This window comes from Panonychus citri, unplaced genomic scaffold (genome assembly GCF_014898815.1).
Source record: "Panonychus citri isolate SS breed McGregor unplaced genomic scaffold, ASM1489881v1 Contig00141, whole genome shotgun sequence".
In the NCBI taxonomy this organism is placed as follows: Eukaryota; Metazoa; Arthropoda; class Arachnida; order Trombidiformes; family Tetranychidae; genus Panonychus; species Panonychus citri.
The window spans coordinates 1,476,078-1,611,080 of NW_026515546.1; the positions used below are offsets into that span (position 1 = coordinate 1,476,078).

At 30.5% G+C, this 135,003-nt stretch overlaps 23 protein-coding genes and 1 long non-coding RNA gene across 46 annotated transcripts; 11 read left to right on the forward strand and 13 right to left on the reverse strand.

Annotated features, from left to right (window-relative positions):
• Positions 1-24,504: 24,504 nt before the first annotated feature.
• LOC128395396 (barH-like 1 homeobox protein) lies at positions 24,505-26,496 on the reverse strand. Its single transcript, XM_053355817.1, has 2 exons — positions 25,419-26,496; positions 24,505-25,198 (listed from the first exon to the last, which is right to left on the reverse strand). Exons 1-2 carry the CDS (start codon positions 26,208-26,210, stop codon positions 24,686-24,688), a joined length of 1,305 nt encoding a protein of 434 aa, XP_053211792.1. The 5' UTR covers positions 26,211-26,496; the 3' UTR covers positions 24,505-24,685.
• A 1,426-nt stretch (positions 26,497-27,922) lies between these two features.
• LOC128395697 (homeobox protein ceh-30-like) lies at positions 27,923-29,147 on the forward strand. Its single transcript, XM_053356161.1, has 2 exons — positions 27,923-28,422; positions 28,644-29,147. Exons 1-2 carry the CDS (start codon positions 28,072-28,074, stop codon positions 29,061-29,063), a joined length of 771 nt encoding a protein of 256 aa, XP_053212136.1. The 5' UTR covers positions 27,923-28,071; the 3' UTR covers positions 29,064-29,147.
• A 153-nt stretch (positions 29,148-29,300) lies between these two features.
• LOC128395698 (uncharacterized) lies at positions 29,301-31,046 on the reverse strand. The gene is made up of 2 exons (XM_053356162.1): positions 30,556-31,046; positions 29,301-29,874 (listed from the first exon to the last, which is right to left on the reverse strand). Exons 1-2 carry the CDS (start codon positions 30,791-30,793, stop codon positions 29,681-29,683), a joined length of 432 nt encoding a protein of 143 aa, XP_053212137.1. The 5' UTR covers positions 30,794-31,046; the 3' UTR covers positions 29,301-29,680.
• Positions 31,047-31,180: 134 nt separating this feature from the next.
• LOC128395691 (chromatin assembly factor 1 subunit B-like) lies at positions 31,181-33,671 on the reverse strand. The gene is made up of 3 exons (XM_053356153.1): positions 32,263-33,671; positions 32,083-32,181; positions 31,181-32,011 (listed from the first exon to the last, which is right to left on the reverse strand). The coding sequence occupies exons 1-3, from the start codon at positions 33,186-33,188 to the stop codon at positions 31,429-31,431; spliced, it is 1,608 nt and encodes a 535-aa protein (XP_053212128.1). The 5' UTR covers positions 33,189-33,671; the 3' UTR covers positions 31,181-31,428.
• A 183-nt stretch (positions 33,672-33,854) lies between these two features.
• Positions 33,855-37,194, forward strand: LOC128395694 (protein boule-like). Its single transcript, XM_053356159.1, has 4 exons — positions 33,855-34,935; positions 35,091-35,182; positions 35,627-35,763; positions 35,886-37,194. The coding sequence occupies exons 1-4, from the start codon at positions 34,516-34,518 to the stop codon at positions 36,470-36,472; spliced, it is 1,236 nt and encodes a 411-aa protein (XP_053212134.1). The 5' UTR covers positions 33,855-34,515; the 3' UTR covers positions 36,473-37,194.
• Positions 37,195-37,314: 120 nt separating this feature from the next.
• On the forward strand, positions 37,315-48,929 carry LOC128395696 (uncharacterized protein DDB_G0271670-like). Its single transcript, XM_053356160.1, has 2 exons — positions 37,315-38,214; positions 47,534-48,929. The coding sequence occupies exons 1-2, from the start codon at positions 37,848-37,850 to the stop codon at positions 48,346-48,348; spliced, it is 1,182 nt and encodes a 393-aa protein (XP_053212135.1). The 5' UTR covers positions 37,315-37,847; the 3' UTR covers positions 48,349-48,929.
• On the reverse strand, positions 39,900-47,172 carry LOC128395692 (putative sodium-coupled neutral amino acid transporter 11). 4 transcript variants are annotated; one of them, XM_053356155.1, is made up of 12 exons: positions 46,976-47,172; positions 45,486-45,581; positions 43,660-43,789; positions 42,831-42,964; positions 42,562-42,637; positions 42,227-42,292; positions 42,045-42,151; positions 41,887-41,966; positions 41,699-41,769; positions 41,227-41,501; positions 40,741-40,878; positions 39,900-40,650 (listed from the first exon to the last, which is right to left on the reverse strand). In XM_053356155.1, exons 2-12 carry the CDS (start codon positions 45,552-45,554, stop codon positions 40,378-40,380), a joined length of 1,419 nt encoding a protein of 472 aa, XP_053212130.1. In that variant the 5' UTR covers positions 45,555-45,581; positions 46,976-47,172; the 3' UTR covers positions 39,900-40,377. The 4 variants fall into 4 exon arrangements, with proteins under 4 accessions (XP_053212130.1, XP_053212131.1, XP_053212129.1 ...); XM_053356156.1 differs by lacking the exon at positions 46,976-47,172 and adding an exon at positions 45,646-46,687; XM_053356154.1 differs by lacking the exon at positions 46,976-47,172 and having other exon boundaries at positions 45,486-46,686.
• Positions 48,930-49,077: 148 nt separating the features above from the next.
• Positions 49,078-50,706, forward strand: LOC128395693 (uncharacterized). Its single transcript, XM_053356158.1, has 4 exons — positions 49,078-50,199; positions 50,267-50,344; positions 50,415-50,504; positions 50,572-50,706. Exons 1-4 carry the CDS (start codon positions 49,171-49,173, stop codon positions 50,629-50,631), a joined length of 1,257 nt encoding a protein of 418 aa, XP_053212133.1. The 5' UTR covers positions 49,078-49,170; the 3' UTR covers positions 50,632-50,706.
• A 1,970-nt stretch (positions 50,707-52,676) lies between these two features.
• Positions 52,677-54,246, forward strand: LOC128395076 (uncharacterized). The gene is made up of 4 exons (XM_053355468.1): positions 52,677-53,711; positions 53,785-53,862; positions 53,944-54,033; positions 54,094-54,246. Exons 1-4 carry the CDS (start codon positions 52,677-52,679, stop codon positions 54,151-54,153), a joined length of 1,263 nt encoding a protein of 420 aa, XP_053211443.1. The 3' UTR covers positions 54,154-54,246.
• A 345-nt stretch (positions 54,247-54,591) lies between these two features.
• Positions 54,592-55,578, reverse strand: LOC128395851 (uncharacterized). Its single transcript, XM_053356336.1, has one exon. It carries the CDS (start codon positions 55,576-55,578, stop codon positions 54,592-54,594), a length of 987 nt encoding a protein of 328 aa, XP_053212311.1.
• A 1,341-nt stretch (positions 55,579-56,919) lies between these two features.
• On the reverse strand, positions 56,920-64,616 carry LOC128395074 (cytoplasmic dynein 1 intermediate chain 2-like). 12 transcript variants are annotated; one of them, XM_053355462.1, is made up of 10 exons: positions 64,368-64,616; positions 63,928-64,225; positions 63,599-63,622; positions 63,397-63,417; positions 63,157-63,174; positions 62,793-62,813; positions 61,602-61,968; positions 60,174-61,215; positions 57,526-60,076; positions 56,920-57,455 (listed from the first exon to the last, which is right to left on the reverse strand). In XM_053355462.1, exons 1-9 carry the CDS (start codon positions 64,470-64,472, stop codon positions 59,912-59,914), a joined length of 2,061 nt encoding a protein of 686 aa, XP_053211437.1. In that variant the 5' UTR covers positions 64,473-64,616; the 3' UTR covers positions 56,920-57,455; positions 57,526-59,911. The 12 variants fall into 12 exon arrangements, with proteins under 12 accessions (XP_053211437.1, XP_053211433.1, XP_053211434.1 ...); XM_053355458.1 differs by having other exon boundaries at positions 62,793-62,837; XM_053355459.1 differs by having other exon boundaries at positions 63,599-63,643.
• Positions 64,617-65,163: 547 nt separating this feature from the next.
• LOC128395758 (uncharacterized) lies at positions 65,164-66,081 on the forward strand. Its single transcript, XM_053356242.1, has 2 exons — positions 65,164-65,703; positions 65,777-66,081. The coding sequence occupies exons 1-2, from the start codon at positions 65,192-65,194 to the stop codon at positions 65,967-65,969; spliced, it is 705 nt and encodes a 234-aa protein (XP_053212217.1). The 5' UTR covers positions 65,164-65,191; the 3' UTR covers positions 65,970-66,081.
• Positions 66,082-66,222: 141 nt separating this feature from the next.
• LOC128395761 (uncharacterized histidine-rich protein DDB_G0274557-like) lies at positions 66,223-67,647 on the reverse strand. The gene is made up of 3 exons (XM_053356244.1): positions 67,403-67,647; positions 67,010-67,167; positions 66,223-66,915 (listed from the first exon to the last, which is right to left on the reverse strand). The coding sequence occupies exons 1-3, from the start codon at positions 67,541-67,543 to the stop codon at positions 66,855-66,857; spliced, it is 360 nt and encodes a 119-aa protein (XP_053212219.1). The 5' UTR covers positions 67,544-67,647; the 3' UTR covers positions 66,223-66,854.
• A 67-nt stretch (positions 67,648-67,714) lies between these two features.
• Positions 67,715-92,639, forward strand: LOC128395756 (calcium/calmodulin-dependent protein kinase type 1-like). Of its 6 annotated transcripts, XM_053356234.1 has the most exons (10): positions 67,715-67,847; positions 67,965-68,124; positions 68,303-69,607; positions 69,684-70,059; positions 70,146-70,230; positions 70,555-70,667; positions 70,984-71,526; positions 73,053-73,793; positions 91,681-91,768; positions 92,005-92,639. In XM_053356234.1, the coding sequence occupies exons 7-10, from the start codon at positions 71,444-71,446 to the stop codon at positions 92,398-92,400; spliced, it is 1,308 nt and encodes a 435-aa protein (XP_053212209.1). In that variant the 5' UTR covers positions 67,715-67,847; positions 67,965-68,124; positions 68,303-69,607; positions 69,684-70,059; positions 70,146-70,230; positions 70,555-70,667; positions 70,984-71,443; the 3' UTR covers positions 92,401-92,639. The 6 variants fall into 6 exon arrangements, with proteins under 6 accessions (XP_053212209.1, XP_053212207.1, XP_053212210.1 ...); XM_053356232.1 differs by having other exon boundaries at positions 68,303-70,059; XM_053356235.1 differs by having other exon boundaries at positions 68,303-70,059; positions 70,630-70,667.
• A 1,345-nt stretch (positions 92,640-93,984) lies between these two features.
• LOC128395760 (abscission/NoCut checkpoint regulator-like) lies at positions 93,985-95,120 on the reverse strand. The gene is made up of 2 exons (XM_053356243.1): positions 94,460-95,120; positions 93,985-94,356 (listed from the first exon to the last, which is right to left on the reverse strand). Exons 1-2 carry the CDS (start codon positions 95,011-95,013, stop codon positions 94,281-94,283), a joined length of 630 nt encoding a protein of 209 aa, XP_053212218.1. The 5' UTR covers positions 95,014-95,120; the 3' UTR covers positions 93,985-94,280.
• Positions 95,121-95,425: 305 nt separating this feature from the next.
• On the forward strand, positions 95,426-97,484 carry LOC128395755 (cholinesterase-like). Its single transcript, XM_053356231.1, has one exon. The coding sequence runs from the start codon at positions 95,593-95,595 to the stop codon at positions 97,387-97,389; it is 1,797 nt and encodes a 598-aa protein (XP_053212206.1). The 5' UTR covers positions 95,426-95,592; the 3' UTR covers positions 97,390-97,484.
• LOC128395757 (uncharacterized) lies at positions 97,265-99,700 on the reverse strand. 3 transcript variants are annotated; one of them, XM_053356241.1, is made up of 3 exons: positions 98,188-99,700; positions 97,517-97,963; positions 97,265-97,403 (listed from the first exon to the last, which is right to left on the reverse strand). In XM_053356241.1, the coding sequence occupies exon 1, from the start codon at positions 99,694-99,696 to the stop codon at positions 98,659-98,661; it is 1,038 nt and encodes a 345-aa protein (XP_053212216.1). In that variant the 5' UTR covers positions 99,697-99,700; the 3' UTR covers positions 97,265-97,403; positions 97,517-97,963; positions 98,188-98,658. The 3 variants fall into 3 exon arrangements, with proteins under 3 accessions (XP_053212216.1, XP_053212215.1, XP_053212214.1); XM_053356240.1 differs by having other exon boundaries at positions 97,517-98,017; XM_053356239.1 differs by having other exon boundaries at positions 97,517-98,108.
• A 2,937-nt stretch (positions 99,701-102,637) lies between these two features.
• LOC128395855 (uncharacterized) lies at positions 102,638-104,264 on the reverse strand. Its single transcript, XM_053356340.1, has 2 exons — positions 104,246-104,264; positions 102,638-104,084 (listed from the first exon to the last, which is right to left on the reverse strand). Exons 1-2 carry the CDS (start codon positions 104,262-104,264, stop codon positions 102,958-102,960), a joined length of 1,146 nt encoding a protein of 381 aa, XP_053212315.1. The 3' UTR covers positions 102,638-102,957.
• Positions 104,265-104,515: 251 nt separating this feature from the next.
• On the forward strand, positions 104,516-106,281 carry LOC128395237 (splicing factor ESS-2 homolog). The gene has a single exon (XM_053355642.1). The coding sequence runs from the start codon at positions 104,771-104,773 to the stop codon at positions 106,100-106,102; it is 1,332 nt and encodes a 443-aa protein (XP_053211617.1). The 5' UTR covers positions 104,516-104,770; the 3' UTR covers positions 106,103-106,281.
• Positions 106,208-107,605, reverse strand: LOC128395239 (selenocysteine insertion sequence-binding protein 2-like). Its single transcript, XM_053355643.1, has 4 exons — positions 107,467-107,605; positions 107,119-107,328; positions 106,421-107,022; positions 106,208-106,345 (listed from the first exon to the last, which is right to left on the reverse strand). The coding sequence occupies exons 2-4, from the start codon at positions 107,309-107,311 to the stop codon at positions 106,208-106,210; spliced, it is 933 nt and encodes a 310-aa protein (XP_053211618.1). The 5' UTR covers positions 107,312-107,328; positions 107,467-107,605.
• On the forward strand, positions 107,578-108,534 carry LOC128395240 (uncharacterized). The gene is made up of 2 exons (XR_008326550.1): positions 107,578-108,111; positions 108,311-108,534. It is a non-coding gene; the product is annotated as an uncharacterized LOC128395240 (long non-coding RNA).
• Positions 108,494-110,617, reverse strand: LOC128395236 (uncharacterized). The gene is made up of 3 exons (XM_053355641.1): positions 108,987-110,617; positions 108,816-108,915; positions 108,494-108,743 (listed from the first exon to the last, which is right to left on the reverse strand). Exons 1-3 carry the CDS (start codon positions 110,497-110,499, stop codon positions 108,542-108,544), a joined length of 1,815 nt encoding a protein of 604 aa, XP_053211616.1. The 5' UTR covers positions 110,500-110,617; the 3' UTR covers positions 108,494-108,541.
• Positions 110,618-110,867: 250 nt separating this feature from the next.
• Positions 110,868-119,180, reverse strand: LOC128395857 (uncharacterized). Its single transcript, XM_053356341.1, is given in 8 exon segments — positions 110,868-113,519; positions 114,727-115,557; positions 115,661-115,773; positions 116,128-116,555; positions 117,354-118,264; positions 118,267-118,415; positions 118,501-118,736; positions 118,860-119,180. Coding segments are annotated over 8 exon segments (3,525 nt in total). The 5' UTR covers positions 118,887-119,180; the 3' UTR covers positions 110,868-112,689.
• Positions 119,181-125,271: 6,091 nt separating this feature from the next.
• On the forward strand, positions 125,272-131,945 carry LOC128395319 (uncharacterized). Of its 2 annotated transcripts, none has more exons than XM_053355730.1 (3): positions 125,272-126,630; positions 126,724-127,657; positions 129,012-129,127. In XM_053355730.1, the coding sequence occupies exons 1-3, from the start codon at positions 125,286-125,288 to the stop codon at positions 129,109-129,111; spliced, it is 2,379 nt and encodes a 792-aa protein (XP_053211705.1). In that variant the 5' UTR covers positions 125,272-125,285; the 3' UTR covers positions 129,112-129,127. The 2 variants fall into 2 exon arrangements, with proteins under 2 accessions (XP_053211705.1, XP_053211704.1); XM_053355729.1 differs by lacking the exon at positions 129,012-129,127 and adding an exon at positions 130,776-131,945 and having other exon boundaries at positions 125,274-126,630.
• Positions 131,946-135,003: the final 3,058 nt, after the last annotated feature.

Genomic DNA, 135,003 nt, shown 5'->3' on the forward strand with positions numbered 1-135,003 from the left:
ACCTTGTTTTTTGTTGTTTCTCAACTTTGACCCCTTCAAATGAGGATAACAACAACTAAAAGAGGTAGAGGTCAATCAGTGAGAGAGAAAGAGTGAGAGAGAGTGAGAGGCAATGATGTGTCAATATAATTTGTAGTAATAGGTTAATCTTATCTTCATCTGATCATCATCATTATATTTTTTTTCGTCCATTTCTTTCCCTTGATATTAGGACAATTTCCGGCGGTCAGTTTTTACCAATTTTCTGTTCTAATTGTATATAAGTGATAATCGATAATGATGATGTTACTATATTATGATTATCTATTTTAACCTTTTCTCTCTCTCTCTCTCTCACTCTTCCTCTCAGTGAGCTTTTATTAAAAGGTCAACGTTTTCTTTACGAAATAGTTTTTCCTCTGTTCGAATTTTTTTTTTCGAGGTTGACCAACCAACCCGTCAATTGACCAACGGTCACTAGATTATTATTACTTTTTCAGTCTGTTGTTGTTAAAATAATAATAAAAAAAGAGCCAATAGTTTAATGATAATGATTGATAAACTATTTCTTTACATTTAGTATCTGTTAACAAACGGTTATTATTATTGACCATTGGTCAAGTTGAACATGTTATTGTTTTTCAACTAATGAAGACTTCAAAGTTTATGATAAACATTTAAAACTCATCAATTACTTGATTGTTAATCTGATCTACATAATTATCATCATCATCATCATTTGATTACATTACAAAATAATTACAAAGTTTTTTTTTTACAATTTTCCCAACAGCTAATGATGATGAAAGATTTGAAATTAAATTAATTATCCTAATAACTGTCAATTGTGAAGGATAACTTAATTTAGGAATAATAATAATTTGTTTAATTAAGTGAATTAAACAAGTACGAAAACTGATTACCTGGTTTTGTAACTTTTAAATTGTTAAAATCATGATTTAAGGAAGGGAAAAGGTTGACAGAAATTAGTAAATTGTATTTTCTGACTTACTTTTTTTCCTTGGTTTCTATTAATTTAAATTGTCATCTAACCTTGATAATTGATGCTGATGACTTTTAAATACATGATAATGATGAGAAATGGACATTTGATGACGATGATGATGATGATGATGATGATGATGATGAAGGTGGAGGTGGAGGTGGAGGCAATTTGTTGATGGAAACCGATTCGTTTCTGTTGAATGAAAAAGTCTAATTAACATGCATTAAATAGTAACAATCAAGAGCAATCAGTCTTTTCTCAAGTTAATTTCTCTTAAATAGTCGCTTAATTAAAGGATGATTAAGTTTCTCTCTTGATTGTTGTGAAAGTTACAACTATCAAATCTAATTTGATTACCATACATTGGTCACAATAATACAATAAACTGGTGGTCATTTTGATTCAGATTGACCAATGTCTTTGGGTTTACATAATAATAATATTAAAGACTAAATTGTTTTCTCTCAATCATCATTAACTAACAACAATCAACTCATCATGTATATACATATATATATCTATCTAATCATCGTCTTCATTGTCAACCAACAATTAGATTTAATGATGAGACAATTAGGAAGTCAAATTACTTTAATATAAAATAGTAACCCTGACAATTTAAAAAGCTAATTAAATTCAAGGCTCGTTTAACTTAAAGGGAAGTTAAATCATCATCTTGATCATCGTATTAATCTTGAAACATTGGACTTAATTTCCAGTCAATTAATGTCCAATTGAAAGACAATAATATAATAATAATTAAGATGATGATGATAATGATGATGATTAACAATTAAACAAAGTGTAAGTTTACTTACTGTATATTATGTTCACAGGACAATCAATTGGGAATAGTTTAATTACTTTGAATGTTTGAAATTTAATCTGTTTGAAATTTTTTTTTTCTTGAAAAAAAAAAGTTCATCAAGTATTCATATTGACAGTTGTTGACATGATGATGATGATGAAAATGTTTTCAATTTTGTCCTCACAATCAACAACAATCAATTGATGACAACCAACCTGTCAACAAGTGTAAACAATCACCGTTAACTTGATAATTTACAATTAGTATTGGTCATCTCATCTTCATCCTCATCATTTTAGTTAATGATCCTCTTGATCAACAAAATAACAAATATAAAAAGGACAAACAAACAAATAATAAAAAACAGGTAAAAAAATTGGTGACATTTTTTTTTCTAGGGCTAATAGGATGATAAGATGATGAGATGACCAATGATGGTGTAAGATGACCATTGATTGATATGGACAAAGGTGATTATATTAACAATAATTGTTGGGAAAAAAACATTCATGGGAATTTGATTCATTATCTTATTGGTAATTAAGTGATCCTTTGGTATAGTAAACAGAGGGGAAAAGGAGATGTCAGATTATTGTGTGTATATGTACACATTAAGTGACCATTGGTCAAGCAATCTCACTGATAAACTATGTTACCAACTATTTGACTGTGAAAACAAACTGATAACAATTGTTTTTTTTTCATTTGTCAACATAAAAGGAAGGTAACTTCAAGTATAACAAGAAAAATTGTCTCTCTCCAGGTAAAAACATTTCCAACGACAATTTTAAACCTGACCAAACTTGACCATTTCTTACCTGTTGTTTACCTTAATTTGGGTTGATATCATTGTCGTTTTTTTTATCATCCCTTTCTTGACTCTAAAAGCATCATCATCATCATCATTAATCCACTTTAACTGAGCAAAAAGTTAATGATTAAAGAGTTACCCTAATCCATTGAATAGTTTGTAAGGTAAAATGAGTTTATTTTGTTTTCTTACCTTGATTTTTGAAGATGATGCTACTTGTCAAAACATTTTCACTTCTCCAGGTAGATAATTTAGTTAATCATAGTGATATAATTAGTGTTGATTGTTGGTAATGTTTTTCCATTGATCAATTGCTGCCTTTTTGCTTCATCGTCTATTACAATCAATATATCTAATACACGTATGGTCAAGTTATTATAATGTCGGTTCGGCTTTTTTTTTCATGTGCCAGGTAAATTACAATGGACACACAATGTTGATGTTGTTTTTTTGTTGGAGAAAAGTTTTATTTTTTTATTTTCCTTGAAAACTTTTTGCAAAAAGCTGGGAAAACATTTAGTGTTACCTTAAAGGTCAACTAATGGTCATTGTGACACTGGTAATTTTTACCTCTCCTTTACCTTTCCTCAGTTAAATTACATGTTACCTGGTCAGTTTTTATAACAGGTAGATAATAATAACAATGATGCTGATGGACTATCAGTTGGTCAAACTTTAACCTTACTTATGATAATTTCTGTTATTGATAAGTTTTTTTTGAGTACTCATTTTTATCCTTTCAAATTGAGATATCGACATGAATCAGTTTTTGGTGACCTTTGGTTGAGTAAAAATAAAAGAGGAATCAGCAAAAAGGATTTCAAGTTGACCAGTAATGAAATTGTAGTGTCCATCCAAACAGGTATATGGTCAGTCTCTTGGGAGTTTTGAGTGGAAAGGTAATAGATGAAAGGTGGTAAATCAAAGAGCCTAAAGAAAGAGTTGACCAGGGCAAAGATGGAAGAAAATTTTCTATACTGACCATTTGACCATCAAAATAACAGGCAAATTTCCCCTCTCTCTTTCTCTCTCTATCTCTTTCTTCAGATTTAATGGACATCTCATGAGATTTGATTCCAGTAGAAAATTTAAAATTAGATTTACCTTTCAAGTTATCATGTTAATCATCAATCTTCATGTGATACAAATTCTGGAAATCATCTGAATGACCACATGGGAAATGACCAATTGAATTTGAATTCATTCATCTCTCTCTCTCTCTCTCTCTCTCTGCTCTCTATTTAAATGAAAACTAATTTAAACAAAATTTTCACTGTAAATTGTGATGATTAAATTGATAATGATTCCCATGATAGGGCAACTGGATCGTATTTAAGTTAAATGAAACTAATTGAAATTTTCAAAGGTCAATCAAGGTTTTTATTAACTGTTGTTGTTGTTGTTTTTCACAATTAACTTATTTATAAATATAATCTTATATGTACTTTGATTGCTTGTTGATTAACTTCCCATGAGAAGTTAATTTATCCTCAGTTAATTATCATGATGATTGGACCAATCAAATGAAAAGTAATCTCGATTATCTTGGTTCCAATTCACCAATCAAAAGGTTTACTACAAAAAACGATGATTAAAATAACGGGATTTTTTTTCATCATCATGATCTTCATCTTGATTATCACAATTAACTTGGTCAATGCTGTTGATCAATTAACTGTTAATGGGCTGCAATAAATATTTCATAGGGGAAAACATTAACAACGATAATGTAATTGATTCAGAATCAAGTGAATCAACTGAATCACCATGGTTATTATTACCTGAACATTAATCTAACAGTAATTCCCATTTGATTAGTTGAATAAACTTTTCATTTAATTAAATCAAACAAAAACCAACCCAATAGGTGATTAATGTTATATATCTTGTTTCCAGTTGCAATTAATCAATTCAATCATCGTTGATTATCATCAACAACCAAAATAATAACCATCATCTTGTTATTATTATTATCATTTGTGAGATGATAATGATGATAAAGATGAGTACAAATTGCAGATACAAGATTAATTTTCATCAATTAAGTAAAGTTACTTTGTTACTATTAGATTATCAATGTGATTAAAGGGGAGAAAGAGTTGACACAATTACTCCTCCCAATGTAATATATCAACAAAGAGAGCGGAAGAATATCATTCAAATGGGTCGATTGATTACTTCCGGTTAATTTAAGATCATCAATGATGACAATTAGCGATATTAAGAAAAGTAAAACAAGTTAACAATATCAATTAACCAACAAAAAAAAAGAGATGACATATCAATTCAACCTCCTTATTAAATTGAACCCTTTCCATGTTAATGTTAATCTCATTCATTCAGGGTAATCATAAGCTTCCCTTGTAATTTACTTTAATCATAATCAACAAATTACCTTTAATTTGATTTGATTGATTACCTACTACTCGTACTGATAACTTTAACGATATGTATACATACAATTTAAGCTAATTGTTGCCAATTTAAATCAATTATCATGGTGACAAAATTTACATGAATGTGTTTCCATCAAGTTTAATAACAATAACAATCATGATAATATAATATGAATATGAATATCTAATCATGATCCCATTTTCAAGTGATTAGTTTAATTGTAAGCTTAAATATTATTTGATTAGAGTAGTAGTATAATTGTAAAATCAATTGATTTCTGAATGATGACCAATGGTCAAGCAATATGATTATATAACTACTGTGTATAAGAAAACCCATCAATCATGAAATATGAAACCCGATTATTATCAAATTTTTTGCTTCTCCAATTGTTGCAATCAATTTCTTATAGATACAGAAATTCAGTTCTAATTCAATTCTGTAGAGATGAGTTTTTATTATTATTATTATTATTATCATCATGAATCTGATTTCATTTTTTTTTCTTACTGTTCATTGAAAAATTCAGGACCAAAAATTGAACTTTTATATATTTAAAAAGTGCTCATATTAATGATAATAATAATAATAATTTCCAAATATTATTATCAATTTTATTGATTAAATACAGATAATCAAGTTGAAATTTTAATTGTCAATTGGCTGTAACATTGTGCTTGGATAATCATTATCGCAAAACTATCATTATCATGATAATTATTTTTGATTATTATCATTAATATGATTACGATTGTCATTAATATATATCATCTGATACAATTTTTGGTCAATCATCTTATTGCCTGTTATCGGTAATTTAAATTTCATCATTTACTGAACCAATTTAATTTCAATCATGATAATATACAATCATCATCATCATCATCATCATGTGTAGCAATCAATTTATTTGATAATTATCATCATTATTCAATGTAAAAAAAAACTTAAATAATTTTTTCATTTTCACCATCAAATGTTGTTATTAATTTTAAATCATTAACAATTTACTAATTAATAGTAAGTTTTTGCTATACTATTTAACATTACCACCCACAATTTATTGTCCCCTCCTTTGATTGACCACTTTGGGCAGTTGATTAATCTAATTGTTTGAGTAATTGTTATAAAGTATCACCTTTATTAAATCAATTCTGTTGTTAACTGATTGCTTATTGTTATTAATTGTGATGATGATGATGATGATTGGACAGTTAATTTTTATCAATGGTCAGTTGAATGGTCAGTTGATGTGAATAAAAAAAGGAGATGATATTTTTCCGGTTTCAAGTTTTCTTTTCAAAGCAAATGGTCAAGCAATCATGATGATGATGATGATGATGATGATGGTGAAACTAATGGTGATGGTCAAGAAGAAAAAATTTCTCGGACATTTTGATGGTTTACTTGAAAAGGAAATGAGCTAATCCTTTTGCTTGACCAATGAAAAAAAGCATTATCATCAAAGTAATATTATTGTCATTGATATAATTGAATGCATAATTGATTATAATGATGATGATGATGATGATGATGATAACGGTCAGTTAATCTGAAATTGAAGATGACAATAAATAAACAAAGATGATGAGCCTCTAATGAAGGGAGAAGAAGCAAAAAGAAATTATCATCTTGTATCAACTTGTTGACATGTGAATGACCATTGGTCAGTCGGTGATGTTGATGTTGTTGTTAAGATATTACATTTAGATCATCAATCAAAAGTTATCAATGAAAAAGTCAGAAAATTAATCTTTACATAATCATTAGTTGACAGTTAATCATTGAAGGATTAACATCAATTACTATTCAACAATTTACTCAATCAATTTGATTTGAGAAAATCATTAAACATCCAGAGACAATATTTCCGGTTCCGATATTATTTTTTTTCTTTCAACAGTAAATATAATAATATAGTTCAAAGGTCAGAATTGTCAAAAACTGTAACAATTTAAATTCATATTATATGTAACAATTATCTTTCATTACTATTGTTAAAGTTGTGATAACAGTTTAAGTGGTCAGTTAATGGTTGATACTGTGGTCAGAACCTTATGTTTGATCAAATCAATTGTTAGTTATCATTTAAATTGCTTCACTCGGTCAATCGTTACAATTAACATGGCTAATGATGAAACTGATTAGATTAACTTAGCCAATTGAAATTAGAAACTCAATTGTTGTCAAACAAAACACAATTAAACCACGTGCTAACCATAGGATAATAATAGTGACATTTTCAAATGAAATTTTCATCTCCACTGACCAATCATAATGATTATTTTCATTGGAAATCAAATTATCATCATATCACAATCAACTTTGATTCTAATACAATTAAAAAGGTACAACTTAATTTTCCTCTTTTTCTCTCTGTGTGTCTGTCAATTGAAATTAAATTAACTTGATTAATATACTGAAAATCCACTGGATTTATAATGTGATTTGTACGTTGAGACACATTATTAATCAAATTTGGTGTTAATAATCTTGATGATTAAGATGATTAACTTATCTTCTTCTATAAAATGATGAAATTAATCTGAGTTGATGATGAGAAAAAGGTTCCTATGAGATATTTCAATTCATTTTGATAGGAAACTGTTACTCAATGATTAAAGATGATTATCTCTTTTTCACAACCAATTTATCATCTTCAATGTTAAATTGATATTCAACAACGATAACAATCAAGGGTTGATGATGATGATGATGATCGGGAAAATGATGATGAATCTTACAATAAGTAAAAGCCACAATTCAATATAAAGATTCAATTGGTTTCAAATCTAACCTCAAAAAGAAAACATTTTTCACCAGATTATATGAAATTCATGGTTCATCCTTTCCGTCTCCTCCATCAATTTCCCATTCACTCTCTCACTCTCACTCTTACTCTCCCTCAACTTATCATCGTATCTTCATCCCTCCTCTTTGAGTAATCTTTAAAAGGCCAATCATGTGTTATGATTTAAAGTATTGTCAAAATGGAGCAACTTCTTGATTTCCCTTGAAGAAAAAAAGTTTTACACCAAAAAAAAGTGAAAATGAAGAGATGAAGATGATAAGGAGATGAGGAGATGAGGATGCGGATGATGATAAGGAGATAAAATGATTTTAAGCGTAAGAATCAGGATATGATTGGATGTAAAGATGATCATAAATAGATGATCGATTTAACCGATGAAAGATTCATATTGAACTGAATTAAAATCATGGATAGAAAGTGAATAAAACTATATAATAGATGATGGAAAATGATAAGGAGAATGTTTCTCTCTCTCTCTCTCTCTAATATAATAAATACATTTGTAATGTATCATGATGATAATGTTTATATGGTGATTCTTATATTTATGAATAGATATGAATTTAAGTGAATTGTAAAGTTAACTTCATCTTCATCCTGATCCTACATTATTATCATAGGATAATATTCATATGTATATGTTATATGAATGAGTTGACAATATTATTCAAATATGTAATATAACGGGAGGGTTCAAATTGAGAATGGTGAATTCAGAGTTTTGAACAATTCTGAAAATAAGAGAGAGAATCAAAAATAAATGTTATTCATCAAAGAAAGAAAAAGATATTCCAAATTCATATTCAATCCCTGTTATCGGTTGATATTATGTATTTGATAATCAATCTCATCAACAATTCAGATTCCAATTGAAAAATGTTTCATGTGTTTCAAACTGAATTAACATGATTCTGATAAATTTTTACAACTGAACTTGGCTTTGTACAGTACATTGAAACCCCTATAATTGGTTTACCAAACAATTTACTAATTGTAATCAGTTAATCAACTAAAATTACTTTTAATTATCAATCATATTACAATTAATCGTCAAGCAGATTGATAAGAGTGATTAAATTGTGATTAAAATGTAAAAAAGGTAATACAGATAATTAAGGTTAACAAGATTAGTTAATTGCTACTTTAATTGTGCTAATCAATTGTAAATTTGGATCAAAATATTTCTCAATAATTAACAATTGATTAAAAAAAATCACTTGATTAATTATCTCAATAACATCTCAATACAAATGCTACAATTAACTTGTAGCAATAAGTTAATTTATTTATAATATAAATCATAATTAACTGAGTGTTTATCATTTTCAAATTACAGTTTTAATTATAATCAATTTTAAATTGTTCAAACCTGGTAAACTAATTGCAATCGGTTCAAATTTAATCACTACAATAAACACCCATTGATATTGGTAAATTTAAAGTAAAATCAAACAATCAATTAACAATCAATTATCAGTTTACCATTGATCAATAATGGAAACAATTGTTTACTCTTGATAATGATTAACACGGAAGCTGAAACCCAATCAGTCAAGATTAACATCAAATTGAAAAGATGATAATTAAAAGATTAATCTAAATCTGATCAGTTTACAATCAATATAAATTACCTATTTTCTTAATCATGATCATCAGTGAAACTTGTTATTTAGGTAAACCGATAAAACAACAAATATTAATACAACAAATGTAATCACTTTTCAATCAATGTTTCATATCAAGATACATTACTATTTATTATCACGATGATTTAACATGAAATAAATTGATTGTTGGTTAACAATCAATTGATAGCGTGACCCAAGGTAAATGATTTACTATATTATATATGAACGTTGATTGAAATATATATATATTGGTTGATACTCGATGCTGACCAATAGTGACCATTGAATTTTCCCATCTTCCGCCAATCATTTGGTTGGGATGAAAAAGTTTCCATCTCTTTTCAGTTGATACATTTGGTTAGAACTTTTTTTTCAGAACTTTTTAGTTTTCTTATTGAAACTTTTTCTTTCATTACAATTAGCACGCAACCATTTAATTCCTACAATTAAGGTGTGTGTTTGTGTGTGTGTGTGTACTCAAAGGTAAATGATTAACGCTCAGAATTGAAATTAACTCAGCTGATGAGCTCAATTAAAAGCTCATAAAATAGGAGGTGGTACTGATTGTGGCGGTGGTGGTGGTGGAGGGAGGGAAAATTTTGATAGGTGTGAATGGTTAATAATATCAAAAGTAAATATAATTAACTGTAAACGATTTGCTTTGATGATCATACAAAATTAGTTTCCACTCTGATCATCATTAGAGTTTAACCAAATCAATTAATTAACTACTGATCTTGTTGTTGTTGTTGTTGGTTAACGGCTTCTAACTGTTAATTGTTTACTGATTGTTATATAAAAAAGTTATTGATTATAGACAATTGAAAATAATATTAATAGATTTGAAATCGTTAATTGTGATATCATGTTAATCGCAATTGAATTGTGATTAAAGTCAAAAGTTTGTGGTTGATTTTTTTTTACACTTTCAGTGAATTAACAATCAATTTTCATCTTTAAAAGTTACAATCAATCATCATTTTGATTGCTGGAGATCATGAGAAAATGTCATCAATCACCAATGGAGTTTTTTTTTATTTCTAAACCAAAGAGAAATAATAAAAAAAGTTCTGGAGAAAAATATAAATCAGAAAAGTTCATTGAAAGTCACTTCGAATCAGATAGATAACAAAAAAAAAGAAGAAAGAAAAATTCAGATAAATTGTGGAAAGTTCATTGAAATGAGATTGAGAGATTATTCATTGGCTAACACTCCATAATCATGATGATCATCATTACAGTTAATCATTTGAAATTGAGTAATAGTTTATCAATAATTAATAGGTAATAAAATGAAGATTATAATTGTTGATAATGATCAATGTTTTCATGTCAATGATTTGTGGTTAACAATTTTTACATCAAATTGTTGTTATTATAACAATTGACACAATTACGTTAACTATGAGGTAGTGATGATGATGAGGATGATAAGAGCAATTGATAAGTCATTTTGCGGTGTTGGGTTTCAAACAAATCTTATGTAATAGATGGAGGTGGAGGGTGGGACCATCGTAGAGAGAGAGAGAGAGAGAGAGAGAGGAGGGGGAGGTTTATTCATAAATATATGAAAGGTTGTTAATAGATTAGCTGATATACCGTAAGAGGATTTTGATTGTTGATGCTCTTTACACATGGAAAGTACTCATTGAGATTGTCACACTTTATTATCACCAATGGAAGAGATGATCACTTATCATCCTCATCATCTCTTTTTTTATCTTCATCACTTTCATTTCTCTCTCTCTCTCTCTCTGCCTCTCTCTTGCTCTCTTGTTCCGTTCGTTTATTAAGCTTTTAAATCACAGGGAGTTACTTGTGATTCTTTCATTGATCTTCCATTGATTGAATGCTAATCACTAGAATAATAGTAATAATAATAAATGGCCTTCGAACCATTCGAGCAATTTATCCTTCTTTTTTTTGTACATTAGCAGAACCTTATGTGGCCTTGAAAACAGCTCTAGGGTCAACCAAGAGTAGATACAATAACTTGATCTAATTTAAGATAATTCGATTCGAGAGGAGAAAAAAAGAGAGAAAAGTTCTAATTCAAATTGTAAACATGTAAATATACATTACGAAGTTTCATCCCAATGGAGGGTTAAATTAGATGCACGACCACATCAATAGATCAATTTGAATGATCATCTTCCTGTTTCAACTATAAATTGTATCAAATTTGATGATTAAGATAAAAATCTTAATCCTCTCTAACAGTTGTAACCCTCCCAATTCTTGATGATTTACTGATCAACATTAATCGATTGGTAATTCAAATTGTTATTACGATAAAAGGTTTGAATGAAAATATTTTCCAAATGTTTTTATATAAGAAAAAACTTAATTCCAATGATTAAGTTGACACACGACCGTTAATCCATTTCCTTATCATATCTTAATCTATAACGGATTAATAAACTGCTACCAATGAGTGTTTAATTGTAACAATTTTCTCTCTCTCTCATCATCATCAAAAGTGAATCAATTGCTCACAATTAAATCGTCAATTATCATCTCAAATTACTTTGAATATAAGCAACAACAATTTAATCCTTTAATCTTAATCCAGTTTCACAATATCAACTTTTTTTATCAACACTTAATTTGTCATCACATGTAATCACAAATTCACACAAGGGTCTCTCTCTCTCTCTCTCTCTCTCAACAATTAACAATAGCCTCAGGATAAGTGAGAGAGAAATTTTCAAACGATTAACCTCCTAGAATTAATTAAACGTTGGCTAATTAATAAAATTACCACCCTGGATATACAGTGAGTGGGTGGAGGGTGATGCGTAATTGTAAATGATTGTAATTGTAGGGATAACAATTAACTTACACAATTTGAAACACCTTATAATTAAAGTTAATTGTGTCTATTTATTTATATTTTTTACTTGTACCTGTTCAAATTGTGATTGTTATGCTTGGTTACAATTAACATTTGGTAATCATTTTTCAGGTCTACTGTCTGTTTCAACAGAATCCTAATCATTTGGCTTAATTGTTGTTTTCTTCTTGAAATTGATTGTTAATTACTATGAGAGATTTATATATATTGTATAACTAAATTCTTAATTCAATACAATTAACTAAATCATTGCAAATTTTTTTTTCTTTTGCTACTTTAATTCAGTTTTCCTCCTCCTCTTCCTCCCAATGTATTTAACTTGATTTGCAAACAGTGTGACTTTTGATTTACAATTAAACTTGAAAAACCATTGAGACCAATTTGACAATTACCAATGTTGATTGTTGATTATTATGATTAAAGTTGATTACTTTTAATCACGCAATCAAAAAGTATACAAATAAATAGAGAGAGAGAGAGAGAGAAATTAACTATTGTAATGATAAAATAGATTCTATCTGAATACAATATTAATAATGGTTTTAATGATGATGATGGTTAATCAACAATTAATATTAACTAGAATAACTATTTTCTATTGTGACAACAATTAAAGTTAATTATCAATATTTATCATCATCTTGTTGAAAGCTTTTTCCGTTTCTGTTGTTCAACAATTAACTGATTATTATTGTTGCAATAAAATCCGATAATTTTAGGCTATAAATAGTAATTAGAATGAGCAATTAATTATTAATCATAATTAGCAAATTAATTGATCTCGTTTTCAATTTCATCAAAAGTTTCGAGATGATGATTTATAATAAATCAACAAAAATCAATAAATAGTAACAGTTTTTGGTTAATTGTCTCATATTTGGGAAAGTTAATTGTTTAAAATCATGATACCAATTAAGATTAACTTGTTTGAAAACCTCAACCTCTCCTAATCCAATTGATTATTAAGTTAATTGTGATAATCGTTAATTATGTTTAATCAACCTTATTATTATGATTAACGATTAAAACTTTCAATCACTTTTCTTGATTGCAACGTTTTTTTAAAAATATCATCTTGTTGACAATTTAAATTGTAAGCAAGGGGGATAACAATTAACTTTTTAACACCAAGACAATTAAACTTAATTAACAATACACATATATGAGATAAGTGATTAATTGTGATCAGGTTATTAATCAATTAGAATTGATGAAAATCGTCAATTAACTAAATTAAGTTGGAAGGGGAAAAAATCAAGGTAAATGATTAATTAATGATAATTATATTTGTTGGAAAACAAAATTCAAAGGTAAACAATAAAAGTCAACAAACTGATTATTATGAATTAAATTAAATTCAATAATAACAATAATCGTAATCACTTTTGATAATAATAGAGTTAATAACAATAGTAAATACAGAGAGAGAGTGGTAATTGTATTTTACCACCACAATCAAAACCCACCCTCAATTTACACCCTCAATTGTGATTAAATTGTTATATTATTTTCATCATAGAGATACAATCAAATTAAATTGATGAATGTAACTTTTTTCATTATTTAATTTCCTAATAAAATGATCAATCAATTTAAAGCTAAATTAAAAATCCATTTAAATATTACAATGGAATCATAATTAGAGACAATTAAATCCCAATGGTGGAAAGTGTTAATGATGATCATCATGATGATGAGGAAGTGGAATGAAAAAAAATAACAATTATCCTTTTTTTTCACAATTAAATTAAAGTTGATCGACTTTGATTGTCGATTGAGTTTAAACTTTATTGCTCTTTACCTTAAATTAATATAATTGATTGTTAATATTTAAGATAATTTATCTATCTGGTTAATATATCGATAAGTGATCAAGTGTATAATTTAAATTGTCAGCCTTTTAAATTGCAATTAAATTGATTCAGTAATGAATATATAAAGTGTTCAAATTGATGATGAAAGTGATGAAAGTGAAGGTGGGAGTGGGAGTTGATCAATTATCAAATTTTTACTATTACTTATCAATCCCTCAGAATCATTTCTACTTATCTTCATTGAACCATAACCTCAATCATCATTATCATCCTCTTCTTATCATCATCATCATCATCACCATCATCATCTAACACATCAACACATTATTTATCAACAACTTTCATCTTCATCTTTTCAGGTTACCTTATCCCAATCCTTATCTTTTTCATCCAATCATCTGATAGTTTATTTTATCTTCACACACTCATCATCCTCATCCTCATCATCATCATCATCTTTCACTTATCATCATTATCATCGTTTGCATCCATAGTCACGTTCAGTTATCATCAATGAAAATGTTATCTCAATGAGAATCCAAATTGGAGACAAAGAAAAACTTTACAACTTTGTTACTCTAATTGTGACAATTAAAACCAAAAACAACCTTGAAATCATTGAAACAATTAACTCAACTTTTGTCAATCGTTTAATTAATTAATCACAATGAAAATTTGATGACCTTCAAAACGATTACTTATAAAAAAAAAAGATTCACAGAAATTAATAGTGAATGAAAATGTCAATTGTAATGATGATAATTAACTTGTGACAATCAATCAACTCTCATTAGATTGTAAATGATTACAATACAATCAGCAGAAAATTAATTAACTTGATTCTTGTTTATTATCCTTATTATTTTACTATTACCTTGATAATCCTTAAGCTTATCAAAGGCTCAAATTAGCTAATCACATTAGCTAATTTGTAATCACAATGTAAATGATTAAATTGGTCATCAAATTATTAACTATTAGACATGATTAATTAAATAATGATTCCAACTATTCAATCATTTTAATTGACCTAATCGATATTATCACCACCCAATTGACCAAAAAAAACTTCACAACTCAAGTTGAGAAGTGAAAAAGTTTCTCGATTTTTGTTGTTTCGAACTCACTTTTCCCTGAAACTTTTATCATCCAATTAACATTTCCATTGTAATCATGATGATAGTTGATCAATCAATCAAAATTAGAATTGATTGTTAATCATTTACAATTGAAATTTGCAAGTTACCTTAATCATCATTATAATAGTTACACTTGTTTAGAGGTCTCTTTTATATTCATGATCAACAAACTAACAATTATCGTTAATTGTTAAGGTAAAGCCCATTGAGTAAATTTAACAAAACTCAAACAATTACCATTAGTAGTTAACAACAACAATCAAAAAGCAATAGGGATAATTTTTTATTTGTTTACCAATTTAATATCAATTCTCATCCATCATTAATTATCCCAATTAATTATAATCATTGGTCAATGATGATGATGATAATTATTCAGTAGCAAAAATGATAACAATAAGAAAAGGCAACAAATAGATTACAATTTAATATAATAAATTGTGATTTCTTTTTATGTTACTATTGAGAAAAACGAAACATAAAATTTGTATAATAATAGATTGTAACATTTGTCCCCTTAGGGGACAAATAACAGCAACAACTGACCATTGAAAATCTGTCAATTACTTCCTACTGAATCTCGTAATCAGAAAAATGATGATGATTCCTACTCATCATCATCATCATCATCATTATTATCTTGATAATCATCGTTATCATCATCATCATCATCATCATCATCATTATCATTGGAAAAGAAAAACTTTCAAGTTAATTTGGACAAACATTCTCACGGCTTTTTCGCTAATCATAACAATCACAGCGCAATTTAAATTACACCTAATTTGCGGTTCGCTATTTTTATTTAGACAAAAGTTTTCACTTCAAGATGAGAGAAATCATCATGAAACGAAAGTGATATTAAATATGATTCTCTCTCTCTCTCTCTCTCTCTCTATTCTTAAAATTAAGGTCATTTGCACCTTTCGAACATGATTTTTGAAAAAGATTCTCTTCCATTATTATTATGCTTGTTTTTCTTGTTTGCAAATAAACTTCAATTATTATCTTGTAAAATCTCACGGAAACACGCTATCATCATCTCCTGATTTTCATCAGAATTATCATCATCATCATCTTCATCATCATGTATATAAATCAATTTTACAGGCTACTTATTTTTACCTTCAAAATGATTATCATCATTATCCCCTTGTTGATACTCATGATTGTTCAATGATTGTTCATGTTGGTGTCGTTTACGTAACTCCAGTAGCTTCTTGATTACAATTAGTAAATAATGATAATAATAATAATGATGATAATGATAATTGTATATGATTAGTATTATTACACTTTAAATTTATATTCAATTGCATATTTAAAATTAACCATCATCATAATCTAAAGGCAGTAATTGTCAATGGTTGATTGTTGTTGATTGTTATATTGTATCTCTAAACCATAATTGTAATGTAATCTTATTTTTTTTTTACCTTTAAAATATAATATTGTGTTGGGCTTTCCGTTTAAACGTTAATACAATGGGTGTAATTGTCTGTTGGTCAACAACAATTTATTAATTGGCCAACAACAATTTGTAACATAAAAATGAATGGAAAAATATTACGTACAATGATTAAGCTAATTGTGCCCAATGTCCACGATAGTTTAACTAATTATATATCATGATTATCGTGGTTATTATTATTTATTAACAAGGTCAATCTCATCTAATTATTCAATGTAGTCTTTTAACAATTAACAATAGATTTAAACAATTAACTTTTCCACTCATCATGTAATTGTCATTTCCAGTTGACTAATTGTTAACTAACATAATATACAACAATTAATATGAATGATGGTGAAGTAAATAACAATCAGCTCTTGCAAATCATCAAAGTAAATCAATCAACTGTAATTGTAAAAACAGATACAATTTAATAGCAAATTGCAATTTGTGATTATTATTATCAATTTTTTTCTTCCTTTGGTTTCACTTTGATTTAATTCATAATCATAATCATAATAATAATCATCGTATTGATTATCTTCATGATAACTTGTGATATTTTATCATGAAATGAAAGGTTGAAAATCAGTGTGAAATAAAAGTCTATCTGGTTGAGCAGAAAATTTCTCATGAATTTTGATTTCCATCATGATGATGAACAAGGAAAAAAAAAGTTCATCCTCATGATTATCACTGATTGAACATGATACTTATAACCATTGACAGTGATAAACATTTGGGACTGAGGTTTGAATTGAATCATCAACGGAATCAAAAGTAACGGTTAACTCAATCCCTTTATTACTCATCATTATCATCAAATTAAAAGGTAATAATGATAATAATAATGAAAAGAGGTAATAATTTAATGCTCAAGATTAACTATAAATATTATTACATGATGATGATGATGATTGATCATCATTCAATATCCTCATGGGATGAAACTAGATAAACATATAAATGTATTTCAAGTCTCATATTATATTGTATAAGTAAATAGGATGTCACAAATGGTTAGCACATTGTAACGATAATGTTAATCATATATGATTATTGTTGGATTAATACTGATTAACATGGTAATTATTAAATCCTTTGAGCCCTCAATGTTGACCCTTGGGTTGATTGGATTACCATTTTGATTTAAATTATACATCGTATGTCCAGTTGATGTTTCAACAAACAGGAAGTATTTTCATCATTTTGTTTTCATTTTTCATTTTGTCTTCCTGATCAACAAAATTATCTCATTAATCAATGATGATCATTGATTGTTACATATTCATTTCACGATGACGATAACCTTTGGATAAATTATTATCAATGAAAAACAAGTTCCAATTGAATTCTGATATCACTTGGAACTTTCTTCCTCTTATTTTTCCCAGCAAAATTTTCATCGGCAATCAGAGTTAATCATAATACAGATTATTGTTGTTTATGATTAATAACTTCTTGATTAGATTGAGCTACTGAATTTTTTTCTTCAATCATCATGAATCAATTTCCAGGGTAAAATACAAAAAAGGCTCTTTCATGAGCCCAAGAATCTGTAAAACTGACCATTAACACTTTTGGTCATCACCATCATCGATGATTAAGTTAATATATAACAAAAAATTGTCCAAATGAATTGCTATCAATTGATAATAGTTATTAAGTTATGAATCAGAATCAATTATAATCATTCAGTCATCCATATCATGTAAGATGATGAATCTGAGAGTGAGAAAATGATGAGCATGATGAGTAAAAAAAAACACATTCAGATGATAACTTTAATTCAGTTTCATGTATATAAAAGTTAATTTGAACAAAAAAATCGGTTCATCATTTTGATTCATTGATCATTTCAATTTCTGTATTCAATCAACATGATTCAAACTTAATAACAACAGTAGCAGCAAAAAAAATAAGTTGATTGAGATCATTATTTTTGATTGAACCTACAATTTAATTCACTTTGTATCAACAATCAATGAAATATATATACACACATACAATTTCAATTAACTGATCATTTAAAACTGATTGTAATCTCACAATAGGAGTAAATTTTTAGCCTTGATTTGTTGATTAACAGTAATTAAAATAGTTTGACGTTGAAGTTACTAAGAAAATTATTATTACCAGAAGCTAATTGAGGTTAAACCACATTAACAACAGTAGTTGATGGTCACTCGAAAAGGTTATTATTAACCTTTGTCCCATAGCTAATTGTTATTACCTTGACCACTAAGCAACAACAATAACCACCCATTGACCACTACCACCTCTCAATGTGAAACATTGTTGTAAAACCATAACAATATAATGATAATATCACAGAGGAAAAGAAGAAGACAAAATATCAAATTCATTTTTGGCGGTAAAAAAACCCTCGATTCTCATAGACAAAAAATTACCTTTCCAACAACAATACTAATTATCTTGATTGTGACTTTTACCTCTTGATGAAGATGGATCGATGATGAAGATGATAAGATGATAAGATGAAAAAAAAGAGTTAAATTTACCTGGAATTAGTTAATTGTAAATAATAGGATAATAACAACACGAAAAAAAAAGTTTTCAAAAACTTTTTTTTTCTCGAACTTGTAACCTACTGTTTTTTGATTGTTTATTTGTAAATTGTTGTTAAATTAATCATGATTTTTTGTTCATTTTAACAACAATCAGTTTGACCTAATTTTTTTCTCCTAATTCTCGTCGATTGATGTTCATCCTCATTTTAAATTGTAACAATCAAGGTGTAAATGATGATAATTGTTGAGTAAAAAGTTACTCTTGATTTGATCTTGAACTTGAAAAAAAAAGTTTTCACTCCTTGTTGGTTATCATTTAAATGTTGATTATTTCAATAACATGTAATTAACTTGGAAATTACAACAGATTAATCAAAATCAAATTTTCGTGTTCATCAACAAAATGGTTAATTGTTAATCATGGAAAAAAGAATCAAAATGAATGATTAACAAATTGTTACTAATCGTTTGGCTCGAAAGTCAATCAATAGTAAATAACTGATTCCCCGTTGATCTATTGTCTTGATTGTTATTATTATTTTTTTTAACTTCTTCTTCAATGGCAACAACAATTTATTTTCACAATCAAAAGTTAAACCATTTCCATTGTTATGATTATGATCAACCGAGAATATCAATGATTAACTTTTCTACAATTATTATTACGATAATCAAGATGATCAACAACAATAACAACACTTTGCAAATCAAAAGATAAACACAAAAGTAAATCATATATAAGTTTAATTTCCGTCGGTGGTAAATTTTACTCCTTTACCTCCTCCTCTTCAACCATCACCACTACGTTTACCACCATAACCATCTTCATCTTCATCCTCATCATCTTCTCTTCCTTGTCTTCCTCCCAGTTTTCATTTAATTCATTTTTAAACGGAAACTCTGGTAAACGCTTGATGATTTTAAATCTCTTGATTTAATCGTTTTCTCATTCACTTGCAGTAATAATCTCAAGTCACTGATGAAAATCATTAAAAACCATTAACCAATAACAATGATAATCTTCATAATCATAATCATCTTTATCATCACCAAGATGATTAACTCTCTCTCTCTCTCTCTCTCTCACTCACTCCCTTTCTAGACAATGATGAATGAATTGAAATGATATGATGTTAAATTATTATTAGCATTAGCTGATTGTGATGACAATAATTTGAATTACAATCAACACAAACAGAGAGAGAGAGAGAGAGTAAAATAAAGTGATGATATAATAACATGATAATGATTAACTTAAACTAACATCATATACGATGATAAATATAAGCATGAGATTAATTTTTACGCAAACTTTAATACAAATGACAGATTGATACAATTCCACCTCCCACCCTGGAAGATTTTCCCGCTCCCTATCATCATCATCATCTCTTCCGCCTCATCATCATCATCATCCACTTTAAGTGTATTTTAAATACTTAATAAGCCAAAAATCATTTGGAAACTTTTTTTTTCCTCTTCACCATTTTTTCACTTTAAACACTTTTTCATGATATTCATGGTGAATAATTGACTCTCCGCCTCCATCCCACTTCACCACCTCCTCCATGCATTCACCCTCCGCCTCCAGAAACCCACCTTCACTCAATATTGACAAATATAATCAACATAATCATAAAAAGCTAATTTAATACAAATAATGAGCTGAAAAAAAGTCAATCCTATGGTGTAAGTAAAAAAAATGGTTCATTCACTTTACATTGGTTTCCAATTTTAATTGTTACAATTTGTGACATTTTCATTGTTATCATTTTTTTCATTCATATTTGATTGTTACTCTAATGAATAATTTATTAGCTATGAATTAAACACGAAAAAAAATAAAAATCTTATTGTATAATTTATTTACTCTTATTATTGAATGACTTAAATTGTTATTAAAAAATGGATTTGAAAGTAAACAATTAACTTATATATTCACCTCTGTGTTTATGTCAACAATTTAATACATTTAATGATAATCAATGATAATGATTATAAATTGTTGTTAATGACAACACTTGATTAAACAATCAATTAATCCCGTAATACCTTTCGTTGATTGCTGGCCAATTGTTAATTGTGATTAACAATATATGTTTGTTATTATCCAAACAATTAGATTGATAAAAGTTTCAATCATTTCCTTATGTATTAGTTGATTATAATCAATTATCATTTGATAATCGTAATCAATTTAACATATTTATATTAATTAACCCACTATAATCATAATGATTCTGATAATTAGTGGCCAATGAAAGTGTTAATCTTAATTGTAATTAACTTTTAATGAGGAAATAAAATGTTTGCAAAAAAAAAGTGAAACATTTATCAATCAATTGGGGAAAAACAATCAATTAAATAATTGATAATTGCTCATGATTAGTTTAATTGTTGTTGATTTATTAAAGCATTCACTTTCTATTGATCCAGTTGAATGAATTAAATATTATTGAAACACTAAAAATTAACGATTAACTATTTAAGAAACTGAATTAACGTTTAATTGGTTAAATATATTGAATGTAAGAGTAACATTATTGATGATTAACAATTAATTTTTAATTGTCTTGACAATCTTAATATGATTAAGGTTATTGGAGAAAAAAAATTTCATTTTTATCAACAATTAAAAACCATTATTATTGATCGTTTATATTTCTCATCGTAAGTTTAATTATCACAATTAAACTTTTATCATCAATAAGATGAATGAAAAAAAAGTACACTAAGAATATAATTGTAATAATTAATGAAGAAACAGTTTTTCTAATTGTAATTAAGCTAATTACTCAATCGATATAATATTTTTTACTAACGCTGATAATTCATGATTAAAGATTAATGAAAGTGATAAATGTGATTATCAATAATTAGAATTGAAAATTGTCAAACTGTTAACAATTAAGGAGGAAAATAAAAAGAGTCAATGTTGATCCAATTGTTTTATTGATTTGCAAATTTAAATTTGACAATTTCAAGTCCATATCCAATTGGATTAGTTAATTGTTATTGTTTCATTTGACTTTTACAATGTAACATTAATTAGCATCTCTCTCTCTCTCTCTCTCTCTTGCTGTCCAGCCCTGAAGAGCATAAATTACACGTTTGTTTGTCAGATTACTGACCAATCCCTTTGTTGTTTTCTTCCTTGAATCATATGTAAGCTTGACCACAACAACAATCTTGTCGCTTCATCTTTTGGTCATTGTTTTTGTCTTTTCCTGATCGGCAAATCTTACAGAGTTTTCGGTCAATCTTCTTACCCTTTTTTGACCCCTTCTTTTAACCTTTAATCTTGTCCTTTTATTTTTACCTTTACTCTTTGCCTGCTGACCATTTACCTTTTAAAGCTCCCAAGAGATAGTCAATAAAAAAATTTCCTTGGATAAACTTTTATAAGGTAAAAAAATAGCGAGAGAGATATTCAAATGATCAACAGCTAATTACTTTATTGCTCTGGTCACTTCGCATTCTTTGTTGTTGTGGTCAATCTATCAGGTGAAACTTTATCCTAATTAGCAGGATCATCATCATGATAACCATCAGATCATCTCACTCTCTCTCTCTCTCTCTTATTTGGTGCTAACATTTCATTTTTCATCTTCCTCACTTTTTAGTAATCACTTTTTTTGTCTAAATGATTAATTATCATATCATAAAACTTTAAATGACCAACTGACCACCAAGAAACAAGTAGAAATGTTTAACAACAACAATACTTGATGATGATAATAAAAGATTAACCTGTAAACACAATTAATGATGTGAATCTTTAAAGAAGAAGAAGAAGAGAAACAAAAAATTCATTCATTAATTTAACAATCTAATTGTAGATCGTAAAGTTAATCAGTTGTAATGATTATCTCGCCATTAAGATGATCGCGAATTGCGAATGAAAAATTTTCACATTACTAGAAATGGTTTACTCTCATAAACGATATCATCATTATATTAATAGATGAAGGATAAAAGTAAATGAAATTTAAGGTGATACTAAAAGGATGAGGATGCTAAAAGTGTTTGGAAACGATAGAAATGTTGACATTGGATAAGGAAAGAAAAAGTTCCAACATCATTTATGATTCATCTAAATCTTTCTTCATCTTTCTACCATTGGATCAATATTCCGTGACTAGAGTGAGAATGAGAATGAAAGTTGAGAGAAATACAGGGGGGGGGAAATGGAATAAGAAAGAGAAAAAGAAAGTAAAATGATGAAAAGATGAAGATAAAGATGAAGATGAAAAGATGAGGATGAATCTGTGAAGCCTTTAGTTCAAGTGACAATATTATGTGTTATATATTAACCTTGTTTGAAAAGTAAAGTCAAAAGCCAAGTGATGATATTATTAAGGAAGAGGATAAAATGTTGAGATGATTATCATCCTCATCATCATCACCCTGATTATCATGATGATGACTAAATCTAAACACTAAGTTATCATCATCCTCTGAAAATGTTATCTAATCTTGTTTATCATCACCATACACTGGATGTATTCAATGTTATTTGGTTAACTGAATATCAATGTAATATAATTTTTATCCAAACATTTTCCTATCTTTATGTATATATATATACATATCAAACCCTATACTTGGTTGTTTTTTTCATCATATAAACATGATGATGAGGATGGGGCGGAAACGGAAAGGATGAGGCAAAAAATACAGTTTCAGTTAGGAAAAATGATCTTTGTCTGCTAATTTGATTGATTATGATTTTCAATGAAACTTTTTTCATGATGATAATTAAATTTGATTTCATATTGTTTATATATAATTGTAATTAAAATAATTATATTTTTCTCATATTTAATTTATGCTGATTAATTAATTATCCTACTCATTTCGTGACAATATCAATAGTTTGAATTTAATGAAATCTAATATTTCATGATAATTGTAATTAGCAAAATTGATCATCAATTGACTAATTATACTATTTAAACTTATATACAATTAACTACAATTGGTTAGCTCACTTTTAATTGTTTTCATTAGAAAGTTACCTTCAATCATGATGGTAATTAAATTATTTCATTCTTTCCTTAATCATTTACGTAATCACTTAAATTGGTTTGAAGGAAATTAATTTACACTCATGATTAAGGTTCAAATTTGATTGGAAACTTTGATTTGAAAATCAGATTCAATCATGAATCTCAATTTTTCACCAATTCAATTGAAATTAGAATCATTTATCCATATGATTTAAGGATACACGATGAGTTAATTGTTGGTTGTAATAAACGAGTTGATTGTGTTTATGTTTGTGTTTGATTGGTATTAGTTTTAATTGTGAATTAAATAGATGAGGATAATGATGATAATTTTGTTCAATTAAATTCAATAATAATCAATTGTAGCTTTTCAAGGTTTTCAATTTTTTTTTCAATGAATTTTGTTTTCAGTTTTTTTTTTGAGTAAATTAATTAGACAATTACTCATTTTGATGATTGAGGATTAGTTGATTCCAATGAGGTTGCTGAAGATGAGGAAGGTGATGAAGATGATTGTTGCTGTTGCCCAGAGGATGAAGATGAAGGTGGTGATGCGGATGAGGATGAAGAGAAGATGAAATTTGGATACAAATTTGTCGGATTAGATCCTGGAGGTGGAGGAGGAACGGGAACTGGTAGACCTGCGGCGGCCTGACGATAATAAATATCGAAAGGTAACATTGTCGGCGATGTTGGTGCAGGTCGAGGTAAACCATTGGCATAATTAGCGATCTGATTCATCCAGTAAGGAGATGATTGTAACATCCGTTGGACTGCAGCGTAATTACCCGCTTCGGCTAAAAGCTCAAGACCAACGGCCGTTTGTCGTTTCCATTTTGTCCGACGATTCTGGTACCAAGTTTTCACTTGGGTGTCACTTAAGTTCAATTTGGCTGCAAGTTCCATTCGATCTTGAACCGATAAATATTTGGCTCGCTCGAAACTTTTCTCTAAAGTCTAAACTCACAAAGAAAACGAGAAAAAAATAAACAAAAACAAGTTACAATCTTTTCCATTTTCATTTCCATTTCTATTCTTATTCATTCTTATTCATTTTCATTCATTTTCATTCATTTCATCTCCATGAAATAAAAAGAGATATTTTTTCAATAATACTAATGATTCAAAAGAATCTGAATGAATGAAGAAGATGATCTTGATCAACTCTAATTCTTACCTGTAATTGATGATCGGTGAAAGCGGTTCGAGCTTTTCTTTGTTTCTTTTGCATTTTTAATCCAATTTTATTGTCACTTTTACTGAAACTACGTTCACTTGTATCATCATCAGAATCGTAAAAATCATTCTCATCATCTGATTCAACGGTGGGTTGATAATTTTGGTGATTTTTGTTCATTTGATAATGAAGAGGATGATTAGAACCATATTGTTGTAAAGTGTATTTATTGATAAAACTGCCACTCAGAATGTCTTTAATGAAAAACGATGATACAGAAGATGATGAATTATGTAGATGATGATGAGCAGGATGAGAGTTTAAATGAGGATGAAGATGAGGATGAAGGTGAGGTTGAAGATGATGAGGTTGGTGTAGTTGTGGATGTTGCTGTTGTTGTTGTTGTTGATGGTGATGATTATTATTCAATTGAGATAAAGATGATGATGAGGTTGTTGATGGAGAGGAAGATGAAGATAACAAAGATGGTACAGTTGATGAAGAAGATGAAGATGAAGATGATGTTGATAATGATGATGATGATGATTGGGTTGTTATTGTTGTAGATGATGGCGGTGATAATGATGATGATGTTGGTGGTGTTGATGATGAGGTTGATGATTTTGTTGTAATTGTTGTCGTTAGTGTTGGTGGTGTACTTGATGGTGGAGATGAGGATGTCGGTGACCCAACAGGTATCTCCTTTTTAATGATACTATCAGTGGACATTTTCAATTCAATTGGGAAGTTAATTAAAGTTGAATGAGTTGATGTTGGACTATCAATAGTCATCCTTTGGATACACAATTAAATTATTGGGAAAAACAATTGACTGAATTACTGTTGATTGAATCTCTCTCTCTCTCTCCTTTAAGTTTATATTATTTATCTTAATAATAATTTAAGTCTCTCTCTTTCTTGGTGACCACACAATTAATATCAATGTTTGTTGTTGATATTGTGATGATTTAAGTTGATTGTGGTTTGAAACACACTGACAAACACAATAAAAGAAACTAAATCAACTTAACTGCAAATGATTTAAACTAACTAACAATTCACTTCTCAAGGCGGGATAATGATTGTATCAACCTCCCACTTCGAGGCGGAATCTTTACCCACCGCGCCTCCTACTTTTATTATTATTACTCTTTCTATCCAATCAAATGTTTACCACCGTTAATTGTGATCAATGTTAACAATTTATTTCTCAATTTCTTTTTCTATTGCTCTCTCTCTCAATCTCCTTTTTATCAATTAATCTTTTAATCTTCCTCATTATTAATCACTTATCATTATCATTGATTAATTGTTTGCTCATTGATCAACACCAATCAACTTGTGTCTCTTCAATTGTGAAAAGAGTTACTTATTATCATTATCGTTATTATTACTCTTACAATTAGAATCATGATTAACAATCAATTTTGTTAATTGTCGACTTTACCTTCTTCTTTTAATTTGATTAACTGTATTGACCATTAAACTTTGTCCTTTATTGGTTTTCTCATTTCTCCTTTCAAGGTTAATTGTTTGTTGATTACAAAAGTGTTTCGATTAATACAATTATCTAGGTTAAGTCAATTTAATCAATTTAGGTTTTTCTTTATCAGGTTAATTGTTATATTAATTGTCATTCCAAACTGTTAACATTATTAATCAACTTGATTAGCTATAATTTGAAAATAATATAAGATAATCAATTTAATCTTCTAATTGTTACAATTTGAGAAAATTTAAGAAATTTAAAAGTTTCTCCCAACAATTTTTAATTACTTTTACATGTAAACGTAAACTAGTTAATTAACTAATTGTTCACAATCAATAGGATCAACTAATTTAATTAGAAATTGTCTTAGTAGTGACATCTATTGGCGGGAAATTTTTTCACGTAAATTTTGAAATCATTTTGAATGATTTGCTTTTAATTGTTGAAAATTTTTTACGATGATTAATTGTAATATAATTATACCGACAATCAGAAAGGTATAAGAAAACAAGAAATTGAAATTTGTATTGAATGAGAAAACTATGATTACAATTAAATGAAGATCAACTTTGTGACAGAAAAGTAAAAAGATGAATGAAACTAAATTGTGATTAAATTGATTTATTTGATTGTTGCGTTATCTCAATCTGAGACTAATCTTGTCAATTCAATAATACCGACACATTATTAGCCCTTAATCCTTAATCTTTTTCTTTATTTTCTGCTCTCTGGTTAAAACAAAGAGTGGACTTGAAAAAAACACTCCGCTAATCTTTATCCCTCTTCCAGACGAGACTCCACCTCAACCGAAAGGTAAATTATCTTGACCCTTACCTTTGATCTGTTGACCAATGAATTTTTCCCTTCAAGTTGTTTGACTTGTGAACACAATTAAAGGCCATAGTTATGGATGAAGATGATGATGATGATGATGATGAGAGAGAGAGAGGAAGATACAAAGTAGGAGGTAACATAAAGGTAAAAATAGGAGTGAGTCTAGTGCTCACCTTTTACCCTTGGATAAAAGTACAACTTGTTTAAATGGTCACTTGGTCAATTCACTACGAGTAGTAAAGGTCAGTTGAAACTTTTTGGAAATATCAACAAGTATATATAAGATAATTTACTTTTTTGTCAAAGTTTTGTGAATTAACTGAAAAAAAAATGTCTACATCATTCAGAACACCACCAAATCCATCATCATTTTATCAAATCAATCAACCTCATCACCTTCAACCTCATCTTCATCCTCATCTTCATCAACCATTTGAATCTAATCTTCATCGTAACTCATCATCAATATCATCATTTTTTATCAAAGATATTTTAAATAATAATGATATTAATAAATATCAACCCATTCCCGCCGTTGAATCAGATGATGAGAATGATTTTTACGATTCTGATGATGATACAAGTGAACGTAGTTTCAGTAAAAGTGACAATAAAATTGGATTAAAAATGCAAAAGAAACAAAGAAAAGCTCGAACCGCTTTCACCGATCATCAATTACAGGTAAGAATTAGAGTTGATCAAGATCATCTTCTTCATTCATTCAGATTCTTTTGAATCATTAGTATTATTGAAAAAATATCTCTTTTTATTTCATGGAGATGAAATGAATGGAAATGAATGAAAATGAATAAGAATGAATAAGAATAGAAATGGAAATGAAAATGGAAAAGATTGTAACTTGTTTTTGTTTATTTTGTTTCTCGTTTTCTTTGTGAGTTTAGACTTTAGAGAAAAGTTTCGAGCGAGCCAAATATTTATCGGTTCAAGATCGAATGGAACTTGCAGCCAAATTGAACTTAAGTGACACCCAAGTGAAAACTTGGTACCAGAATCGTCGGACAAAATGGAAACGACAAACGGCCGTTGGTCTTGAGCTTTTAGCCGAAGCGGGTAATTACGCTGCAGTCCAACGGATGTTACAATCATCTCCTTACTGGATGAATCAGATCGCTAATTATGCCAATGGTTTACCTCGACCTGCACCAACATCGCCGACAATGTTACCTTTCGATATTTATTATCGCCAAGGTGGACCTGTACCTCCACCGCCGCCACCGGGATCTGATCCATCAAATTTGTATCCAAATTACATCTTCTCCTCACCATCATCATCTTCATCCTCATCATCACCATCATCTTAATTTTATCCACTCATCAGGAAACATAATTAATTGTTGAACTTGAAATGAAAATACTTTTCCAGTGGTCAGTTTTTTTTATCACATCATCACAAAGTCTCATTGTATGTTGGTCTTTGCTCACCTTTGGTAATGGTCAGTTGGTCATCTAATGAAAACTTACCATCCAAATAAAAGTGATGATATTGTTCATAAGGATTGATTTTAATTGTAATAATTATCAACTTATATCAAAATCAATTGTAACTAAAAATCAATTTATTATTATTTAAAATTGTAGAAATCAACTAACTATCATTAAATCACTAAATAAACAACTCAAGACGATATTCAGTTGACCACTTCAATTTGTAAGATAATCCAAACAATCAATTAATTTCTATCATTATTAAGACTAATAAAGAAATATTTTTGATTATAAAACAGCAAATGATTTAAAATTTATTGTCAATCAATTGAATTGACACAAAATGATTAGATTTTCTCATTGTGTTTACATTTCCACATCCAATGTCCATTGACGTTAATTGGTCATTTAACAATAAGTGAAGGTCAGTTGTTGAACATTTCAACTTAATCTTGGATTCAATTTATATATAAGTGAAAAAAGTGACCTCCGATCAACCATAAGCCATAAGAATCTCATCAACCTGTCGATACATTTCAACATTATCGGCCTCAGGTCCACCGATAACTCGTAGTCTCATGAGGCGCCTGAAATTTTCCACCAAGTGTAACATTTTCGAGAAAGTTTTGAAAAATTGATTAATCAATTCATCTAAATCCTTGGTAGCCAAATAATGGATCAATTCACCTATTAATTAATGAGAAAATTAAAAAAAAACATAAAATCAATAAGAAGGAGAGTCAATAATAATTAGGAAAACATCAACACCTTTAACCTCATATAAACCTTAATGATCATCGACTGGTCAATATCTTATTTGTCGTTGGTCAGCTTAGTTATTTAAATTGCTACGATTCGAATAGTTAATCATAATAAAAATTTAGAAAAGTAATTATTATGTTTAAGAAGAAGAAGAAAAATTTTAAAGAATTGAAATATTAGCATTGAAAAGGAAAATAACAAAAGGAATAATCTTATTGCACCCAATAGATTGACCATAACACCAAAGGGATACGAAGTGACCACAAGCAATAAAGTAATTAGCTGATCATGAGTCCGATCATTACTATTGACCAATAATGACCATTTTTATTGTCCATCTCATGGGAGCTTGACAAGGTTAAAGGTTATGTTGAAAGTGAAATAAATCACTGTCACAGTTTTGATGGATTAAAAATTGTATCTAAATTTAATTTAAATCATCAATTCAATTTAAATTCAAGGTAATTTCTCAATATTTTGGCAAACAAAACAAATCAACACAAGTCAAGGTTACTAATTAATCTTGAAATTAATTTGTAAATTGTAATTAAGGTTAAGAGGAAAGTGATGAAAGGTTAATTATTCTGATGATTGTTAATTGCTCACCTTTTTCAACTGAATTGTTTCCTATTCCATTGAGTCCAATTTTGATTATATCGCTTCGAATTGAATCTTGTGTCCAAAGGTATTTAATTATTTGGTAATGACAATCAAGTCGCTCTCGAACCTCGTTGATCGCTGTTTTAATTAATCCATAAACATGACAGGAAACTTTATCTAAACACAAGAAGAAACGTTCAATCTCACGAATATTTGATTCGATTTCAATGGTAATCACATCCATAATTACGATGATAATCAGCTAATTGTAACTTTATTCTTTTTGATGATCTGGAAGGAAGATTGTCAATGTAACCCAGATTTTGTGTAGAAAATCAGATAGAAAATTGTAATAGAAAATCAAGTAAACACAAAGAGATAGGGAATAGAAAACAGTGATTACTGTTGATCAAGTAAACAGAAATCAAACTGATGAAAGAGAAAAGTTAATTCACTTGTTAACACATTGATTACGAAGAAGAGGAAATGGTTCGAGTAACAAGCAGAATTTAATCTGCAATTAGTTGAATAATAATCAAGATGGAACAGAGAGAGAGAGATAGAGAGACGAGAGAGCAATTTGCTTACGCGTGTATTAGTTATTTATAAAAATTTCCAAGGAGAAAGTAAATCGTATGATAATTAAGACCTCGAAAGATCCTTTTTGCTTTATTATCAAACAATTTGGTTATTTATAGGAACCAGAAAATCGTAGAGAGGGAGAGACAGAGAAGAACCAGAAAAATCTTTGCAAGTAAAATCTGCATGGTAAAGGATTAACCTTGTTTTAATCACCTTTTCAAAAGAAAATTGCTTGATGAAGACATAATAATAATCATGGCTAATCAGTGTCACTCAGAAAATAACATATCTTGTCGATTAACCGGAAATATCGTTTACTTTAACTGCTTCCTTATTAGAATCATCAACTTTTTGCATTCCTTCCTGATTAGAGAAAAGTCTTTTAACCTCACTAGATGATTCTTTTGATGAATGAAACTTTTTCAATGGCGATTCTGCATTCGTTAAATCAACAACCTCTTTCCTTTTTACACTTCCTTTGATATCTGATTTATCAAGTTTCCTAAAGAAATTGGTGATCTTTGTTACTTCAGGTGTCCTTTTTGGTTTAGATGCCGATGATTCCAGGGGAGAACGTTGATCGATATCTTGTCCTTCTTTCGCTGGACTTGAGGCACAACTATCATTTTGAGTGGAAACCTCGTATTTATAATAACTACCATTGTAGGGTATTCCAAATTCTGACTCATCAAAAATAATAAATGAACAATATCCATCGGTGGAAGAGATCATCAAAAGTCGACCATCATCAGACCAAGATATATCAGTTAGTCGAGTGTAGTGAATATTTGAAATCGAAGCGAAAGGTTCAATCTGTTGAGTGTCAAAAAGAAGAACTGATTCCTGGGTAGCGACTGCAAAGATAATTCTGTAGGGAAAACTATTGACAAAAAAAAGATAATTAATAAAATGAAAGTTATATAAGTTTAAAATATAATAAGTATAACTCACGGGAAAGGATTGGCTAAATCTTGTTTAAGCTCGAATCGTTGAGGACAACATTTAACTGCGGTGTTGTAAAGATTACCAGTTGATAAATAGTATTTAGGTCTGTTGATTAAAAGAAATATATTTATAATTAAACACATGAACCTTTGAAAGAATAAATGAGATATAAGTTAAAATACTAACTTATTTATGCAATTTCTTGTAAATATGTGCACTGCATTAGTGAATTTGAAATTTTCTTCATCCGGATCTAATTCTACGACTCCGGAGGGTGCGAATAATAGTTCACCACCAGGACTAAAGCAAACTCGTCTGGAATAAGTTGGTAGTGTATCATCATAGAAAAGTCGTGTCATTTTAACTTTATCCTCGTCAATTTTAACAGCAGATTTATAAACTTTGTAAATGAGCCTTTTCGACGATGTATTGAAAACACGAAGACTTCGATCAGTTGAAAGGGTTATAATATAGTTGTCAGCTGGGTCCCAAGCAACACCTTGAACATATCCTTTATGACCTGCAAGGTAACTAATACGAACTCCTTTATTTACATCCCAAACAATGGCATCATTATCAACTGAACCGGATAGTAAAAATTGACCATTTGGGGACCAGCAAAGATCAACAACATCTTCATTATGTCCTCTGAGAGTTTTATATAAGCACCAATCTTCAATGTTATTGTTACCATCAGGATCTTCAAAACAATTACCAGACCATAGTTTCTTATCACTTCCACTAGCATCGTTATCACCAGTTACCATGGGCTCTCCAGATTTATCTTGAAGTTTCCAAACAAATATATTACCTTCATCATCACCAGAAGCAAAAAAATTGACATTAGATGAAAATTTAACAACATTAATCGCTTTTGGATGCCTATTTAAATCGGCTAACGGCTCAATGGTGATTTGTTTCTTAAGTGTACAAGACGATCCACTAGTTGAGTCTAAAACACTGGGTAGAGACAAAGTTATCTTCCATACGACCAAATGTCTATCCGAACCAGAGGTAACAGCTTTGTACAAATTGGCGTCAATTTTTTTAATATCCAGTGAAAGAACAGGCTCTTGATTGTGCCAGGCAATCTCCGGAGTAAAAAGTTTCATGATATCAGGTCTTCAAAGAATCAGATAAACACCGAAAAAAAAATAAACCAAAACAAACCAAGAATAAGAACCAACAAGGTGAAGTAAACCAAAAGAAAAGAAAAACGATAATAGCCAAATCAAGGTAAGAACCTTAACAAAGAACCAAAGAGGGAAAATAAATGAAGAATGGAAATAAAAAAAATCCAATAAAAAAAAGTAAGAGCCAAAAGAAAGAAAGAAAAAAAAAGATGAGAGATTTAATTTGACTTTTAATCCATGGAATTGGGATGATCACTGAAAAGTAATAAAATGGATCAAGAAATTACAAAGAACCAAAATTAATCGATTAACTGATGATGGTAACTTGTTAATAGATGAAGAGAAATTAAAAAATTAACCATTTAATTAAGAAAAGAATGGAAATTAATTGAATTTACCAAATAGAAATTGATTAGAGAAAAGGTGATGAGAGAAAAAATTTTGTTCTCTGTTCTTTTTGGCGCCGGCGAGAAAAATTCTAAGGGACCGTTAGCATATCACGAATTCGAAAAGGAGGGAGAATGTAAGTGAGAATAGAAAATGAGAAGTGAGTCTGAAGGGAGAAAAGAAAAAGAGAAAAGAAAATCGGTTATTCTTTCTTTCTTTATTGTTGATAAAGAGAATTAATTTTGTTTAAATTATTTAATTATTATTGCCAATTGTTTTTCTTTATTTCTAATTGATTAAATTTTCTATTATGATTTTTGCTAAATCTCAGTGATCACCTTTAATTGGAATTAATTTGTTTTCTTCTCTGTCATTTAAATTAATATCTAATTTTGTTTCTCTCTGTTTTGTTACCTTTATTTTTTTCTTCTCTTTCTCTTCTTCCCTGATCTCTCTTTCTTTTTCTAGAGCTTGTTTCTTTTTTCCCTATTTCTTGCTTCCCTTTTTTCTTTCTCTCTCTCTTCTTCATCATCTTACTCTTGTGTCTCTTTTTTTTCTATCTTCTTTCCTCTCTCTCCCCCTTCTCTCTTTCTTTCTCTTTCTCTCTGTCTCTCTTGTTCTCTACAGTTCTCTGTCTGTTTTTGTTTCTTTCAGTGCTGGTTTTCTTTCTTTCTGCCTTTCTTTTTCACTCTCTCTCTCTCTCTTCACTATTGCTAAATTATTATTTATTTATTTTTGAGCGTTTTGTGCTTTTTTTTGGTGATACGGGAATAGAGATTACCTTATAGACTGGTTCTCTATCTTTCTCTATTTTGACTTGAAAGAATCTAAGGCTTGGTAAAAATTTATTGTTGATTTTTTTGTCTGTCTTCTTTCTTACTATTACTACTACTACTTCTACTCGTCTTTTGTTATACTTATGATAATGAACTATCCTCGAGGTCTCAATGTTGGTCTACAATTAAAGGGATATCCTGGAATGAATCACATTGAGATGTCTTCATCGCCTATGTCAACTGCAGGAGCTCCCTGCTCAACCACAACAACATCGATCACCACATCATTACCATCAACCATTGTCCCTTTGATGGTCAACCATCACCACCATTCCCATCAACCTTCGACGACTTTACATCCTGGTCATCACCATCTCACCGGAGCTCCTTTGGCTGGAATTACCAGTCACCACCATCACCATCATCATCACCAACAACAACAACAGCATCACCATCAACAGCAACAGCAACATCAGCAACCACAACAATCCCATCATCATCATCAGCAACACTTTGGTACAACCATACCAAATCGAATTTTTGTTGGAGGACTGTCCTCAGATGTATGTTCACAATTATTCTAATGGCCCATTTATTTCCTCTTTCTCTCTCTCTCTCTCACACACACACATTAGATCAATGTTTCTTTTTTTCTCAATTGCTTTTTTTCCTCTCTTATTATTGTTGTGCTAATCACTTTTTCTTCTCTTCTTTACAGACCACTGAAGCTGAGCTTCAAGAGCTATTCTCAGCCTATGGCAATGTAACCGCAGTCAAAATAATAAATGATAAAACTGGAGTGCCTAAAGGGTAAATTGATTAATTCTATTTTAATTCTCTCCATCTAAATATTACCTTTTCATTGATGAGTTATTCACCCCCATTATTTTTTGCTGATTCAATTGATATCAAACTATAATCTGCCGGTGATATGTCTTACAATTGAAACATTATTCTCAGCCATTTTTGTTTAGTACATGCATTCACATTGAGTTAATTTAATATAAATCAAGTCAAGTTCATTCAATGTTTCTATACTGTAAATACTCACAGTATTTTGTATCAAAGGTCTTTGATCTTATCTATTTGGTTCGTGTTTCATTGCATAATTTTAACCAATGTTACTTCTGTATTCTCTTATTGGAACTGGCTCCGCCTTATCTTTTTATTCTAACATGAACCTTTCGAAATTTTTTACCTTATACTCTTATTAATATAAATATTGTTCTTAATTTTCTTATTTTTCTCTTCTAGTCTTTATCGTTATGGTTTTATAACCTTTCAAACCGATGATGAAGCTCGCCGGGCGCTCAAAGAATGTGATAATCTTCATTTGAAAGGCAAAAAATTGAATGTCGCCATTGCAATAAAAAAACAACAAATTCGTTTAGGTAAATAGTGTTTACTTTATCCAATCCTTTTATTTATCTTCTATATTTGTTATTTTAATTTTTTTTGTTAATCATTTCCTATTATTTTTTATAATCTCCTTTTTCCTTTTTTTTATATAAAGATGGGCTTTCTTTGGTAGCCAATGGCCCTCTTATGTATCCAACAGTTGATGCTTTTCAATTAGCAGGTATACCAAATGAAGCTGGTCATCCATATAGTCTAGGTTGGGATCCTGCGGCAGCTATTCATGGGACACCATCTCCAGCCAATTCTCTTTACAATTACATTTATCCGTATACTATTTATTCAGCTCCCCCATTACCTCTTCTTCAACATCCCTGTGGTACTTACCAGACTGCAGGGCCACCACATTTCCCTCCGATAAGCACTCATGTTGGTCCACCGCCTGTTTCTGGTCCAGCCCAAGTCCTTGGTCCACCCGGAACAAATTCAGCAGCAGCAGCTTCCGCTATGGGTCCTCCAACATCATACCATCCCTCATCGACAACTTCACCATACTATGCCGCGGCTGCTGCTGCCGCACTTGCCGCTGCCAATAATGGGTCTCTTCCGTTATTACCTATAGCAAATGCTAATTCTGTAAATGCATTGGGTAACCAATTAAGGTGGGCTCCATCGCATCCACAAGCACTTAATGGAGTTATTCCTCTGGTCAACGATCCATCGTTAGCTGGATTAAATAAATGACTATAAAAAACTGCAGGAGGACTAATATGACAAGAGAATCTGACTGCACAAAAAAAAGAGATATAATTTAAAAGAAATTCCAATTCAAATTATTGCCCATCTTTTGATGGAATGCAACCAAAAAAAAGAGACACGAACACAAAATGATTGTCAATACTGTTCACACTTCCTCTCATCATCCTTTAGTGCATAGCATTGGACTGAATACTCCCCTGAGTAAATGTTTCGGACACAAGGGAGGAAAAAAGATATTCGCAAGAAATGGTTGCTACATCTCACACAAAATTCACATACACACTCTTTCTCTATCTCTCGATATCTCTCACTTCCTTCATCTCTCTCCCTCTCTCTCACTCTCACTCTTTCTCTCTTCTCTCTCTTCTCTTATCTTTATCTTGCAACCTTCTCAACAGTCACCAATCAATTCTCAAGTCACTTTAAAAGCAAAAGAAAACAAATGGATTTCCATTGAATCTAAGTCTCCCTGTAATCAAAAGCAAGAAAAAAAAACGTTCATTGGTCTCACTGAATGTGATTAATGCTACTACGGTGCTATTCTGTGAATGAATAACCTAAACCAAAAACATTACAAACAATAATTCAACAAAAAGTCCTAATTGTGAGACTGAAATTGAATAGAAAATTAATACAATTTACTTTGTCATCATTTGAACATACCACTTAAAAATAATACAAAACAAATTCTAAACCAATGATCAAAATTTTTCCTTTTTCTCTCTCCATTTAGCTCTAAATCCATTTAACAGGAAGATGAAAAGAAAATTAATTCTAATCAATTAGTTAAATTGCTCAAAGATAAAAAAGCCACAATTTGGGATGAAAAGAAAATCGTATTCGCGTTGATTTGGTTTAATTAATTATCGAAAATGCAAATATCGTGACATGTTAATTGATCGCGAGAAAAAGTCACAGACCAAACAATCAATTGGATTAAAAGAAAAGGAATCAAAATTAATTGTAGATTAAATTGAGTCTCGGTAAATTGTTAATTGTGATTAATCTCGATGCGCATGATTGTCATACAATTGAATCTTCACTGAAATAATAACATCAACCAGGGAAACAATTGAATCTCCCATTTAAATTGTGTATTCGTCTCTTTGTTTAGCAATTTAAATTGTGTTTCAATACGATAATCAGTTGATCAACAATTGTAAATGTTTAATTTCAATTAACTGTTAATCCTTTTGCATTTGATTTGATCCAATTTAATCATCATTATTAAAAGAGTGACAGATATAGTGAGAGAGAGAGAGAAAGATCTACTCACTCAAATACACAAATCAATTGAGAATCAATAAGAAATATTATTAATTAAACTGTTGACCAATAATTGATTAATTGCTGATTAATAATGGCAATTAAAAAATGTCCCTCTCATGGTTCACCATTTAGTAAACATTTAATTGGTTACCTGTTCATCTCAATTGTAGGACTACAATTGTCATCAGCAGGTAATTTGATTGATGAAGATGATAATCAAACTAATCAAATCTCATCAATTGAATCAATTGCATTAGTTGATAATGCGACTCTCATTAATTCAACCACAATGGTTTCACACAATCAAAATTCATCATCACAATCAACTGAATCATCAGCATCACCAAAACCATCATCATCATCAACCCCAACAGAATCACCATCAACATCAACAACAACAACAACAACATCAACAACTACTTTACCTCCTCCATTGCCAACACCTTTGCCATCTAAAGGTAAGTCTATGGACAATTAATTTCAATTTAATCAATGGTCAAGCTTGTTAATTGCAATCAAAATTAATGAAAAAACGACCAAAATAATCCACTTGTTTATAAAGATCCTCTTGAGCTGCTTATTAATCATTATCAGATTTGCACGTGCAATTATAATTGATTAACTTGATTATATTTCTAATAAATGATTGAACAGTTTCAACTAATCATTTAAAATAAACAAATGATTACAATCAAATATTAATTAGACTCTTGATTTAAATGTTTACACGATTTTGTGTCTACTTTTTGTTGATTGTAAATATTAAGTATAATATTATCAGAAAGAATCAGTTAATCAATTAATCAAATCTCACCAAAAAATGATAACATCAATGTCTCAATTGTGATTTAATCTTTTCATTATTATCATGATGATGAGAAATCTAATCAGATTTGATTAACTAATTGTGATTGATTAAGATGAATCTTAACAATGTAAATCAATGTAAATGGTTACACATGCTCACAATTTGAATTAAATGAATGAACAATTAACTAATACAAGGTTGTAATTTAAGATCTCCACTGGAAATGATAACCAAAGTGATGAGGATAAAGATAATTATCTTCATCCAGAGAAAGAGAAAAGAAAGAGGAAGATATTGTTTCATCTTCTCTTTGATCTGAAGATCAATAATTTCGGGACTCACTTTTTTTTCCAGACAAAATTCAGTTCCAAGGTCAATCGTTAATATCAAATTCTGATTCAGTTGAATTCATACATTTACATGAACATATTGAAACAGATTCTCTGTCAATCTTAATCATCCAACTCAATTAACTATTTGAATACAATCAACTAATCAACAGTAAACACTTTAAATAATCTCAGTGTTAATTTGATTTGATATCAAGTCAATCACTTTAATCAACTCTAATTGTAACTGATTGTTTTTTCATTTACATGGACAATCAAATGATAATCAATATCATTCAATCAATTAATCATATTAATAACTGTTAATAAATTAACAGTTAGATTGATGATTAACTTGAATGATCATTTTTCTTAATTATTAATCTACTATTTATGTATTAATACATTGATTTAACAATCAAGTTTAATTACTTAATCACTTGATTGAGTTTCATCACAATAATCAAATGCTATTTTCCAATCATTTTAATGTATCAATTTTCAATATTGATTAAATGATTAATTTGATTGATCATTTTTAATTACTTTTAATTATATACATTCACATATTGAATTGAAAACATCAATTAAATTTTACAATTATATTAATTTAGATGATGATAATTACAATTTAACATCATTACTTTGCAATCAACATCAAATGTTAATCATGATGATTAACTTAAAGTTGTTTTGAGGATTAAAATTAACAAATGATTATGATTAAATAATGATAATTGTTACAATAATAATAATACTTAATTGTGCTTAGAGCATTTTTTGAGTCTATTAATTAAAATGAAATTGTGAATGAGAAAATCAATCATAACTATATTTAAATCATAGATCAATCCAGTTAATTAACTGGATTAACTTTCTTAAATATAAGATAATAATAATTGAAGATATTCAATGAAAATGGTTAATCGTTGATTCAGTTAAATAAAACTTTGACTTTGTGTTGATTTCAAACAATTAAAAATATGAATTAATTTAGTTTTCATCATTTTGTTTGTGTGTTTGTTTTGTTGTTCATTTAAAACCATCAAATTGAAGGAAGGGCAATTGGAATCAGGATAAGATGATGAACAATTAAAAGTGAGGGTTAATTAACAAAGAGATCAGGTTTCCTAATTGTTGTGACTTGAGAAACCAGGGGAAAATTGGTTGACATTGATTAGAAAACAATCTGAGGGGACAATCAAGATTTAAGTGATCAGAATATGGATTGATTATCATTTCCAATTGATCACCGATTAAAAACTTGACAACAATTAGCTTTGGGTTTTTGTATTAGCTTTCTTGATGAGGAAAATATTAATTTTCTTCATTGTTGTTGATAAACAAAAGCGTTTACGATACAATACAATTTGATATATACACAATTAATTGTAAACAATAACAGGATGATGATGGTGGTGATGGTGATGGTGAGTTTGACATAATAATAACAAAATGGACTCCAAAGACGCAAACATGTTGATCTATTGTGTTTCACTTGAATGGTTGAAATTAATTGTTGCTGATTTAGTTGAATTGGTTTGATTACAGTAAAATAATTCATGACCATGGGAACATGAGATTCCGTCAAGAACCGATTGAACCGCAAGGAAACTTCCAACACAAGCAACAGCCACGCCGAAAATGACCAAGGCCAAATGGGGAAATTTTTGACGGCTCATCAATGGTTCTGGATCCAATTTAATGAAAGTTAATGCTGGAAAAATGAACGCCAATGGAACCGCAGCAATAATACCCTGGATTGAATTGATTGAGAAAAACCAAAATATATACATTACAAGAGTTAATTAGTTGTTCTGATTATCAATTGTTTCACATGGGCTTACATTTAATTCAAGAACGATTCCCAAACAGTCAGTTAGTGTTGATAAAATGAAAGCTGAAGCAGCAATTGCAATGGTTAACAGAGTGTGGTGGGAATTTGTCGACGGTGGTTTACCTCCCCAGAAAGCATTTTCCAAGACCTTTATTTTCATGAGGAAAGAAGAAAAAAACCATGAATTTTCATTAAAATTCAATTGAAACTTGAGAATAGCTGAAAAAAATAACTTATAGATATGTTTGTTTCGTGACCTGAAACTAATTCAACTGATTCCCATGAATACCAAGTCACACACACACATACAGAACTCACAAATGATAAACTAATACAAAAAAATCGCGATTTTCATACATGAAATCCGATCAAATGATAACATTGAATTGAATATCTTTACAATCAAGATTAGTTTCAATTATAAGGCAACTGAGAACATTTAAATTGTAATTAAATTGTTCCAGCTATTATCTATTTGGATACATGGTTATCTTACCTCTCGAACAACGAAACATTCAAATGGATATGTTAACATGATGGTTACTGTGAATGCGAGTCTTGCTGCTTGAGCGAAATCATCTGATAGGCAATAATTTTCAAACAGGTCACCCTGTGAGTAGCTACCGAATGTTAAATAGCCACAGATTCCAACAACCATGACAATGAAACAGGAAACTGCTAAACTTAAATGAGTTACCCTGTTCCACTTTTCTTGACTTGAATTGGCCATTGAATCGTATAAGAGAAATGAATTATGGTGACACATATAAGCTAAATAAGATAATGGGTAAGAAAAGATGAAAAGAAAAAAATATAAACATTAAAACAAAAGAAAAAAAAAGGAAAAAGAAGATAAAAAAAGAGAAAGGATAACAATAACGTGACATCTATTTGGTTACATGAATGAAAAACGATAAAGTTCATGAGAAAATGAATGAACCATGTTTTGTATTATTCCTTTTTCTTACCAAAAGCAATGATTCCTATGGCATTTGTTATTCCACTATTGACTAAGGTGAATGCATTTTCTTCATGGGGACTAACGGAGTCAAGAATAGATATTGTTAATAGATAATAATGAAATATGTTTCATGAGAGGAGATGAATTTTCTGGTTGGAATGAGTAACAGAAATCATAATGAAATATGATATTTACATGTCAGGTCCCAAGGTGACAAGTCGATAAGCAATAAAGGACATAATAAAACTAACAAAGGCAATGGATGTTAACGATATCTGAAAATATAAAGAGAGGGAGAGATGATTAGTTAATTGTTAATGTAATTAATGAGAAAATTCAATGTATATTGTTACCTTATTGAGCTTTGAAACGTTGCGATAAAGTGAAATTGGAAGCATAATCATGACTGTACACATGAAGACTACGGTGTTCCTGTTACCAAAGGGATTGTTGGATGTAACTGTAATGATAGATAAATATGATAATATTAATTAGTATCATTTGGTAAATTGTAGGTGACCTTAGGGCAACTTACGGTCAAATATTCTTCTAAACACTTTGGTCATGGTGTCACCAATGATTACATTGTAACTTATCATGGCTGAGGAATAACATTGAAATTGAGAGAAAGAGAAAGTTATTAGTGATTAAGAAAACAAATCAAAGAGCCAAGAGTATTGATTTAAGAAAACACAAGAGTTAATCTAACAAATTGTATAGTTATGGTTGATCAGTGTTGATTAACTGTAGTTAATATGCTGAGCCATTTTCTTGGTTGGTTGAATTTCACTGGTTCTAAAAATTATCTCTTTTCTCAGTTCACTGAACAAACTAACGGTGTTTTCTTATGCTTTTTTTCTGGGTATTTACCAATAAATGGGTAGATGAATTGAAGAATTGTTAAAATGTAGAAACCTGGTTTACCAAATGCACGATCCATCACATCCTACATCAATAACGACAAAAAGGGTGAGAGAGAGAGAGAAAACGTAGAAACAGGAAGCGGAAGAGGAAGAAGATGCAAAGAATCAGTGAAAAAAAAGGTTTAGAAATTTGCAAGAGAGGAAAAAGAAATTTTTACAAAAATCAGTTATAAATAATTAACATTTGCTTGTTTGGATTATGAATGAAACATTTACCTGGTAGGTTGATACACCGGCTAAATTACCTGCTCTAATTAAGGTACATAATGAAAAATCAGTGATCGCGGCGATGAAGATGAGTAAAAATATCCCCATGAAAAATCCCGCTTTATGAATGGCATATGGAATTCCTGTTGGAAACAATTAAGATAAAGTTGATTAGGTCAATATATAATTAAAAGGTTCAATCAATTTTGATTCATCTCATCTTGAATTTATTCAGTAACAATATTAATCAATTGAATAATAAATTATTTCAATCATAGACTCATATCTAAATTGTATAAATCATTATGATTGTTAATTAATAAATAATATATATTGATGATGACTGGCTTAATCATCAGCAACTATATTACTAATTGATTCACATTCTGACTTAAATTGTTAATTATTTTAATATCATCATCATCATCATGGCAAAATATTAAATTTACTGATTGTTGGGATGAAAATAATTAACAATTAACAGGTAAATATAAGTGTGCGTCTGTTAAGAGATGAAGATTTTTTCTCAACTTAAATGTATCACAATTAGTTGATAACAATTAACTAATTGTTATAAAATTGATGAGCAATTAGATGATGTCACTGATTAATAAAAAGTTATCGTGATGTTGATTTGTAACAATTAACATTGAACAGATAATTTCATGAGATGATTACATGAAAACAGAATTGAATAGGAAGATGAAATAATCATCATCATCATCGTCATCATCATCATTTGGCGGGAGAAAAGGATTTAGCTAGAGTATGGATGATGATGATGATAACATGATGATTTAAAGGTGATGTTGATTGTAAGAATCAAATTAACTCTTACCAATTACTCCAGATCCAATAATTGAATTAACATAATTGAATGCTGTCTGTTTCATGTTACTTTTACAATAATCACCCTGAGTCCTTGGTTGAAGCTCTTCATCATCAGAATCCTTAGGATCTTGATAAGGCTAAAAAAAGAGGAAAAAGTTTCATTAATAATCACTAATTACAAACAATTAACAACATGTAATAATAATTATAATAGAAAATTGATCATCATCATTAAAATTGTTTACACATCTTACCCATAGGATATAAAGATTAACAATCTAAAATTGATCTGGATGATTTAAAAGATTTGATTGTGAGTAAAGTAGTTGGATAATATGATTGTAATATCTTTTTTGTTTCAACATCAAAAGTGTAACAATCAAAATTAATTGTTGTAAATTGAAGTAAATTGTCAACAATCTATCAATGAATTTATATAAATATGATGACGGTGATACAAGTAATCAACTTTCATGGTTGATAAGATGAGGTAACAATAATTACATGAAAAAAGTAACAAACTGTATGAGAAAAAAAAAGTTACAATGATTAAAGTAAATCAGTTATAATCAACTCTCAATGGAGACAAACAAAATTAAGGATCTTTAATCATCAGAGCATCAAGTTTACGGTCGATGACATTAACTACTATTAAGTACATGGTGGAAAAGGTGATGATGATGATGATCAAGATGATGGAGGAGGAAGGTGATGAATCAAATGTATTATAATAATGACAAGGGACAGTGATGGTCAAGATAAAGGATGAGTTGATTGTCTAATAATTTGCTGGTCAAGTTAATGGAAGCAAAATAATAAAAGATTATCAAAAAGAAGCATAAAAAACAACATAACCTAAATTGGATTGACCTTTTGTTGTTGTTGTAGTTGATTCTTGTTAACAATCAAAAGGAATTAAATAAATACATTTGATTATCCGGTAGATTTTATCTTTTAAGGTCAAGATATTTATGTTCTCAATACAATGGTCACTACAATAAGCTTTGAATTGTTCAGTGTTTTCTTAGCATTTGTTTATCATCACAATCTGATCATTTTGAGAGAGAGAGAGAGTAGCAACTTGAAGTTAAATAATATTTGGATAGAGAGATATTATCATGTTAAGAGATTAATCATCGATTGTGTATCATTACTGATTGTTATGAGTTAATTGTTTGGAATTGTATGGAAATCAATGAATGAACAAAGGGGGGAGATAGTAAATAAATACTCTAGAAGAAGATGAATGAAAAATGATGAGTGGAAAAAGAAAGGTATTGATTGGAGATGATTAAACTTGATGGAAGAAGAAAAAAACTGAATGAATGAACCAAATTAAGATGATCAAAAGTTAATCTGTCTGTCAGAAAGATGATGATAATCAATGTGATGATGATCATCATTTATATATATAAATAACTACTGTACAATTTAACGGATCATCACATAGTAAGTTTAATGCTATGTTATTATTATCAATTTGTTTCTGTTGATGATGATTAACGATGATGATCAACAACAAAAAAAAAGGAGGGAAATGAGAGTTTTAATCGTCAATACAATTTAGATGGTCAATCATGTATTAAGACTTTGAAACAATTGGTATAAAATTTAATCCTTTCAATTGGAATCAATCAACCAATTGGTCAATATAAAATGAATAACTGATTAACTGTTCATCTGGTTAATACATTGATCAGTTGATTAACGAAATGGCCGTTGATGGATTTCAATTGTTGATCGTTACTCTATCATAACCTATACGAAGATTGTAAACAAAAGGATGATGAACATGATGATTAAATTAAAAACAATAGATTTGATTGTTGTTACCTTTGAGATTGTAAAAGCTTGTGATGATGCTGATGCCTCCAAAATGTAGGTACTCTCATTGGCCTCCATTTTTGTCTTGTTTTCTGGTTAATTATCCTTGGGAAAGTAATTGAAATTTCATTGATCAGAATGAACTTTTTTTTTGTTCAACAAGACTGACTTGAATTGAAATAGACACAGACACAGATTAAATTCACTTGTAAACCAGCAAAGTAAATGTAATGAATATTAATTGTGATTCAAATGATTGGTAATAACAATCAATCAAGGTTATCAAGTCAATATTAACTTGACACAGAAAAAAACCAAACAAAATGACAAATGTTGATTACTATTGAAAACCTTTGGCTGTCACAATGGTAAACAAATATCGTTGATTAACTTGATGACAGAACATTAAAATTAACACACAAATTTAAAAAGGTTAATTGTTAATCATATTAACCAGGGTGATTAAAGATGAAGAGAAAATGGAGAAGAAGAAGAAGAAGAAGAAGAAGAAAAAAAAAACAAAATTCTCTTCTCAAAATGGTAACCAGACAATACTAATGAACAAAAGTGTAAGAGAAACGCGAGAAAAGAAAAACAAAACAAAAATGGAATAAAACAAAAACGAAATGAAAGAGAATTTTTTGTTTAATTCGTTGATTAATTAGGTAAATAAAGATAATCACTTGTTAATCACATTAAAAATGTTTGCAAGAAGAAGAAGATTAAATTAGTTTAGAAGAGAAAGAAAAATAAACGATAAAAGATAAAGAATGAGACTCACATGTCGAAACCCAAATTACTTTAAAAAGAAATATCAACATAATGAGAAGCTTTTTTTTCTCACTCACTCAATTTTTCTTCTTCTTCTCCCTCACTCCTTTTTTCTCTCTCTTTTCTACCTTTTTAGTCTCTTTTTTTTCTTCTTCTTCTCTGTCTTCATTTTCTCTTTCAACAGGTTTTGGGTTCTCATCTCATTATCTTTAACAATTGATTCGGTTCAACATGATGATCACCAGAATATTTTTCTAATCTTCTCTTCATCTTCTCTGTTTCCCCAAATCCATAATCTCTCTGTGTATAGAAAAGTAAACAGAAGAAAAAAAAATTCTATTCTTTTCATCATATTTTCTCTCTCTTTCTGTTTATCTATTGATTGTTTCTTCAATTATCTCTTACATTCCATCATCATGACTTATTATTTTTTTCTGTGTTCTCACTCTTGATTCAGTTCTTCATGACAATTCTGAACATTTTCGTTCTCAATGTGCATTTTCTGTTCCATTTCTTGACTTTTTTATTTCTATCTTCTTGTTTTCCTTTTTAACATTTCATATATAAATTGAATCTCAATCCACCCAAATGCGCAGTTTTCTTTGTGTTTGTTTCATTTCATGGGAATTTTCATTCAAACCAAAACAAAATTTTATCATCTAATTAGTGATATAAAAATGTTATCAATCTGTGTTACATGATAAAAATTAGTGAAAGTAAACACTCACCATGGTAACTTGAGGCCTTTCAATTTGGTTCCGATGGTTTGGTTGTCTTGTTTATGTTTCTTTTCCTGTGGTTTCGTTTGTTTTTCTGGTTCAACTTTTAGGTCTTCTAAAGGTTCCTCAGAATCAGAATATTTCTCATGATGATTCTATGCTTTCATGGGAATGCGCATCTCCAAAGGATCAATATGAACCCAAAAGATAATCAAAGGAAACCCAAAAAAAATAAGAGAAAGAGTCGCCATCAAGAACTTCAGCAATCCAAGGTTGGCAATTCAAGAACGAAATCTCATCTCTTTCAGATTAATTATCACCTACTCTTTATCCTTTGAGATATTAGACATTGATTTTTTCTCCATCAATGAACCTTGAGTCTATTTCCGTTTTCTTCAATGACAGTCATATGAAAATTCAAGGTTCCATGATGAAAAAAAGGCTTACTCATTTCCTGACTTTCTATTTATAACGAGCTTTGATCAATTGATTCTTGACTTGGATTCAAAATTTTCTACCCTAAACTGTTGTTTAATTTATTTCCTTTTTCTTCAAATATTCTTTCAGGTCACCCAAAGTTATATTCGGACTCACCGCAATCTCTTTACATGGTGATGGATAATTTGTTGAAATCGAAAGCTCCGTATCTTGGCCGGACCAAAAGGATGAAACGAAGTAGACCCAATATGATACGAAGCGATTCTTCATCAGGAAATCCTTTTTCTCTGATTAAATATCTATTGGCTAATCACATAACCTCACCGAGCGATTATCCTGCAAGCAACTCACTGGCTAATCCTAAACCTGGACAATTTGGATCAATCTATTCAAGTAATCTTGAAGATTCACTTAATAGAAATGATTTTTCTTCGGGTTCCATGATGATGAACAGAATTAATTCTCGTTTTAATCCGGAACAATCAGTTTCATTCTATCCATTGACAACAAGTGACATTGAAGCTCTTGAATTGACCGGTGAAGGTGATGATTCATTTGATTCTGGATTTGGTGGTGGTGATGATGGTTGGTCTAATCAAGGAACAATTGATTTAATTAATCAACTGGAAACCGATGGTTCTAATGGAAATAATAATCCAAACAATAATGTTGATATTTACTCGATGGATCCTTTTATACCTTTAAGGTCATTCCGGTCAATTCCAACTAGATCACAATCCGAACTGTTAATGAGACCAATTATTGCAATGAAACGGAAACGACGACAAAATGGTTCATATTTATTCAACAATAATGATAAATCACCCAATTCAATTATCTTGGGTTCATCTTTATTTGGAGGTGATAATCGTTACCGATCAAGATTAAATGCTAATCAATATGAACAATTGATTAACAGGATAAATGATAATCCAAATGCTTAATTTGACTAATTACTTTTGACCGATGGGAAAAAGGAATCAAGAAAAACGATCAACACCAATTTTCTAGTCAACAATTTATTAATAATTTAATCGCATAATCATGACAGGAAAATGAATACAATTGATTATCATCACCAAGTTGTATTTTCTATCTCAACACAATTAGCGATAGACCAAATAATCTGGTTAATTGTAATTCTATTCTCTATACTTGGTCGGTTGGATTTACACAACAATTGGATGGATTTAATTAACAATCAATAATCATCATCATCATCATCTTATATTAATGATGACATTTTAATTTTAATTGTCTTATCACATTATTAAGAAATTTGGTTCTCTCCCTTTCTATTCATATAGTTATCAACACAATCAAATTCATTGAGATTGATTAACAATAATGATTAGTCCTTAATCATTGATTACATAGTTGTTTTCAACACAATACCAAACAAAATTAACGAATTGAAAAAGAAAAATTCAATTGTAATAACAATTTACAATTAACATGCAAACTTAATTGCACTTTAATTGAATAAAAACACAAAACAAGTAAATTAAATCCGATTACAATAATAGTGATCACGATTAATCGTGTTGATTAATGATATTTATTTGTAATTTACAATTAACGAGGAAGCATTTAAAATGTTAATTAACCTAAACAATTTAAGATCGATGATGAAAACTCGTGTTAATTGTTAACAACCATTTAAACTTGAAGTAAATTGTGATCGTAACTCAATCGTTTAATCAGATTTATAAATTGTTTGAAAACTTTGATTGTGATTGAAAAGTTGCAACAATAAAGCTGAGGAAATGTTCAATAAATTGAAAAGTAAATTAACTAATTACTTTGAGAACAATTTAATTGAAGAGGAAAATTTAATTTCCAAGGTAAAGTTACTCGAGAAGATGGGAAACTTTTTCCAATGTACTGGTTATCAACAATTAAGTAAATTGTCAACATTTACCCACACATTTCATACGATCAGTCACCTTTGGTACTTTGTCGTTTTCGGCCGTTCGTTGGCCTTAATCTTATCCGATGATCCATTGGACTCATTGTATTTGGGTGATTTTTTCAGTTCCACCAGCGGGAAAAATTTTCTCCATGCAAACCTGATTGTCTATTATTTGCTGTTCTTTTCCTCTCGAGCGGGAGTTCACATTCAAGAATCAGGTCGACCTCAGGCCATGTTTACCTTTTACAATACGATAAAAACGGAAGGATTTACATCGATTCGTCAACTATTATCATCGGCCGATTATTACACTTGGAGGAGTCACTTTTATCTCGCTATTCAGTTTTACTTGGTCGGAATTCCCGCTGTGGCCTTGTCCCTGTTCATGTTGTGCCTTGTTTTCGCACTCGAAAACCCGTCGCTCTATTTGTCGGTTTACCATTTTCTCTGGTACTTTTTCTGGTTAATCTTAATCACGGCTCCTCTTTGTTTCAACGTTTTCATCCTTTTCTTTTACTACACTCACACTATGACATTACTTAGCTATTTATCTCTATCCTTGGCTTATGTTAACTCGATCGGCTTAAAGTTAGTCCATGTTTCCGAATCGCAAAACTTAGGTGACCATTTGCGACTTTTACGATTTTATCTGAAAAATCAAAATTTCCTCATGAATCTGATCAGATTTGTCAATTCAAATTCGGAGGCAACTCTTTGGACGGGATATTTGATCTCATGTTTTCTAGCAGATTTCAGTTTATTTTTAGGACTTTTCGTCGATTCTGATTCTAAGATCATGAGTATCATCAGTTTCTATTTGGCCTGTACTGCGTTCAGTAATCTCCTAGTACTTCATCATGCAGGAACTGAAGTTCACAATCGTGTAAGTAACAATTAAACCAACCGAAAACTTCTGATTGATTTCTAATAATCCAATTAATTACAATCAGTTGATGGACATTCGACAAAAAAACTTTTCCTTACAAGCTCGAGGAATTAAAATACTTCCAGAATCAATTGCTTTATGGGTAAATATCTAATTACAATTAGCTAATTGTTCAATTTCAAACAGAGATTATTTTTCTCGACTCAATTAAGATCAATTCGACTCAGGAACGATTTCAAAATGGAGAAATCGGAATAACGATTTGTCATATTTTCGCGACAACTCAAACCTCGCTACTTTATGTAAGTTAAATTGTCGAAAAATTTCAACAATCAACTAATTGTAACACTAATCTAATCATCTAAACAGTTTGTATTGGAAAACAGTGGGATACTTATGATGTTTGTCGCTAATTTCAAGAAAAGTTAATCAATTGGTAAATCAAAAATTCTGTCAACAAACTAATTGTATTGAGAATTAAACAAAATGTTGGAAATAAACTTTGCAAACAATTAACTTGTCGATCTATTCATTTATTAATTTTCTCAATAAAACAGTAATCAACTGTTGAGAAAATCAATCTTCATCTTGAGCATGATAGTTACTGTCTAGTTGAATGATGATATAACCTAATTAGTTGATCATTTGAAGACAATTAAGTTAAGGAAAAGTTGAATAATCAGTGAAAATGTTGATTAAATTGAAAAACCGTCTAACTAATTACATTGAATCCAATGTGATCTCCGAAGGATATTTAATATCGTTAGTTGAACGGTTGGAAAGTTCAGGTCACACATTCAATTCGTGTAATCGAGGCTACAAACAATCAACTAAATTGTCAACATATCAACACACTTGGCACTTAATCGTACGTAAGGTGATCAATTTGGATCTTGAGGAAATTGAAAATTACCCGCCGTTTGGATAGGTTGTTTTCCATTGGAAAGTTGAATTGGTAAAGAGGAGGGAAAACATTACAAATCTAGCATTTCCTCTAGAAAAATTCTCGTCTTTTTTTCTTCCTTATTTCAAATAACTTATTTCAAGTATTAAAGTCACTTTAATAAAGTGTAAACATGTCGGACCTTAAACCTAATGAGAGTTTTCCTGTGTTCTTTTTTATGACCAAAAATTTTAATTTAGTGGAAAAGCATCTTATAAATGTGATTGCTAAACCTAATGGACGACCCGTTTCTGATATATTGGAATTTAGAGTTGAGGATTATGGTGATTATTACCGAATTGAGCTGTTAATAACCAGAGATTTTAGATTGGCTTTATGTGAAAGTGAAATGTTAATCTTCGTAATAAGAGAAGTATGTGCGGTTTATGATAAGATTTGCCCTGAGGCTGTGAAGATGCTCTTGTGCTCGAGGATACCTAAATTTCAGCGTGAAAAAGTGTTGGTTGAATATTTTAATATTGGTCTGAGAGAGATTTATGTAAATGTTCCAGATGATTTAATATTGAGAAAAAGACTGGAGCTTGAATCGTTTCCTTTTGGTAAACAAAGAGTTGTGATGAAAACCGGAAATGGTAAACAATAAGGGTTTAAATTAGAAGCTGATGAAACCCAAATTACTTTAAAAAGAAATATCAACATAATGAGAAGCTTTTTTTCTCCCTCACTCGTTTTTTCTCTCTCTCTTCTACCTTTTCTACCTTTTTTGTCTCTTTTTTCTTCTTCTTCTCTGTCTTCATTTTCTCTTTCAACAGGTTTTGGGTTCTCATCTCATTATCTTTAACAATTGATTCGGTTCAACATGATGATCACCAGAATATTTTTCTAATCTTCTTCATCTTCTGTTTCAAATCCATAATCTCTCTGTGTATAGAAAAGTAAACAGAAGAAAAAAATTCTATTCTTTTCATCATATTTTCTCTCTCTCTCTCTCTCTCTCTCTCTCTCTCTCTCTTTCTGTTTAACTATTGATTGTTTCTTCAATTATCTCTTACATTCCATCATCATGACTTATTATTTTTTTCTGTGTTCTCACTCTTGATTCAGTTCATCACAATTCTGAACATCTTCGAACTGTACTGCGTTCAGTAATCTCCTAGTACTTCATCATGCAGGAACTGAAGTTCACAGTCGTTTAAGTAACAATTAAACCAACCGAAAAATTCTGATTGATTTCTAATAACATAATTAATTACAATCAGTTGATGGACATTCGTCAAGTTAATGGGGAGTTAATCAATTGGTAAATCAAAAATTCTGTCAACAAACTAATTGTACTGAAGATTACACAAAATTGGAATTAAACAAAATGTTGGAAATAAACTTTGTAAACAATTAACTTGTCGCTTTATTCATTTATTAATTTTCTCAATAAAACAGTAAAATTAACTGTTGAGAAAATCAATCTTCATCTTGAGCATGATAGTTACTGTCTAGTTGAATGATGATATAACCCAATTAGTTGATCATTTGAAGACAATTAAGTTAAGGAAAAGTTGAATAATCAGTGAAAATGTTGATTAAATTGAAAAACCGTCTAACTAATTACATTGAATCCAATGTGATCTCCGAAGGATATTTAATATCGTTAGTTGAACGGTTGGAAAGTTCAGGTCACACATTCAATTCGTGCAATCGAGGCTACAAACAATCAACTAAATTGTCAACTTATCAACACACTTGGCACGTAATTAATCATCTTTGGTATTTTGTCGTTTGCACTCGATCGATAATCTTGATGAATTCGGACAATCCCCTGGACTCTTTGTACCTTGGTGACTTTTTCAGTTCCACTCCGGGTAAAAATTTTCTCCATGCGAACTTGATTGTTTACTATTTACTATTTTTCTCCTCACGAGCAGCAGTTCACATTAAAGAATCGAGTAGACCAATGTTGATGTTTCAGTTTTTCGATCAGATCAAATATAAAGGGTTCGATTCTGCTAACCAATTATTATCATCGACAAACTATTTCACATGGAGGATTTATCTCTATATTGCATTGAAGTTTTACTTCATCGGAATCCCCACCGTGGCTTTATCGTTGTTCATTCTTTGCCTTGTTTTCGCACTCGAAAACCCGTCGCTCTATTTGTCGGTTTACCATTTTCTCTGGTACTTTTTCTGGTTACTTCTAATTACTGGTCCACTTTGTTTCAATGTTTTCGTCCTTTTCTGGTACTACACTCATACAATGTGTCTGGTTCCTTACCTTTTCCTTGCGTTTTCTGATATCAACGAAACGGGTACGATGTTAAATGGACTTTCAGACCCACGGGAATTAGCGGATCAATTGAAAACCATTCGAACTTATTTGAAGAGACAAAATCGTCTTCTTAATTTACTGAAAATTTACAATGTCGACATTTCGACGACCATGTGGACTGGTTATTTGATCTCTTGTTTCCTTGCCGATTTCAGCCTGTTCATGGGACTTTTTGTCGATTCGGGTTCTTTTACCATGAATGTGATCAGTTTATCGCTCGCAATAACCGCTTTCTCAAACTTATTTTTACTTCATTTTTCTGGTCTTTTAGTTAACAATAAGGTTAGTTGATTGTTTGAAATTATCATGTTAATGATTAGTATTAATTGATTCATTTCCATGGTACTTTATTCAGATTATGAGTATTCAGGAAAATAATTTCAATCTTCAGGCTCGAGGAGTGAATATTTTCCCAAAATCGATATCAATTTGGGTAAGATTTAAATTAGTTAATTGTTTCATCTTTAATTATGGTCAATTTGATCAACTTTTTTGTCGATTTACCAATTTCCAGATCAATTCGACTCAAGAACGAATCGAAAATGGTGAAATCGGAGTTACAATTTGTCATATTTTCGCAGCTACTCAATCATCGTTACTTTATGTAAGTTTTTAATTGTCGAGATAATTTGACTTGATTAACTAATTGTTTCTTACATTTCAGTCAATCCTTGAAAATAGTGGCATTTTCATGATGTTTGTTGCTAATTTTAAAAAGAGTTGATTACTGATCATATTGTAATCGAGAAGAAAATTTCTTCCATTAATTGTTGGATTGATTGATAACGAAACGTAATTGATTGATTAAACTTTTAATTTCTTCCAAATTTATTGCTTAATTTTTTGTTCATCAATTAATCACCTTTGAGGTGACAATTACATTTAAAGTATATCAATAGTGATAAATGTTCATTTTTGGTTAGTTAACAAAATGTTTTTATCGTGATTGAAACAATTAACGGTTAATTGTGATGATTATAATTTCCTTAATTTTATTCAGCTAAAAATAACAGAGTTTCAGGTTAATTAATTTGGGCTGATGATTAAACAAAAAGATGGTTCAAGGTGATTGATATTTGTGAGTATTGATTAATTGTAGAAAATGATCATTTAATTGTACTTTTGGATTTTTAATTGTTCATCTTTGGATCATTTCTGTTAATTAATCCCAACTATCTTTCATCATCATCATCGGAGTCATTTTTTGCTCTTCAACGACAATATAAAGTACCTTTTGTTTACCTGACCCACAACCTTTATTATTGCACTTTGAGTTTCCGGTTGGACTTGGCGCGCCCCAGCCTGATGATGGGACAGGAGCGGGTGATGGGGCTGGAGCTGGACTACCCCAGCCCATTGACGGAGCCAAGATCATCATTGGAGGTGGTGATGGTGGGGGACGAGCTGGTGCTGGTGCTGGAGCCCAGCCCATCATGATTGCAGGGATTGGTGCAGGTGCTGGTATTGGAGCTGGGGCTGGGACTGGGGCTGGACTAGGAGCCCAACCCATGATCATCATAGCGGGTGGAGAGACAGGTGAAGGGACGGGTGAAGGGGTCGGCATTGACCAGCCCATTGGTGGTATTGATGGCGGTATTTGAACTCGAGGTGGCATTGGTTGCCACCCATTTGTTACGATGGGCATAGTTGCCACTGGAGCTGGAACGGGAACAGGAGCGGGAGCGGGTATAACTGATGGACCCCAACCTGAATTTATTGGTGGCATTGTGATTATTTGAGCGGGTGGAGCTGGTATTGGTACTGGTGCTGGTGCTGGTACTGGTGTTGGTGTTGGTACTGGAACAGGAACTGGTACTGGGACGGGTACTGGGACCTGAGCTGGTGCAGTTGATGGTAATGTCATTGTCCAGCTTCCCGAATTAGTAATCATTGTCATTGTGGGCTGACTACCCCAAGCCATGGGTGTCGGAAGGGAAACTGGCGATGGAGCAACACCCGCGGATGGACATGATGATCTCATTGTATCACACGCACAGGACGAAGCTGTCGCAGCACATGGACAACTGGCCGGAGCACTTTGTTTTACCATTCGAAATGAGGCCTGAGGCTGAACTATTCTGATCGGGATAGCTTTCTGTTCAGAGTTAAGTGATCCTGATGATGGACATGAACGACAACTACTCGACATTGAACCTTTGCTGAAAAAAAATCCCGTCGTCACATAAAATAACATCAACAGTGTTAATAAAGGTAATAAAGAACATGTTAAACCGTTTGAAATCATTTAATATATTAATTGCAATCAACATATTACAATTAACTGAATCTCATCAACACATTAGATGAATTAAATTAAAACTAAATCATAAATCTCATGAAAATAGTGACTGATTTCATCTCTCGATTCACAATATTTTTCTTACATCTCAATGATTCAATTGTTAATCATTACAATCAAAAGATTGTTATTAATAGTTAAAAATTACAATGTGTTAATCACAGTGAATCGGTAGACTTAATTTAGAAATCTTAATTTCTAAATTAAGTTATTCTGAGAAATTAAGAGTGAATCGATTTCATCAATTAATATAAATCAGTCTGGTTCCTTTTCCGTAATCATAAGTATAATGGTTGAAGATTTGGCGGAATTACAATTAATTGTCGATTCGAATTGACTTTAAATTGATTAGTTTCTATTTGGAGGTTAATTGTGATTGTAGAGGATGAAAAATCAACTGATTCTTCATCTGAATTAAAGTTAATTGTTGGTAATCAATTTCTCTTCAATTTTCTTTTCTTCCTCTTTACTTTTTGTCCCATGAAAAACTTTTCGAGCTTCAGCTCGAAGTTTGGCCTTTTCTCGTCGGTAAAAGATGTAATCATCTTCATCAGAATCGATCTGAAAAGTAAAATCATCATCACTTGTATCGGGTGAACCATACAAATAGAAAGTATCAGTATCACTTTCACCCGAATCAGTTGAATGATCTGAACTCATTTCACTTAACTCTGAATGAGATTCATATTTTTCCAGGGCATCTGATTGTTCATTTGACTTCATTGATTGAGACTTTGGTGAACAATCAATTGATTCCAAACGATTATCAGCTAAAGCAGTCAAGAACTTCAAATAACCCGAATGAACAGATTCTGAGTCTCTAAATTCAGTTTCATCTGATTTATCTGTTACTGGAGTTGATCCAATAAAGTCACCAGTTGATTTAGCTGCTGATTCCAAGTTTGCATCAATCATTGATGAAGAGATTGACATTTTGACAACAATTTAAAAGTAAACAATAGCTTAAGAAACAATCAATAGATTAGTAAACATGTAAAATTAATAATATCCTCAATACATATTGATTGTTCACAGACAATCAAAGGGATGATACTTTGATGAACTACTAATACAAAGCAAAAAATCAAGTTACCAGGATTCTAACTTGAACAAAATTTTCCATCACAACTAATTATGTTTGTGAGTTTAATGATTGACAAAATTACCGAGAAATTTGATATTATTAAAATGTTATTAGTAGAAAAGTGATCAACTTTAATGGTCAATTTTGCTCAGTGGACAGGAAGGTGATTGAAGTTCACCGTCGTGTGTCATGATTATTTAGGATATAAAGGATTCCCCAGTCAGCTGATTGTGTCGATAAGTCATTGAACGATTCGGCCCAAGAGATTCTTACAGGTTCTCGTGTGGCCTTTGGTCATACACTTTGCGATTTCGCCAAGTTAATATCTACGAACAGGACAAGTGGGTGGTAACCAAATTCCATCTATTCCTACTAGCGAGTGTTTATACTTTTTCAATACTCGATATTGGAGGTCACAATAGGGACACTTGTATTCGTACGAACCTCTGGGATAGCGTTTCCGTTCGGCTTCTAGTAATTCTTCCTTAGTTCTGATCTGATCGGGCCTTACATACATGCAAAGTGGATCGACTTTTACTAAAAACTTGGGAGTCCCATCTCTCTCCGCTATTCTGCAGATTTTAGCAGGGATCAAAGTTTCAAGATCTGGACATGAATCTTCATGAATTTCCATGGGTGTTTCCTAGTCAATGGAATAGTAAATGAAAATATAATAATCGTATTGGTGACAGTTTTTGGCGACACAAACTTACCTTTGATGTTGACCCTTCATCTTTGACTTTTCCTACTCTTGACATTGGCACAAAAGAAAATAGAAAACTATTAGTTCAAACGATTGAAATTAAGTATTGAACTCGATCAAATTAAGAAATTGAAGCGATAACAACAATTTAAAACCGATGGATTAGTGAGTTAATCCTAATTCTTGGTCTGGATTATTTCCTTAATCAGGTGGAGTAGAAAAGTTCAATTACTGTTCTATGTAAAATTCCCATAGACCGTGGCTCCATCTTCCAAATTGCAACTAGATCCCATTCTTTTAATTAGAATAACTTTTTTTCTCAATTAAATTTAATCAAATAAGTTCCAAGTTTTAATAATTGCAATCAATATTTTTAATTTAATTTCTGACTATCTAGAGGATTAGGATAAGTTTAGTTCTTTTTTTTAATCGAAATCACTTTCTGATTTTAACCCTTTCGATTTGCCCGCTCGTACAAAAAATCAGTTTTATTTTACTTAATTTAGTTATTAGTTGATTGTAATCGTAATTACCATTAGATTTGTTTGGTAATAAGATTGAGGAGAAATGAAAACTTTTTATAATCATCCTTATGATTCTTGAAAAGTGATTAAACTTTATTGGTCAATTTAAACACTTTGTTAATTGTTCAATGGTCAGTTTGAGTGTTTACTCGGTGGACAGGAAGGGGATTGAGGCTCTCCATTGGGTGGCATGATTAAGGATATAAAGGATTCCACCATCGGCTAATCCGGTTACTGCTGATAAATTGCAGCCAAATTCCCGTCGAAGGTGATTAACTAATGAAAGAGCTGCTACTTTACATCCGGTGGTGAATTTAATTGTTATGTCACTTCCGCCAAAGCTACTGGTTGTTTCTTCACGATTTTTCAATGCTCGGTCACTTTTGCTCTCGAAATTTGTACCAATTTCGTTGTCAAATTTGATTCCGCTCTCGTCAAGATACTTGATTATTTCACTTGAAGCATCATCATGATTAATGATTATCTTCACACAAATATTATCGCATGTTGAATAGATTGTTATTAATCCCATGATTGTATTGATTGTTGTGGATTATCACCCAATTAAGAATCGACAAAATCAACGAGTTGAATTGAACTTTTTTTTTTCACTGATTACAATTTAGATTGTGTTGTGATTGTTACTCTGTTGAAAGGAAAAGGTTTTGTGTTGATTGTTAAATTTAAACCAGCGGATTTTATATCACAATCAAGTTAACTAAATTAAAGTTACTCGGAAAAGAAGTGATTTATTTTTAGATTGACTTTTATTACCAGAGCCAAAAAACTGTCAAACTGTTGTTTACAAACAAGAATCAGTAAATTGTGATCAACAAACTACTCAACTATTGTAAAAATCAACATAACAATTAAACAATCACACGGATTTTTAAATTGTTTCAACTGGAAAACCCTCTAATTAGTCAGTTTCAATTAAATTAATCTGTTGTTCATTTTCAAATGAATTAAAAAACTTTAAAGTTTAAATTATTTGTCAAACAATTAACATTAAGATATTTGACAATTTAATCTTATTAACTGATCTCAATTTTTAATTGTTGATAAGTAATATTCAAGTTAATCAATTGCGTATATTACTAATAATCGTCAATTATAGTTAACTAAATCAAAGTGAATCTTGATTGAAAGTTGCAAGAAATTTTTAGATTCAATTGATTAAATTGCCACTTGACTATGTTAATTAACATCAAATTGTAGCAATTAAAGTGATGATGATGATTACTGTTTGTTGTGTAAATTGTTGCCAAATGGATCACATTCAAATTACTAAATTAGTTAATTTACATTGAAAAGTTTCATAATAAAAGTGATCATTATGTTAATCATTTTGCAACAAAGTTAACCAACAGTTAATTAAAATTAAGTAGAAAGTGGAAAAGTTAATTAACTGGATCAAAAAAAGAGAGATCAAGTCAATTATAAAACTTTCGGCTTAATTGTTTGCCAATGTTAGTAAGAGAATAGGGTAATCACTGTTTCTAAATTAGTAAATTGTTGTAAACAATAATCAAATTTAGCTTTTGTTTTTGTTTTCAGTTATAATTAAAACTGAGTAAAAAATAGCGTAACAATTTCATTCAGAAACAATTAATTAATCTCAATATAAACTTAATCAAGTTCACGGTTTCAAGTGTGACAATTGTTACTTTTATATTCTGTTGTTAATTGTTACGATTTCTGAATAATATTGAATTTATTTCACATGTATGATTACGGGATAAAAAAATCGATACTTTATAAATTTAAATCCGTTGGATTTGCTTCATTTTTGTAAATTTACAAAGAAAACCACTTTGGTCCATCATAATTTTTGATAAATAGTAACCAATTTGATTGTAATTAAAACTGTAATCAACGTAGTGATTGACTTGAAAAAGGTGATAGAGTTGAAGACATGCTTGAATAAGCGGCATCACTGCTGATTTCGGTAACATCGGGTTCTACTTTATTCATTTTTAATTCTTGCAATGTCAGCATCAATTTAGTTGATTCATCACCTTTTGGATAAGCAAGTTGCTGGAAGAAAAAAACAGAGAAAAAAATTGTAACAATTAATAAACCGATCAATCAATTGCAAAATATAATCAAATGGAAAATGAAATTGAAATTTCACCTCTCCAACATCATAAATGTAAACTTTTCCATTGTCATCGCCGATTGCTAATTGATTACCCGATGGTGTCCACATTACTCGATTAAGTGCTGGACTACCATCGAGAGCGACTGTCGCTGTTGGAAGTTCAGTGTCATTATTGAGATTCCAAACATCGATTCGTCCCATTCCGTCAACGGTGGCAAATAGAGCGGGATGAACGGGTGACCATCGAACATCGTAAACATAATCACAATTATCTTCAAAGGAGTATAATGGTTTACCAGTTTTATCTTTCATACTCCAAAGTTTAACTGTCCAATCAATTGACGATGTCAAATATAGATGGGAAAAGTCAATTTGAGTATTTACAGAATGACAGTCGACATTTGTTACTGGACCTTGGTGACCTTCGTAAATGTCAAGAATTCCAGCTTTTGACCCGTGTCGACATGCGGTGTAAACGGCACCTTCTTCACTGCCGAGAATAAAATTATTATAATCACCGTAAGGGAATGAAATTGATGTTACAGCGACCGGTTTGGCTTGTTTTTGTTGACTCAATTCCATGGTGTCTTGAGGTGATGAAAGCATATCTAAACTCCATGAACAAAGTTTACCATCGGTTGAAACGGTAATCAAATTATGAGCATTTTGTGTGCCAACAACTTGAATACAATAAATAGGATGAGTGTGAGCTGATGCTGAAAGTGGACTTCGTTGGATTGGTGTTCGTTTGTTAACTCGATTATCCCAAAGTACAATTTGACCAGAATAAGTTCCACCGACAATCAGATTAGGATGAAATTTAGCAAAACAAACTGACATTAAAGGCGATTGACAATGAAGTACATATTCAGGTGTAGTTTTACGGAATTTCATGTTCCAGATAAGGCAAACACCATCAGGTTCTGTTGGAGAGTCTTCATTGTTGTTGTATGAAACGGCCAATAGTTCAGGAAACTGAGCTGACCAATCGAAACAAGTAACTGTACGATTTTTGGACCATCTTTCATCGTAGAAACATTTATTGAATGTAAGACTAGCACCCGATTGATCCTCACTGAAAAATAAAGGCAATTGTTTTTTTAGTTGACGTAAATCTTTTACAGTGAAAGTCATTATTTCAATTGACAATTTAAAGTGCGTCAAAACTTTTGAATCAACAACAAACTGAAATATTAGTAAATAGCAAAAAAACTCAAAGAATTGACTTTGAAATGAGTGTAACGATTCCGTAAGAAAAAAAAAGGTTGTATGTTGATTCAAACGTTTCTAAAGCGTCGTTTTGATTGTATGAAATTCATGAAAAAAAAGAGATAATTACTGAGCCTTATACTCAGAAATTATATGACCATGTGAAGGAGTGAATAGAAATTGAGAGAAAGATTTTTTATAATTTCCTGAGATCAAACAATGAGACGAGTGATGGTAATGGTTTATGTTTACCTTTCCATATCCTCTTTTGCTCCGGTATAATCGATGAATATGTCGGGTGACTCGTTCCAAAATAGCGCTTTTTCAACTATTCTAGTTGCACGGTCAAAAAATTTGAGAAATTCTGGACTATTCATTATTTGAAGTTTCCTTTCCTCGGTTAATTCTTTTTTCTCTTTAACGGGTTCCTTTATTTCTTCTCGAGTTTCACGTTCCAATGGAGTCTTGGCAGGTTCAACCATTCCAACATTCGGTAATCCACTTCCTCCGGTTGAAACTTGACGAGATACTTTTGGAAAAATGGTCGAATTCCCGTATTGCAGTGACGATCCTTCAGCATCCTCCTCATCGTGAGCGTATTTGTCATCATAGGTGAGCACTTATTTAGATAAATAAGTCGAAGCATTTTCAATAGTGGCAAATAGTATAAAGATAACCAAAGAAATCAACCAGAAAATGGGTAACCAAAAATTAGCATGAGAATCAAGGATGAGAATATAATTCGGTTTTTCATGTTTTTTTAGCATTTTTGTCTCAAGAAACGAGAATGAGAGAGGGATAGACATGGGAGAGCAAAAAAAGGTAAAATAATAGCAAAGGCTAAGGTATTGGGAAGACAAAGAAAGAGAGAGAGAGAGAGAAGATGGTAAAAAATGGGAGCAACATAAAAAACGATCATATGATTAAACAAATGATTTTGTTTAACAAGAAACGAAAAAAAAACCGTTGGAACCAAGGTATAACCAAATGATAGAAATTAAGGTGAAATTAATATTCATGCAATGTTAGAGTTGAATGGAATCGGTGTTAATGTGCTAACAAAGCGATAACATTGACATAAAAACATCATAAACAAAACCAACCAAGCAATTAAGTATTAATTAGAATAGGAGAAAGAGTGAGAATAAGGGAGAGAGAGAGAACAGACAGAAAATTAAGAAGAAACTGATTTTGATTGTAAATGGAAAAAAAGAAATGATAAATTAAAATTAAATTTACATAATTCGATAAAATTAAACGTTGTTAAAGGTTAACTAAGGACGAAGGGTAAAAGTATAGAGGATGAAAGCTCATAAGAGATGAGACATATGGATTAACATATAGCTGGGATTAGGATTAGGAGGAAGAGAGAAAGAGAGAGAGAGTATAATGTGATAAGGATCATGATCTTTCAGATTAATCAATTTATGTTTAGAAACATACCTTGGAATTCATCTTCCCATTCTAAAAAATCGACGGAATCGGTCTCTTTAATAATGGGTTATTTAAGTTAAGGAATAAGGCGAAGAGAGATAGAGAGATGGGTATGTGATTTATCGGGTTGGGGAAGGATGAGTTTGAATTCACGAGCAATCAATTAATTTTTCGAAACAAAATTGTATTTTGTTTTGTTTTGGAGGATCGAATTAGTTAATCATTTTGGTGATGGTGGTGGTGGTGGTGGTGGTGATTGTGATTGTGATTAAATTGGTGTATTGGGAGAGAAAGATTGAGAAAATTTTGAGAAAGTAAAAGGGTTTCTTGGATTGGTAGTATGTTTGTTTGTGTAAGTTTTTTTTGATTATACCTTCGTCCCAGTGAATAACTATGGTTAGAAGTAGTTAGATTACGCAGAGAGAAAGAGGAGAGAAAGGGAGAAAGAGAAAGAAGAGAGAAAGAGAGAGGTGAGATGAAGAATGAGAGAGAATTGTTAGCGGAATAATCAGCCAGCAATTAGAAATTAAGAATTTGGGTGTTGGTGGAAGAGTTATGGAGGTGGAAGAGAGAGAGAGAGAGATGAAAGGTGAACAAGCTTTGGGTTACCTACCATAGTAGTCCACAGGATGTGCTGTAGAAATAGAGAAATATATAATAGAGAGAAAGAGAGAGAGAAAGAGAAAGAGAGATAGGGTAGGAATTAGTTCTTGATTGTAGCCAAGCGGGTTCATCGAAATGATTAAATTAGTTATTCTTTTCATGCGATTAAGATTAGAGATTAAAATAAGCATTAGTTTAGAAGATTTAACAACCTTTCTTTTTGGAAGGTCCATCACCTGGTGAACGGTAAGGAAATCCTCAAAATTAATTGTAAGCATTTTTAAAGAGAAATTTAGTTATCAAGGTTAATCTAGTAGCTTTGGAAAATTAAGTCACTTAGCTAATGAATAAGATGTGATTTAAATTAATGAGGTTTGAGTGTTAAAAAAGGAAAGAATTAGCTATCAATGAAAGTGATTTTAGAGAGAAAGAGAGAAAACTTCATTGAAAAAGCAGAAAGCACTTAGATGATTAACCTTTCGTTTTAAAACAAAGAATAGTTTTAAAGGTAAGTAGTTAATATGGTTTGGATGACAATTACCATCTCTTCCTGAATCCGCTGTCTGTGTTTGTTTATTGTAAGTTACACTTTCTTTGGGAGGAATGTTAATCTCATTGATATTAACCAATGTTAAATTGATCGTCTTCTTTTTTGGCTCTTCCACTGGATGTTCTAAGGTAATAACTTCATTGGTCACTTCGATTGCTGGTTGACTTGTCACTAATTGTGTAATATCACCAACAGGATCAATTCCAAGCTCGGCAAATATGACATTAGCCTCTTCTCGCCTGAGATCTCCAGTTTTTTTCCCTGAAGATGCAACATTGGCACTAGCTTGCTGTTTAAAGGAAAAAATAGATAATCAAACGAGAGATAATAGAAAAACAACATTAGATCGAGAATAAAAACAATCAAAAAAGAAAGAACAAAATTAACAATGAAAAGAATCAAGATGAAATAGAAAAGAATAATTTTCTTACCTCAGCAAGAGCAGCTTCTTTTTCCCTTTGACGTCTCTCCTTTTCTGCTTGTAACTGAGCTAAACGTTGTCTCTTCTTCTCTAGTTCAGCTCTTCGATCTGACATAATTAAATTATATTCTTTGTATGAAAAAGGAAAAAGAAAAAGTTAATTAACGAGAAAAGAAATTAAAAAATTGCAATTAAATTACAATTAAGAAAATAATTGAAACATTTGGTTGGAAAGATGAACCAGAAAAAAACAACAACATCCACAACCGAACAGTGAATTTGATTGGATAATCGGCGAAAATTAGTCATAGAAAAAAGAAGAGCGCGTAATTCAAATTCTGTTTTCGATTGAAATTTAATCAACATTTTAATCGATTGCAACAATTAACTTATTGCTTTCTCAATATTCTAATGATTTTTTTTTGGAAAAATTAATTCTCAATTTTGTTTTAAAGCTGAAAGAAAAATGAATTCTTCAAATGATCTCTGTATTAAGTATCTAATCGAAGTTCAATTTTCGAAGAGAAAAATATTTTCAATTCTTTAAATTAACTAATTGATTGGAGTTTAATTAAAGACTTTCAGTGAATGGGTAAAGTGTTAATTTGGTGGAGGTAAGTCGTTAATTGAGAAAGAAAACTTGTAGTTAGTGAGTTGTGACCCTCAGGGGATTTTTTCTCAACGGGATTGGTCAAAACTCCGATAACTGGTTTTGGACTTTTCGTCTAATCCGATTGATTGAATTTCATCGATATTGTTATGTTTTCCTTTCGAGAAAAAAAATTATTTCATTTGTTAAAAAACATTCGAACGAATTTCATCTTGACCATTACAATGACTTCCCCTTTTGTATTGTTGTTTACCTTGATCGCTTATTGTCAAGCGTTTACTATTGACCAGTGTCCATCTTTTAAAGGTGAAAAAGTAGCTATTGGAATCGATGAAAAGTATTGTTATATTTTTTTCGATAGAAAGTTAACTTTCAGTGATTCAATCGAATTCTGTAGTGCTCGAAATGGCCAAATTCCTTATTCGCTAACTCGAGATTCTCCTTTACTTTATAATAATATTCGAATACTCAATGAATTAGAAAAAAGTGACATCAAATGGGTCAATTTCTGGACTCAAGGAATATCCAATTGTGGTAAACTCAATGTTCTAAGTGGAAAATTAACTCATGAAGTTTCGTGTTCTGGTACAAGACAAGTTGCTTGTCAGTTCGAACCAACCTCACAATGGTCATCTCCATCTTCACCTCCGCTACCTCACCGATTAAGCTTGCAAAATACTGGAATTTACATAATTTTCGTAATGGCCATTTCAATGATAATCTGTGAGATTTTAGTGTAAGTATTCAAATCTTTCTCGAAATATTCAGATAATCTAACGATTCGTATTTACATTGATCTCTATTTACAGTCGATCCCAACCAGCGAGTATTAAATTAAATGGTCCTGACGGTGTGGAGATCAAACTGAACATCGATATTGAAACTCTTCGATATGTAACTCGAAAATTGGACTCTAAGAATATAACTGTTTCTATCTCTTCAAACTCGGACGGAATCAGAAATGAAATCGAGGTCAATTCCGTCAAAATAGATTCTAATTAAGAGACACAACCGATTTATTGACAAGAAAATAAAGTTCATCGATGAGAAGTATTTCTAAATTGTTCATGTTTAATTTCATCTCTGCCTAAGGAACTTTTCCCAATATTAGAATGCTGAATTCTGTTCCAAGATTAATAATGAGAATTTTATTCAAATTTGGTAAAAAATTCGCAATTTTGACAAGGAAATCAAAGGTAAATTTAATAGTTGATTGTTCTTACATAGTGATCATGTAAAATTAATGGTATTCCGATTGTTTCATGTCTCTAATTACTTTGAGTACTTTTTAATTTGCTTCTTGAGGAACGGAAACAATTTGGTCTCTTTTAAGTTTCGATACATAAATTTGGACAAACTTTTTGTTCGCCGTTGAAAATGATGAGCATCGGTCGTTGATTCCAGTATAATTAAGAAAATTAAACAACAGATAGTTGATAAAATTGATGAGATTCCCAGTTAATTGGTCCAATTTAAATTGTTCACCTTCGTTAGATTAAAATTATGGCTCGATTAATCAATCGTTGGCTCTTGGAACTTATAGTTATCGTGAAAATTAACAAATTATCAATACATTTTATCTTCCACTCTAAAGGTTAGGTCAATTCTCAAAATATCTTGACCACAGGTGACCTATTGAAGGCTTTGTGACATCAGTGATAGTAAATTGATTGGTACCAAAAGTAATCAAACTCTGGTCACTTTGGAGCGGGAAATTTACATGTTTATATATTTTAGAGTTAATTTTAACAGAATAATAATAATGATAAACAATTTGAAAGATTACAAAAGGTAATTAAAGAAAATACATTTTCTCCATCAATCTAATTAAAACCAATAAATATTTCTTAAAGTTCATTTTGGACATTTCAAGGAAAACACTTCGTCCTAAACCCATACTAATGGATGATGAATGTAATGATTTGGATAATGCCATTTACCATGTAATCTATGAAAAAAGTGAAAATGATTATTCCGATAATATATAAAAAGAATCACAATTAACTAAAGTTTAAACAAATCATGACAATCAAAGTACTCACGGTATAATATCATTACGAGATGACCAATGGTCAGGTTTATGATGGTGTGAGGAGTGATGATGATGTCCACCACCATGGTGTGTATGATGATTATGGTGATTATGATGATGATGATAATCATGATGAAGAATTGGAAAGTGAAGAGGAATCGTCACTGTCTAAATTAAAAGCAGAAAAAAAAATTCATCAATTACAATCAAGGAATCGCCAGTCAACAATTAAAAAACTTTTTCTTCCGCCAAAGTTAATCGAAACACAAGAAGATTAGAAAATGAAACACAATCGATAATCAAGTGATCATCATGATACATTCCCATATCTCTCAATAACCTCTAAGATGAGAAGCAATTAATGAACACAATTAACACGATTAACACAACAATTAAAACTTACCTTAAGTCTACATCCAAGAAGACCACCACCGAGAGAAAGGATAAACCTTTGACCTCTCCTCCTGTATCCACTTGAGCACATTGGTGTTGGAACAATTAACAGGTAAAGTAAGAATAGAACAATTAATCGAATTTCCATCATTGTAATTAACAAACAATTAGAAAAGAAAATCAAAAAATTAAGTTAATCTCTCATCAGATTGTCTTCAAGTGCAAACAAAAGGTAAACAATCAAACACTATTTATATTGACCAATGTGAGGCGTTGACAACATTGTCTCTCTCTCTCTCTCTCTACCTCACTTAATTAAGATTCATAATTTGTGTGTGTTTACAATTAGATTAGTCATCTAATTAGTTAATCTTATAAACTAATTAACACAAGAGGAAGAGGAAAGAGTTACAATCTAATAATTGGAATAGATCAATTCTCTATATGGAAAAAAGGTAAAATTATTTTTTTATTTTCTTTGATTTTTTTTCTCATATTTCAAATTTTGTTCCTAAAATAATCAGGCCTTATAATTAGCTAATCATGTTGGATTTTTTGTTAATCTTCAACAGGTAACAGTGTTTAAACTAATCACTAATGGATGGATTAACATGACACACTGATTTACTTGCATTAATTTAGTTAATCAACTGAGAGAGAGAGAGAGAGAGAGAGAGAGAGAGAGAGAGAGAGATGAATCTTCATACTGTTTGGATATTCACACAAACTCAGGTAATCATTTGTTTCCGTGACAATTTTACTAAATTATTCTTCCTATTCTTAATTATATTACCTTAATTAAGGTGGAATATTATCTTAATTATGTTAATCAATTTGGTAATGAATGAGAAAAGAATAAAAAATCATCGTCAATTCTAATTTCTATTTTTTTCTCTTCTCTTTCAACCAGATTATCATATCTTCATTGTTTTTCCTTCAATTGTGTTCCCATATGAGAACTTAATTTCCTGGATTTAATATCGAAATATCAATTGATTACTCAAAGAATTATAATATTACCTTTTCATGTAAAGACGATGGATTGAATAGCTTTGGAACAGAATTTTGTCCATTAATCCATCCGGGTTTTCCTGTTAAAAGAGATTCTAACTCAGAATTTTCCATTGGATTCTCATTGAAACTCATTCTTTTTGGTCCAAGGGAATCAAAGTTTTCGCTTAGAGAAAAGTTCTGGTCAAATAATAGACTGTCCATTGGATCGTTACGATTTTCCATTTCATTTTCATTCTCTTGATTATCTGACATCAACAGGTTAGGAATAAGATGACCATTGGGATGATCTTCACCAGGAAGATTCGTCATGTCAACTGATGGAATCTGATCAAATCCATATAATTGATTGAACATTTTCTCATCATAAACTTCCTGTTCACTTCCATCACCTGAATCATTGATTATTGGTAAATCTGGATCATTTGGTTCTGTTGGTGATTGAATTGGAACACCGTATGAATAAGTTGATACTCTTTGATCAGATGATTGACCAGATAGACTTGAATGGTCATTGTAACTTTTACTGTTCTTCATCATTTTCAGTGAATTAATGTTATCATTTAGATTATCGATACTCTTTATCAATTTGTGTGTATTAATCTCTTTTGATTCAGTATTTTCAGAGAATCCGTCATGGTGATTATTGTCTATTCTATTGGTATAAATTTTGTTGGATTCTATGTGAGCATTTGGTGGACTTGAAGTTGACGATCGATCGACTGAACTTTTCGAGGTCATTGAGGTGATAAAGATGTCGAAGATGAGATGATTGGATGAGAATTTACTGATTGGCTTGGTGATAATCCAGAAGAACTTATCGTCTCGGTGGGAGAAAAGTTTCTCGACGATGGATCGTTAGTCACATGATAGTTAACGAAATTATCGTCGGAACCTTTAACCTCTTCGATTAGAATCGGTGGTGAATTTTTAATCTTTCGAATGATAATATGAGGCTCATTTGGATCAACTTTCGAATCTTTTGCTGCCATTTTTGGAAATGAACTCGACTTTCTAAGGTTCTTTGACCCTTTCGAACCTTTGTTCGAGGTTTTTTATCTTTCGAACGGTTCGAAAGTTGAAAGGAAAAAGAAGAAAAAACTCACTTGATTAATATTTTCGAAAACGATAAATTGATGAGCTTTTAATTACTTACAATTCTTTGGAACATAAGGAATCATGATTGGAATGAATCGTGTCAAAGGTGAAACGCTCGAACTACACTTAGAACCTTTTGAACATTTAATCGATTCTAAATTTCGTAACTTTTCATGAGCAAGACGATTAAGGAGATGATGTTGTTTCGACAATGGTTCATGGACAAATCTTTGCGATAAAATTGATGATCGATGTTGATGATAATCATAATCCGACAACGGAGATGGAGATGGAGGTGGTAACGTTGGCGGCGGCGGTGGTGGTGGTGGTGGTGTTGACGTACTTAACGACTTATCGGATTGCCCTGAGTTCGATGGCCCGTTATTGGAATTTGTTCCAGTTCCTAAAATGATTATTGTGTTGCCACTTTTAACGGTTTTTCGAGGAACATATCGGGATGTCGCTAATTCCCCACCAGGACCGAGAACGATAATATTATTACCAGAACTTTCATCGTCGTTTCTTGACTTGGCACAAACTGAGAGTAATATCGAACAGGTAAACAACAGAATCGAACAATTAATAAGATAAATTCGATTCATTCGAATTTCGTTGAACATTTTTTTTCTCTATTTTCTTTTTAGAACTTTTCTCTTTTTCTCTCTTCACCAAAAATCAAGCAAAAGAACTTCAATCAATCAATTCTACCTGATAATCGGCAATAACATGGTAAATATAATACAAGAATATTGAGAAAAATGATGATCAAATAAGATGAACAAGATTAAAGAATCAGAGAAAATGAATTGAATATAAGATCATTTCATTTCATTTCAATTTGATTTAATTGTAATTGAGAAAAAAAAATTCATCAATTGAATTGAACATTAATGAAACTGTTAAGTGAATCTCGAGAGAGTATTCATCAAATTTGATTAACCTCTAAATCCGTTATTCAATCCTTTAATTCCTTGGCTAACCATGTATCTTATGTTACCTGTCATGACCCTGAACATTAATCATCATCACAATCAACTAATTGTTGGAGAGAAGAAAAAAAATGCATTCAAATTTTGATTACTTTCGTTATGATTGATCTCAAGTAAACTTTTGTTAATCTTTCATCAGTAAATCTTTACATTTTTGGATAATCAATATAAAGAAAGGTAAATGGATTAATCATTTGAGAGAGAAAAAAAATTATCCCAATTCGAAATAATTGAATTGGAAATTCTATCATCTTCTTCTCGATCGATTAAAGAATTAAAATAAATTCACTAGATGTCACTTGAAGCAAATTCGATAAAAAGGTGAGAGAGTGATAACATTTCTCTCTCAATCTCTCTCGCTTTTCCTTTCTCTCTCTCTCTCTCTCCTATTCTACTCCATTGAGTGAAGTTACATCAACACAACAATAAACATCAAGAAAAGTACCTTATTTTTTTTTCCTTTTTCTTGATCGTCATCAACAAATCAACAAAGCAAAAAATGAAAATAATGAAACAACAACAGGTTATCCTTATGAAGTGAATGGAAAAGTGATCCAACCAATACGAACTGTCAATCACCTTGTTACCACCCAAAGGATCATCAATTGGAAGGATAAAATCATCAGCGAATGTGTTGACTTTTATCATCTTAGTCGACAAATTATCTAATTGCTTAGACATTTATATTATATTATAAATTGTATTCTTTTTTTCCTCTAACAATCATCATCATATTCCATCATCATAAATATACTCAGAAAGAATCATAATATCTTTTAGTTTATTTTCCTTGTGCTTCTATTACATTTTTCTCAACTCGTGTGACTTGTGATCTCTTTTCCAATTCCATTGTTATTGAATTGAAAATTCTCCCTCTCTCCCACTCTCTCATTTTCTCTCTCTCATCTTGTCTTCATCTCTACGCCACAATTGTCGCCAAATTCTGGAAGAAAATGCCTCTTTTTCACAAGAAAGAGGTTAAAAAGGAATCATCAAGAATCGATGAGAAATACGATCTGAAAGATGTTCTTGGAACGTGAGTTTGCTCAATCAAATGATTAATTACCGGTTAATGAAGACAATTAATCCATTTAATTAGTCTTCAATTGTTAATTGTTGCTTATCAATTTTTTCTTTAACATGGTTGACACTTTTTCTTTTATTACATGTCAGTAATAAAAACACCATGGAAATCACTGTTACCATTTCATGATGATAAGTTCTTGTACTCATAGAGTTATATCTTAATATTCAATTTAAATACAATCAATGAGAAAACATGATACACACTACGATTCAATTTTCTTATAAATTGTCTAATTAACTAATCCAATTAAGATAAAATGAACAATAATTATAACCTTGCCTGTTAATCTGCAATAAGTGAGAAATGAGTTTAGTAATTTGATTGCAATCAACTAATCATTGGTGTTTTTTTTTCACTCAATCAATTTCCAGGTATCATATATTATTATTAACCAACTTAATTGTACAATTTAATTGCTACCATTAACTTTTGTATAACATAAATTGATTACAATTTGATTGACAATTTTTATATAAATGATTTTTTTTTAATGAAAATTTTAATTACTACTAATCAATGTCAGTCCTATTAAAATGAACACATTGACTTGTTAATTATTATAATTATTGGAAAACAGTTAATTGGTATTGGTATAATTAGAGTTGATAAATGATTTGAATTTTTAATTGTGAAGGGTGAAAGTGAAATGAAAGTTAAGTTTACCAACTCAATTATAATCAATAGTTAATGGTCAACAATAAGATTGGCTAAAGATTGTAACAGTTAATCCATTACAAACAATTTAATCACTAATCCAACTATCAGAAAATTACTACAATTAAGTTAATCCACCAAGAACAAGTTCTGGTTACATGATAATAAGAAAGTGAAACTAATTAATGTTTTCCATTGATTGTTTCTTATTGATTTTTTCATTATTATTAATGTTTCTCCTCTTTTCTGATGAGTTAATCATAATTTTTTTTTTTGCCTGATTGTTTGATTATTAATCCTTAATCTTAATGCGAAATGGGTTATTAAATTGTGACAATACTTATGAAACCCTTGATTAGTTAACTTGATTGTAGCCACAGTGCAACTCTTACTAAGGTATATCATCAGGTAACCTTGAATGAAACAACTCACACAATTACAATCTCACTAAATTATCATTATCATTATCAACTCTCACTCTCTCTCTCTCACTTTGATTTACGTGAATTCATTGACGTTGATTGTTGCTGTTTATTTCAATATAATAGCAACAAAAATTCAGGTAAATTGTTACTGGAAAAACAACTAACCTGATGCGAAAACAACAACAATAATTATAAGAACCTGAACCGAAATAAATTAACGTTATAATCAATTATTAACCCAACACGAGAGTAAATGATTGAGAGTTGATTGTTACAATTAACTCAATTTTCCATGTTGACTGATCAATAGAATTAATTGAATATTAATTGGATATTTTTCATTTTTTTTTCTCTTTTTTTTTCGATCAACTTATATATTTAATATAACATACATAGTGGAGCATTTTCTCAGGTAGTTCTTGCCGAAAGTAAAGAGCGTCCAGGTCAATTGTCCGCCGTTAAGTGTATCGATAAAAAAGCTCTTAAAGGAAAAGAGGATTCACTTGAAAATGAAATTCGAGTACTTCGAAAATTGAACCATTCGAATATTGTCCAGTTAAAGGAAACATATGAAGATAAACAAAAGGTTTACCTGGTCATGGAATTGGTTACCGGAGGTGAACTTTTCGATCGGATAGTCGAGAAAGGAAGTTACACCGAAAAGGATGCAAGTGCCCTTATCCGTCAAATTTTGGAGGCCGTTGATTATATGCACTGTCAGGGTGTCGTCCATCGTGACCTTAAACCTGAAAATTTGCTTTACTACAATCAAGATCCTGATTCAAAGATAATGATTAGTGATTTTGGTCTTTCCAAAATGGAGGATTCTGGTGTTATGGCAACAGCCTGTGGTACACCCGGTTATGTGGCACCCGAAGTTTTATCACAAAAACCTTACGGTAAAGCGGTCGATATTTGGTCCATCGGGGTAATTGCATATATCCTATTATGTGGATATCCGCCTTTTTATGATGAAAATGATGCCAATCTTTTTGCTCAGATTGTCAAAGGTGATTTTGAATTCGATTCACCCTATTGGGATGATATTTCCGATTCAGCGAAAGATTTTATCTCTCACCTTATCTGCGTTAATCCAACAAAAAGATATACCTGTAAACAAGCACTTGGCCATCCATGGTGAGTGACCGATACTTTTAATTTAGCATTCGAGTTTATTTTTGGTGAATTTCTTGTGCTTTCAAAAAAAATAAGTTTACTAATATTACAAAGTGAAAACGAAAAGGTTACAATTGACTATCTAATAACTTTTTCGCATCATGATGATAACTTTCATCTCATGAATACTGAATTTTATATCATATGTATTATGTATTCTTGTTTCACTCACTTCTAAAGTCCACTTACTTTTGGTCAACATGATTTACCATGTAAAATGGTAACCATCTTACAGGGAATTTCAATTATCTTTATAAACTAAGTTGAAGAGGGAGAGGTGGAGGTGGAGAGAAAGAAAGAAAGAAAGAAAGAGAGAGAGAGAGAGAGAGGATAAAATGATGATAAGTCTCTCTTTTGTAAGGCTGTAAAGAGAAAAATATTGGATGAATAACCTTGACTTTATTATATTCTTTTTGAGCATATTCAGCATTCTTGAAGTTCTGAATAACAGATAAATATATTGGTGTAATTCTGTCAACTTATTACATTTTTCTATTCTTCCCTTGTAATTATTATTATTATCGTGTTTTTTTTTAATAATATTGCTGACAAAAATTTGATATCTTTCTTTATCGTCATCATCATGGTAACTTATGAACAATATGATCAACTTTTCTTTCATGAGACAGGAAGAGACAAAAGCTTATTTACAATCCTCTTTCATGTTACTTTTGGACTGATTAATCTGATTGCAAATTGAAATTAATCCCAATTCAAGGTGAAAACTTTTTTTTCACTTTGCTCAATTTTTTCTTGTTTTCTCTCTCTCTCTCTCTCTCTTCATGGTGATTTTCATGGCGTTTTCATTGATTATCATGAATCAGGTGATAATCGGTAATGAATCATGTGAAAATAAAGTAAATTAAGCTATTGTCTGAGATTAATATTCTTTCAAACTTAATCTTAATCCCTTGCGATAAGTTTAATCTGTTGATAATATTCAATGATAAGACGACATTTTCATCAGCCAACTAATTAACTGTTGACAATTGATTTTGATTGTGAACTTGTTGATTCTAAAATCACCTTGAAATTTATAATAATACATATTCCGATATTAATAAACTAATTTGATCCTTGTTGAGTTTATTGTTAGCCAATTATTATTTCCTTGTCTTATATTATCATTTAGATTGTGATGAAAATGATTAACTAATTTTTTCATCATCTTGCTCCAGAGTAATAATGATAATATATAATTAAAGTTGTGAGACTAATCTAGTTGACTATTGAGTAAATTATTGTTTATCATCATCTTCATCACTACTTATTATTATTATTTCTTACACATTGTTGTTTCCTTTACATCATTTTCTGATATTTCCATGGTAACTGATGATTGGCAATGATGATGACACTTGAATACGAACTACAATTAACTTCAAGTCGATTAATTGTCTACTGAACAAGAGCAGCAATTAAACGTTATCAAGACTTTTCTCTTGGTTAGTTTATTGTTTTCTTATTCTTCTCATTCTGTCAGAATTTCCATCTCTTTACATGATAACCATATGAATAGAATAGAGAAAAATGGTTCCGAAATTGATGATCTCTGTTAAGTTATTCATTTCTTTGTCTACAATAATCTAGCAGTTAATTACTGTTGTATGATTAGAATTTTAAGAAATTAAGATTATCTCAATTCTCTCATATTCGTCTGGATGAATTATTCTTTCTTTTGCTCTGTCTTTTTTGCTCTATTCTCTTTCAAGGTCAATCGATAGAAACATTCTCAGAGAGTGAGAATATTTTCCTCCTTCTCCTTTACTTGGAGCATCTTGATCATCCTCCCTAATCTAAATGAAGAAATGATAAACTGGTCCTCCCCTTAATCCCTCTTTTATCAGATCATCAGATTAATAGACTGACAAATCACAATATCAGCTAATTTTCATGGTGATTAGTGAGAGTAAAAGGAGGAGAATTGAGCAAGTTCATGAAACATGATAGTCTATCAGCGAAAGTAAAAAATATCTACTATTCGTACATTTCCTCTTTGACTTTCCTCTTTCTCATCAAACATCCTCATCTTTTGTATTCAATATCTCATTGATTAATTCTCTCACTGCATTTTCTATTTGCATCTCACTCTCTCTCTCTCTCACACACTTCCCTACAATCAATAGTCAGAAAGTTCAACCTTCAGATTCATACCTGAACTTTAATGTTGCGATTTCGACTCAAAAGGATAGTACTTTGATATTCAGGGAAGTGCTGAGAATTCAATAAATAGCGATTCTTGAGCTTCAGTACCGAATCATTAGTGATTAAAACTCTCTCTCTCTCTCTCTCTGTTGCCTATTCTCTTTAAGGCAAATACCTTGATACATTATTCCAATAACAATGATCATTATGATCCCTTTCTCTATCTCGCTCAATCGATAATATGAATAAAGGATGAGGTAACTGTTAGTTGAAAATGTTAATCATATTGAGCAACAGAAGAAAAAAAAATTGATTGTCTTATATTGTTAGAGAAAAAAAATTCTGATTAAATTATCTTTATCTGAATTGACTGTTATAAAAAAAGCTTCCACTCACGTCAATGGTTCTTATTAATCTAAGATGATTTCTTTTTCCTCACAGTCATGATAATGAACAATGTTCATACTTTATATCATCATGTTTCCCTGATTGAATAATTTGAAACCCAAATCGATAACCAGAACAAAAGAAAACCCAAGAAAATGATTAAGCACAATGATAACAATGAGATACTAATAATTTTGAATACTAATAAGATTCGGGATCGATAATGTTTCCATTCATTATCAACACGAAAACGATGATGAAACTTTCAATTTAACTAATCATAATCATCACAATTTACAAATTGACGATTTATTAATCTTCACTTGGATTATTAATACAATCAAATAAATGATAACACTTTGATTACGGTTGATTATCTGATTCTCATTATCTCCAATTGAATTGAAAACTTATCATGATAATCATGTAACAATTGATTAGCAGTCTTAATCTTGATTGTTAACAATCAACTAATTGACACACTCAACATTAGAGTCTTAATTTTAATTTCATCTGTGTAAGTGTTAATTTCATCATATTCGTGTATGAATGTAATCAGTCAGCACTCATTGGATACAATTTAGATAAAGAATTGAAATTTAATCAATAATCTCCATGAAATGTTCAGATTTCATGACGATTATCATGATGATTCTGTTATTATTATTATAATTCCATAGAGATTGAAAATATCGAACTGATTTTTTCGTTTCAAGTTCAAATTGAAATATAAGAATTGACGATTTTAATAAATGTGAAGTACTTACTTGAAGTACTTTCATCATGTATTATTCAGACAGAATATGGAATTGAAAATTGTGATAATAGTTTTCAAGCCATTCGATTTGGGTGTCATTCCAATGGTAATGAGAAAATTTCAATCAGAAAACAGAAACAAAAGATCATGATGAGTTATCATTTTCACTTATTGTCAAATATCATCATGATTATTGGTCAGATTGATAATATTATCATTTGTTTACCATTTCAATGGATGATTCAGTTTATTCAGGGGAAGAAGGAGTGAAGGAGCATCAAGAGAAGAATAAAATAGAATAGAATATCTCATTTCTTTCTCTTTTTCTTTTTACTCTCATGGTGATTCCATTTCTGGTTCGTTTCATGAAAACCTCTCATTCCAAGTCTATCCAAGTGTAAATAACATGAACCTAAGGTTCAGTTTCCATGTTATATTATATATATATAAGAAATAAGTTGCATATTATCAAAGATCATTGAGTTTATATTCTGAGTGAGTGAAAAAAAAATCAGTTTTTCGTTATTATTACAACAACTTTTAAGATGATGATGCATTTAAATTGTTCATTGGAACAATCAGTTCACCACCATGAACATTATCCAAATCATTTTCTCACTCTTTATATATATATGAAACTCATGAAATCGTTGTAATCATTATCAAGATTAATTCACTGTTCCAACAATCACAATCATGTATTAATACTTGTAAAAATACTGTCACTGTAAGTGTCAAGTAGTTTTGATCAGAGTAACAAGAAACTTTAATCATGTTTAGATACAAGAGAAAAAAAAATTCACCATGAAACTATCAGGATAAATTGTGAGCAACATGAACTTTCAAGCCAGTCCATGTAATTTCTGAATCATATCTAAATTTCTGAAACTATTAACCTGATAATTTTACTATCTCTCCCTCTGAATATTGATTAGCATCCTGACACAGTTTTTGGTTGATTTAAATTTTAAAATTTACCATGAAAAAAAAAATGCTTTTCAAGGTGTAACCATGATTATCATTTCCAGCACTTGATAAAATGTAATCATATCTGAATTTGAATAATGAATCTGTCGAAAACAGTTACTCAATGTTAAGGTGAGAGAATGAAAAAGTTTCATAAATAATCAGATTCTTGATTCTGAATTATTATTATCTTTCTGTTCATCTTACCTTTTATTTCTGATATTTCAAGTTGAAATTACTTTTGACATGTTAGTTTGAATTGGAAACTTTTTCTCGTGAATAGTTTTACATTCATTTTCATGATAATATTATTTGAGGATGGAAAACAAGGCAAAATTATTCAAGTAAAGATTGAAAAGAGAATTATTTTTCTTTCTATCTCTCTTTCCATTGAAAGAAAAAGATAGTTTTCCTGTTACATGATATTATTATTATCCATATAGAGAATCGTTGAGAATAATAAACATGATGAATTTTAATCGACAATTTGAATCAACTATCAGATTGATAACTTGAGTTTGTTACTCAATCAAATCGATCATTTTTCTGTATATTATATGTCACTGGAATACAACATTTTCCCATCAGATTGATTCACTTTTGAATTGTTGACTTTTGTCTAAGCAAAATGCTGACCCTTCCCCCTTGGATGCTAAAGTAATATAATAATAATAACAAGCAGATTATATTCATATTGATATAAGGTAACAGGGAGAAATATTTTTCCATTGATTTTTAATGTAGAGCAAAAATTTCTTACCAAATGGAAAAGAGTAAAAGATGATGATGATGATGATGAAGATAAAAATTGTTCTAAACAACTGAGTAATATTGGAATAGTGGACAATGGACACTGGACACTGAGTTGAGATTCTATTGGAAAATCGATTCATTGAAATATCAAAGTAAACAGACTCATAGTTATCGATATACAGGGGATACTCTTTGGAACTTCAGCAGAAAAAAAGGATTGATAAGGTAAAAATAGAAGTAGGAAAATCCATGGGAAGGCAAGTAGATTTATGGTGAAAATCGAGGATATAAAAACATGAGAAGTTCTTACATGGAGAGAAACGAATGATTTTCTCTCTCTCTGTTTTTTGTCTCTCGAAAGTTATCATGAAAATGGAGATAATCATGATTACGATCGTTTTCTTATTACCATTGAGAAACTTATTGTTATCGAAACAATTGATTATTACCAAAGTTTTATTACGATTTTCTTATCATAACAATTTCTTCATCAATCATGATAAACTCTATTATCTTTGTGAATAATATTATTTCTGTCAGAATTTTGTATTTCTAATGGTTGATAATTGAAAGGAAAACAAAATTGATGGATGAATTATTTATTACAATCCTGAGAAGAGAATTAAATTAATTAACTTTGATTGATTGGTTAATTGTAAATGTTTATTGGATTAAAGTTAATCTCAGATAATTTTTAATTTCTAAACTTTAGTTACACTTTTGATTTGTCAAGTTAGATGATAATTATTATCACATCATTATTGTTAAAATGATTTATTATTATAATACAAATTAAATTGCTCGTTGAACATTAGTTGACATTGATTGAGAATCAGTTTGCTGCCTCATGAATTATACAATCAAATTGTTGCACAAGATTTACTCGTAAAAATTACAATTAAATTCATTGAACGGTTAATAACTTATATATACAGATACATAAGATGTTGACGAGAGTTTTCAACTTACAAGTTAATTGTCATGTTAATTGTCTTAATTAATCAATGAATAATTTATCTCACAATTCATCAGTTACTTTATACTGAATATGCATCCAGTTTCTGTTTAAAATGCTAAACATATGAAACTTTCAATTCCTTGACGATTCAGAACCTTAATCGTAACCATGGTAACCTTTAGATGGTCTAGAATTTTAGTTTTACCGCCTTGATTTAGATCTTTGAAACTGCTCATTGAGTTTCTCTCTCTCTCACTCTCTAATCTCAAGTGATTAAATCAAATTGTTACAACTAATTGAATAAGTTCAATTCTCACCAGTATTATTATCGTAAAAAAAGTTTTTCCTTTTTCTCTAATGATAATATTGACATTCTTCTTGGTATCATTTTGTTTCTTTTGATTTCTGAAGATTTTATTTGATTAACAATAATCATTTTGTTACAATTTAGATTTAAAATTAACTCGATCCGTTTTCACTTGTAATTTGCTATTATTATTGTTATTATAACGATCAATAAGTTTGAGATTTACTCATCATGATGAGTAGGAATTTATATTATTTTTAATTAACTTTCTGTTGGTTGTTTTTAGCTTTTCAGATGGACAACAATTAAATGAATTCTCATTGAATCATGTTAAACTCTAGTAATCAATGAAAAAGATCACAACCTTGACTAGTAAAAAAGTAATTTCCATGATGAACATGATAATAAAATTCATGAACATGAATTTCACTTCATTTTCATGATGAAACGAAATAATTTTTCTTTCAACCTTGCATCTCTCTCTCTCTCTCTTTCATCTTCCTCTTCATTTCCTTCACCATTTTCTTGTCAATTAATTAAGCTAATTAGACTTTGAGAGATGACGATGACGATAATTGTACTAAATGTGAATCCAATGAGTTAATAAACCTCAAAAACAAGTACAAAGGTTAGATGATTGAAGTTAATTCAGTTCAATAATATGAAATTGTCATTAACTGACATTCAAGTGAATCAAATTTATTCAACTAATCATCATAATGATCACAATCATTAGTCAATTACAATAATGATAATAATAATAATCAAAATTCATTGATTACTCACTCAACCATCAAGGTTAAATCAACTGCTACACTTTAATTAACATAACATTTATTGATTATATTGATTTTTTTATCCATAATGATTGGAGTAAAAAAAAACTCATATTGACATGAAATTGTATCAAATCATTTAACCTTTCACAATCAGCTGACCTTAATCAGATTATCTAATCGACCTTTAAATTGTTTAATGATATGATTTCGATATTGAATTACAAAAGGTAATCACCAGTATCGAATATGTTTCATGTTGATTATCAATTGAAATTATTGATAAATTTATTGTTGATCGAAAAGCTCAATGCGAATGACAGATAAATGATATGAAGAAAATCAGGATGAAGGAGAAAATATCATTTTTCCATTAACTGAATTTAGGAATTTTTCTGCTTTTTTTTCCAGGTAACATATTAGTTGAATAATCTGTTGAATTGAATTTACACAAAATTGGAAACAAAAACTTTAACCAGAACTTTTCACCATCAAGTTGATCAATTCAACGATTATCTCAATGAAGAAATAATAGTTTATCGAGGTTCCTCTTGTGAATTTGAGGTTTCCTATTGATGATAATGAAATTTTTTTAATGTTAAAATAATCAATTGACCATCACAATCATCATTATCTTTATCTCTCTCTCCATCTTAATTAATTATTGTTTTTTTACCTCATCATTTTTTTCCCATGTAATTTTTTTTCTATTTTCTCTTCTCTTTCTCTTCTCTCTTTCTTCAAATTCTTCTTTTCTCTGTCTTTATTTTCTCTTCTCTTTCTCTCTTCATTCTCTCTCTTCACTCTCAACCAACAACAACAAAAAATGTATTTCTTTCTCTCTCTCTCTCTCTCTCTTATTTGTGATCTCTTTTTGTGATCTTATGTGATCTTAATTTGTGATCTCTTAATTGTGATCTTAATTGTGTTTTTCTTCCCTCCTTTTTCCTCTGACTATTTCCTTACCATACCTGGTGCCAGATATGGTGGAACTCCTTCCCTTCCCTTTTGTGTTTTTAAGTTGATCCGGGTAGCCCGAATCAACTTATTTAAATAACACCAGAATCTTATCACCAGAATCTCAACATCAGAATCTCAACATTAGAACTTTTTTACCAGAAGCTCATTATCAGAATCTCAACATTAGAACCTTTTTTACCAGAAGCTCATCATCAGAATCTCAACATTAGAACCTTTTTACCAGAAGCTCATCATCAGAATCTCAACATTAGAATCTCAGAACCAGAATCTTTAATCAGAATCTCATCACCAGAATCAAAATAACTAGACTTTTACCTCAACTAATTAGAATCTTATAGTGATAATTAGAATTTCAATTTAAATCTCAATAATTAGTCGTCATCCTTATTGTCACAGCCAGGTAGCCTGACTTTACAGACAATTTATCTTCATTTCCTCTCATTATCATTTTCTCACAATCCAAATTATAAAAAGTTAGTCAATTAATTAATTTAGGAAGTTAAACTAATAACAATAACAATTAATTCAATAACCATAATCAATTAGTAATTAATAAAAATTCTAAGTTCAATTCTCAGGGTAATAAAACTTCCACCGGAAAATAGATTCATTAAACAATAGATAGACAATTAACCCAACTAACCAAACTAGTATAAAAAGAGTAACAATCGAAATAATCATCATCAGAATGTCTTCATCTCTTTGAGTGTTTACATCTCTTGATCAGTCCAGTTAGTTCAGTAAATCAACTTTAAAACTTACTTCTGTGTTAAATCTAGTTTCTCTTTATCTTTCTCTTTTTTATGTTAAATCTCATTCCATTGTTTCTTATGATTTGTGTTTAATTCTCCTCTTCTAATTTGTGTTCAATCTAATTTCTATCAATTCCTTTTCTTTCCAATTATAAATCAACAACCTTAATCTAATCTAATCTAATGTATTCAACCAACGACTTCAACTTTACTTTGTCACGATTCCAATGTTACCGCTCGACATCAAACCGCTCAATCAACCCGCTACCGTTAATCTAAAATTCCCAAAGTGAACCAATTTCTTCTTAATTTCTCATCTTCCTCTGATCAATTATATTTTCCCCTCTTATTATTGTTTATCTTAATTCTTTTAATTTTCATTCTTATCCTTTATAATGTTTCTTCCCTTCAAACAAACAAATAAAAATACTTATAAAAATTTCTAACGTGACAATGACAATCTAAATTTTTCTTCTGAATTCTGTGAATTACTTATACAGTCACACCTCTCTAATCGCCCACTCTATTATGTCTGAATTCTTTAATTTCACAATTTAATTTTCTGATTAAGGAATAGAATATGTCATAATATCACTTCAATCTCACAATCACACTATTTCAGGGCAATTTGATTCACCATAATAATTAGTTTTGTCAATGAAAATGAGCTAATTTGGCTTAAATTATGGAATCAGCCAGTAAATACATCATTTTTGAGAGATCAAAAGATTATTATTACAGAAGAAAGTTACTCAACAAGATATAATGATGAATAAGTTGAGATCAATTCGGTGTTGTAAATAAGATTCCAATAAGTAAATCAAAAAAATTGATTTTCACCTTCTGTTAAGAATTAATAGATTTCCATGAAGTCACAATTTCTTAATTTCACAAGTTTTTGAGGTCCAGTGTGAAATTAGAATTTGTGACTGTATGAAGATAGATTCATTTTCATCTTGAGTACCCTGATAATCTGTTGAAAGTGAAAATTTTTCTATCCAGGTAACAATAGTTTCTCAATGATTAATATACTTTTCCTACTCGATGATTCAATTTCAATCGTATCTCTTAAAAGCAACATGAAAATGATGAGATGATGATGATGATGAAAATGATAAATGATTTGCAATATTTGATAAATATCCTTAATTCATCATTATTATGATTAATCTAATCATCACAATTTACCAACCTTGATAATGAACAAATTGAAGAAATGATGATGACGATCATGTTTACCTTGAATCTTCATCACTGAATATCTTGAACTCATCAAGATTTAGATTGAAATTTAACTGTTTGATTAGTTGGTTGATTATCATTAGTCTATTTTTGCCGATTATCATGTTAATTTAATTGATTGATTGCTCATAAATTGTTGAATGAAAAATATTTTCTTCTCATAATATTTAGTTAATTTACTTTTACCTCAAATTGATACAAACACAATTTTCCCTCTCTACTTATGTAAAAATATTCACATTTCATGGTATCGATAAAACTTAATTTCTTGTTTGTTTACCAACGATCATGATGATGATTAAAGTTAACAATCAACTGATTATGATTACATTGTTTTTGTTTTCTATACTTGTTTAGTTATATTATTGTTACACTTTTTTTTTGTCAACAATAATTAAATAAATTACCAAGTTGATTTATTAATGGACTGGGAGTTTGAGCCAACAAAACTAACTAACAGTTACCATGATGAGTTTGTAATAATAATTTAACTTGCTAATCACTTGGAAACATAATTAATACAGATTAGATTTGATTATTATTATTCAACAATTTATTTTAATCATTTGATTAATAATAATAATACAATTTTCACTTGAGATGCTAAGAGATAATCAAAAAATATTTACACTGGAAAATATCAAATATCAAATAATAGTTTCATCTTAATGTTTCCTTAGCATTTTGTTTGTATTATATTGATGCTTTTGTTTTCCAAATGATTAGTTAATTGTAAAGTGTTAATGGCTTTTCAATTAGCCTTGAAAATTAGTTTATGTTGAGATTTTGTTAATGATTTGTTGATTCTCTCCAATGATTTAGTAATCATGTTGTTTAAATATAAACTTGAATCATGATGAGCATCATAATATCAACATCGTTTATCAAAACAATTTTTTTTTCTCTCAATGAATTTCTTAAGGCGTTTTCATCGTTTTTTTTTCATTATCTCAGGGTAATCATGATGATTTTCTTTCCCTCCATTCCTTGTGACATACAACTCATGGTGATGAACTTGATTACCTTTAGTTGATTTCTCCATGAACTATGTTGAGAAAATAATCTGATATTATTATCGTTGGATGATGGAAATGTTAGTTTGATATATATTTTCCTTTTCTCTCATTAGTTACACTAGGATTCTTTTTCCTTGATTATCTTTCAACATTCATTCCAGTTTCAGAATATATTAGATTAGGAGAAAATTCTTGAAACAATATGATAACTTTTCGCTTGTTGAAAGTTTACCAACTTTTATATAAAACTTTTTCTTTCGTCAAATGTCTGACATAACCTCAGGTCGAACTGGTGTTTTGATGAATCTTTTTGAGAGATAAATTATTTTCTCTTGAATTTCCTGTTGAATTTTTGTCACCCTGATTCTAATAAAACCAAAGTAATATCTCCAACTTTCAATCGATCAGAACTTTTTTTTTCGACTGTTGAATAAACAGCAATCTAACTGATTCATTTTATTTTCTTCGCAACTTTTTTCCCCAATTTTCTGGTGGTTTTTTGCTCTTCTTGATTTTTTTTTACATCACAGTGACAAAGGAAATACCTTGAAACTCATTATCATCATGGTGGTTTTTATATACACTATTATCATGAAAATCTGATTTCCAAGAGCAGAAAAAATCTGATATTCTTGACATTTATTCAGTCTACAGTTTGAAACTTTATCATAAAGAATAAGCTTAAGGCTGATGATTATTTTTAACCAAATATCATGGTAAACATAATGATGGAAACTTATTGAAAGTTTATTACCTTAAAAACTTATTACTGGTAATCAACTACTGAATTTTACTGAATTTTTGGTACAGAACTTTTTTTTTCACTCTCATAAGTATTTATATTTAGATCAAATTTCAAAGATTCAGATGAAATAATAAAAATATCTACAGATTTATCATTTCATCAGATGTTTATCTCAATTGAATTTCTCATGAAAAGATTCATGATAATAGTATAAAAATTATATCTCATTTAGTAATCACTCTGTTAACATGAAAATTTCATCACATTAATAACAAAATTATCATTAGTTGTGATGATGTTTAATTTTGAAGAGCCAACAAAAAAAGAAATGATTTAATACAAAATCCAAATTGAATATTAATCATGATAGAATTGGTTAAGCAACACAATTAACATGTAATTCTGATTTTAGCATAATTGTAATTATGATAATCTGTCATTTGAATCAATTCTATTGATCATGTCAGCTTAATCTAAATCATGACTGTAATTATTATCTTTATCATGATGATGATACAATTATCAGAATCTTTCGGGGATTGTAATGAGATTATGATTTTATGGATTACATTTTGGTAACTTTATTATTAATATAAAACTTTTCTATTGTTTTAATTGCTGCGTAAATGTGAGCATAATCTGTGTCTTAATTGTTAATTTTGATTTTCTGGATGATTGATACAATTATAGTTATTTAGTTTCGTCATCCGTTTGGTGTTGATTGAATTCATTCAATCGAATTGATTACAATTCGAGAGAGAGAGAGAGAGAGAGAGTTATACATGTATGATAGAAAAGATTACAACAACTAGACGAATATTCGAACTACCCTGTAAAGTTCGTTGGGGACAATTCGAATAAAATTTCGAGAAAAAAGGATAAAATTCTGTAGATTTTTATTCTGTTTCAGGTGAAGAATGTTTTTTTTCTTCTTCACCATAGAACTGAGATAATCTTCTCATATTCTGTTATTATAAAGATCTAGATAATGTTAGTAAGTTGATGACGATGATGATGCTGAGGGATGAAGATAAAGAATGAGAGTGAGAAATTGTGAGTTATCATGAAAAGAAGATGAAAATTTTTTCTCCAAGATTCAGTTCGCTTGAAATAATTTCCATCTTTTGTTACTCATTGAATATACACTTTTCTAGGTCAATGGTTATTTGTTTCATTATAACATTTTCTTTTTTATTATTTCAAAACTTTTCCTGAGAAATAGGAGATATCAGAACTTTGGAAATCAAAATTATCTCAACCTTAGTTCCTTTCGATTTTTTTGTCGAGAAAAACTTTTAAACTTGTTCGATCATTTGTAAGAACGAGTGGAAAAATTTTCGAATTGAGTTATATTATTTTCTTTTAAAATGTTCTAAAAACTAATCGTTGATTGTTGAGATAATCAATTGATTGTCATTATAAGATGTTGTTGTTTAATAAATACTAATAAAAGATTGATGATAAACTATTGTTGATTTTGATGATTAATTGATTACCATACTAATAGACCAGGTAATGGTTGTAGTTAATTGATTGAAAGGCTCACCCAAAGTGAAATTAAACATCAAATTAGGTTAATTACTTAGGCGATTTATTAATTTTCCCGTTTGATTTAACTTTGAATGAATCATATTGACACGAAAATGATTAATTATTTACAAACTTTGAGTTTAAAACTGCGTTCAATTGATTGATATTGAACAATTTACTAATTCAAGCTAATCAGTTAATCGGATTTTATAACATATAAATTCATGATCATGGTTAATATATTATGAGTAACAAAAAACTTGTGATAATGATTAGTTGATTCTGTTGATTATAAATCTGAAAGAAAACTCAATTCCATCATGATGTTTATCATGAACGAAAAAAAAAAGTTTCAAAAACAACTTTCCAATTATTTTCGTTTTTTCATGTTTTTCTTGATTGTTTACCTAATGAAAGTTGATTTAGTTGATTGCTAAATGATATTGATTTAGTTTAAAGGGACATTCAACTTGTAAAACTAACAACAATTTGATTACCTGCAATCAATTAACTTAACCAGCTTGTTTTTTTTTCAATCTAATCAATTATTTAAAGATCATAAACTGAAACGAGTAAATTAAATTGTTTAAAATTAATGAAAATCTGATATCTTAATATAACTATTAATAGTATTACATAGATCTACATTTATTAACTTAATTAAAGTTACATTGCCTCGGGCAGTTTTACATATAATCACATGTCTATTGAGTATATTTATTTATCATCTTTATCATGATAAACATGAAGATAATAATATTTTTATTTACCCTGAAAATTTCATCATCTATTCATAAAGGTTACCAGGTAAATACGATAAACTTTAATCTAACTTGAATAATGAATGAAATTTTCACCTTGAAACATTTTATTCATTTCCATGGAGTTGAAGTAGATGGTCAGTTAAATATCATTAACCAAAATGATGTACAAGCTGAAAATGCTTGACCATTAATCTTTATTATCATCATGATTATCATTAACCAACATTAAATTAGCTTGATGATTACTTTTTTCACTTCAATTCTTGTAAGTCTCAATCTTGGTCAATTGAATTGGTTTAATCTTAATTTCCCTCTGATTGTTAATTATTGATTGCTTGTCAGTTAATTTAACCAATTTCGTTGGCAATATAATGAAAAATATTGTTCACAAGAAAATATCATGGTGATCAGAATTGAGGGAATGAACTTTTCTGTTAAGTTTATATTATTTTCTCAGTTATGTTTACATTGTTTCTCATTGTGTGTGTTTATCTTTGCCTTCAAGACAATCAATTAATTGGTTGTACTATTTGATATGATTTGTGTGTGCTGTTTATCATCAATGTTTTGTTATTGCTGATGATAATGATGATAATAATGATGATAGGGGATAATTAAGATGAGATTGACAAATAGGAACCACAAATTGTATGAGAAAAATTGAGAAATTTTTTCCCTTCATCCTTTGATTGTTACTCATGAAAAGCAATCATGATGAATGAAAACTAACACCTCTCAACAATCATGATGATAATAATGATGAAGATGAGGATAACTTCATCAATTCATCTTCTCACCTATTTGATAACATTATCATCATCATGATAAATGTTAGATTGTTAAGAGCAATAGGAAGAGAGAGAGAGAGAGAAAATCTTTTCCATTCAAGTAATAACATTCAATTTGGATTATTTTTCTGTAAGAATTGAAAATCTTGTTTCTCCAATCATCATTTTCATGATTCAACCCAATTCTGTCATCATCTCTTATCATCATCTCTCTTCCTTTATCTCATGATATTATTCAATTCTCGATTGACATTTTGTCAACCGATTCACATGTATTCATATTAGTACAAAGATTTCATGGGCCAATCATCAGTAAAGGAATAGAAACTTTTATCATGTATTCCAAATTCTCTGAGCAACTAAACAATATGATGACAAGATTCTTGAATAATTATCATTATCCATTTTAGGAATTTTCCTTGAATCTATCATGTGAATTTCCATTACCTCATGAGAGACACCAGAACTTGAAAACCTTTTTTTCCTTTTACATGGAAACAAATCTTGATCAATTGAAGCTCAATTCCCATGAAAGGTGAGATTGAGAATAAGAATCATGAAATAATTGTTCCTATTTCTCTGAAAACACAGAAATATATGTACATTTATCTAAATGTAACTACATTATATTCAATTCTGTAGTCTGAACTTTCACCTGAAATTGAGATTCTTATTTTATCTAATCATGTTTATACATCAACAATGAATCAATTTGATTGAAAAAGATTCACATTCAATTGAATCAAAAACTTGATCCCAATGAATTATGTTCATCTCATTGAATTGATGTTTCATTTTTTTCCTCAATCCAAATGAATGAAAATATTATTATTATTATTATTTTCCTCCCATGGTTAGTAAATTATTCTGAATCATTTTCATGTGAACACAATTTACTCACAATGTAATCATTAAGTTTATATCATCTACCAGAATTTTATTATTATATTAATAATGAAGCAAAATTATTATTATCATTTCTTATTAACACAATTTGGTAAAAATTATCAAGAGTAAATTGTTTTCTGATTACATAACATTTACCGTTATTTAGTCAACAATTGTCATAATTATTTTTATATTTGATTAGCAAATTCATAATAATAATGTTGACAATGTTAATTTCAGAGTTAATATATTAAAGACAATCAATTGGTTATTAATTAATCTGGAAAATGTGACAATTAGTTAACATGTTTTCCAATATTTTCCCTAATAGATTAATATTATTATCATGATAATTTCAATCATGATCAATTGTTGTAATGTTAATCATCATTAAGCTTATTTTCCTCTTCACTTAATCCATTAATTTAATCGTTAATCTGTCCTTGATTTTAATCAACTTTGATTCTTTTGTTCAACTTATATCAGTTAGATAATCATATTAATCTTATATACTCAGATTCATCAGATTTTCAGGGTAATATCAGAACTGAAGGAATGAAATTGTTTATCTAATCATATTTTTCACTCAAAGAAAAGTTTACCAACTATTAATTTTAATTTAGTTACAACATTTAACCATCACTTGCAATTCAATTTTATCCTCTTGCACTAAATTCACAATTAACTAACCCAATTCTTGGGTAATATGATTACTATTAATTTGGTCAACTCTTTTTCCCTGTTAATTATATTTATTGAAACTCTCAGTCATTTTGATTCAACTGAATTTCTCACTTTTATCATGAATCATTGTCATGTTTCCGTTTCCTTTATTTTAACATGAAACAGTTTCACTTTGTTTTTCCCACTTGATTTCCGTTGAATTTGTTTTACCGACTTGATTATTAATTATTTCACTTTCGGTTTAATTATTAATAGTTACAGTTATATTAAAATCGCTCATTGATAATCATGCTAATTAGTTGATCAACTTTCATTTTCAGTAATAGTAAATTGCTAATATCATCAATGGAAGAGTTGAAACAATCAATCAAATCCTCGTCATTGATTATCGTTTTAATTATTATCGATTCCTGAATTACTGTTATTACTTTTATTCATTAAATTAACCTTCAACTCCAAAGCTAATCAATCCTAATTCAGGGTCACTCGAATTGTGATTAGCTAATTGTATTAGTAACTTAAATTAAATGGACTCTTTTTTTTGTCTTCTTTAAAACTTTTTCTCTCTAACAATCAATTGATCTAATTACTGTCTAATGAATTAAATTGTCAATTTAATTATCACCATGATAAATGAATGAAGCATTAGAAATAAATAATAGCTAATTTTTTTTCAATTAATTTAGTCTACAAATTGATTGTAATCATCTTGATAATGATTAACATTTACTCAGTCATCTTGAAGCTCGTCCAATGCTTTTAAATCACTACAATAAAGTTAATCATCGACAACAATTGAAACATTTGACATCAATCAAATTATTTGCTATTACAAATTAAACAGCAAAACAAAATTCTAGTTCCCATTGAGATAACATAGATTCTTGTTAGGGCTTCAGTTAATTAGAATCGCAATCAACTTATAGTCCCCCAAAACCCGTTAATCAAAAAGTGACCTTGAGGTCAACAAATTCATTAAATGAATTAATCCCCAAGTTTGATTTAATTGTGAAACTTTCTAATTACAATCAGAATCACTTTTCTTTTCATTTCTACTCATCAAATCAACTGTTATTAATAAATCCACTAATCAAGTGATTCCGCTAATTATCATAATCATCTTATCATGATGGTGACAATTTAGTATTTCTGACAATTGTAACAACTATAATTATATCATATTATCATAGCATTTATATATTAACACTTTCCATGGTTACTAATACCCTCTTCTTGTAATATTAATATCTATCAACGTAATATCAGTTTTTAACAATCAACGTCATTTTATGCTTATTTTACTTGGATAAAAATAGTTATTTATTCACTACAATTAAATTAATATATGTTAACCTTGACAATTAACTAAATTGTGATTATCTTTTACTTTTATTTTCTCATATAATCAGGATTAGTGGAAACGCTGCTTCGGATAAAAATATCCATGGATCTGTGAGTGAACAATTGAAGAAAAATTTTTACAAAACAAAATGGAAAGTAAGTTATAACAATTAAATGATTAATTAACTAAATTTAAACCTCAACAATAAACAATAAGCAATTGTATTATCATGTGAACGGTTGGAGTGCAATCTTAATTTAGTTTAATCGGTTTACTCCTGAGAAAATCAATCAAATTGTTACAATAATGATGATGATGATCTTGTTTATACGTTGATCTGTTAAGTTATAATTAAACTAATTGTTTTGATTTCTCGGTGTTTTTTTTTCAGCAAGCTTATAATGCTGCAGCGGTGGTTCATCAGATGAAAAAACTGGCAGTGGGCAAATCACACCACCACCACGAGAATACAATTAATAAAAACTGTATCAGTCCATCCACTGGGAAAATTCAATCAGACGCAATCAAGCCAATGATTAACAATAATAACAACAACAGCACCAACACCAGTATCAATATGAACGCAACAAACAACAACAACAACAACAACAACAACACCAACAATAACACCAACAATAATAATACCATCGCCAGTAATAATAATAACAATATTATTAATAATCTTAATTGTTCAACAGAATCTGCTTCCTCTGCCAACAGCAACAACAATTTAAACGATAAGCCACCGGCATCCATGGTTAAAACTCCGATTGTTGATCGGACATGATGATTAACTGAGATATTAACAATGAACAATTATCATCCATCAACACATTCCATGGAAAGAGAACAATTAATTTTAATTTCTATTAATAGTAATTAACTTTTTTTTCCAACCAATTTCTTCCTGCAATCAATACATATAATTAACAACTTTTCTGTTTTTCCTCAATTCGCCAACATTGATTTTATTTTGATTTGTTATTCTTTTAAAAGAAACCAAAATATAACAATTAATTGCGACAATTAATATTCTCTCTATTCTTATCTGATTGTAATCAATTGTTTTCTCATCATCAGATTGTAAATTTCATCATGAAACTCATACACACAACCAACAAGCAAGAATCAAGAATGAAACAAGAAAATTTTTTGATTAAGTTAATCACTGATTCTGATCAGTACTTAATCAATTTGTGTCCCCTTATTGTCCTATTCCAGCTATGGCAACAATTAACTTGATCGGCATTCAGGAATTAATTATTTTCAAGCCTCATCTTAATTTGCAAAACATTAATTAACTAATTGAATAAACTGGCGCACTAATACAATCAACAATTAATTGATGATTGATGCAATTTCATCAACTACAATTGTAAATCTATTACATTGTAGATGTTGATGATTATGATTAAAAAAATTTTCTTCCTCCCAAACAATTAACTAATCATATTTATATATAAAAATTTATGTTTCATTTATGTGTATATAATAATAATCAGATGAAAATTGATTGTACAATTTAGGAAAAATTAATTATCTTAATTTGCTTTTTTTGCTTCGCCAACATTTTAATCATCAAGAAAATTGTAAATCGTTACACTAAATCAAATTAATAACAATTAATAACAAAAATAATAGTAATAATAATCATTTAGGAATAAATTTGCTTCAACAATTTAATTATTTCATCGACAATTTAAAAAATCAATCATGTTAATCACTATGAAAGGTTCAACAACAACAACAACAATCAATTCAATTCAATTACGTTAAGATTGACCATCAGGCTTTAAATAATCTTGTTTAATTGCTACAATTAGTTAACCTTGATCAATTTCCCTTTGATTTCAAAGTGAAAGAAATGTAATAATAACAGAGAGAGAAAATTATTTTGAAATTATGCCTGAGGCGATAATGAACTTGATCTCTTTGATAAATAGTAATTTCTTCAGATAAAAATAGTAACCGTTAAATTGTCAGCTCTCAGATTAATTTAACCATCAGGTCATTTGATTGTAATGACAATCGAACGAGTAAATTTCTGGAAATCAAAGACCCAGAATTTTGAGATTGCCGATTCAGTTTCCAAGAACTTTTTCTCACCTGAATAATATCATCAAATACTCAGGTAAATGTCTCTCTATCTGGTAGATTATTATAATTACTATTATTATTGATTGTGGAATGAAAAATTCTGGTTTTAATTACGAAAGTAAATATTGTATATTGTATAAAGCAAACGATTTAATCATTTGCTTTGCAGTTTAAATTTTCATTAGTAAATCATTTCCACAAACATTGTGATTAACTCTAAGTCTCAGTGTTTATAATCAACAATCAAAATGTCAGTTTCACATTTCGAGACATGTAAACAGTTAATCACAATTGAAGTTACTTTATGTTTCAATTAGATTAATATTTGGATACAATTTGTTTTTGGTTAATCATTGAAACGATAAACAAACAAACAAAAAATATAATCCTAACCATTGGATTAAATGAAATTGGATAATAGATAATCGGTCTAATTAATAGATTGTGGAAACATTAATAAGGCTTCAAAATGGTGGAAATTATCTTTATGGTAAATTGATTGAACATTTCAAGGTTCGAAGAGATTATTTTGGTCCTTATTACTCTGATTGTGGTTATTGGAATATTGGATTAATTAGTTGATTTCTTTTTCTTTGTGTAACCGGTAGTCTTGTGGTTCCTCATGTCGGGATCTCTATGAAATTGCCTGTAAATGGAAATGAAGACAACAATTAGAAGGAAAAAGAAAATTACAAGATTATTATTATGATTGTCATGTGTGATTAGAAATAATTAATTAACAAACTAACCTAAAGCATTGGGAACAATAAAGGTCATTCTCACATCCATAGCATCTGATTGAAGCATCTTCATTACAGAGAGTACACCAAGGAAGTTCATCTGAATCTCCAACTGAATCAGAATCTGAATCATGACATTCAGCTGATTTTACATTTTTCTTGGTTCCGGTTAACATTTGATTCAATGAAGGTGATTCTGATAAAACTGGTAATGATGTTTCAGCAATTAACTTTTCTACCAGTTGATCACATTCCTCATCTGAATCAAGTTCAATTGGTTCAGTTAATTCTGGTGGTTTAACATTAGTTGAAAATCCTCTTAATCTCGCTAAACGATTGGCAATATCTTCATCTGTTGATTGTTGCCTTTTTAATATTGATTCACGATTAATTTGATCAAGAGCAGCTTCAGCAATCATCTTCTTGAGTAATTCATCAGTTTGTTCAGGTTCAGTTTTATTTGCTTGTTGATTGATGAAAACGGTAATCGGTGGGTCGCATTTCCTATTTGTGGGCTGCCCTCTCAAACGAGCTAACCTTTCCTCCAATTGTTTATCATCCATTTAACCCAAATAATCAGCCAATCAATTAATCACAAAGTTTTAATTACAATAAAAATCTAAATGACAAACAAAATGTAAACAATCAAATGTCAAATCAAAGAAAAAAAAATCAAAACAAAACAAAATTTTCCGAAAGTTGCGCCATCTGTTGGTCGATAAGTGAACATTTAAATTGCTTTTTTTAAATTGATTCTAATTTAATGTTTAACTCAAAGAGATGTATTGAATTAGATTGAATAAAAGAAGACCAGAAATGAACAATTAACTGGTTATAACATGGGTATTTACATGATGAAAAGGAATTGGATTTGAATGTTAATTGTTGCAAGTGGTTTGGGTTAATTGAAGTTCAATCAATCATTTACATTGAAAGGTGAGTTTGATTGTTACATTTTATTGGTTAATAAAAAGTAAATCTAGTTAATATAATTTAACGAGTTAACTTGAAACAATAACTTCCGCATAATGAGAGGGTCTACAAGGAAATTAATTCCCATTAGTTAAAATTACATTGACTAGTGAACGTTATAATTATTTGTGTGTGTAATTTTATTGATTGTTAATCAATCGTTTAGCCAAATGTTTTGTTTAATTGTTAAATTCACGTTGATTGTTTTGATAATTGAAAGAACTGAAGGTGAACGACAGCCTTTGATTAAAACCGATTCTTGTATTTACAAAGGTTCATCTGAACAGATTAACGGGGTGACACTTTACAGTTGGAAGGGTATTCGATATGGTCAACCACCGATCGGTAATTTAAGGTTCAAACCACCGCAGCCATTTATATGTTCAAAAGATCAGGTGATAGAGGCCACAAATGCCGCTAATATATGCCCTCAGGTGGTACCTGAGTCTTTGATGATAAATGTGAATCAATTGCGAAATGGGATCAACATGAGTGAAGATTGTCTTCAATTAAATGTATGGGTTCCACTTTTATCGGATGAACAGTTAATTAAATCACTTCCATTCCGAACTCTGGTCATATTACCTGGAGGCAATTACGAGGCAAATTTGTTGATTGATCAAAATTTCAATGATGGATCAGTTTTAGCTGCAAGAGGAGGTATCATTGTGATAACCCTTCAATACCGACTTGGAGTTCTGGGATTCACTTATACCGATAATCCTGAAGCTCCAGGTAATCAGGGATTAATGGATCAATCATTGGCTCTTCAATGGGTCAAAAGTAACATCGCCTTTTTCGGTGGTGACCCCTCATTGGTTACAATTTACGGCCAAGGTTCGGGTTCAACATCTTCCGTAATAGTAAACATATTAAATTCTGACAATCAACCTGGAAATCCTTTCAATCGATTCATATTATCCTCTGGATTTCCCGTTCATGGTTCATGTGATGATAAGGCAACGGCTTTCCAAAGGTTCATTTGGTTCACCGAAGAGGTTGGTTGCCGACCACCTTCATCTTATAGCATTGAGACCAGTTTCATTTTAACTTGTCTTCGATCTCTACCTTTGGAATCAATTTTAAAAGGTCAACTATCGCTGGGTCAACATTTCTCCGCGGCCAGTCCAGGTCTATTTCAAGTACCAACAAAACCAACCGCTGGTACCGATAATTTTAATCGATGTACTTTTGATCCTAAAGATTATGCATCTTCCTCATTCTCGTATCGTGGGTTAAATATCATCATGTTAAACATGCAGGACGAAGGGTCCACGTACCTATTGCCCGAACAAAGTGTCAAAGGACTCGCACCTTCCCCGACCGGAGATGACATTTTAAATTACTTTAAATTCATTGATAATCAAACGTCACTTTACATGGGATTACAAGTGGAATCGTTGGAAAACATTTTGCCGCTCTATTTTGCTGAAGTTCTTGATGGATATGAAATGGGCCTGAAAGAGGCTTTAGTCCAGTTTATCGGTGATCGTTTAGTTTATTGTCCGTCCTTGTTATCGGGTTTAGCTTTGGCTTCATCGGGAAATTATGTCCATCAAGGTTTAATTACTTATACATCTTCAGAAAATTTGAGAGACTATATTCCAGCCAATTATGGTGATATCTTTGATTCAACCTACGGAACACGAACTGGCCTCGATTATTGGTTAATCATGGGAAAACCGTTCGTTGATCCAATGTCAAGTGATCAAGATAAATGGATGTCCAATGAATTGATCAGATTAGTTTCTGATTTTGTTAAAACGGAGGAGATACCATGGCCTTCGTTATTGCCTCTATCCACTGGACGGGTTGTACCTTTTGAGTACGATTTAGATATTAAAAAATCGTACAGACCATTAAGGAAAAGTGATCGATACTTTGATTGTAAATCTTGGAAACCATTCATTTGGCCAGCCAATAGTTCACCGATCAAATCGCCTTCATCAGGATATGGTTACAGTTGAAACGATTCCTAAAACTGCCAAAATTGATCAAGAAGATGAAAACAAATTTAGGAATTCATAATTAATTAAAAGGAAACAAAAAAAACAGAAACAAATTGAATAATTTGATAATAATAATAATAATAACCTTTTCCGTTGTTGTAACATTTATCACAAATCAGCTGAGTTCTAGATGGTTATGATTGATTAGTTGGTCATCGATTAGCTAAATATTGTAGATAATATTAATTTCTGACAGAATTTTTTTACTTCGTCAAGTCTTAATCAGTGAGAAATTAATTTCTAGTCAAGATTAAAATGATGACCCATGGATTTCACATATTATCATAATCCCATCCAAGACGAGGTATTGTCCAGCCTTCATTGACTTGCAATCTATTTTGTAATGATTCAATCATCTCTTGATTGTTAAAATTACCATTTAATGGTCTTAACGTGGTTAATTGTTCCGATTGTGTCTGAGTTTCACTAACTGGGCCAGCCTTTGATTCTGATACAGGAGCCACAATCCCAATCAGATTAAAAATTTTACTAAAGGTTCTCGTTGATCCACTCGGTGAAATTTCACCATCAACTGAATAACAACATAATAAGATGAGAATTAAAATCGCCGTTAATAAAAAACAGCCTTGGAACATGATATAAGAAACCACAATCAACACGAAGTAAATAGTTGTAGGTAAATCGTCAACATAAGCACCGAAAAAAAAACAAATGATCTTGTCACATACGATCAATTAAAAGAGAAAATGAAAAATTAATTGACAAAAATCTTAAAGGAGGAAACAATTAACTTACCTGTTATTTTGATGAGAGATAATCAACTGATCAATCAGTTATAATTGTTGATTCTATCACAAAACAAGCATCACCTCGTAGATTTACTTATATTTGTATGGATTAGTCTCTCTGTTAACTATTTGGCCTCTGGTCAAAGTTAAATTGTCATCAGAAATATCATCAAATTAAGACACATTGTTAAATCATCTGATTGATGAAAACAAGAAAGGACATTGAGAGACTTTAATCTTTCAGATGGAAAAATGAATTGACAACAAAATTAATCAGTCGTTGAGATGGAAATTAATTTCAGGGAGTAAATAAAGTTCGTCAATTCGTAGTTCAACTAATCACAATAACCATTTTTCGCAAATTAAGATAGCAATCTTAATTTAGGTTCCTCGTTTCATTGATCGGATTAAATTTCACTTTATTTTCAATCCTCCCCCGAGGACAAATGCTTTATACATTTTCCCACCACTGGCGGTACTACCGAGCTAGACGCTCAGTTTTTACAATCAATATATCGTTTATCTTTTCTAGTTTACATAATTTATCTTTAATTTCAAATTTATTCGTTAAGTTCCAGTCCTCTCTCCAATGTGACCTTGTGCTTGAGCATTCATTCAGATAGTGGGTGTAGTTTCTTACCTTTTTTTTCCTGACATTTATCTGATTTGAAAGATTGTTGATTGATGAGATGATCTTGATTATTTTGGATAGATTGTAACCATGTAAGCTATTGTAAAATTTTTCCATGAAGGTCGGGAATAAATGTGTGTAAATGGAAGGTCTTCGATTTGTTAATACCATTTGCTCGATTTTCTTGATTGTTTTTTCTTTAACATCCTTTTCATCATTTATCATATTGTTGATTTTAATTGTTCTAACTGGATTCTCTGGTGTTGTTCTGTTGAGTCTTCTTGCGTTCCATGTATAAAGAACTTTGTGTCTCTCAAGCATCTTTATTATGATGTATGTGGTTTTGGATGATCTGTATCGAAGGATATTTTCTGGTAATGTATAATTTACTCTCGATTCTTGATGTTTGTTTATAAGAATAAACAAAGCTAACAGAAAAGTTTTGATTTCACTTGATTCAACTTCGTAGACCGTCAATTCATCATCTAAAGAGAATTTGTTTTTTCCAATATTACAATATACGTTAACCAGAGGCGAATGATCACATTTTCTGTTCCAAAAGTTTTCAACACTCATTGCATCAGGATTGTTGAAGGTAATTCTATCCGGAAATTCATTACATATTGGCCATGACTTTCTATCTTTCGCTGTGCGGTTGATTGATTCTAGTAGAGATTGGAGCCAAACAACGACCGGATTTTTTATTCGATACGCTATTATTGGGATCCAACTTGATGTGTATTTATTTAGCCCAAGTGCCAGTTTCAGCCTGTTGTTCACTATCCCCTGTAGATTATTTATCAGATTGCGATAGTTATTGTTTTTATACAGCGCATGGGGTCCAATGGAGTGTAACATTGAAGTGTAATAAGCTGTGATTATCATTCTTTGGTAATGTAACGGTAATTGTCTTATTACTTTGATCTGGTACATAAAACTCGGAGTAAATCGACTCAGTATTCGTGCAAGTTGAGCTTCATGAAGAGAGAAAGAGACAAATTTGCCAACCACTTTTTTTTCATTTATCTCTCCTTTTCTTATTGTAATTGTTTTCGATGGATTGATTTTTAAATTAATTTTTTCGAGTTCTTTCGTCACGATTGTTAGATGATTTAACTTTTGTCTTCTTCTGTTAGTATACCCATATCGTCCGTAAACGCCAAAATTTCAATTCCATGTTTCCTTATTTCTCTAATTGCCGAGTTTAATCCAATAATGAAAAGAATTGGACCCAAAGATGAACCTGCCGCCGTTCCAACGTCATCGCTTTTGTACAGAAATTTTCCATCTCTTTTGGCTCTTAAGGTTCGATTTCTATGAAATGATTTTATCATAGAGATTGTTCCTTTATCAATGATCTCGTTTAATTCTCGGTACACCGCTTCTAATGACATAAAATCGAAAGCTTTTGTCGCATCTATCGAAACCAAAATTCCCGATTCAAGATGTTGACATAACAGTACATGAAGATCCGTCGCATTAACTTGTCTTTGGTAGGCAAATTGCGTAAAAGGAATCAATATTTGATCCAATTTGCTCTGTAGGCGTTTTGTCAGCACGATGTCAAAGATTTTCAGTATATAGTTGGAGATTTTAATCAGTCTAAGTGATTTATCTGGTTTCGGGATGAAATGGGCTCCAAAGGTTTTAATCGAGACTGGTACAATTCCTTGTTTGAAGGCCAATTCGACTGCTTCCACTATTTTTCCTTTATTTTTTAACCAGAATTTTTTCCACATTGCAAGTGAGAAATTATCTGAATTTCCTGAGGTTTTCTTGAAGTTGATGTTTTCTATTAATTTAATTTCATCATAACTCAAACTGACGGCTCACCCACCTCCGATTTCACTCTTGGCCTATGATGATTGTAACTACTTAAGTCCGGTTCTACTTTTCTGTTACATAATTGTGAGCTAATGAGACTTTTTTGTTTCGTTAGAGAGTTTATAATCTTCCACATCGATTTCGAATCTTTTCTAATTTTAAACATGTATCTATATGAACCTGATCTTTTCCTCTCTCTCAGTTCAATACACTTTCTTTCGAGCTCTCTGATTTCTTCTTTATTTCCATTTCTCCTTTTCAGTATTCTAATCTTTTTTCTTATTTTACTTATTCCTTTATTTGCTCTTTCCTGACATAATCTTGTTCGTCTAAATTTTGTTTGAAATGCGGCTATTTTTTCAAAGAAAAGATTCGGATCATTGTCTACATTAAAGTCTATTTCATTCTTGGTTAGATAATCTACTCTGAATTTCTTACTCATTTCAATGAACTTTTCTTGAAGCTGAATTTCTACTGTGAACTCTCTATGATCCGTTACTATTTCTCCTAATATCAGTTCAATCTCTGAGGTATTTGACATAATCACATCAATCCATGTCGCGTATTGAGTTGATCGGAAGGTGAAGTTGGTGTCAGTTGGTTGGTTGATTACTTTTAATCCTTTTTCCTCCATGAGTTGCTCTAATATCGCCGAGTTTCTCGAGGTGTTGTTTCTCATTGACCACTTCGGCGATTCACAATTCGCATCCATCATTATTACAATCGGGTAATTTGTAACTGTACTGACCAGGTCAACAAAGTTCTGAATATTTTCTGTCTGATTGATATGGCTAATATAAGCTCCCACCACAAACATTTGTTTTTTCTTAAAGGTGATTAATACGATGATACAATTTACAAGGGTCGTTTCAGTGTTGTGTAGATCAATATCCGGTGATGAGATGAGAATTGTCTGATCGTTTATAATGATTTTATTTAATAAGTAATTTAGAGACACTGATCTGTTCGCTTCTACCAGTATCAATATTGTCTGTTTCATTTTTAATGTTCTCTCTATGAAACTCTTTGTCACCTCAGCTTCTTTTCTGGCATTTAGATAGTTAATCGTAATTTTCGTCTCTGATGAGCCATTCATAGTTAATTGTGTGATTTTTTGCTGCTTTGTTGATCACTTTCCTGTTTATTGGACACTTTGAAGCGGATGCTTGATGATTTCCTTGGCACAGGTAACACTTTGTGACTTTTTCACATTTACTCTGATGAATTTCGCCACAATTAACACATCTCTTTTCACAGTTTGGATTTTCACGATGATCATAAGAGAGACATTTGCACATTACCTTATCAAAGAAATCATAAAAAGGGAAAGATTTTCCAAGGTATAATATGTGGCCATCTTGGTCCAGTAGCTTCTCTCTATTCACTTTGCTGATGTTGAGTCTAATTGTTGAGTAATTTTCTTCACAGGTAATATCCTTCACAAATGTTTCCGGATCTTCATCAAGAGAGTTCGAGATGATTATATTATTTAGCACAAAAACAAAGGAGGAGACGGTGTTTTTTACTTTAAAGTAGATTGAAGATGGAGTTGGTTGATAATCATATATTACCGTTGATTTGAATTTTTCACATATGAACTGAATCACTTCCGTTTTTACCACTTCAGACAGAGTTCCAATCTCTAGTCTACCATTGTGTCTTTTTCGACAACTCACTATTTTTTTTGATGAATTAACAATCGAGTTCAGAATCGTGTTAACAATTACCAAGGGTTCAGCATCTCCTGATTCTAACTGTATAAAGTAACTCTTATCAAGTTTGGGCGATGATTTAATCCACCCTAATCGCGCTGCTTGAAGTTCTCGATAGACTTTTTTCAATTCCATTTTTAACAAATAATTAAATTGTGAAGTTTTTGTTTTAATTGTTATGAAGGAAAAATGAGAAAGGGAAAAAGAGGAAAGTTGTTGTTTGATTTTAGTTCTTGTTTTCTTCGTTAATTTGTTTGTTTATTTTGTAATTTAAGATTTTTAATTGGCAATTAAGTTTGTTTATGTTTCCATTTATTTTCTACCGATTAACAAGACTGGATATTGTATTTAATTTTCAGTTTAAAATGAAAATAACAATTAAGTGTAATTAACTTTCAGTTTAGAATGAAAAAAACAATTAAGTGTAATTTATTTTCAGTTTAAAGGAAAAAAACAATTAAGTGTAAGCTTTGTCCAAGAATTAGGAAGAGAAATGAGACTTGGATTAGCTGTTGAGGATAATTAAGAGGATCATTTGGGAATTAACATGTTTTCGATGAGCTGTCGAGTCTTAATCATGACGCTAAAGGGTAGAAAAATTTCTTTGCTTCTAGGCCATGATTATCTTATATTGATAATTCTTTCGTTCAAGCTCATATAGTAAGCGCTCCTGAAAGAAAGAACAATTTTTATCCCAAGCATTGTGTCCCATCTTCTTACAATTTGGGCATCGCCATTTGTTTTGATCATTTTTAATCGAACACTCTTCATGAATATGATTCTTTTCTCCGCAGTAGGGACAGATTCCAATTTGAGAGCATCGATTTGATAAATGACCGAACTTTGTGCACCTTTGACATTGACGAATATCAAAATGGTCAACAACTTTTGCCTTTTTATAGCCCACTGATATCTGACCGTTTGTTTTCTCAAACCATTCACGAAGAGCTGGATCAATTTCTATTATTACATCGTAATAGTTTCCTGAACGATACGCATGTTTAATTTGAATTTTCCAACACTTTTTCCATCTATTCTTTATGATGAGTCTTTCGATCCATTGCTCTGATTGTTCAGTGGAAAATTTAACATCTATTATTTTCACTTGAGGGTCACTTATCGGTGGTATTTTTGCTTCCCATTCAGGTTTTTGTTTTGAAATATATGAGAAAATCTTCTTCCTCTCTGCAACATTTGAGCAACGAATCTTAGCCGAATCAAAGCCTGGGACAACCTCTTCAGCCGATCCGATGTCATCATTTGCCTCTTCAAGAAGATTTTCCACTTGTTCAGTCACAATATTGCCAATTCTTTGATCATTCTTGTTCTTTGTACCTGGAATTCTTATGATGATTGTATGATGAATCGTTAAATGTTCAACACTGAACCAGGTTTTTGGTCGATTATGTTTGACATCAAATTGAACGGAAAGAAGGTTCTTTATTTGATTGTTGGATAAATCTTGGACATGAATCTCTGAGTCTTCATTTGTTGGCACAGCTTCTGCTTCTCTTATATCAATTAATCTTTCAATGAATTTTATAATCAGTAGAAGTTCTTCATCCTTGAGTGTTCCTATAAATACATTATCTTTAACTGCAAGTTGAAGGTATTTTACAATTGGATAAGCAGTAATTTCCGCCAAGGTAGTTTCCTTGTTCAAATTGTTCTCATGATTTCTTTCAAAGTAGGATTTAACAATGTTGAATTTACTCTTGTTGGAGAGCCTTTTATCATCTATTAAGAAAGGGTTGGAATTGGTTAATTATATGAGTTATTTAATTGTTATAGTTATTTAAGGTATATAATGTTTTGATGTATAGTGTTTTTAAGTGTATAATGTTTCAAATGTATAGTGTGTAAACAAAGGCCTTGCACATTTATATAGATTCACTTACTTAGCTTTTGAAGGTCCATTTGTTTTATTTTTAAGAAAATTACTAATTTTCACTCGTTTTTCCTCAGAATTTTTTTGTCAGAACCAGGTGACACCGTAACCGAAGCACTTTTATTAATTTAAAGTTTAATTATACTGAATTTCACATTAAATTTTAATTAAATTCACAGGAGGTAAAAAAACGTGACTTTCACTTCCAATCACTTGAAATTAGTGTTGATCTTATCCGAGAGGTGGCGCTTTTTTCTTTCGTCATTTGTTTTGATTTTTTTTTCTCTCTCATTATTTTGATTACATTTTGAAAAATTGGGAAAATTTTAATTACATTTAATTGTTAAATTAATTTACTCTCTTTGATAATTTTATTTGGTAAAAGAATTTCGGTAGAAAGGGTTTTGAACTGTTCAATTAAGTTGCTAAGTTTGGGTTCCAAGTTAAAAATCGTTTGTTTTTGTTTCTGTGTTTGTGATTATAATTTTTTGGAAAAAAAATCTTTCAATTTAAAGTGATAATTTATTTCAGTTTGATGGCTCTAATTAAGAGAGATGATAATTTATCATTGAAATCTTGTTCGTCTTCATCTTCAAGTAAAAGGAAGCAAATAGTTCTGGAGGAAGATGAGTTCATTGATGCTCTCGATAAAATTATTGAGAGAGATTTTTTTCCAGTTTTGAGTAAAATGAAACAACAATTGAAATCATTTGGTGGTCCATTGGATGGAGTTCATATAGCTGGTGATTTAACTGGATTAATATCACAAACACCGACGACTTTTGATACTCCTACAATTGGAATCTCTTATGAAGCCGATAGAAGCAAGGAGATGACAATGGAAACAAATGAACCACTGAAAAAGATCAAAACCAATTTATCTTTGAATGCTTTTCTAGCCAAATATACAAGTGAAGATAATGCCTCATTCGATGAAATCATGAAAGAAGCTGAAAAAAGACACCGAGATAAATATCCATGGTTATATGTTAAAGGGAATGATAAAAGTTTAACAATCGGTGAAAATCAATCCATGATTGAAGGTGATAATCCACAGAATCAGTTAACTGTTCATTATAAAAGCCTCAACTCTTTAATGTTTGTACCCGATGGATTGAAGATAGAAGATCAAATTAACTCTACCAAACATACAACAATTTGCCATGAAAATACTCGTTTCAAAAGTAATCCATTTAATGAACAGCTTAATGGAGCTGTTTTAGCTGAAGCAGCGGCAGCTAATTGTAAAGAAAGATCAGGAAAAATTGGTATTGATGGTAAAGAAATGGTCGATGATGTATCGAGAGTCGGAGGCTATTCTTACCTGTCATTAACACCATCACCGGCACCAGGAGTTACAAATACTCCGCTAATGACCTGGGGTATGATTGAAGGAACACCATATAGTTTAGAGTCAAGTGAATCTCCTTATATTGGAAGTTCAAATACACCAGGAACACCTCATTTTAAGATACCCGATGTACCTGAAAGAGAGAGGATTGGACATGCATTGGCTGAGAAGATTAATAAAAAAAATCGAGATAAAAAGAAAGAGGCTTTTAAACAAGCTCAATATTTGAAAAATAGTCCACTTATTTATAGCGGAGGTAAAACGTTCACTGAAAGCTTGGGATCCATGTCACCGGCAGCTCAAAGATTGGCAACCACAAAGTTAGGAATCAATAGACACGCTGATAAAGAGCTTCGAGGCACCTATTCACCGGCCATTACACGTACACCTGAGGGTCAATTAAGAAGTCCATTAACACCTTCACCATCGTCTTATTGTAAACCTTCAACACCAAAACCACCAAAAAGTTCATCTTTAACCGATGGTCTATTAGATATACCAAGGAAATCGAGATGATGTTAATTTTTCTCTTTGTTAATCGCTTTTATATAACAATGAATGTTCCGTTGTAATGGTGAGTAAATTGTCTCCCTGTAAATTTGTAAACTTTCCGGAATTTGATTATTTTCTTTTAAAATTTAAAATCTCCATTAAACAAACTTCCGATAAACTTTTAAGATGATCGGTTAATTTGATTCGATTAACCTTGTAAACCTCCTTAGCATCGTCAGTAAGGGTGATTAATTTATGGAAATGATCCTGAGAAAAAGTGTAAATACAAGAATATCATTGATTAGATTAAAATTGTCATGTTTTAAGTTGATTGTTAATTACTTGAGCTCCATTGTAATCGAGGATCGCAACACAACTGAAATTAGAATCATGAGAATGACAAAGTTTACCAAGACGATTTCGTGTTGAAGTGAAAATAACGGGAATTTGCTTCTCACAAGTTGATTTGATTGTATCGTTAACAGTTTGATCAAGAATTCCATCATTTTTGATTTTCTGAATATCGGCAGCAATTATAACTGCTTTCGCTTTATTAAGACGAACCATTTTTTTGACTTCGTTGAAACCTCGAACATATCGACGTTTAGTATTTAATTTCTCTGGATTCTTGTGATAAACTCTGTCCTGGAAACGAATTAACTTAATCATGATGGTGTAAAATGTATATTCTATTTCACTGGTTAAGGCTTGATTAACGTATTCGCGGTGAAAAGGTGGATGAAGAATAATGTCAACCAGAGTGTCCAGATCGTTTTTAATGTCCATGTCGGTAAATTTTCCTAGAAAAAGCTTTTGATCGATTGTTGTGATCTTTTTATTTTGGTGATCATCGGGAGATTTTTTCACATCCTTATCAACTGATTTAGAGCTTGAACTATCAGGATCGTCGTTTTCATGAGGTTCACTAGGATCTTTAGGTAATTCTGATTATTTGAGGAAAAGAGATGAAGCAAAATTTTAATCTCTATTTTACTTCTCTTGTGGTGATCTACATAATCATCGCCTTAGGGTATTCTTACCAGTTTTTACCGTTGATTCCAAAGTAATTGCTTTCAACTTGTTAATTTCGTCGTTAATTTTACATCTAAAAGGCTTTGGTTTCCATACTTTGGGAGTCACTCGCTCTTTACCTCGAGGCTCAGGAGCCGATGAATCCAAATTATTCCGAGGTCGAATTTCAACTGATTTAACATTTTTACCTTTACGATCCATTTATAAGGAAATTATTTCTATAAACAAAAGAATTACATTAAATAAAACAACACAATCACTTGATGTCATCAAATTGTTCCAACAATTATAATCATTTCAATTAATCAGGTTAGAAAACATTTGAGAAAAAAACAAAAACCTATCATGTAGGTTACCTTAATTGTTGACATTAATCCAATCAGGTTGACAGATAACAAAAGTGCTATTTGCTAAAAATCACAGAATTGCAAATGATTATGGATTCACAATTAACTTGAAAGAAAACAATTAACATTCAATTCATTTCAATTTGTTTACCTTTTGTTTTTTTCTCGAACCTCAAGATGGCGCATCTTCCACTTCCGTTGTTCTCGTAGTCGGAAGTGTTGCCGAGTCGGAAACTCTCAATTTTTTAAATGAAAATTTTCCCTTTAAAAGTGATGATTAACTTGCTTTTTTGGTTAATTATTTAATTGTTCTTCGAGTTAATTGTCCTTTGTTTACCTTAATCTCTACTCAACATCAAGTATCTGGTGGTTAAATTGACTAAAAGTTATGGTAACTCAACGGGTGATCGATGGTAAATCATTGGATCAAATTGGCCTATGGATTGACCTTTTCTCCAATTCTTGAGTAATTTGTAATTTGGTGGAACTCTCATGTGGTTAGTTAATTGTGGATTCTCCAAATCGTTTGGAGCGAAAAAGTTTGAAATGTCGATCAACACGTGGACCTGATTTTCTATAGAAATTTGGCTTTTGGGTTCCATCGCCATGTTTTTCCATGTCTGGTGTTGATTTATATTCGCTTTGGTTGGAAAGGTTGGTTGTTTTTTTCTCTTGAAAAATTATTCTATTTTAGCACTCAACCTTTTCTTCAGCGTTAATTTTATTATCGTTGAAGCAGAATGTTTGCTAGACTAATTGTTGAATCTACGTCGCTCTTCTTGGTCAACTTTGTGACCTCGGAAGATGAATCGTAAATTTACAATTTCTAATCTTCCAAATCTTCTAATTACAGAATTTCAGGAACCATTTATTTCTCTATCACATTTATGGAACAACTTCCCTGATATATTCCAATAAACATGATGGTAAAAGTCTAACAAACTCTCAAGGTGACTAAAGATCATGACACTAATCTGAATCGACACCGTTCACAATATTCAAACCCAAAGATATTGAAAATAATCTTGACCATTGATTGTTAATTGTTTTCCAATTAAATTTATTTAACATTCAAAATTTTTGACTAAGAAAAAATCTCAATTATTTTAGTACGAAGGGTTTTAACTCTATCAACGGGCTTCATTTGTTGATTTAAATCATTAGATCTAATAACAATTACATTGGTTCCCAATTTGTTTAAAGCGTCAACAACAAATCTCCTCGGTCCAATTAGACTGGAATCATTAATGATTAAATCCTTGAAACCAAATCCAATTATACTAATTCTGTGTAACAAAAAAACAATATCATCAATATCGTCAAAGAATTGATTGTAGATAATTTAAATTGTTGTTTACCTTTTATAATCAGCGGGTACATCTTTCAATGGATTAACATGGTTTCCGAAATCACTGATTGGTAATACTTTTAAATCTTTGTTCATAATGAATTCAGCATCTGATACAATTGGAAAAAAAGATGATTACAATCAAATTGTAATTGGATTAGCAAGGAAAATTAATAATTACCAATAAGACAACCAACTGGTGATTCGAAATTAGTAATTAAATCTTGTTTTCTGGCGATGAAACTGGTTAACATTTCGGTGGTAAAAGCTCCCTGATTAGTTGATTCAATACTTCTCGGTGGAGCTTGGAAACTTGATAAATCGATATTATCATTGACTTTGATATTATTTAATCGAGAGAAGGTCAAAATATTGGCCAGTTTCCATTTGGAAAATTTGGCTTCCGGGTTCTTGTTGGATTTTAACATTTGAATGAACGATGGATTGCAAATGGATTCAAGCATATTAACGGGAACTAGTCCCATGATCACCAGGGACCAGACGAAATCAAGGTAAATGGATGAATCGGTTAAAGATTTTGTATCAATTTGAGGTAATATTTTCTCACTCAATAGATTAGGTAATAGATCGTGGTGAAAGTTTAATTTGGACGCGGCCAAAACAAATGAGACCATCTCTTGTTGCCGAAGGGGTAAACTTTCATCGAGAATAAATTGTGACACTTGATTTAAAATTGAATCACATCTCCAATTCATTTTACCAGCGGCAGTTAGTAAAGCAGAAAGTCCATTGATTTTAACGAGTTTCAGATTATCGTTGATGATTAGTGAGGCTTCAATTTTCTGCAATAAAAGTAGATCAGAATAGTTAAGTTTGTTTAGAGCAGCGATTGTGTTGATTAGATGCAAAGGATCCGGATAATCGGTTAGGTCACATTCCTTGAGTCCGTTTTTTAATGCATGTAACAGGGGTAAAGGTCGACGACCATAATTGGCCAATCGTACGAAAAATTTCAAATAAAGTCCAGCGAAAGGTTTATGATCAGTTATTTGGGAGATTGCGATGGTTGATGTTTGCTCCACTTTCTCCAGGAAATTAGTTGGCATTCGATCAACTGGTGAGCTTAATAGTCCAATTAATTGTTCTAAATTCATATTGGAAATCAAATGCTCCATTCGGTAAGATATTTCACTGAATAATTTTTTACCATTTTTCGTTTGATAGATGAGATGATGAATAGCAATTAGAATACGAAAATCACTTATCGTCGCTTCATCAAGTCCATTACAAATCATTTGCTCCAAAAGGTCAATTACTTCATGGTTCTTTTCCAGGCCAATCTCCAGTAAACTACGATATATAGAACATAAATCGTTGATCGAATAATTGTAAAACAATGAAGTATTTTCTAAATTAATGACTAAATCTTGAATTATATCTTTAAAAGTAGAATCTTCAAGAATGGCTGATCCTTCAATCTCTTGTAGCTTCATTGAATCAGATAATCGTTTCAAATGGAAAACCACAGAACGTCCAGTTGGATACATTCGTTCAAAAGGTTTACCAGGCTTAGATACAGTTTTATATGATTTAATTAAGGTCAGAGTACAAGAAGATGATAATAAAGGTGATAAGTTATAACACCGAGAGTAAACAAATCCACTGGAAGCGATCATGGTGGATGAGACTCGATTGTCTCTAAGCAATCGCATCGATTGCCTAAATAGACTCATAATGAATTACCAATTAATTTACTGAAAGAACAATTAAACATACTAATTAAATAAGAAATAAATTAACCAGTCAACATAATCAACATGATTTTTACAAGTGAAAATGAAAACATTTAAAAAAAAAATCCAATCACATGTTCAAATGAATTAAGGGTAAGTTTTTTTTCTCCGCGAGATGGAGCCACATTTTTAAATTCTAAATTTAATTTAATTTAATTGTAATTAAAATTACGAATTTAAATCAATACCGATTGATTGGATCGATTTCAATTCTATTTGATGAGTAACTTTTTTAGGGATCAGAAATTTGATATAAAAACTGAATCTTTTATCGAGAAGATAATGAAAGAAACATGATTGAGACAATATTCTAGTTAATTATCAACATTATTTATGAATTTATTTATCCCTCTTGAAGCAAAAAATTAAAGAACAGAAAAAATCAAGGTGAGGGAGAAAATGTAAGAGAGAGAGAGAGAGAATAGGGATGAGGAATAATAATTGAAACATTTTTGAAGGGATACAGAGGAAATTGTTTGATTCAGTTCGATCCTCATGAAATAATGGAGATAATCAGGTTAATTGTGATGATTATGGGATAAAGATGATAAGATGATGGTCGGTGTTGATTTTTGTGAGTGTCCAATTAAGAGTGTGAAAAGATGACGATCATAGATATTATACAATTTGTTTCATCAATTAATTTCGAGAATCAGCCTCACAATGGTGACAAATATGCTTCTTGTAATGTGATAACTCAACAGGCAACTTTTTGATGAAATTAAATTGACAGGGTCAAGCAATTGATACATAAATGATGATAATAATAATAATCGATTGATAATAATAATAGATGATGGATAATAATTAAATAATTAGATCGATTTTTCTCAATCAGATTGATTTAGAAGGAGAAAAAAGCAAAGCCCCTTTTGAGCAATTGAACTGAGGAAAACAAAAATTAATATGTAATTGTGATTGCTAACTGAATACGTATTGTAATTAATTTTGTGTCATTAACAATCAGATATCACTGATTATGAAGGAAGAGAGCTAATAATTAACCATTGAGTAAAAAAAACAATCGATTATGATTAATTTGATGATCACTATTTTGTGTATAATAAATTGATTGGGTTAATTTGTTAAGGCTTAGTCAGTGATGATGAAAGCAATTGGATTAGCAATTGAATTAATCAAAGTGTAAATTTGTTTGATTAATTAAATTACATGTCACATTTTTGGATTAATCATCAATAATGGAACAAAAAGTTAAAGGTAAATAATCAAAAATTAGATAATTAGGAGAGTTAATGTAAAATCTATCACAGTATATGAGAGGAAGCAACAAAACCACAAAAAAGTTAAGTGTTAATTGTTGACAAAGTGCTTGATGTATAATTAAGGGTCGATTAACTGTTCAAATAGATTAATCAGTAAATTTTTCTAGATTCAATTTAGTGATTAATTTGATTGATTAAAAACTGGAAGATAATCAGATAGGTTAATTGGTAGGGAATAAGATGATGGAAAACAATGATTTATACAGAGAAGAGAGAGAGAGAGGAAGAGATTGATGTACAAAGGCGATTCTAATTGTGATTAAATGGTCTTGCATTCAAGGGTAAATTGTTATCAATTGAAGCAAATCAAGGAATGATTCAGGAAAATCCGACAAACACAATAATAATAATTGTATGAAGGCTAATCAAGGTAAGGGGTTAGGGTTAGATTGTTGTTGTTGTTTTTCATTGTTTACATCTCATTGTTTGCATTTAGATGTAAATTAAATCAATAGTGATAATAATAGTTATTAAATTGTTAGCTTTGGTAAAATTATCTTTCCTTTCTGATGTTAAAAATACTGACACAAAATGAAAATTAAATACGTATCACAATTAGCTTTGCCTGCCATGCTAATTCAATGAAATTATATATATGATATCTAGATTAATTAAAGGGGCTGAATGAAGTGACAGAGTGTGAAGGCTGTTGGGCTTGATTCATGACGAGCTTTTCTTATTGTAATTGTTGTGGTTGATGGTGGCAATGATAAACTGATGGAAATGATGTTCGATGGAGATGATGATGATGAAATCGTGAAGGGATAGAAAGAGAGAGACAGAGAATGGTGAAAATATGATGAGATGAAGAGATGAAGAGATGAAGAGAGAGAGAAAAGAAAGAAAATCAATAAACATTAATCTTCTTGGTGATGGTTTTCCGACACATGTGACATATTTGTAAAGTGCTGGCACATTCAGAACAAGCACCATGACCGCATAAGAATATAACATTCTTGATATTTTCCAAGCAAATACCACAATTAGCGACTTCTTCAATTTTCATCATCTTTGATTCAAGGTATTGATTCTTACTAATCAGCTGATCGATATTTGAATCAACATCAGATTTGATACATTTGGCAAGATTATTATTGAGCAGTGAGGTGGTTGATGATGATGATGATGATGATGGACCAAAGGGAAAATTAGATGATGATGATGAGGTGGATGCTCCATTACTTGATGTATTATGATCAAATACACCATAAACTACACCTTCACTTGAATCTAAGTACATTAATTTTTTTATCACCTGTTTACAGCTAATGCACTTTTTCATTCGGACGATACAGTCACTACAATCACTACAGCAAACTTGATGACCACAAGGATAGAAACGTATATCGGCCATGTTTTCATCGCAAATTAAACATTTAGGATCCAAATTACAATCGATTGTGTCATTTAACAGATTACTTGTACTATTTTCATTTGAAGATTTACTTGAACTTGGATGGTTAAAGTTATTGTTATTGTTGGTTTTGTTGATATTACTACTGGAGGAAGTGTTCGCCTCGATTGATTTCTTGTCGGTGGTTGGTACTGACGATGAGGTGCTATTTCCAGTGGTCGAATAAATATCCCTAGAACTTTCAACTCCAAGTTCATCAACCCAATCCTTCCAGGCGTTAGCATCGGGCTTCTTTTCTTTTGTTTGTTTTGTTCTCTCTAATTCTGAAAACATAGAAGACGAGAAATGAATTAATAAGGAATTCATGGTAAAAATCAACAATTGATAGAAAACAACAAGAGAAATATAAACACAGTCAACAACAATTGGTTTAATACAACAGGAAACAATTAAGAGTTAACAATGGGAAAAGCTACAATATCAAATTGAGGACAATTTAAAATAATAGCTCAAGTGTCAACGATTGGTATGAGAAGATTAATTAGTTTTCTCTCAGTTTTCCAAAAGTTAATTGTGATCATTTTTAAAATCACAATTTTAATTATTACTATCAGTTGATTAAGATTTTGATAAAACTCTAGAGAGTTTTCTGTCTTCACCATCATATCAATGGGAAAAATTTCTCAAAATTTTAATCTGATGAGGATATGGATTAAATTTAAATTGCTCTCCATCAACAGGTTATCTCAATTAGTTCAAATGCTGATTAACATGCTAATCATTATGTTTACTTGTGAAGGCGTTGTTTAAAATCAAATCAAACTTTTGTTAAGCTCATATTCATAACAATATATCAACTGTTATGAAAAAAATGATGATGATGATACTCAACAATTAATGAATTCATCTTTTGAATATATTGTAAGTCACAATCTAAATTTCATCTAAATAATGTTCATGATAAGAAACATTGAATGAAGATGAGGTAAAAAAAGGATTTTCCATTGAAAAGGTATAAGAATTGTTAATTGTATATTTAAAAGGAATCAAAAGATTTAAGAAAATGGGGAAAATGAATTAACAGTTAACAGGTAAAAGTGAAAAAAAAGTAAACTTGGAAAAACCCGAATAAGAAAAAAGGTGATCCCCTGATGTTGGATACAGAACAGAATAAAAAAATCAATGAACTATCGTTAATTATATAATTCTAATTAACATATAATATATATATAATGACATTATTTTCCGTGAAAAATATTAACTTGAGGGCAAGGTTAGCAATTGAATTAGAGATCAATCAAATTGCTAATTTAACCTGAAATAATCAATTGTCCTGATGATCTTCTAGCTGATCAACACAACAACAAAAAATACATTTTTCAATTGATTACAATTGTGAACATTAAAAAAAAAGGGTTTAAATGTAAGATTTGAACTTAAGATAATCAGTAATTAAAATTAAATCAATAGGGCAAATTATTTTAACTTAATTACTAGTATTCGATGAGATGAGTTTTATATTTTACTCACCTGATAAATTGGTTACACATAAAGGGTTAAGGGTCCATGTTTTCCCGTCGAAATTGACCCTAAGGTCACCATCGAAGTAAACTTTCATCACTCTACCTGTGACTCCGAGTAAATTTCTCATGTCAGGTACATACTCTCCATGATAACGTTGTAATTTTTTCACTTGTTCTAAATCATCAATCACTTTGACAAGATCAGTAATGAGATAATGAACATATTTCTCCAAGGCATCGGGGTTAAATGTCCAACGGATTCGAGAATTATCAAATTGAACTCTTATATCACGATTATCGGTAATTCGATGAACAGTTCCAATTTTATTGATATATTGAGCCATTCGTGGATTCCAACCACCATGACCTTTTTGTAGTGATTTAAGCTCTTCAATTGTATTGGCAATAACTCGAACTCTATCGCCGACATTGAATCGGGCCATTGCTCCACTAGTTGGAGGATTTGATGATGACGATGATGATGATTGTTGTGATACTGGTGTTGGTTGTTGTTGTTGTTGTTGCTGTGAAGATGATGTTGTGGTTGTAGATGATGATGATGATGATGATGTTCCTAATTGAGGTCGAGCAGTAGCCGCAGCACCAATTAAAGATTCAGGTGGACCAGAAACAACAAAATTTTGTCCAAGGATCGGTAAATGGTCACGATAAAAGGAACCACCGGGAGCATCAACAACACATTTAAGATCAACTTTTCCTTTGTGACCAACACGATAAACATTTGATGATCTTGCCCACCTTACACTAGCAACAGACCGACCAGAGGCTTTATCCCAGCCACGAATGTCAATCACTTCACCAACTTTACCATCACCGCCTATTTAAGCCGACAGAGGAAAAAAGAAAGACCATAATTATTATCTCTTCTTGTCTAATCTCATTGATAAAAAAAAACACCAATCGTTGCTCTTTCGTCTTACCATCTTGCGAGTCCCATTCCCAATCATAGCCACGAACAACTCGAGCTCCTTTAAATATACCACGAGCTTGAATTTTCACTGTATTGTTAAGTGATCTTTTTGGCATTTCAAGTCTATTAAACGAGAGGAGAGAGATAAATAAAAAACATTAGAGAGAGAGAGAGAGAGAGAGAAAAGAAAATAACATCTCTTCACCTAAAAGTATCAAAGGTTTAGAAATAAATCTGAAGATTAGACGGAGAAAGTCCTTGGAAAAAGAAACAAATAATAATAGAAAATGAATGCACTGAAAGAACTTGTTAGATTAATCATGTTGTTCACTATCAAAAGATAAGCAAAAGCTCCTATTCTTTGATGAAATATGGGTGATGTATGAAAAATGGAACATCGTCTTGAATGAGGAAGATTAGAAAAGAATAAAAGATAAAAAAGATGAAAGAGAAATAGTAATAGTAATAGAGACCAACCCGAGATGATAAATAGTATCAATTCTAATGAAAGGATGATTCAGATCGTGGGCTCCTTTCATATAACATGGTGTACACAGATCAAAGTCAATACAGGTTGCACATTGCCATCTCATGCCGATAATCCCTTCAGATCCACATTCATCACACTGAATTCTTGGATGATGAGCACCAGCAGGAGCATTGTCGAAAACTCTTAAATCATATGATCCTTGATAACCAACTCTGTAATTACTTCTCGACCCAGAGTCCCATTGAACAACAACCGTTTTATGAGGTATACTTGATGAATTATAATGTCCAATTTCAACTACTGTTCCAACATGGCCTACACCACCATCTTGTTGTCCCCATTTCCAGTCAGGTCCTCGGACAACTCGAAGCCCTAATTCCATTATACACTTTCCCCAAGGTAAATTAGTTTCCAAAACAAATCAAATTATTTAATACTGATTATGGTGTGAGAGAAAAGAGAGAGAGAAAAAATATAAAAAAATAACAACAAACAAAAGATGATTTCAGGAAGATCCAAATAACAGAGACCCAAAGATATGAACTGTTTAAAGGTAATAATGGTTAAAAGAATTTCATCAAAAATAATAATCTAAATTTAAACTAAAGAGGAAAGAAGGAATAATGAAGAAAAAGAGAAAAAAAAGTTCCAATTAACAAAATACAATTGATTCAATTAGAAATAGAATAGAAAATAAAATTGTTATTTACCTTCAGAATGTTATCCTTGGTAACATGGTGGAAATGAATAGTAATATAAAACACCAAATAATTTTATACAAAAACAACTTGTAACGTAGATAATAAATTTGTTTAGACAGAGATTTTTTCTAATTGTAACTAATCAAAATGAAAGTGAATCAATGGCCGGCCCAAGACCAGGAATAATTAACAAAACAATCACACTAATTGTGAATAAAATTCAATAAATGAAAAAAAAGTGAATCAAATTCAGAAATTGGAGAAAATGAATGCGCCATCTATCGGATGAGAGAGAAAACTAACCGAATTTGAAAAAAACGAAAAATTTAAAAAACGGTCAACAACATTTCCGACAATTTTGGACTTGGATTTGTTTGCATTTAAAATTGCAATTGAATTAAAGGTGAACATTATTTAGTTTTTGACTAAAATGTAAGGGAATTTGAGTTGATTTTAATAGAGACATTTGATTTGTTTACATCATTACAATTGATTATTTTAAATGATTAATCATTTGTTGATTGATGATTGGATGGAGTTTGGCTAGATGGACAATCTAATTGTTCATCTGATTGTTTCTCCATTTGTGTTGAGATATTTTCACCATCAATGATTTTATCATGATCTTCATTAGTTTGCTCATCATTTTCTTTTTCAACAATAATCTGATCACCATCACCTTCAATTGATGATAATGTTATTGTTGGTTTGATTGTTTTAGATGATGAACCATTATCACTATCAGATGTTTCTCCTTTTTCCTTAATTTCGGCAATTTTTGTCGTTTGACGGTCATTTTCATCCTGTCGACTATTATTATCATTATCACTTTCAGGTTCATCGATTAAAGGTGAAAGATTCTTGTCTCCAGGTATCTCAGTTTGACTTATATTTGGAGCAAAGTGTCGCTGTTTCCTTGCAGGATTAAAGGACATACAATAACAACATCGAAAAGAAATAAATTCAAATTCTTCTTTTAAGGCCATACCATTATGTCCACTACAAATGGCACATATTAAAGCAAATCGATTATTTGGTCCATCACCAACAACATAATCAACCAATTTATCGACAATGGATCGATTTTGATCCAATATTGGACGTGCCAGTCTAGGGGCTTGGATAGCGGGATATGATTGTGGTAAGGATGGAGGACGAATCATGGAAACTCGGCCAATTTGTTGAGGTGAATTTGCATTAATAGAGACTTGTGATGAATTTAAACTGTTAACAGGCCTTTCAGGAGTTTTAATATTACTGAAATTAAAACTAGAATTGAGCATTGGGGGCGGCATTGAACCTCGATAACGGACTCTTTGTGGTTGTTGTTGTTGTTGTTGTTTCAATGAGTATGGAAGATTGGCCGGAGATGATGGACATGAATTGGGACGAGATTCTTTTAATGATGAAGGATCGTATTTTCCAGAAGCTCTTTAGCTACTTTATAAGTTTCGGTTTCCATAACCTTATCCAGAATTTTTCTCTTCTCTCGGCGAAGATCCTTCAATCTATCCTCTTTTTTATCTATCACTTGCAGGTAATACCAAGAAAGAAACTGTTTCAATAAATAAACTCTATAAAAAATATCAAGAGAAGAATCAAGATTAGCATGATAAAACAAAACAACTCTGAGAGTCATGATTAAGATTCAATACTTACACTAAAGGAAACACCAACAATGGAAGTGAATAGAAACATTTTTTAGCCCAATCAGGACTTATTGGTAAATAAAAGAAATAGAAAACCCCGAGGGCAATAATATATATGAGACCAGAGATGACAAAAAGTAGGAAGATTATATTTCTTTGCTGTTTAATTGTTGAAAATTTGTGATCCTCTAAACTTTTAATTTCATCGGTAATCCTTTCCAATCTTTCAACTGAAGTCTCTTTACTCTGTAGAACCCAAAAAGCCAAGGAAGAAATGATAAAAATAGAAAAACATATAGAAAATCAGTGAAAAGGTATCACAAACCAGGAAAACAATTGAATGTACACACAAGTAGTAAATCAACCTACCCGAAATTTGGACCATAGAATTCCCATTATTTTGATTTATTGATTTCAAAGAATAACAAGAAAACAAATCACAAGTCACCAAATCTAAAATCCACCTACACGTCAATGGATAAGATGAGAGAAGAACAGAAAAAGATGATTGTTCTTTAAAGAAGAAGAACAAGAAGAGAGAAAATTACAGAATTAGATTGATCCGTTAAGAAAGAACATTAAATCTCTGAGTAATTTGAGTTAATTAAAATTAAAAAGAAAAATTAAAATATGAAATCAACAAGAAAAGCAAAAAAATAATTGTCATCAAATCAAAACAACTGTTAAACCTCAGCTTCCAGGTGATAGTAAAGTCAACAGATTAAGAGCCAAAAGAGTAGTTCAAATCTCTATTGTTGAGATGGCACTTAAAGTATATGGAAAATCATTCTATTTGAATTAGTTAGGAATGCGACATATAGATGGCGCTTGATGCTCGAAATTCTTAATTGCTGTTGATTAATCTGATCGTTTTTAATTTGAATTTTTTTAACCCTTAAGCAGGGATTAGATTTAATGGATTAACTAGATTTGGATCTTTATTTTTTTCTCACTTATTTATGGAAAGTTTGAAATGTCGAAGAGAAAAAAAGAAAAATTCATTCATCGATTTCCCTTCAAACTGACCACTAGTTGATTGACCATTGACACGATGAAAAGACCATTTAAATTATCACTTTTTCCTTGTTATTTTAGTTTATTATTAGTTAATTTGCCTTCTATTCGGACCAGTCCAACTCTTGACCAATGTACACCCTTTAATACCTCAAGGACACCAGTTTACATTGGTCACGATGACCATTATTGTTTCAACTTTTTCGATTTCCAATTGACTCGATATTTTGCCGATCAATTTTGTTTCAGGCTCGGTGGTGATCTTGCTTACCTCTCGAAATCAGTTTATCAGAAATTTTCACTCGAAACTTTATTTGTTTCCAAAGATTTTTTCCGGGACATCAAATGGTTATCCTTTTGGGATCATAGTGATCTGATTGAGTGCGAGTATCAATACGATATCTTGAAGTGTAAGGTCGGAATTCCAGATACAACCAGACCATGGGAAAAAAATCACGTCGCTTGTCAATTTGTCCCAATCAACAGAGAATCGCCAACCTCGACGACCTCAACATCGACCACAACAACAACGACAACATCAACAACAAGCACAACGACATCAACAACACCGATTCCACCATCAACATCAATATCAACATCAACATCAACACCCTCACAAATTGTCATCCAAACATCGTCACCATTGGAAAAATTTCTGGCCTTACTTATTGACCATTTGCAATTTATATCAATCGTCATTCTCATGATAATCATATTGAACATAATTATTGTCTTACCTTGATTCAAATTACTCTAAGATTTAATTTTCTTCCTTGACTAATCAATATATAATTTACCTCAGGCCAATCAATAGGAATCGAAACACAATCATTATTTTATCAACCAGCTAATACAATTCTGATGATGATGATAAATTGTTGATAACAATTACTTTGATTATTATTATTGTGTTTGTGGTTGATGTTGATGTTGATGTTGATGTTGTTGTTGTTGTTGTTGTTATTTAAATGATTATTGGGTGATTAAGATTATACATTCAATTGAGAATTGAATAGTTAACAAATTGTTACTGTTAATCTTTAATCATAATCCACATGTAGGAAGTTGTACCTTATCCGTTATTATTATTATGGTTTTGATGGTACATTAAACTAAATACTCAACAATCAACAATCATCATCATTTATTTCAACACTCCAGGGAAAAAATCACAACAATTTACTTGGTAATCATCCTGATAATCATCATCATCATCATCATCATCATCTCCTTAATTATTAACACATATGTATACACCATTAGTTGATTGTCCTCTATCTAAATTCAGATTTTGCGGCAACAATCAATTTAATTCAGTTATAAGTTTGTCAAATTGTCACCATGAATCAATTAAGTACAATATCAGATTCAAATCTCTTTAATCCTCGTGAATGGATTAGGATTAAAGATAAAAATGAGTCTATGAGATCAACTCGATTTCGATTTTAATTTTTTAACAAATCAATCAAGCGGCTCATCGATTTTTCATCAAACTGACCATCGATTGATTCAACAAACATATCAATTAATCAAGTCTTGGCCAATATCTGAATCGATCAACACAATCAACACCATCATCATGATCAATAACAATCTCGACAATTGTGATTCCGTCATCGTCACCATTGGATCGGTTAACAACCTCACTTGTTGTTGATCATATTCAATTTATGAATATCATGGTTTTGATTTTTATGATGATAATATAATGTTTATCTAACTGTAAAATTCAACTACAAAGATTAAGTGACAACAATCAGTTCCGGATTTTAATGTTTGATTTTCAATCTCTAACCAATATGAGTAACTGAATATAATGTTTCAATCTTTACAAATAAACAATAAGTCACCTTAAGCCTTTTTTTTACCTGTTGAAATTTTACTTTAGTCTTTCCAAGAAGTTGATTTAGATTTGGTTGGTTGATAATCACGTCAAACAATCAAATAGATTATCTCTCAAATCTCATTATTTACCTTACAGTTAGACAGTAAAATCATCTCACCCGTAAATACAGTTACGGTTGACAATCAATCCAAGTAAATCAATGTGACTTCTTCAAGATTAACCTTTCATTTTATTTTCAATTATTAATAATATTTTGATTTTCTTCACAAAATCTTGATCACAATTAAGATAATCAATACAACATAATCATCGGGATTACAGAAAGATCATCGTCTTGATTGTCTTCATTGAAATCATAAAAATAGAGGGAATGATTTAATTGAGTAAATTTCATGATATATTACAAAATAAGAATATAATTAACCGTTAGTTTGACAGAAACTTTTAATTTGGTTGATTAATCAACATTTCTCAATTGATTGAAACAATTGGCTAGCGAAATGATGATGATGATGATTGTGATGATTGAAGAATCAACAATTTGCAAATCGGAAAAGGGTCAAATAATTTAGCTCAATTGTGATTAAATTGTTTCCAAAAATTGTTCACAATTTGCTTGATTACTTTTCCCAAATACTAAACTTGTTTCCGTTGATTAAATAGCCCAAACCTCAAAAATAAACAAACCTATTGAATTGACACAATTTATTTATCACGTTGATTGTTGTTGTTAATAAACAACAGGATTTATATTCTTGTTGATTGTTACCTTTACCTTTTTTTATATATACACACACTCACACTCTTGATTAACGTTAGTTGACAGTTAATTATTTGCTCAACAATTTGGCAACAAACTAATACAATCGTAATTAAATTCACACAATTTAGGTTAAGATTTTTCAATCAATTTAATCTGAAAATTTGCTTTAAATTGACAAATTTTTTGTCAATAACCACAAAGGTAAAACCATCAATTAAATCAATCAATTTAATAATCTAATGGGCAAATCTAAATATCTAATCATCATGATTATGATTATGATTAATAAACTAAATTAACTTTGTTTTTTTTATCACTTTAATTGTTAACCCAAATCTTTTTTTTTATCCTCATCATGTAATTGTTAACCTTTAACACAACAATGATAATTTGTTATTGTCACTATTTAATCAACAATTAAGCTGAGCATTAATTGTTTTTATTACACATTTATAATAATCATCATCACCAAAATAACAATTACAATTAATTGTTAACCATAAGGTCATTGTTTTTGTTAAATTGATATTTTCCTTTTACTCAAGAATCACAATTTAGTAATTTCAATGAAAATTGTTTATTAACAACAACAACAATTAAGATGAGAATGAAAAAATTAACCAAAAAAATAGTAGAAATTAACTTAATTGTAATAAAGTAAATTGTGTAAAGGAAAGTAAATTTCACAATTGAAATTAAATTGTAACAAAAGGGATTGTGATGATTTAACTGATTATGATTAACATGATTGTGTTAAACACTTACTGTCAACGCCTTAATTGTTTGATAATAAATTGTTTACTGAAAAAGATTAATTTAATTTGATTAGTGAAGATACTCACTAAATACCTGGAATTAAACAATTTTAATTGTTGTCAAATTTTTCTCACAATTTAAAAGTAGATCAAAGTTAAATGAAATGATAACAATTTCTTAATTATTACCTTTTAAATTGTTGTTGTTGTTTCTTACTACCAAATGATTTGTTAATTGTGATGGATTAAAGCTTAAATTTATTTCCAATCAGATATAATTATAATTAAATCCAAACTATTACAAATATTTTTCTGATTGTAATCAATTTATGTCCAAATATAAACAATCAATTGAATGGGAAGATTTTTGATTCGATTGATTGTTGGAAAAAAAATTCATCATCATCATCAACAGAATCGTTAATTGTTTCAATCTCACTAAATTGTTGTAGTAAATTCATTGAATATAATCATGATTATTGTAACAACAATTAGTTAATTTTCTGTATTGTTCAATCAACAACAACAACAACAACAACAATGATAATCATCATTACAATTCATGATACTTAATGATTGTAATGATTTAAATGAATGATAATATAATGAAAAGTGAATTAACTTATTATCGTAATACAATTAAGCTGATTAAGATAAAAATCAAGGGGTTACTATTATTATTACATCTCGAAAATGATGAAAATAAAAGTTTTTAAAAGTTTTCTTTTATATTATCAAAATAATAATAATGATAATCATTTTTTAATTATCCTAATAGTTTAATAATATGATTACAATGATTAAATTGTTGTAATAACTTAATTGTAATTGTCTTTTCCCATTCAACCCAGAGAGATATTAAAATACAACTAATTTCTTATGATAATCAACCTTAAATCCAATTGATTATCATTAAATATTATTTAATATTATTATTAGCACGATGATGATGATGATGATCATCATAATGTTAATCTTAATCCTTAATCTCATTCATAAAAAAAATGATATTTATCTTTTATCAATTTTATTTGTATTTGAATTTTTCTTATGTCAAATTATCCAAATTGAACTTTTGAATTAAATCTCATGCATTAAATGTTGGTAAACAATTTAAACTTTTCTTGCCATTGAATTAACAATTGATTGTTGTTGAAGAAAAACTTAAATTATCATTGATTGTTTGGTACTGAAAATAGTTAATAGTTAATAATTAAAGGAGAAATTCAAATCAGGCCAATCAATAGGAATCGAAACACAATCATTATTTTATCAACCAGCTAATACAATTCTGATGGTGATGATAAATTGTTGATAACAATTACTTTGATTATTATTATTGTGTTTGTGGTTGATGTTGATGTTGATGTTGTTGTTGTTGTTGTTATTTAAATGATTATTGGGTGATTAAGATTATACATTCAATTGAGAATTGAATAGTTAACAAATTGTTACTGTTAATCTTTAATCATAATCCACATGTAGGAAGTTGTACCTTATCCGTTATTATTATTATGGTTTTGATGGTACATTAAACTAAATACTCAACAATCAACAATCATCATCATTTATTTCAACACTCCAGGGAAAAAATCACAACAATTTACTTGGTAATCATCCTGATAATCATCATCATCATCATCATCTCCTTAATTATTACAATATATGTGTACATCATTAGTTGATTGTCCATAACATTTTTACAATTTATAAATCATGCAGCTGAATGGACATCTATTTAATTGTGATGGTCAATTATCGTGTCACAATAATCAACATAATATTCATCTGCCTCTCAATTATCAAGTAATTAAGAGACAATTTAACAAAAATATCATCAAGAAAAGACAAAATAATCAACGGATGATAATAATTTCTATTCAATTGTTACCGTTAACATTTAATTTTCTTATTCTTTCTACAATTTGATAATTAACTTCACGATTATTTAATCAGGTTGATTCAATTTGATTAATACGTTTGGGAAAGTTGTTCACAATTTGAAAAATTTGACAAAAAAGAAATGACAATTAAGAAATAGATTTTCAATTAACCCGTTGGGCTTTTTTGATAGGAAGACAATTTAAAAATCAAACCTAAGGAAATGAAAGGTTAGATTAAAGGAATGATGCTAATCCATTGGATTAATGCATCTGCATTTCTCCTTGATAGAAATGGTTTAACCCTTGAGATTTAACCCTAAGGTAAAGATGAAGAGGATGAGGATGAAGATGAAGATGAAGATGAAGATGAAGATGAAGATGAGGATGAGGATGAGGATGAGGATGAGGATGAACCAGGTGGTTAGTGAGAAGGATGAAACAACTCAAAAACCGGTCTTTTCTCTCTCTCTCTCTCTCTCTCTCTCTCTCTCTCTGTCTCTCTTTTCATCATCTCTTTCTCTCTCTATCTTCCAAATGAGTCGGTTTACCTGTCAGTTGTATTTTCGCACTCATCAAAACTACATCATGAAACTTTTAACATTTTCAACTTGTAATTTAATTATTTTATTAATTTCATTTATTTCCAATTTACCGTTAATCTTAACATGTGGATATCCAGGAAGTCCTGCTCATGCAGATATTAAGTTTTCATCAGAGCCCATTGATAATGGGGACACTTACCTTTCAGGTACTTTTGCCACTTACAATTGTGACTCAGGATATGATCTTTTAGGTCCAAATCGCCGTGTGTGCTCAGAAAATGGTACTTGGATACCACAGGGTGTACCATTTTGTGTTCTTAATGTGGCCGTTGGTAAAGCAGCGATGCAATCATCAACCGTCGGCACGGGTTCACCTCAAAAGGCCGTTGATGGGTCAACAGCGGAATCTTTTCATGCACCGACTTGTACAATGACCACAAATGAGCCTAATCCTTGGTGGTATGTTAATCTACTTGAACCTTATCTAATTCAACTTGTGAGAATTGATTTTGGTTCAAAGTGTTGTGGTTCTAGACCTGCGACGGTCATTGTTCGTGTAGGTAATTCGAGACCTGATTTGGATAATAATCCAATTTGTAATAAATTCACGGGCTTCATTGAAGCGGGTGCCCCACTTTTCCTACCCTGTGCCAGACCAACTCCAGGAGCATTTGTCTCGGTTCACCTTGAATCGGGTGGTCAACCACTTTCGATATGTGAGACCTTTGTGTACACCGATCATGCCCTTTCGATTGAACAATGTCCATCTTTTCGTGATCAACCCCTTGGATCTACATCAACTTATAATGGAAAGTGTTACTTATTTTATAACGATAAACCGATGAACTTTGACAATGCTCGGCGTTTCTGTGATGCTCGAGGTGGTACTCTTGTCGATGAGACATCTCCCGCTCTTCAAGGTTTCCTTTCATGGGAATTGTATCGACGACATCGTAATGATAAATATGGACAATATTGGTTGGGTGCCGTTAAAGATCAACAGTTAAACAAGTGGAAATTCATCAACGGTAAAGAAGTTCAGATCAGTTTCTGGTCACAACCTCGACAGAATCACAATTGTTCACGATTCGACGGAACCAAAGGTTGGCTTTGGGCTGATACCAATTGTAATGTCAAGTTGCACACTGTCTGTCAACATCGACCTCTAACCTGTGGTCGACCTGAAATTCCCGCTAATTCAACCATCTTATTCCGTAAAGTGGACATCGGCTCAATGGTCGAGTATCGCTGTGGATCGGGTAACCTACTTGTCGGACCAACGATTCGAACCTGTTTACCAACGGGTTTTTTCAGTGAATATTCACCAAAGTGTAAATGTAAGTATTGACCTTTTTTGTTTATTATTCCTCTCGAATTTTCCGTCCAACAGTCATGTCATTTTTTTTTACTCGTTACCCCTTCGATTTCAGATCTCGAATGTGGATTCCCAGCGTCCATTTCAAACGGTGATTATTTACTTGTGAATAAAAGTCGTGCCTACATGTCCGGTGTTCAATATCGTTGTGATAATAATTTCATTATGGTCGGTAGATCATATTTATTATGTGACATTGACGGTCGGTGGAATGGACCACCACCTCGATGTGAACCTATTCCAACATCAACAACAACCACAACCACAACCTCTACAACTCCATCAACAACAACCTCAACAACAACAACTTCAACAACATCTACATCAACCACATCAACGACAACTTCTACATCAACAACAACCACAACACCAGCACCACCATCATCACCATTTTACGGGTCAACTCGACGGAACAATATTACCCCAGTTCGAACCTACTATTCATCTAGAGATCCCTCTCGTCGGCCACCACCACAAATCGCTCTGATTCCCGAACTATCAACAACTCGACCTCCATCGACAACAAGCAAATACCTGGTTAAATATACTTCATCTTCATCATCTTCACAACCCTCATCACCTTCATCGCCATCTTCTCCTTCATCATCGTCGTCCTCCTCCTCTTCTTCCTCATCCTCATCGTCCTCTTCTTCTTCTTCTTCTTCCTCATCACCAACCTTATCTTCATCAACAGGATTAAATAACAACAATAAACGGATAACATCACCGATTTATCCAACAACCTCAACACCCACAACAAATAGTAACAATAAGAAGCAAATTGTTAATGATGAAAAGGATAATGAGATTGAAGATACAATCTATTCAACAAGTGGATCATCATCTTCATCTTCAGCAACCAAATCAGCAAATGTTAAGGCAACAGCAACAACCAAGTTAAACATGGGAGGCATAATCGCCCTTGGTGTTTTTGGAGGTTTCGTTTTCCTTGCCGCAATCGTAACAATCATAATCATCATTGTTAGAAGGTGAGTTAGAACAATTTAATCAACAAAGTTGTGAAGAAAAAAAAATGACACGATGAAAAAAAAAACTACAGTTGCGAAAAAAATTATTTCCATTTTTTTTTCTTCATCGTCTTATGATCTGAGTCTCTACAGCGTGAAGCAGGTTAAAAGTTTAGCCAAGTATAAGCATCTTACCCAAAAGTAATCAGGTCTAAAAAAAGCGGCTCAGGTCGTTTTGAGGCGGTTCTAAGGTACCTGTAAGCTTAGCTTTCTCTCTCTCTCTCTCCATCTTTCCTACCCTCTTTTTCATCCTCATCCTCATCTCTCTCTCTCTCTTCTCTCTTCTACCTGTTCTCTTGACGTTACCATGATGATAAAAGCCAGATAGATAAATAAGAAAAAAAATGACCTCCGTTTGTAGAGTAACTTGTAAATACCTTTTCACGCTTCCCTTGTTGGTTGCAAGTCGATTAACGGAAAATAATTGACCTTGATTCAGTTAATTTCTTTCTATTTGAACAACATGATTATCAACATCATCATCATGTTAGAGTCAAGATGAAGATGAAAAAAAAGGAGATCAGATGATTGGTCATAATTAGAAAGGTAACATAAGAAGAAGAAGAAAAAAAATGACCGAAAGAGATTAAATGAAGATGTTGACATTTTTTTCTTATTCTATTCCTTGTTTTCAATTTAGTGACAATTTAAGTGAATTAATATGACGAAATATTTAATCAGTTAAATTGTTGAATTTTATGCTCATCAGCAACTTGACAGTTAATTAAACGTCAAACGTGGAAACGATTAACATTCATTGATTTGATTAACATGATTAGGGTTCCGGTTTGTTATCCTTGAGGTTTACATTTTGTAAATATTTACATTGATTGTAATTGTCACACTTAAATTGTGACAATTTAAATTGTTTTTCATTCATGTAAATACAAAACATTTCCTTAAATTTTGTTATTACCAACTAAATCAAACCAACAATCAAGGTTAATCATTGAACAATAATTATCCATTTCTCATTATTATCTTATAATGCTAATAATAATACAATTAACCAAACAAAACCACATCATGATCCTAATAGTAATTTAATTAAATTAGTAACTTAATTATACAACAATCAGTAAGCAATTAAAAGGATTGTTTTTTTTTACCATCAAAATTTTCAAGTCAACAACATTGAACTTATATTACAATTAGATTTGATTGTATTATTATTATTACTACTACTCTACATGAGGATATATTATTTACGAAAGGACAATTTAATTAAATTAACAATATCTTTTCCTCTTAATTGTTATCGCTTCTTTCTTTATATTGTCAACAATTTACTAACACAATTAATCAATCTCTTCAGTTCCTCATCAAAAGGTCGTGTTAACTCATTATGGAGGGACAGTCCAACGACGACACCTTCACATCGTACATCATATTTATCAAATTTTCATAATAATTAACCAAACAAAACCACATCATGATCCTAATAGTAATTTAATTAAATTAGTAACTTAATTATACAACAATCAGTAAGCAATTAAAAGGATTGTTTTTTTTTACCATCAAAATTTTCAAGTCAACAACATTGAACTTATATTACAATTAGATTTGATTGTATTATTATTATTACTACTACTCTACATGAGGATATATTATTTACGAAAGGACAATTTAATTAAATTAACAATATCTTTTCCTCTTAATTGTTATCGCTTCTTTCTTTATATTGTCAACAATTTACTAACACAATTAATCAATCTCTTCAGTTCCTCATCAAAAGGTCGTGTTAACTCATTATGGAGGGACAGTCCAACGACGACACCTTCACATCGTACATCATATTTATCAAATTTTCATAACAATTAACCAAATTAATACAAATTAATCATTTGTAAAAAAAAGAAATGTAATCAAATCAAATCAAATCAAATCAAATGAAGTTGCTTAGGTGAGCAGAAAAGGACTAATATTTAATTGAATATTTAAATCACAACTTCGTGATTAGCTTTGCATCCATGTCCCCATGTCCATTGTCTAAATGCTTATTATTACCGTTATTTATTTCCAATCATCCAATTGATTATCATCTGCATCATCATCATCATTATCATCCTTGTCTTCATCATCTTACCTGTAGTGTGAGTCATGATTATTCATCTAAATTAATTTCATTTATCTGTTGATTCGGGTCGTTCCATTTTTGGCTTGCATGCAAACGCCATTTATTATTGTCATTTTTTTTTCGCAATCCTATTATTATCATCATCCTCATCTTCATCTTCATCATCCTCATCATTATTGGCTTCTCATTTAGCTTCTGGATTAAACCCTAATCTTAACCTGTAATCAACTGACCTTGCAAATTTAAGCTCCAGAGTAACTGTTGTTGTTGTTGATTGTTGTTATATTGTCACCAAGAAAGTTTTTTTTTTTTTAAATTGTTCAACCTCATGAATTTCAATTACTCAATTTGATTACCCTGATGGTGTTTAGTATTGGTTTGATATTGGTAAATTGTTGCTTGATTAGTTTCACCTATTATTAAATTACTGTTTTTTTTCAATTACGCCTCATTTCAGTATTTGATTGACTGTTAACAATTTAATTCAGCTCGTAATTAACTTTTCATTCATTGTTGTATCACCAATTTGATTTAGTTTATTATGCTACTCTTTTTATATCTCTTATTAATTACAATCAAATAATATAATTTATATATATAAATTGTTTGTATTAATTTTTTCTTTCTCCTTGTTCAAATTTAATTGGTTTCATTTCTCATTGATTATATTGGTTATAATACATTTTAACCTGACAACCAATTAGATTTAATTGTTTGTCAACCTCTTTGTGTGTTTCTTTCTGTTGCATGTTAATTGTTATTATTTAAGCTTCTTGTTAACCTTTTGTATTGCATTTATATTTATATTGGGAAGGAGTTAATTAGCTAATCTATGTTGTGGCTTTAATTGTGTGTGATTTATTAATTGTTGCTTTTGTTTTTCTATATTGCATTTTGATCAGAAATTTGATCAAACAATTAACTTTACTAATTATATTATTATTATTTTTCTTTCTTTTTTTTATATTAAATTGTTTTCCACGTCGATTTAACTCAAATTAGATTTAAGAATAGCAGAAATTCAATTGATGCTCAAACAATTAGTACTTTCGATTCGAGCGGTGATCAAAGTGGATTTTATCGGAATTACAAGGAATCATGGGAAAATTTGAAGTATGTCCGTCATGCCAATTCTTATAAGCCCGGCAGTGGACTGAGTCGTTTGGACGCTTTCGATACTGCTTATCGTAACCCAAGGTCTCGAAACGGAGGTAACGGCGGTAACGGCGGTGGTGGTAACGGTACTATTGGAGTTGGAGGTTTATGTAATGAGGGTTTTCGTGATACCGGAGAGATAACACTTAACGCCGATGTTGCCGCTCTCTATTCAAGGCCAGATAAACGTTTTCGAGGCCAATATTAAATTAATTTAATTTCTTTCTTCAAATTTTCTTGCCTAATCAAATCGTTAACCCGATTATCATCAAATCATCATCATCATCATCAGCGACATCATATCATCACTTAATGTTGTCATTGAACAACAAACAAAAAAAGGTGAAATGAAATAAAACTTTTAGTCCTCACAAATCATTGTAACAATATAACAACAATTAACATGTTTAAAACAATTTACAAATTGAAGCAAATCTAATGAAACTACTGACCAACATGAATGGACAATCAATTAATTTATACAAATACATACGAGTTTAAACTAAATAACTAAATCACTAAATTAGACAGAGAGCTAAATAGATTTTTATTTTTAATAATATTACTAATAATTGTTTCGTTAAATTGTTACGATTAACAAGATTGAAAAGAGTTTAATTGTAATGACAGTCTGAAAACTTTACCCGGAGGGAAAGTTACTCTCTCTCTCTCTCATTATTTAAACTCTTTTCATCTAATTATCATCCTAATCGTCACCATTATGATCATCATCACACCACCAACAACCTCTTCCACCTTCAAATCCATCTCATCGCCATCACAATCATCCTTTGCATTGTCATTATCATCTTCATGTATCTTTTTTGCAATCTCTCTCTCTCTCTCTTTCTGTCTCTCTCTCTCCTCTTCTCATCACCATCATCATCCTCATCATTTGTCATCCTATTGTAAACTACGTCAACCTAATGACAACTCTCTCACTCTCACACACAAAAATTTTATAAATACAATTTTACTCCAAATAAAATCTTAATGAATGAAAAAAAAAACATCTTATCTACTCAATCTTATTGATACTAATTTACTTTGTTTTCTTAATTGTTGCCAATTGTTACAGGTTTATATTCACTTACATGAAGATGATTAATTTAAACTCATTAGCGATGACTTTCTAACAACAATTTGTATTAGAATCAGATTTTCATTAATAGATTTTGATTCTCACAGTAATGAATATAATTGTATTCATTTTCTGAATCTTGATTCTGATACTTGATTCAGTAAACCATGAAGGTAACATGGTAACCTAGTCTTTCATTGAGCTCAAAATTATTGTGTCTTCATCATCATCTTAATAAGGTAACAACAACAACAACAACAATAATCATATTAATATATAATAATAACAGTAATAGTTAATGACAATCATCAACATAAAATGATTCCCACCATCAACAATCAAAATGTTGATTGCAAGGTCAGTTTAATAGTTAAATCAGTTTCCATAATAATAGTAAACAATATACACACCTTTTGATTTTTTGTTAAAACGATATCAAGGTTACCTTGTTGATGGATCAAAATGATAATCATCAGTCACAATTAACTCTAATTATGATTAACCAATCAATCGACAGTGATGATGATTATCATTATTCTGATAGTAAGATATGATTATCTCAATGGATTATTATCGATATGTAATAACGAAAAGAATATAATTTGTTTTTAGTGTTTTTCGAATCAAAATTTTCTGGTCATTTCATTTTTCTCCTTTTCTGTAGATATAATTGCTTTCGATTTGTTTATTATTCGATTGATGGTTTTAGCCCATTTCGTTAGAGATGAAGATGAAGATGCTGACGATCGAGAGAGAGAGAGAGAGATAGAGAAAAGAATGAAGAAAATACTTAACATGATAAAAATTCGATGACGATTAAAATGGTCTAAAGTTTTTGATCTTTTATTATTATCGAATGAGGTCAATCAGCGTCATCGACTTTTCTTGATTCAGTTCTGGTCGGTTGCCATGTTTAACCGACCTTACAACTTATATATATAAATGAACACAATTTACTTTTTTTTATATCTTTTGTTGTTGTTATTTATGTTTATCGACTTCAGTGTGAATGACCATCATCTCCATCTTGATCATCATCATAATCATCTTGATTGATAATCAGTAATCAAGCAAACGTTTGCGGACAATTTTAACATTTAAATTGTGTATTACCAAGGTAAGAGGTAACCATTGACAGGCCACAATCATATTAACCTTTTCCAAATATCCGTTACTGGATTTTAACTTGATCTTGATCATCAACGTTAAACTGGTTCAACCAGATTAAATTCAATTAACAAAAATGATAAATAGCATTAATTACAGTAGGGAGCATAAAAAATGGCAATTTTTGGTTACTTTTTGACCGGGAAAAAATAAGAATCCTTTTGTTTAAATTAATTGCAATTAAAATATCTGAAGACAAAGGATTAGATTAACTGTTTAGTTAATTTTATGCAAATTAGATCAAAACTTTACCTAAACGTGTGTTAATTATGTCTAAAGTCGATTCTAAATAACGGGTGGACCGAAGTCCAGTTTTTCTTAGAAAATATTTCGGCTAATGTTCAAAGCTGTGCTAATGTGACCTCAACACCCTATGAACAGTGTGCAGGTGGAAAAGAGACTAGAGAAAGAAATGTGTTGACAAGGAAACCAGGATCAGGTCGGAAACACAAGTTGACGGAAGGTAGACGAGGTTAGGGAAAGCCTGAATAAATCAACAATCTCAAACAGTCGGATCGCTAATCGACTAAAGGACTTAGGTCATTACAGGTCGTCGATTTACAATAATGTGAGCTTAAAAATATCAATATTGATCGTTTTGTTATTAATTGCCGTTATTAACGGAAAACATAATGATGAGCGATTGTTTTGTTTGAAATCGTGACACGACTGACTAAGGTCATTTTTCGGACGAGTCATCTTTTCAGTTGTACCGAATAAACAATTAATGCTAGGGAAAGAAAGGGCGATCATTGGTCGACCTAAATTCTGCCAAAGTTCATGGTTTGGGAGCAATTTCTATTCGAGGAACATCACCTTGAAATTATGTACTGAACTATGGACTCAGGTGAATATATCCTGACCTTGAACAATTTCTTCTCTCTACCATGGATACTTTGTATCCAGATAAGTTTATTTTTCAGCATGATAATAACTTGTCACTGTTCGAACGTTACAAAGGATTTTCGCGAAAACGCGATTTCGATAAAGTACCCGAACTCACCTGATCTAAACGATCGAAATTGTTGGGATTGACACAAGTTAGCTAAGAAAATATTACAAATTTGAATCAATTGAAACATGAGTTGAGTTAATTTGGAATGATTTAATCATGACATCTGACTTTAATTAATTCAATGTCCGATCGGATAAGATCATGTTTGGAGGCCAAAGGTAAACACACTGATTACTAATTAGTATCCATAATAAGCCTATGTAACAATTAATTAACTGAAATTTTCATTAAAATCAAATGAGTGTTCACCATGAAATCACATGGACAGTAATTGCCATTTTTTATGCTCCCTACTGTATATTGAAATAACATCACATCAACAATTTAGGTTTTTCTTTCTGGTATAGTAACTTAAACGGAACCAATATCATCATCATCATCATCATCATCATCATCATCATCATCATCATCATCATCAACATCAACAACATCATGGGTCTTAATCATCAACTGAATATGGTTGTATATTTACTGGAATATGAATTTACCTTTTAATCAACTTGTACGATGCCAAAAAAGGAATCCAGATTAAGTTAAGAAATTAATTCTTCTGTATTTAATCAGTTACCACCATCGCAATCACCACACACACACTTAAATACTTATATATAAGTTGCGAATCAACAGAAACAGTAACTTAATCGTCTTAAAAATACATTAATTATATTCATCAATCTAAAGACGAGCGGCAAATGGACTTGTGAATCGAAAGATCCATTGGAAGGTCCATGTTTATATCGTTGTAATAAGAATTGTTTTTGATCCAAGTTTCGCTTTAATATCTGAGGTGGAAATTATCAATTCTTTTCTCT

What these genes read in the sequence shown, in the direction of transcription:
- LOC128395755 (XM_053356231.1), top strand. Translation starts at nt 95,593, where the DNA reads ATGTTTTGTTTAATTGTTAAATTCACGTTGATTGTTTTGATAATTGAA.
- LOC128395761 (XM_053356244.1), bottom strand. Translation starts at nt 67,543, where the DNA reads ATGATGGAAATTCGATTAATTGTTCTATTCTTACTTTACCTGTTAATT. An exon ending in TTCTTGGATGTAGACTTAAG is followed by an intron (nt 67,168 to 67,402) that starts GTAAGTTTTAAT and finishes CTTTTAATTTAG; the next exon opens with ACAGTGACGATTCCTCTTCA. An exon ending in TCTCGTAATGATATTATACC is followed by an intron (nt 66,916 to 67,009) that starts GTGAGTACTTTG and finishes CTTTTTTCATAG; the next exon opens with ATTACATGGTAAATGGCATT.
- LOC128395319 (XM_053355729.1), top strand. Translation starts at nt 125,286, where the DNA reads ATGAGTCGGTTTACCTGTCAGTTGTATTTTCGCACTCATCAAAACTAC. An exon ending in ATATTCACCAAAGTGTAAAT is followed by an intron (nt 126,631 to 126,723) that starts GTAAGTATTGAC and finishes CTTCGATTTCAG; the next exon opens with ATCTCGAATGTGGATTCCCA. An exon ending in ATAATCATCATTGTTAGAAG is followed by an intron (nt 127,658 to 130,775) that starts GTGAGTTAGAAC and finishes AACTCAAATTAG; the next exon opens with ATTTAAGAATAGCAGAAATT.
- LOC128395076 (XM_053355468.1), top strand. Translation starts at nt 52,677, where the DNA reads ATGTTGATTAAATTGAAAAACCGTCTAACTAATTACATTGAATCCAAT. An exon ending in GTCTTTTAGTTAACAATAAG is followed by an intron (nt 53,712 to 53,784) that starts GTTAGTTGATTG and finishes TACTTTATTCAG; the next exon opens with ATTATGAGTATTCAGGAAAA. An exon ending in CTCAATCATCGTTACTTTAT is followed by an intron (nt 54,034 to 54,093) that starts GTAAGTTTTTAA and finishes CTTACATTTCAG; the next exon opens with TCAATCCTTGAAAATAGTGG.
- LOC128395696 (XM_053356160.1), top strand. Translation starts at nt 37,848, where the DNA reads ATGGCAATTAAAAAATGTCCCTCTCATGGTTCACCATTTAGTAAACAT. An exon ending in AACACCTTTGCCATCTAAAG is followed by an intron (nt 38,215 to 47,533) that starts GTAAGTCTATGG and finishes ATATTCTTTCAG; the next exon opens with GTCACCCAAAGTTATATTCG.
- LOC128395693 (XM_053356158.1), top strand. Translation starts at nt 49,171, where the DNA reads ATGTTCAATAAATTGAAAAGTAAATTAACTAATTACTTTGAGAACAAT. An exon ending in GAACTGAAGTTCACAATCGT is followed by an intron (nt 50,200 to 50,266) that starts GTAAGTAACAAT and finishes AATTACAATCAG; the next exon opens with TTGATGGACATTCGACAAAA. An exon ending in CAGAATCAATTGCTTTATGG is followed by an intron (nt 50,345 to 50,414) that starts GTAAATATCTAA and finishes GACTCAATTAAG; the next exon opens with ATCAATTCGACTCAGGAACG.
- LOC128395851 (XM_053356336.1), bottom strand. Translation starts at nt 55,578, where the DNA reads ATGTCGAGTAGTTGTCGTTCATGTCCATCATCAGGATCACTTAACTCT.
- LOC128395236 (XM_053355641.1), bottom strand. Translation starts at nt 110,499, where the DNA reads ATGAGTCTATTTAGGCAATCGATGCGATTGCTTAGAGACAATCGAGTC. An exon ending in ACCAGTTGGTTGTCTTATTG is followed by an intron (nt 108,916 to 108,986) that starts GTAATTATTAAT and finishes CAATTGTATCAG; the next exon opens with ATGCTGAATTCATTATGAAC. An exon ending in GTACCCGCTGATTATAAAAG is followed by an intron (nt 108,744 to 108,815) that starts GTAAACAACAAT and finishes TTTGTTACACAG; the next exon opens with AATTAGTATAATTGGATTTG.
- LOC128395074 (XM_053355456.1), bottom strand. Translation starts at nt 64,472, where the DNA reads ATGTCAGATCGAAGAGCTGAACTAGAGAAGAAGAGACAACGTTTAGCT. An exon ending in ATGGGAAGATGAATTCCAAG is followed by an intron (nt 61,969 to 62,792) that starts GTATGTTTCTAA and finishes TATCTAAATAAG; the next exon opens with TGCTCACCTATGATGACAAA. An exon ending in GCAAAAGAGGATATGGAAAG is followed by an intron (nt 61,216 to 61,601) that starts GTAAACATAAAC and finishes TTTATTTTTCAG; the next exon opens with TGAGGATCAATCGGGTGCTA.
- LOC128395237 (XM_053355642.1), top strand. Translation starts at nt 104,771, where the DNA reads ATGGCTCTAATTAAGAGAGATGATAATTTATCATTGAAATCTTGTTCG.
- LOC128395697 (XM_053356161.1), top strand. Translation starts at nt 28,072, where the DNA reads ATGTCTACATCATTCAGAACACCACCAAATCCATCATCATTTTATCAA. An exon ending in TCACCGATCATCAATTACAG is followed by an intron (nt 28,423 to 28,643) that starts GTAAGAATTAGA and finishes TTGTGAGTTTAG; the next exon opens with ACTTTAGAGAAAAGTTTCGA.
- LOC128395757 (XM_053356241.1), bottom strand. Translation starts at nt 99,696, where the DNA reads ATGATAATCACAGCTTATTACACTTCAATGTTACACTCCATTGGACCC.
- LOC128395239 (XM_053355643.1), bottom strand. Translation starts at nt 107,311, where the DNA reads ATGGATCGTAAAGGTAAAAATGTTAAATCAGTTGAAATTCGACCTCGG. An exon ending in GGAATCAACGGTAAAAACTG is followed by an intron (nt 107,023 to 107,118) that starts GTAAGAATACCC and finishes TCAAATAATCAG; the next exon opens with AATTACCTAAAGATCCTAGT. An exon ending in TCGATTACAATGGAGCTCAA is followed by an intron (nt 106,346 to 106,420) that starts GTAATTAACAAT and finishes ACTTTTTCTCAG; the next exon opens with GATCATTTCCATAAATTAAT.
- LOC128395760 (XM_053356243.1), bottom strand. Translation starts at nt 95,013, where the DNA reads ATGGATGATAAACAATTGGAGGAAAGGTTAGCTCGTTTGAGAGGGCAG. An exon ending in TATTGTTCCCAATGCTTTAG is followed by an intron (nt 94,357 to 94,459) that starts GTTAGTTTGTTA and finishes TTCCATTTACAG; the next exon opens with GCAATTTCATAGAGATCCCG.
- LOC128395691 (XM_053356153.1), bottom strand. Translation starts at nt 33,188, where the DNA reads ATGAAACTTTTTACTCCGGAGATTGCCTGGCACAATCAAGAGCCTGTT. An exon ending in ACAAGAAATTGCATAAATAA is followed by an intron (nt 32,182 to 32,262) that starts GTTAGTATTTTA and finishes TTTAATCAACAG; the next exon opens with ACCTAAATACTATTTATCAA. An exon ending in GATTTAGCCAATCCTTTCCC is followed by an intron (nt 32,012 to 32,082) that starts GTGAGTTATACT and finishes TTTTGTCAATAG; the next exon opens with TTTTCCCTACAGAATTATCT.
- LOC128395758 (XM_053356242.1), top strand. Translation starts at nt 65,192, where the DNA reads ATGACTTCCCCTTTTGTATTGTTGTTTACCTTGATCGCTTATTGTCAA. An exon ending in ATAATCTGTGAGATTTTAGT is followed by an intron (nt 65,704 to 65,776) that starts GTAAGTATTCAA and finishes CTCTATTTACAG; the next exon opens with TCGATCCCAACCAGCGAGTA.
- LOC128395692 (XM_053356155.1), bottom strand. Translation starts at nt 45,554, where the DNA reads ATGGAGGCCAATGAGAGTACCTACATTTTGGAGGCATCAGCATCATCA. An exon ending in TATTGGATCTGGAGTAATTG is followed by an intron (nt 42,965 to 43,659) that starts GTAAGAGTTAAT and finishes TGTTTCCAACAG; the next exon opens with GAATTCCATATGCCATTCAT. An exon ending in GTCACCTTGGGACCTGACAT is followed by an intron (nt 41,770 to 41,886) that starts GTAAATATCATA and finishes TGACTCCGTTAG; the next exon opens with TCCCCATGAAGAAAATGCAT.
- LOC128395756 (XM_053356232.1), top strand. Translation starts at nt 71,444, where the DNA reads ATGCCTCTTTTTCACAAGAAAGAGGTTAAAAAGGAATCATCAAGAATC. An exon ending in CTGAAAGATGTTCTTGGAAC is followed by an intron (nt 71,527 to 73,052) that starts GTGAGTTTGCTC and finishes TAACATACATAG; the next exon opens with TGGAGCATTTTCTCAGGTAG. An exon ending in TTTACAAAACAAAATGGAAA is followed by an intron (nt 91,769 to 92,004) that starts GTAAGTTATAAC and finishes TTTTTTTTTCAG; the next exon opens with CAAGCTTATAATGCTGCAGC.
- LOC128395396 (XM_053355817.1), bottom strand. Translation starts at nt 26,210, where the DNA reads ATGACTATTGATAGTCCAACATCAACTCATTCAACTTTAATTAACTTC. An exon ending in TCACCGATCATCAATTACAG is followed by an intron (nt 25,199 to 25,418) that starts GTAAGAATTAGA and finishes TTGTGAGTTTAG; the next exon opens with ACTTTAGAGAAAAGTTTCGA.
- LOC128395694 (XM_053356159.1), top strand. Translation starts at nt 34,516, where the DNA reads ATGATAATGAACTATCCTCGAGGTCTCAATGTTGGTCTACAATTAAAG. An exon ending in AAAACTGGAGTGCCTAAAGG is followed by an intron (nt 35,183 to 35,626) that starts GTAAATTGATTA and finishes TTTCTCTTCTAG; the next exon opens with TCTTTATCGTTATGGTTTTA. An exon ending in AAAACAACAAATTCGTTTAG is followed by an intron (nt 35,764 to 35,885) that starts GTAAATAGTGTT and finishes TTTTATATAAAG; the next exon opens with ATGGGCTTTCTTTGGTAGCC.
- LOC128395698 (XM_053356162.1), bottom strand. Translation starts at nt 30,793, where the DNA reads ATGGATGTGATTACCATTGAAATCGAATCAAATATTCGTGAGATTGAA. An exon ending in AAACAATTCAGTTGAAAAAG is followed by an intron (nt 29,875 to 30,555) that starts GTGAGCAATTAA and finishes ATTAATTAATAG; the next exon opens with GTGAATTGATCCATTATTTG.